The sequence below is a fragment of the Camelus dromedarius genome, chromosome 5 (genome assembly GCF_036321535.1).
Source record: "Camelus dromedarius isolate mCamDro1 chromosome 5, mCamDro1.pat, whole genome shotgun sequence".
Taxonomy (NCBI): domain Eukaryota; kingdom Metazoa; phylum Chordata; class Mammalia; order Artiodactyla; family Camelidae; genus Camelus; species Camelus dromedarius.
The window spans coordinates 78,316,942-78,461,120 of record NC_087440.1 but is presented as its reverse complement, the minus strand read 5'-3'; the positions used below and the strand labels follow the sequence as shown (position 1 = coordinate 78,461,120).

The following is a 144,179-nucleotide window of genomic DNA, read 5'->3' as shown; positions in this document are numbered from 1 at the left end:
TTCCTTAAAAAAAAAGGCTATTTAGTTGATTTATACTAGGAAGCTGAAAATGGAAGAATTGCAGGTCTATATTAAAGTTTTTTTTGGGAAAATATGACCCATGCAGCTCCATTCCTAGAAAGAAAAGAAAAGTGAATAGCATAGTGGAGTCCTGTTACCTCGGCGGGTTTTGCCCAATTGTGGCAAGAGAGGGAAGGAAACTGATGAGAGAAACCAAACTTGCATGTGTTGATTTCTTTAACTTACACAAAAACGTTAGACCTGTGTTTCCAGACACTCAATTATGGAATTCTAAAGATAATAACAATCTGATTTCTTTCCACTAGAATTCATGCACTGTTGTCTCAACAACAGCCATCCCCAGAAGTGACATTTGGGTGTGCGTTTGCGGGCTGAAGCTGGTCTAGTTGCGATAAAGCAGAGTGAGCTCAAGCGTGGTGTCTTGCAGTCAGACTTCACAGTGATCAAAGTGAACAAGACCAGTAACGTGACACAGCGACAACATGCCTTCCCTGACGTGATGCACTGAGAAGAGCTTATGCCTCTGTGGTCCTCTTGCCGAAAATGTAAACCTGAATTTGATTGTGAGGAAACATCAGACACACCCAAAAGGGGGGGCATTCTACAAAGTAACTGTCCAGTCCTCTTCAAAAGGATAAGGCCATGGAAGACAAAGAACCATGCCAATTTGGAAGAGATGACAGAAACACGATGATGAGCTGCAGTGTGGGATGATGAATTGAATCCTGGACCAGAAAAATCACATCGGTTAGCAATTGATGAAATTTGTGCAGGGGTACTGATTACTTCATTAAGTAATTAATTATTATTATTATTATTATTTACCTTTAAACTAGGAAACTAACAATTTCCTAACAATTATAACTGTAGTTATGTAATGATGTCACCATTTTGGAAAATGGCAGAAAGGGTAAATAGGAATTCTTTGTACTACTTTTAGCACTTTTTAGTACTTTGAAATTATTTCAAAATGAAAGTTAAAATTTCATTAAGTTTATAAAAAGTTAATGGTCACAAATGATCCCAGATTCCCCAGCAGAGTTAGAAATTGTGTGGTTTAATCAGCTATCCTAGTAAACAAAATTACAGCATTAGTTACAATTTGACAAGTGTACTTGGAACACTTTCTGTAGACAATGCACAAGAAGAGAGTCAAGTTTGGGAGATATAGTCTTTGCCTTTTAGTAGGATATAAATTATATCGAAACTTAAAACCTTTTTTTGAAGGATGCAAAATATATTTGAAAGTCCACTCACTAAAACCACATGGCATAATTTAAATTTTTCCTGGCATATCAGAAATCACTTCAGAATTCTACAATTCTTATGAATAAAAGTTCTTCAGTGTACTGTAGGTATTCAGAGGGGCAAATTAAAGTGAATATATACTTAGTATAACATGGCATATGAGACAGTCTCATGTGATATTCTAAATGACTCATTACTCGATTCTCACACACAGCATCTGATCCTTAGGTAATGCACGCACTTGAAAAAGCACAGTGTGTGAAAGAACTCACGTATCTTCAATTAGGACAGAACCCAAACTAGTTTTCTATTATTTTTATGTAACTGAGCATGTTAGCACATTTCAGATGAAAGATTCGATCTATCAGAAGACTTGGTTTGTATCTACCATTTGTAATAATGTTTGTTCTGCCAGGAAGAGCTTCCCCTGAATTATGCATATGGTAAACTCTTACTTTTTCAAGAATCAACGTCAACAACACCTCCTTCAAGAAAGGTTTTTCCTCATTCCTCTGGTCGAGTATACGCTCCCCCATGGCTGCATTGTCACGTCTGTATTCATCTGTCAGCTGCAGGCATGATCACATTTCACTGTAGTTTTCTATTCAGTGTACTTCCACACTAGCCATGGACACTCTACTGCATCACCAAGTCCACTGCACCATCTCAGTAGGTATGCAAATCAAACAATTTCCCTTGTCAACCCAGGATTAAGACTGACTATTCAGAACCAGTCAATGAGGGATGTGAAATGATAAAAATTTCATTTTTTAATTTTTTTCTTTTTCTTTTCTTTTTTTCTTTTTTTTTTTTTCATTTTTTCCCCATCTAATTTGACTTCATGGGAAATTGTTTATTCAGCTACAGATGGGCTTGGATATAGCAATTATGGCATTGAAGCCTCAGGGTTCAGACTGAATAAAGTAGAAATAGGAGAAAACACCAGACTCCCACACTAGTCTTAATTGCCATGATCTAACATAAGGTTGATTTGTTTAAAACACCAAAATCCCCAAACTTTCTAGAAATTTAAAAAACCTTGAGTGTTTTCCACAGCGTTTAAGGAATGTTCAGCCTTCTTCTTCTAATAAAGTCTTTGAGGCAACAGCAAGAACATCAGACTCCTCTAAATGCAGGCAGGAGCAGGGTCACGTGACATTCCAACTAGGTTGACACAGGAAGGTTCTATCCCATGAGTGGCCCAGCAAGTACCTCTTCTGTGGGCCTTCCTGCTTTCTGTCTGGGAAACAAGTGCCCATAAAATGAGAGATGAATGAGATGTCTTCAGCCCTACTTTAAGCAATCACTTTTATCCCTCATCATTCTGTTTCCCCAGCCCTGACATTTAGACTCACCTTACACTGCTGTCTGATGTTACAAATGGTGCTGGGTAAATTCCCCCAGCCAACAGAGAAGATTTAGTAACGCCAGAGAGTTTTGGAAATCTATCGCACCCGTCAGGAAATGCCTCCTGTTCTGACTTAACAGCCCAAGGGAGAGAAGAAACGAGTCTACATCAGGGTGGTGGGGCCACGACAAACAATAGACTCTTAAGACCCACAGAAGGAAGAAAGTTTGATTTTCTTTGTAAGAATTCCTAACTTGACACCCTATAACTAATAGAAGCTGGGAAACTTCTTAACCATTACTTAACCCACCTACCTTAAAATGGCAAGATTAGTTTCAGCAGAATTATTTCCTAAAAAAAAAAAAAAAGACTAGCTGGTAAATGATACTCCTAACCTTTTGGTAAAGAAGTTTTTGTTTGGGAAAAAAGAAAGAAAGAAAGAAAGAAAAGACTAGGATGTGTGTGGGAATTAACTGCCTTCAGCCACTGCAGTGCATACATGGTATATTCTATGTATAGGAAACTTCAGACTTCTGTGTCTTTACCAAATGTTGGAGAAAAGGGATTTATATGACAGATTCTTTCTGAACCTATGGAACTGCTTATTTCTCTTGAATTGAGCAAAACCAGGAAGTCTCCACTCAAGTTTTATTCTCCCACCTCTATCTGTATCTTTGAGATCTAAACTAGTTGGGAGCTTAGAAGAATTACAAACATTTTTCTTTTTTAACAGAAAAAAATGTTTTGTAAATTCCGGTTTGCAGTGAACTTGTTCAGTTCTTTCCTTCAAGCTGATGTAGAAGAATTGAGAAGATGGGTCAGGGGATGGTTCAGAGTCATGCCACTGCCAACCCCCACCTCAACTGGACTGAAGTCAAGTACATTCATATGTGTCCTGACTTATGGAATCTCTTCAAAACTTCCAAGTGGAGTTTCCACTAGAAACCTGCTCAGGCTTATTTATACAACCTATCACTCATTATAGCTATCCTTCAGTCACAGCCCCCCAAGTGGCAGACATTCAAAGTAAGTCCTTAGACTCCAAAATATTTGCCATCAGGCCTGAGCCTTACAAAAGTTGGGAAGTTGGCCAATTTATAGTTTCCCCTAGAAACAGAGAAAATTAAGACTCAAGGAAGTTAATGACTGCTCCACAAAAACACAGTTGCAAAGTCACATGCCATAAGAATGCAGTGTCCGTGGGCTGGAACACCCAAAATTTTAAGAGCAATTTCAGGGTTCTCTGATGCCTCCTTCCTCACCTCGAAATCAGAGTCCTTATGCTTTCAGACAAGGGTTTAAAAACTATTGTTCACAGTGAGGTCAAAATGGCTTAATGTGTCCCTCTTGGTCTGGATTAGCATCCCCTTGAAAGAACAAGAACAAAACCAGTTAAATCTGTAAGGATGCTCAGTGAGCTGAGAGGTGAGAAGGGTCAGGGAAAAGGGTCACCAAATTCTCTATGGCCCCAAAATCTCACTGAACTGATATGCCTCTTCTGTATATTTGTTAGGAAGTGTTCCATGGGAGAGAAGTCCACAGCAGGCTAGATGAACAAGCCTGTTTATCATACTGGTTCCATCAACCTCACTCCCTGACTTCAGATTTCCAGGTGCTCAGTAACAGAAAATTACAATTGTCTATCACATCCACAGGGTGTCTGGCATAGATTCTCCTTCTCTCCTTTATCTCTCTCTCTCTGTCTTTTTCTTTCTTTCTCTCAATAAATTGCCTAGTTTTTGTACCAATACATAGACACAGATTTGGCTCAATTTTGCATGGCGGGTAGGCTTCACCTTGTTTAGCACATCTTCTCCTATGTGCTTGACAAATAGAAGCTGGGACCTTTGCTGGGATTTGGAGCCAGAAGACATGGCATCTAACTTCCCAGTTCTGACTCATCACCTTTGAGAAAATCATTTGACAAAGACTCTCCTTGGCCACACTTTGATCAGGTTACTGTGAGCTCTTTCTCTGACTAGTCCGCAGATTTGGCTTCCATGTCCTTCCTTGCAGAACCCAGTTTTAGCAAGAATACTGATGAATCAGTTTATCAAGAATCCCCTTCCTTGATACCGGACGACCATCAACATCGGATCCAATCCCCTGCCATTGGAATCACATCATCCTGGCCTGCCTTCAACAAGAATCCTGTCGAGTCAGTTTAACCAGAATCTCCCCTCAGTCCCAAGGATTCCTCGTAGTAATAGTCCATCCACTGCCCCCCACTCCAGTGCTTCTCCTTGCTATAATTCCCAGTAGTCCATACTGCATTAGGAATTGAACTCAGTTTTCTGGAGGTCTCTTTTCCTATTGCAATAGTTTTGTATTTTCGGTTAAATGTATCTTCACTGCCTTAACTTCTGTCTTACTCTGGTTTTCTTTAACACACTTAATCTCTTTGAGTGTCAGTGCCTTTACTTGTAAAATAGGAATAACACTCTACAAAAATCTTAGGTGAGGTTCAAGCAAGATAACACAGGAATGCCTTCTAGAAACTGAAGGCATTACACCCCTGTCGGCTGCTCTTATCACGGCACGTTCATAAGCCCAATCGGAATGTCTTCAAAATTCAGAATATTTCAGATTTTAAGACAAGTAATCCAGCTAAAATTTGCTAAGAAAATACATTTTAGGTGTTCTTAACACACACACACACACATACACACACACATACACACACACACATACACACACACACAAATGGTAACTCTGGAAGGTGATGGAGACATTCATTAACTTGTTTGTGGCAATCATTTCACAATGTATATGTATATTAAATCATGACAATGTACACTTAAAACAATAAAGAGTTTATTAGCATCCTGGGGACGCTGGGAAGTCATTCCATACATGTGCCAATTATTAGATTCAGTGGAGCCTGGGATAACATCCCATTATTCAATACAGTACTATTTCTGCAGCAAAATGAACGAATATGCCCACCAAGTGGGATAAGTAAAGATTATCTCCAGCTGCAAGATGGTTTAGGAGAGTTGTGTTTTACTCAGAACCGAATTACAAATCTTTCCATTTCGATAGCTTTTCAGATTGTGGAATCAATGATGAGAAACTGTCAGCCTGGACTCCCACGACTTCAACACTAGACACCATTTCTTCTGGGAAAGTCCATGCAGATTCTGTTTTTAAAAGACATTGATTAAAAACCTTCGTGTGTCAGACGCTGTGTGAGACATGCTTGTTGAATTGTCTAAATAGCAGGAAAGCAAAAACAGGTAAATTGGACTTCAGCAAAATTAAAACTCCTGTGTGTTGAAGGACATCATCAAGAGAGTGAAAAGGCAGCCCACAGAATGGAAAAAAAAATTGCAAATTATATATCTGATAAGGACCTAGGATCAAGAATATATAAACAATGGAAGCTCCAAGAATATATAAATGATGGAGACGTCGGAATATCTGTATGTTTGGGACAATAGACAAATACTGAGTTGCCACTACCAGGTTACAGTTAAACACAATAAAAAATTAAAAGAAGAAGCGGAAAAAGAAATACCAAGAAAGGCTTGTTGTAGTTCATGATTGCCCCTTGTGCCCCTCTGCTCAGTTTATTTCAATTCCAGAATACAGTTGCTTTTCTGACAATGGAAGCATCATTCGTGTTGATGGGCAGCCCTGCTTTGTGTTTGAATTGCTCCTTATTTAAGCAACACTTCCTGCTCTGATTTTTCTGGCTTTCTGCGTCTATCATATACATAAAGCATTTCCAAATCGTCTCTGAAGGAAGCCGTTTGACATGCTAAATTAAACGGAGCTCCAGAGACATTTGTTTTAGGCAGCGAAACAAACTCAACTAGACAAAAAAAAATGCCGAGCCCATCAGATCTGAAACCGTATTTCTCCTTGTCTGCATGTTAAACGGCCATAATGTAAATGAATGTGAACCGCTTGGCGAGCTGTGAGAAAATAAGCTGCAAATTACAAAGCCGGCGAGTGAGTGGTGAGATTGGCGGGATGTGATGATAACGCGATGGGTGGGGACCTGAGCCTTCATTAGAGATTCTCATTTCTCACTCATTTCATTTCCAGTTATAAAGTCCAGTGAGATGGATCTTGGTAATTGCACAGTTGATTGCTACATCAGTTTAGGGGAAATGAATACAGCTATTACTTTGTTCGCTTCCTCCCTCTCTTCTTCCTCTCCCGCTCTTTTGTTACATCCGTGGGATTTTCTGAGAGCTTCTCCAAACTGGGGAAGATCAAACTCTTTAGTAGTTTTGACATTTCTATGGCCTGTGGGCATCAGTGCAATTTTCTCTTTGCAAAATGAGGCGTGATAGCATCACCGAATGACAGACCAGAGCTGAAGCCTTGGCACCCTGGATGTCACAACTCTTCCTACTGCCGAAAAAAGAAAAAAGAAAAAAGAAAGGAAAAGAAAAAGAAAACCAGGAAACTCTCTACTCGTCCAAGTAAAGACTCTATAACAGAAAGAGGGAGGCACAGAAGTTCTTGAATATTACTGGTGACAAGAAATAGACTATAAAACCTATCACATCAAAGATGCTCATTTAAGTTTATCCAAAGCTCTTTTTAAGTTAAATTTATTATAATTTGATAACCACTGTAAGTAGATTTTGTGAGACTGGTCCAGAGAAACATCTGTGTCAGGTGCTGACATCTGTTTCCTGTCATGTTCAGAGAACACGTTAAGAATTAATGGGTTCATAGAAACCAAGGTACCACCACTCACTTTCTTCATGAAAATGGCCAGACCTCAAAATGGCTGGCACAGACCTTTTAAGGTCTATTAGAGGCAAAGATGGGTGATGAGCAAGGAAGAGAAAGTGCATAGATTGTACCTTCGGATGATGTTAGTAGATTTCCAAATGAACGTAGGGAAACCCAACAGAGTCAACTTGGTAGACTTCTTACCTGGGGCATCACACCCCTCGTGACCAAATTCCACTTTGTCCACGGGATTTGATCCCACATCCCTTTTCAAGAAAGGCAGAGCAACATTTCAGGATGAGGGCTTGTTAACCGTCATGCGTCCGATGAGTCAGACAAGGGATCCTGAGCCTTGCTGATGACTGTGCCCAGGTTTAGGAACAGCAGAGCTCAGTAGGGAGTGAGTGTTACGTATCTTGGTTTGTCCTGAATTGTGTGACTGTAGTCTCTGCCACTTTGCTCTGTCTCTCCATGTAGCAGACTTCAGATTATGGAAAGTGGGTCACAAGGAACACCTGGTTCATACAGAGTTGGCAAATTCTGTGTTTCTCAAATTCTAAGCAGATAAACGATTCTGCAGTACAACGGTGCTATGCTGTCAACTAGATTGAGTTATGGGTGCCCAGCCATTTGGCCAAGCATTATTCTGAGTGTCTCTGTGAGGTATTTCTAAATGAGATTAGTTGAGTAAAGTAGATTGCCCTCCCTAACGTGGGTGGACTTCATCCAATCAAAGATCTGACTAGAACAAAAAGGCTGAATTAGAGGGAATTCCTCCTGCCTCACTAATTGAGCTGGAAGGTTGGTCTTTTCCTGCCTTCGGGCTTGCACTGAAGCATCAGCTCTTCTTAGGTCTCCAGTTTGTCTGCATTTGAGCGAGGTCTACACCACCCACTCTCCTGGGCCTCCAGCTTGTTGACTGTAGATCTTGGGACTTCTCAGCCTCCATAACTGCTTAAACCAATTCTCATATATGTATATGGTAAAAAAAAAAAAAAAAAGTTGGAATTTAAATACTGAAGTCAACCATGGGCCAGCCATGTAACTTGAGTTTCTTTTCTGTTTTGTTTTGTTTTATATTTTGAGTTTCTCATAGCATGGTGGAAGACACCTAGAGAATATATTTATTTTATTCTAAGTAAAAAAAAGTGAATCCTTATTATGAATTTATGTAACTTTATTTTTGCTTAAACAAGGACTACACCATCAGTACATATTTTTCTAAAAGGGATGTTTTGATACATAATCATAGTAAATTTGTCATTTTTTGAATACCTGCTATGTGCTGGGAATTCTACTGGGAACTTGACAAACTTTTTATTAACTCGATCAACAAACTTACATACAAGGAAATGAGCCATTAAGCAACTTGCCCAGAGCCATGCATTTAGTGGTTAAAACAATGTTCATACAGGTCCACTTGGTACTGCCCGTCCCTGGCACCGGTAGAAAAATGGTGACAGGAAGCAGCAGGACCGTCACCTCTGATTCAAGTGGAGAGAAATAAGCAGTAGTCAGCATGTGTCTGTCACCCAAGCTATTTATCATTCCTCCTATCTCCTCATCTTTTCCTTCTCGTATGCAGGTAACAGGATGGCACGCAGCCCTCTGTGCTCCATTACCCTTTAGACTCACAGGTAGAAAGCATGAAATTCAAGCCAAAACAGATTGCAAGACTCTCCTCTTTGGGCCATATTGGTGCTATGATTCAACTGAGCTTGAAAGAAATGGAAATCCTACATACATACTTTTTAAAGAAATCATTTGTAACATAGCTGAGACTCAGGTGGTGTTTTAATTTCCTCTGCCCAGTGGCTTTATGTTGGGGTTGTGGGGAGGGGAAACAAGGAAAAGGACAGAGACATGAGTCAAGTAATTTCACAACATCAAAGCCCTTTCCTATCATTGTAGATAATGTGCCGAATTTGTAAAATAAGGACTTTGAACAAGACATTTCTAACTTCATCCAGGCTTAACATTTTCTGTGTAGTTCTATTTCCAAAAAGAAATCCCACAAACTTCTAATGCGTTCATTGGTCTCAAATTCCTTCCTCTGTAATCACTTGTAATCAGACTTTTGCCTAACCTTTACCATTTGAGATTTACAAAATCCTTCTAGACAAATTCAAAGAGCTCTACTTAGCCTCACTCTTCCTGAGCACCATACAGTATTTGGCACTGTGGGTTACCTGAGACTTTTATCGAGAGATTTGTTTTTATGCATTGGTGTAATTTTTCAGTGAAAGATTTTATGGCTTTCATCAAAATGTCAAAGAATGACACTTCATGGCCCAGGAAAAGATCCTTTAACTGATATAATAATAGTAAAAAAAAAAATAGAAAAATAGAAAGTCATTGGAGACCACTGTCAACCTACTTCTATGAAGAGTTTAGAATGAAAGAAACTTGTTGCAAAAATGAGTTGAAAAGTGAAAGGAAACAGATGAAGCAGGAACATCAGGTATACTGCATACTTTCCAGCAGGAGATCTCTTTCCTTATCATCTCAACTTTTATGATTGGTAGCAATCAATTGGTAATTATACTTGGAATGGTTATTGGGCAGAATGTGTAGCAGTCAGCCATGAAATCCTTTCATTTTATGGAGTGTTTAAATGGTTTATCCAAGTTGATACAGAGACTTGTGGCAGATCAGAATTCGTGTTCCCAGATCCTCATACCCAAATTCTTTCCACCATTTTCTACTGCTTCTTAACATTTTGCGCATGTACTCGTCTTCTTCCCAGATGCTAGACTAAACTTACATCTCATCATATGATGCAATTAAAAAGATGAGCTTTGACTCACAGAGCCTGAGTCTGAATCTAGCCTCATTAGATCACCAAACCTCAGTTTCTTCCTCTGTAATGTAGAGTTAATGTCACATTCACCTCACTGTGTTTTTGTTGAGGCTATTTTTAATGGAAGGCTGTACACAAAGCACATCAAAGTGCTTTAGAAGAGTCCGGTTCATACCAAGAATTCCGTAGATGTTGGCGTAGTTATTGTGGCACTTACATCCCTCGGCACAGTGCAATAGAGCATCACCTCGGTCCAGAATGAGGGCTTTGAGATTCAAACCAAGTGTCATCCCTTTCTAGATGTGGAAGTGCAGGCAAGCCTTATTATCATATGGACTTACTGACATATGGAACATAAGAACAAATTAAGGTCTGCAATAGTCACTCTGCTCACTACTAAGAAAGTCTCGCTCATGCCTACAATGACCGTGTCATTCTGCATGGAAAGTCTGTTTTCCCTCTATCTCAGTAGTCAAGAGCTAGTCTTGATTGGTCAGTATGTCAGACCTCACCCCTCTCCGAAACAGCTGTTGATTTGGTAAAGACCGTCCTTTCCAGGCACAAGAAGCACATTGCCCTAACCTGTATGAATATGCTTTCTATAAAGAAAATTAAATGCCACATGTGTCCAAGTGACAGCACCCAAGGAAACTCAACTGAGGGAGTACAAAGAGATCTGCTAATGCGGGTTTGGAGGGATTCTGAGTAACAACACAGCCTCCTTCTCTATGACTGTTCTCCTGGCCAAAATATTGTTTCATCACCAAAATGATGCTGAAAATCCCATAATGGTGCCCAGGAGGTCATATGGTATTGCTATAAATCCATTGATAATTCAAATTCTCATAGCATACTCTGTGCATATACAAGAATTTGTCAAAGGGCCATAGAAGTGCCACACTGACCTCTTGGAAAGGATTATTTTGCAAACAGGTGAAGAATCAAATGAAAAATCAGAAGTTTTCCTCATTTGATCTGATATCAATAAGAACTCATCTTTATAATGACTGCATTCCAAGCACCTAGCATTAACTAGCCATTTTAATCCTGATGAACTATTCCATGAGATAATAGTTATTAGTCCATTTTCCAGATGAGAAAACTGAGTCAAGGGGCAGTTAAGTAATTTGTCAATGCCAGTAAAAGGTAGAGGCAGATTTTGCCCCTGAATACAAATCCTGATCTCCCGAGCCTGGGCTTTATTACTTTTTGTTGTACCCCGTGCCACAGGAGACTGTAAAACCCAGGAGATCCTCTGCAACTGGTATCTTTCCCCACTGGCTCATTTCTGATGGGTCCTCTGAAAGGAATGCTGAATGTCGCTATCAAGGTCAAAGTAATTAGGAAATATCTATCTTGCTGCTGACACCAGCACCATATTGAATGGTTGGAAGTAAGCTAGAGACAACATATCTATTGAAAATGAATCCCACGTTCCCTCTTGCTTCCCTAATTCCATAAGTTGCAGACAATGTGCTCCAGACTCTTAAAATTACTTCAGAAGAGTAAAAAGAATCAAAGAGCTAAATCTGGGAGAAAAAATATTGTTTGAGTACTTTGACATAAGGGAAAAAATATAAGAAGTTTTCAAATTCATTTCCTGGAACTGAGACCTTATAAATTCTTTCCCAATCAGCACCACGTCTAATAAAACAAAATCAGTGTTACCCCCAGAAGAGCTCCTTACCTCTCCTCCCCTTGACATGTCAGGAGGGAGGTGACTTCCCAACGCCAGCTGTTTCCAAAGCCTGAGGCCCCCTTCACCTCTAGGAACGTTAGCGGCAACCTTTCAATCTTGTTGATTTAATCATATATCCATGTAATTAAATTCCAATAGTCAAGTTTCAAGGGCAGGGAGGCGAGGGCTGGGCAGTTCCATTAGCCCAAACAGATGGCAGACACTGCTTCTGGAACAGCACGCTCAGATTGCACGTCGCCAGCATTTGTGTCGGTCGAGCCCCCATTAAACACAGGCAACAAAAAAGTCAAAGTCCACCTGCTGAAAGAATGAAAGCCTCTTCACCTGCTTCCGTGAGATAAGGTGCAGTGTATTTTTAATGTACACTTTTATCTCTCCTTGGCAGTCAAGATGATTTCCACGTGATAGCCAAACCATAAGGTAAGCAAAGCTAATGGGTCTGACTTGTAGACAGCATATGGACCCCTAGGTTCAAATTAATGCCTTCTTCCCTCTTCTGTTGCCTGCAGCTTTTCAAATGTTGAGGAAGAGCTTTCAGGATTGAGTTTAAAGACGCTTCTTCAATTTGTTTAACTGTTGTTAATAGCCAGGTGTTAGTTCAGCATCTGGTGGAAGTCTGTTTTATGATTTTACCAAGAAGACATCAGCAAAATCTTCAACCTTGTTGCATTAATAATGCGTTGATGAGGCTAGAGTAAGACTGGGACTTCCATATGCTGCAGGAAAACCTGTAAATTAGTACAAACTGTTGAAAGAATGTGATAATATGAAATAAAAGTTTAAAAATATTCATACCTTTGCCCAACTTTCCCAATTATTTGAAGTATAAAAACAAAAAGATGTATAGGTTGACCTACGTATAACGCTGAAAAAAATTAATCTGAATATCCTTCATTGGACCACTGATTAATAAATGTTGGTACATCAATAAAATGGAATATCATGGTCACAAAGTGAATTTTAAGAATATAAGTTGTTTAAGTAGGAATCAAATCTGTTTACATGGATTATCCCAACTTATTTTTTTTTTAAAAAAAGAACATACACACAGATGTGAAAATGGTGACATTAGTTAGCTTTGGCTGATGAGACATGGGTAACTTCTACTTTGTACTTAAAATGTTCTTCAGATTATCAGCAACAAATACATATTACAATTACATGCAGAGAGAAAGCTATATACAAATTAATACCATGGAATTTTCATAGATTCTCAAATCTATGCTATTATTCATAGAAAGATCACAAGCCAAAAAGCTGGTCTCTTCACTACAGCCATCCCATCAGAAACTCATCAGGATAATATCTGGCACAAACATAAATGTCAAAGTACTCTTTTTATTAGTTTTCATTTTAATGCCCCTTGTGTTACAAGCTCGTACTACTCACCACACAATAGGCCGTTAAGGAAGTGTCATTGGGGCAAGGAATAGTGACTCTATTCGGAAAGCCAGCAGACCAAGAAGATAGGGGACTCATGTCCCAAAGAACCATCTTGCCTGAGTGAGAATTCAGGCTTCCTTTATACTAAAAGGGGAGGGAGTAAAGTCAAACACTTCCTGGTTCAGGTCGGCCTCCAGAGGGGATGCGTTCATTTCTTCCTCCCTGCGGTCATTCACAGGTAGGCCTGGTCAGGGTGTTTCCTGGGAGCTAAACAAAGGCATTTTAGGTTAATGCTCATTATCTGGGGGGCAGGGTTCCCAGAGATGGGCCATCATGTATAATTAAAGCTTATAGCTTACAACCCTTTAGTGATTAACTTGTAGCAAAAGCAATAGAATACAAAGGTAAAAGTAAAAGAAACAGATCCAATATGGAGTCAGATTTGCTCTTCCCCATTATGCCTGCATTAACTGAAATCATTCTGATTTTCATCAGATGACTCTGAAAAAACCAGACAATAAATGACACTAAATCGGTTAATACCAAATCAACATTAATATGAGATGAGATAAAATTCTAGATCCATACTCTCAGTATCATGAAAGACAGAGGTACAGTTTCTTTGTTCCTCAATTTAGAAGAAACATAGGCATCAGTTTTCTTTTTCCCTCGTTCATGTTTCAGACATCCTGCTACGCGGCTCAATCCCCACATCTCTCTGACAGCGACACACAGAGGGATTTATACACAGGGCTTATTCTCAAAACATCCCTGCAACACAGGCCAGGGATGGCGCTTAGAGGAGCACAGAGGTTAAGTGACTCAATCAAAGTTACTCTGTGGCTGGACTCTTAATAAAGTCCAGGTCTCCAGATCTCAGGGTGGGCTCTCTCCAAGGTGGCTTTGGTGAGGGCAACACAGCGTACTTGGATCTGAGTTTCTTTCATGTGCTTGTAGGAAAAGGCAGCGAGTGTGAGTAGCACTGTGGAGAATACTAATAGGTCCCCCAGTAGAAGAAGCATTTTTTAGCTTCGCTAGAGGTTTTCCTTAAATCGCCAAAGGATACAGTTAAATTGAGATTCTAGAGATCACTTGCGAGGAGGTTTGGTTTAAATGACTTAATGGAGCATCCTCAGTGACTTAGAATCTCCAGATATTCTTCTTCACCCAGGCTTGACTAGCCAAATGGCAATCCATTGATGTCACCAGAAGATTTACCATCTAGGATGACCAAGTGGGTAGCTTTCCAAGGTACATCTATTCCCTAGCAAAACTATTCCGTGGGTAAGGTTGTGATTTTTTTTTCTTTTTGCAACTTTGTTTAAACATTCTGCTTATAAATGTGATTCAGGAAGTTTTGCCAGCCGATCTATCTATGCAAGTCTTCAAGCAGATCATCAATTAAAAATGTTTATTTTTAAAACTGTGCTTTGAGTTCAGATGCATCACTGTAAATGTCTGGAACTTATTTGTTGTTTTCCCTCTTTGTAGGTGATGAGTGTTATCAGCCATTGCATATCAGCTGACTTTCCTTAAAATCTTGACTTTCTCCTAATTGTTCTCATGGGGCTAAAGGCAACTTCCATCCACAGCATGGAAAATGACATGCCTTAAACCAGCCAAATGAAATGGCTAAAAGTTCCACAGCTTCAGAGTTAAATGATTTCAGGGTGTTGTTATGTTGATAAATGCCCAAGGAATATTTTTAATCTCTTTTATTTGTTAAAAAGAGTTGGGGAGATCTGTAAAAGATAAACTGTTCAAAATAATAAAAACATCAAAGTCATTGGTAATTTCTAAGTGTTTGTATACTAAATATATTTTTATGCTTGCTAATTCAGTTCTACATTCATTTTAAGCAACTTAATTTGGTATCACTTTTTTTTTCTTCTTTTATTGAAGTATAGTTGACAGACAACATTACATTAGTCTCAGGTATACAGTATAGTGTAACTTGGTATAACTTAACATGAACAAAAAGCCAAAGGTTCAAATCCCACAGATGACTCAGTGATGGACGAAGATTATATTTAAATTGAAGAATAAAAACCATGATCTCTTCTTCAATTTTCTAAAAGTTTTATAATATTTTATTAGGAGATTCATGGCCTAAAAATAAAGATGACTTTTTTAAAATTTGTTTAATCAGATGAAGAACATTATAAGAAGAAAGTTCCCAGAAAATATTTTCTATAGCAACAGACAAAAACAGTAAAACCTACTTCAAGGTAGAAAACACACATTGCTTCTGAAAGAAAACTTGCTCTCTTGGATAGTCTTCAATGAAAAAGAAGCACGTCAGAAGATGAATTGTTTTCCCAAACAATCGGAAAAAATCTGCTCCCCAATATAAATGTTACTGCATATGAGAGCATCTGATAGTGCTATTTAAGGAGTCTCCGACTAATACGTCAGTACAAGTCACTGAAATATCTTCTGAGCTAATAAGGTCATTAACACAGAATTCAAACTGACTTTAAATAACACGTTGATGAAAGCATCTTCAGCAACGTCAATAATATGCAACACACACATGTGTTGGGAATATACAGTATTCCCATGTCTAAGGAATATACAGTATTCTTTGTTTATTGCTTTCTTTATAAACAGCTGACTTCATGAGAATTATCCAATCTAGATTATGTTCTTGGTGTTGGTTTGAATCCCATATTTAATATAGAATTTAATATAGAAATATAGAAATTTTTAATATTTAATATAGAAACCTTTTTTGAAGAAGTAGTCTACATGAGCGCCCACACAGACTAGTGGGAAAACATACAAAATTTGGCAGGGGATGAAGGACAATAACATATTTGAAATTTCTTTTATTATTTAAGAAAAACAAGAAAGCATTGATTAAGTTTATACTTTAAGTCAAATATGCATGCTGAGATTTTCAGGAAAACATTACAAGGAATAAAAATTTAACATTGTCTTCCAGATCAACTGAGGGGGAAAAAAAAGCTCCCCCATAAGCCTCACAAGAGCTTAAGCTGAAAATAAGAGGAATAAAACAACATAAAAGATCAACCAAAAAAACAAAAAACATATAACTATGTTAATAACAATCAAAATGGTTAAGTTTAAGGCAATACAACAAAATGTCCCTTTTAGAAATTAAATGGATCATATATAATTATAGAAGGACTATCTCACCAACAAATACATAACATTCTAAAATCTACCCACTAAATAACATAGAGTCAAAATTACGACACAATGCACATTTAATACATCATCCCAATAACTGATGAACCAGGCAGGCAAAACAAAAGTGGTAAGAGAGAAAATGAGGTAAATTAGCTCAATATAATGCAGTTACATAGAATGCCATAGACAACATTAGGAAAAAAAAATACTTGCTGTCAACAATTATATTACAAAGTCATGAAACAAATCACAACAAATATCAAAGAACTGATATTTTTCAGACCACATTCTCCAACTTAAATGAAAATAAATCAGGAACAAGTAATTACAGATATCCATAAAACAAAAAAAAATTAGAGACTTTCCAAATAATGTATGGATCAAAGAAAATATATCAATCAAATTAGAAAAGTTTTAGAGCTGAATATTAATTTAAAATTGCATACAAAAATTTGAGTCAGCTAAATTAGTACTTAGACATATATAGCCTTATATTAAGAAAACATTTTTAATTATTGCAAAGAATATAACAAGCTAATGTTAACTATTCAGCATAGATAGAGGATTTGAACCCAATCAGACAAAAATAAGCAAAATTCATGAACAGAGTATAAATAAAAAGAATCTTAAGCACAATCTGAATCAGGGAAATGCAAATTAAAATCCAAAGGAGACACAATTTCCATTCCTAAATAGACAAACATTTTAATGTTTTACAATAGGGAATAGCAAGGATGTGGAAATGAGAACTTTTATATATTACTGGTGGTAATTAAAGTTTGTATAAACACTTTGGAGACAGTTTGTTCATAGACGGTAAAGCTAAAAATGAAAGTTGAATGTTCAATCTAGCAATTCAAAAGCTAGATATATATGCCTAAGGAATTCTCATACTTGACACAAGACATGAAAAGAATGTTCACTGAAAGAGTTTTAATGATGACACAGTAAAATGTAAAACAGCTAGAATGTTCATCAAACTGCTGAAGTAAAATTTGAGTTCTTATATGTTTGCAAAATGTTTATACTGAAAAATACTACTCTGTATTGAAAATCAGGGAATGAAAACAGCATGGGTACATTTCACAAATATAATATTGGGCACAAAACAGCAAACTGCAGAATGATTCATAAATTCTACAACCATTTAGGTATAAATTTAAAATCTAAAACAACACTACATACTGTTTATTTACACACGCGAACATGGTGAATATTTGAGAAAGGAAAGAGGCTAGTGTGATAGGTGAGGGGGCACAAGGGCTTCGACTGTATTTGTAAATTTTTTTAATGAATAAAAGATCTGAAGCAAATTTAGAATATCACTTAGATCGAAGCTAACTGATGGGTACTTGAGTGTTTCTATTATGACTCTTTACTTTCCTGTGTAGTTAAATAACAATAATTTCCTAATAAAAAATAAAAGAAGAAAGAAAGAATGAAATAAAGCAACAAATTGTATGATCAACCAGGACAGAAATAGTACATTCTTCCTCAGAATGTAAGAAATATTCTATAGATGTGTAAGGTATATGTTTTTAAATAAGTAAATTGACTGTTTCTGCCCAGAACATGGTCTCGTCTCTGAAATTGTTGACACAATTTAAAGATAAATGAAGAACTCAAAGCTGACACACACACAAAAATTAATAGTATGTTTCACTAAATTTTATAATGAGGGAAAGTGTAGACTATGTGAGAAATCTCACTATGAGAGAATTTGTATTTAAAATCTGTTGCCTAAAACTAATCTGATGGAAACAAGGTTCTGTTTTTGACGCTGCGCTTTTTGAGATCAATCTCACACCGTCCTTGTATATTATTCAAACACTTAATCCAATGTATTTTGTGCCACTGATAACAAATGTGGTTAAGGAGTTCATCTGACAAAACATTTTGTACAATTTTGAATTAAGTTCTGCCTCAAGACACATATATCTGTCTTGGTTCCTGATTATCTTCTTCTTTTTCAAATTATTAAAGCACGTAAACCAAAAGACCGATGGATGCAAATAGGAGTTAGAGCATCTGCAACAGATTTTGTCATCCGCTTCAGGCTAGTTCTTCCGATGAGCTATTAAATCATCAAAATTTGGGTCAAGAGATTTTTGCTCAAGTAAATTGTTACCCAAAATAAATACATTGGGGCTTTCTGGAGGAAACTGTAGAATAGAGAATTAATAATTAGTACATTCCCAGATTCTTACAGCATGTCTAAAACGCATACTTTTACATTTGTCATTCTGCAGTCAGACTTCAGGGCAATCTTAAGTCACATTGAGGTCATGGGCATGTTGACAGGGACAGTACCAACATTCCCCCAGAAACACGGGATTTCTGTCCACATCAGTTATGGGACAATGTTTGTGGGCAAAACATACCATGTAGGTGCTATGAATTCCAAGGAACTGGTTAGTTATAAAAGAGAAATACAAATTCTGTACCTGCCTACACATGGTTTATCATCTATTCACTCAAAAAAAAATTTTGGAGGGGGAAGTAATTAAGTATATGTATTTCTTTTTAATGGTGGTTCTAGGGATTGACCCCAGGACCTCTTGCATGCTAAGCAATCCTTCTATGACTGAGCTATACCCTCCCCCCAACATTCATTCAAAACATTTTAATCAAAATTTTTTAAAATTTAGATCCTATTTGCCACAGTCTCTCTCCTTGGTTAGACTTTAAGCTGTCTCCTCTGAGCCCTATTTTTGGACAAGCTCCTTCCTGGGCCTTGTCCCAGGTAGAGGCAGAATCTGCTAGTCTGTTTAATGAGAATCTCCCACTCTTGGTATCTGACCCCCCAGGCCTGTGTACAAAAAGAATCCTGTTAAGTCAATTTAGCAGGAGTTTCCTAAGAATTTCCTAACTCTTGATGTTTCCTAGTGGTAATTTTCCATCACTAGCCGCCCCCCTCACCCTGATCCTTAGCTGTAAATCCCCATTGGCCTTTGCTGCATTCAGAACTGAGCCCTGTTCTATCCTGAGGTCTCTTTTCCCTTAATGTCACAGTTTCTAAATGAAATCTGTTTTTACCACTTCACTGTCTGCCTCTGGTTCTCTTGAACAGTGCTAAGTATTGTACTAAATTCTGATCAAGACAACTGTTGGCCCCCAAATTCATGGATTTTATCCTTTCCTAGGAGATGGGCATCGAACAGATAACCACTGACGCTGATGACAGCTCAGAGCTGATATCCCTGTGGTAGCTCTGGGAACAACTAGCGAAACTTCTCTGTAACTGGTCAGAGATACAGTTTAAGAAATAAAACATATCCCAGATATTTAGGCAAGAGGAGAACTAGGTACTTAGAAAATTGTGTGAAGAATTAAAGGAGCAGAGAAAGGGGATTGCCAATGGTAGTATTAAGTTCCAGAGCCTATGTGAGTGATGGCTCTCTGGGGGTAAGAAAAACACTGCTGTGTTGCGCAGCCCCTAGTCTCACCACAACTGCCCTTGACGCTCATGTCACGGTGACCTTGGTTACTGAAATGCCAACATAAGTATGGCTTCCACTTCATTTCTGTCTTTTGAAATGTATGAGTGTATCTAATGGTGGCACCAAATTCCTATCTAGAGCTAGCAACAGAGGGGTCTGGAAAAGCATTTTTCAGCTTACAGCTTCCTTAGTACAAGGTGGTACCCAGAAGGATATGGAAACAAGTGCTGAGTACCACTTGACTACATCCAATACAGTTCACCTTTGGCTACTCAAAACCGATGGTCAAGTGTTCAGCCTTTCCCACCATCTATTAGCAAGGAAGGGTCTTTTCCTCATAAGAAGATGACTAAGTTCAGGAAGAAGACATGATTTTGCTTTAAAACACCCACAGGTCTACATTATTCATCTCCTATCAGATTTGCAAGGTTTTCGGAACTCCCTGGCCATCTGCCTCAGACACTCTGGGCCCTACTGAGTTTGCTGAACCCTTATGGACACGTGACAGGAAGAACAGCTTGCACCACAGTTTGGATCAGCTGGAGGGTCTCCTCTTGCCCTGGAAGAAACTGTAGATGCACAGCCATAGTGATTCTTAGTAAAAGCAGTCAAGAAGCACATCCCAAAATAGTATATGTTGCTTTCAGACATCCAAGAAGCCCACCAAAAACTGGCCCTATCTCTTTGAAAGAAATATCCAGATATGCCCCCAACAAACCCCCAGAAATTTGAAAAAGATGGCGGGTCCTGAATTTTCACGAAGGGTTTTCTCCCAACTTCTGGCATATGTATGAAATTACCAAGCTGTCTAAGCTGTAATTGACTCCCAGCACTCTAAGTGACTGAAAAGGCACTTGATGTCATTAAGTAGTAGACTTGTGTGACATCTGGTATCATGAGACAGTCAAGGGCCCAGGGAGTAATTCGTGATATTGCCATGAGAAATATTAAGGTGAGGGCAAAACACGGCAGTGTTCTTTGCACATTCAAACTAAAGTAAACAAATTTCTAGATTTATAGCTGAATACGAGATGTCGCAGTGAGTTGACCACGTGCCTCCACAGCACTAGCAACTGGAGTCACCGCCTGATTAAGTTGACATTGATCGGCTATGTTCCAAAACATAATCAATTTCTTCATGGCTGAAGAAAGCAAGTTAAATGGGCCTATCACAGAGATCACTGCTCTCCCACCTCAGGTCTGGGAACTGGGTGGGTGGCTGCAACCCGCCACTATGATCGTTAGACTCAGGCCTCCATTTGTCACACCTGGGTCATTTCTTCCGCTGCACCATTTAGTATACATTAAGGTAGCTGAACATCTATTTTACTTACAGAGTTGTTTGTAGTTATCCAGTCTTAGAAGACGGGTTAAACCATTTTCCTACTACTGTCCTCTTGATGTCTGTTATAATCACGTCCACATGATACCTGGTAACAAGTGTTGTCATTTGACCTCTGTCACTCCAGAATACCTTCATCCCTACTTAAACATGGAGCCCATTTCAAGGGTAGTATTTACACCTTCATCTTGGTCCGAGAGAGGACAGTCTTCATCAATGTATTGATTAATGCCTTGGTGGAAGAAGTATCTTCTGGTCTTGCTCGGTTGAAATAATCAGAAGTTCAGATGAGGTACATGATAAGCCACTCCAATGTTCTTATCCCCCCAAGTCTCAGATTCTACAAATAAGCCAAGGAATTTCTTGCATCTTAATTTCATTTGGTGTGAACCATCACTGAGTCCAGGTTTTAGTCAACCCATCCACCAACCAGCTATCAGCACACTGGGCTTCTGGGGCCAGCACATTAGATCCAGACGCTGGTCCATGCAGCCATATTGGTTAATTTGGCCCAATATGTTTATGATTTTTCCTATCAGGTGCAGCCTCCTTCCGACCTATTACATGCTCCCCAGGTTTCTGCTGATAAGAAATAAACTAGTCTTTTTTTTTTTTTTTTTTTTTTTTTTTTTTAAGGTTTTAGACTTTTCTCCTTGGCTCACACTTTGTATTGGATCTCTATTCACACACTGGGAAATAATTCTAACTATACGTATGGAGGCAGTGAGATGCTGAGGGTAGACAATGGGGAGAAATGGCATTCCTTACACATTAGTTACTTAGGGTGAGTTAGTTCTCCAAGAAGGGAAGAATCAACCTAATATAACAGGGATGAGGGGGCCTCTACTGGCAAGGAAGGTTCAGTGGATTTAGACATTCATTATGGTCATAATAATCTAAATCCATCTAATGTTCCCATTCAAATTCGCTGGGTTCTCACTCTTTCTTAACCAATGCAGTAACTTTCACAGAGGAAGCCTGGTGAAGCTATGATTCAGCCCACATTCCAATTCAGCAATGAACAAGATCAGACACTATGTGACTCTTTTTTTTTTCTTTTTTGCCACCAGCAGCCCTACAGCTACAAGATATAAAAGATTGTGGGAGGTAGTCATGGATGCTCCCTGGGCTCCTGACTTGCCTTGAGCAAAGTGTTTAAAACTCTTGAGTTTGTTGTTTTTTTTCTCTTCAGTTTTCAGTCCAGTCAAAGAGAGCCAGCCTACCCTACAATTATTATATTTATATTCTCATCATAAAATTCTATTGAAGAAACCACAAAACCTTGGCTTTAATTGGTACTTCATTCCAGGTGACCTAAGACAATAACTGCAGGAGCTGATTTTCACTGCAAGCCGAGAATTAGCAATGGGTCACGATGCACTGATAGGACTGTCTCCTTTCTCATACTCAACCGGGGTAGGCAACCAATACCAAATTTCTATCCTTAAGTAGTGGATCTGTAACCAGTTTTGGTGTTAAATACTTCATCCGACAGGATAAAATGAAAGAAATGGAAATAATTCTAGTTATTTTAGGCAGGAGAGGATTTAATACAAATATGAGGTATATAGTGAAAGATCCTGGGGATGGCGATAGGGAGAGGAGGAAGAAATCCAGGGCCACCTCTTAACTGCCGTGTCCAAGGCTTTTTTCAGACAGCAGGGGTCTCCTGCTACCGCCCCCTGACCTCAGGGAAGTCAGTGACCAGACCCTGTAACACGCGTTATGGCCACCTTGCCTGACTTGTACCCAAACCCAAACATCAAGAGATGGAGAGTTTCCACTTCATTTCTGCCTTGCAAGTTTTGTACACGTGCACATAACTGGAGGATCCTAATTCACATGTAGAATACAACATGCAAACAAGGCCAATAAATATGGTTGAGTCCCTCCAGAAAAAAAGGTATATAATAAATTGGGAATGCCCAGTACTGAACCAATCAGCCTGACTTAAGGCTTTGTTTTAAACAGTTGACCCTCGCAGCTTGCCATCCCAGCGTGAAATACTGTATTCCTTTCTTTTATCCTTGGAGGTTCTTATGATTTTTCAAATCCTTCTCTATTGTTAGTTTTCACCTTAGTGGGTTTTAGCAGAAATAAGTCATAGACTAAATACACTGTGGGAGGGGTTAGAATTTGCCACCCACATGATGCTCTCGATGTTGTACACGCTTTACGTACTTACACCAAACCTACCAGGAAATTATGGCTGCAGTTTAAGCAACTTGCCCAGGGTTACACGACTAGAAAAAAGCCAGGTCAGGATTTCCACCAGGCCCCTCAGCTGTGCTACAGAAAGACCTAAGGTGGGATCTACACTTTAGAAATATTCACACTAATTCTCTCCCGCTATTTGTGAGAGATATTAGGAGGCAGCTTCTAAAGAAGTGTTTGCCAGGTAATTTAAGTAGTTTGCAATGTTGTAATCAAAGGGCGTGAATCTCTTTTCAGAGATGCTAGACTAATAGAAAAGGCTGAGCCTGGCCAGTGAGAATGGAGAACGTGGATGCAGACGTAGTAATTTTCATGAGACACATTTATTAAAAAGTAGGAAATATATGGCAGCAAGGAACTATGTAATGGCAAAGCCCTTGATGAGAGAACTTAGTCTTTGTTATTATTATTTTTATTATTATTATTAATTAATTAATTCTGCTGCTTCTAATTTGCTTCTGGAAAGAAAGCTCTCAGTGGCTTTCCCAAGGATTAAACAAAACAAAATCCTCAAGATATCTAATACCTGCTATATATACTCTGGGGACTAAATTTTACTTCCCAAGGGAATCTGGGTCATGATCTGTATTAAAAACTAGTAATTGCATGATTCTGAATGTAGTCAGCAGCTTGGTTGGGCCATTAAGCCACAGAGCACCTTGCTACCCTGATAAAATGTATCGTTTTGGAAATAAAGTGCTCAGGTTGGTCATTTCGAGATTTCCTTGACTTTATCTGCCCTTTCAGTGGCTTCCGTTATCTCACCTTTAAAATGAGTGATGCACTTGATGGTAGCAAGAGTCTATACGTATGAATTCTCTTAACACAGCCTCCAATTCCAGCCAAAATCGTAAGAAAACTCAGCAGCTCTCCAACAAGATTGAGACAAATCATTCACTGCTACCATTCTTGGGGTGCATTAGGAAGAAGCCAAAAGTAAAATCGTAAGTCCCAGAATGACTGTGGGGTCCCTTCTGCTGCTTTGTCGCACTATGGAAAGTAAACGGGGCACTTTAAACCCCTGATGGGCTGCGATACTCATCTCCTTTCTGCTCATGTGGGTCAACTGCTTTCAAGAAGAGGAGCCTATTTTACAAGTATAACCCACTTCAGGAAGAGCATTCAGTTTGCTCTTACTCCTGCCAAGATTTCGTCAACTTCACAAGAAGGCAGGCCCATACACACCTTGCCATGAGGCTCACTGCATGTGTCAAGGAGCATTTGGACTGGAAGAAGGTCACATAGCAACGGTGAATGAGGCACTGTCTTCCCAGCTTCCAGCCCATGACTGAGAAGATCTGGGAGCGTCCTGCAAAGGCAGTTAAAATAATTGGATCACAAGAGAAAATTATTACAGAATAGACACTGCCTGCTCTGGAAATTCTTTTGGTTTCATTCCAGTTTTTATCTGTCCGCAGGAGACACTTGTACCACAGCAATCATTTTGATTGTCTTTTTCTTAGACATCTTCATTTTCATACAAAATTGATAAACTTGGTTTCACTTGCTTCAAAGAATTGAATGTTAGCTATTTTTGCTTTTTTGTACTTTGTGTTTTTTTAATTTTATTTTTAGGGTGTACTAGGGTTATCTCCTTAGAAATTTGACAGCCACCAGAAAGGGGGAAAGGTGAACTCCTGATTAACCAAAATAGGTTTGCCATAAACATACAGCAAAATTTGGGACTCGTATATGTCCATATGCATCACTTTAATGCATAGAATCAAACAGTCAGAGGTTACAACATGAAGTTAATTTTACTTCCCGTTGTTCAACAAGTAGGGAACACCTTTAAGCCCACTGTCAAAAATTCGAGTCCTTTTTGCAGTGAAATCTAAGCCTTGAGCAGAAGTATGAAGCAGGCAATGGCTGGGTGGGTTTTCAGGGAAGCATGCGAGACTCACATGCAAGAGGCTTATTTGGAAGGGCTCTTGCAATCAACAGCTGTGAAAGGGATGGGAAAGAAGGAAGGACAGGGTAGAGGGAGAAGTGAAGGCGTTATGACACCTGAAATGAAGCCTAAATTGAACCTGTAGCCCACCTGCAAGATGCCATGGCCCTTCAGAGCTAATCCAAGTTGGAGTCAGATGCCCAGACCTTCATAGCCCCATGGCTAGCCGTCAACTGGCCCATGCTTGCCAGTCATCAGGTAAGGGTGGCCTGGAGAGGAGGACAGAGATGAATACGTTCCCTTCAGCCTCCAGCCTTCTACCCGCAGCACTAGAGTGCTTCCTGGAGTCCCAACCGCATAGGCATAGCTTGCTCTTCTTAATGTTCCTCCCAAATTTGGGGTCCCTCCTGGGGGCAGTCCACCCTAGTGGCCTTTGCTCCAAACTCTTCCATTTCTTCTCTCTCCATCCATACTCAACTGTCTCTTGTCCCATCGTCTACTGGTAAGTGTTCTATTTGGATAAGACATATATTCCCAACCCCCATCATAACAGCTAGTAAACACTTCACTGCTCGAACATCTAGGTAACATGTGCGCATGTTGGTGATGATGCCTGGGATCAAAGGAATGAAGACACGGATGGTGATTCCAAGCAAAGTGGAGGATGATAGAACAAAGAGTAAGAACAACAGTAAGTCTTGATTTACTTCAAGCAATAGATGAACATATCCAAAGTGTGGCAGGATTGGTGGCTCCACGCTCAAAGCTACATCACTCCTGTCTACATGAGACAGCATCTTTCTCTGAGGATCTCATGGAGGAGCAGACTGTGAGACGTTTGTCCTCATTACAGCAGGGCAGGAAAGCACTGAGTTCACCCAGAAGTGAGAGCAAAAAAAAGAAAAAAAAAAGGAAAGGAAAGAGGCTGGAAATGGCAGGATGAAGTTGGATGTCCTTGATACAGCTCAGTGACTACAATGAACTAAGTATTCTGTTGGTAATTTTAAATGAATCCCCACACCAACACTATAGTAGATGTTTTTATTATATCATTTAAAGATAAGAAGCCAAATATTAAAGAGGTTAGTTATTTGGCTAAAGAACACAGCTAGTAAGTGAATGAATCAATATTTTAACTCCAAAGCCAATGCTCTTTCTATCATCTCATACTCATATACCATGGGGAATACGTGAATAACTTTTAATAAGGCCAGTTCAACTTTCCAGTAGAACTTCCTGAACTGCCAGGTAGAACTTTAATGTTTGGAAAAAATATTATTAAATCATTTTATAATATTTACTTTGATAAATTCTTTTTCAAATGCTATTTTGGTCCTTTATAGAAGAAGCATAGTACTTAGCTAATATCAAAAAATAATTATGTTACTAATTTGGTTACACTTTATTAAATTCCTTTTCTAGAATTAATGGACTTCTAAAAATTTCATAACAAAGAGCTAATGCATGAGAATTGTAACAGCTTGTAAAAAAGGTGAACAGAGAGTATACCTCAATCTGAGTCTTAAAGATCACTTTTCAGCCATGCAATTAAAAGCCACTCATTTAAAATACCAATCATTAGTTTGTTATAAATTATTGGAAAGTCTGTAAAAATCTCTAATGAAACAATATATCATTATTAAACATAAGTGTATGATGTAATCAAATGAACTATTATTTACTGGCTGGGATTCTTGGCCAATCGCTTCAAGGCTAAATAAACATTTGGACATTGACACCCCATTGCTACTTGTTAGGCAATGCTTTTATAAATATATTGAAGGCCCTGAAAAGAAGCAATTTCTAATTTTTCTAAGTCCTTGTCCTTTACTGGTTTTAGACCATAACTGTATACGTTTTCAAGGTTCAAAGATAAGAAGTGGCAGAGTCAATGTTAGTATCTGTTCTATGTCATCTAAAATAAACCACTTTTATCAATTATTGTTTTCCTGGGTATTTTTCTCATAATTCATTTTCTGCTGCATATTTAAAGTGTAATCGCCATCTAATGAAAGGTCTGATGTACCCAATATGCTAAGAAACAATCTTGTCTTATACAATTGTTCTTGTGAGGAAATTGATCTTTGACACTTTTTATCGAAATACAGTATTTTATAAATATGTTTACTTAGTAATATTCATAAACTTTCCTGTTTTGAAGAAAAGGTAATTGGTTTAATAAGGGGTTTTGTTCCACTTGCTTCTCTTTCTATTTATTCGTAATTCTTCAGCGCAAATGGGTTTGAATGAATCCCGGTCACTGCACTGAATACTGGAAATAAATTGTCTCACTGACACCTCATAAGTTTTAGTATCTCATTTCACATATGAGGAAGCTGATGCTCAGGAACATTAATATCAAACAGGCAGAAAGTGATCCCACAGCTCCTGTTTTAAATGATGGTGCCTGTTGCTTCCTAAACATGTCGCGTTTACTATTGTTATAAGTAATGGGGGACATGCCAGTCTTTAGGATAAAGGTAATGAAACTGGGCATTTGGATGTTCCCTGTTTTCTAGTCCATACACGTTTTTCTAAAATGTATAAGAACATAGGACCTAAAGCAGCCCAATGAAATAAAACTAAGCTTCATGGAAAAACTACCAAGAATGAAACAGAATTTAAAGCTTAAAAGAACTTAAGAAACTAACCAAACTCTGATGCTTTCACATATAAGAAACAAGGTAGAGAGATAAATGGTCTTACCAAGATGTAAGGGAGACCTGAGCTATGTTCCATATAATTTTCAGAAAGTCATTTATTGAGCACATGGTATGTGTCAGGCGTGGTGCTGTATTGTTGCAGAGGTAAACTGTGTAATTACCCTTTGTATTGATGAGGAAACTGAAACATGAACGTGTCCAAGGCTCAAGGTTAGTATGCATTGGAGCAAGGATGAATCTAGCTGTAGGTAGCTTTGAACTCAGATCAAAAGGGATTCACAATGTTTCAATAATTTAGCTCTCCATCCAATAGGCGATATAAGAAGCTGTTGGTCTCTATCAGATGTAAATGGCCCCCCCCTTATAAAGCAACTGGTTCTCCCTTACTTCCAACACACTAGAGGAGCATCCTGTATTCCAAATAATGAAGGTTGCTATGTAAAGTATTTAACAATAGAAACAGCTGTGTGCCAATCTATCAAAACAGACACTAGCCCAAACAATAGAAATTGCCTATGGACCATGGGAATGGTAGTATTGACTTACATCTACCAAATAATTGCCCTGAAACCAATTAAACTCTGCAGTCAAAAACTAGAATAGGAAGTATTTTTTTTTTCCGCTTAGCATCTGGATATATGACCTTCTGTATTTACTGATCAAGAAAAGACAGGATCAGAAGGAAAATAATGCTCACATAGGCCCCAGTGAGTGAGCTGCTTTGAGACTATTTTAAATTACTATAACAGAAAGCATAGAGAAGGAAAAAAGAACACAACCCAGCTGAAGAGGATGCATGTTTCTTAATTACAACTGGATTATGAAATCAAGAGTGGTACTGATTGCAAGAAGGAACTATGTGACAGCTGGTAGACTATTGCATCTGCATTGCAGAACCATTAAAACACTCTTCCGTTGGGTTGTTACCATCCTCACTGTCAATCAAGTGTAAATGTCGATGCTATGGTTTGCGGTATAGTAGAATGAAATAAAACAATGTTATTTAACATTATAGATTTTTAGAAACAGAAAGTTACCACTTTTTAAAAAAAAATTTTTATAGAAAGCCACTGGTCTATCATTTAAGTGGCCATCCAATTCTTTTTTTTGGGGGGGGGTAATTAGGTTTATTTATTTATTTTTAAATTTATTATTATTTTTTAAACAGAAGTACTAGGGACTGAACCCAGGACCTTGAGAATGCTAACCATGCACTCTAGGACTGAGCTATCTCCTCCCCGACTTCCCACCTTGATTTTTCAAATGTGTTAGTTTGCCAGTGTCTTCTGAACACTCACTCTGATACTCACCCATCTGATACTTTTCCTGAATTAATTTTCAGCAACAACCATGCCAGGATTAGACAGGAAAGAGCTACCCTACAAAGAAGTCTATTCTCTTTCTGCTTAGCAGTGCTGTATAAGGGTTCCCACTCACCAGCAGACAGAAGACCCAGTATTGTTCTGTGTTACCCTAGAGAATCTCACTTTCCCCCACTGTCCCAGAATAAAAGGACAGAGAAAATGAAAAACTCCCTGTCAAACTTGTACTGAGAATGGTTGTATACAGTTATGTGGAATTCTAGAGGCTAACACCTCTAAATAGATTCCTACATATAATTCTGATCTGCATACTGAAGAAGCTCGGTTCCATCATATGAAGTTGGCAACATGGCACTCTCTGCTTGTGAGCTGGGTTTGCCTGAAAAGTATACAGAGCTTGATGTCACTGACCCAATCCCAGATAACACATTAACGGCTGTACCTGCCTTCAATTCTGACAGCCACCATATGTGTCAGTCTTCACTGTCTCCCTTTCAGGCACAAGAAACTGATGACCCTAAGTGTAAGTTATTAACAAGGTGAGGTTAGTGGCAGAGGTGGATTTCCAAAATAAGTCAGCCTGATGCAAGTCTGAGTTCTGAATAACCACCACTCTCCACTGCATCCTTCTTTATGGGAATAGCATTTCTAGGAGAGACTATTTATTCTCATGGCAATAACCGAGACAATACAATATAAACCTTTAAATGATCTATGCTGTATTTCTGACACAGGATATGACACAGTGAATAATGCCTGTTCCTTTTGATACTGCCGATGGAAACAAACAAAAGCTACCTCTGCTTTTCACATGTGAAGAATTCGTTTTGACTAGCCAACTGTCAAAATGCTTCCCTTTGACTTTGTGTCTGCCCAGATGTTGTGTACTTTTCATGATGGTGACATTTTGTTACAAGATGATTCCTTAACATAGCTCTTCATATGCCTTGTGCAAGCTGGCTCAGCTGTGAGGTTGTCTGTAAAATACCAGGCTATTCTTCAAATCATCTTAATGGTTCTCTTAGGCTTCCCTGGGTGAGGAAGGCTGGGAGCATAGACATCTCCTGAGTTTATCTCAAGCTTTCAAATCAGATACATGTGTGGCTATTGGAAAATCACCAAGACAAAATTTCTATAAAAAACAGTAATGGATAACCAAGAGATTTTGAAGAAAATGTGTTTTGTTTTACATTGTGGCATTTGAGCAATGCTTATTCCACGTAATTCACAATTCTATGGCTCTTTCTGCGGCTTTTTAAAAAAAATCACCCATCCACAGGAGACTGACAGGGTGGCTGAGCGCAGAGAACTGATCCCACAGGGTGTCTGACATCACCGCAGGGCCCCCGCAAGCTCCAATCACACTTTCTCCAGAAGCGAGTACAGGGCACCTGCCATGGGGACAATGCACTTAGCACTGGCTGAGATTCAACAGTTGGCAGGATATGTGCTCTGTCTCCAGGGACCTCAAGTGCAGGCATGAAACAGACCCACGAAAAAGTACAATGTGTAATCTCCACAAATAAAAGTGTTTTAAAGTTATATTAACAGCACAGAGAGGTCAGATAATTGACTGGTGTGATTCAAGACATTTCCCAAGGTTTGGTGGGCTGTGAGGTTGCATTTGTATTGTATCTTGAAGAAGCATGTCACCAGACAAGGTTCTTGAGATCTCTTCGAGACAGACAAGAAGATTTTCATTTGTTTGTTTTTTTTTGTTTGTTTGTTTTAAGATACATATCTAATCTAGAGCACGGACTGAATGAGGAGGAAATACTGGTAAGAAGTACCAGGGAGCAGTATGTGGTAAGATGTACATGTCGCACAAGAAGTTTGACTTCTCTCTTAGCATAATGATGATGGAACATTTTGAAATTGACACAATGTCACATCAGGCATTCGTTATAGATTATCCTTCGTCCTGAGCCATGTAGGGAAGTTTGATATGGGAACAGACTGCCGGAAGGGTCTTAACCACATCATGGTCAGGAAACTGAGAGAAAAAAACACCTTTGAGAGAGCATGCTAAGTGCTGGGACTAAGATCTTTGGCTGATTATTTAAATAGAGGTGCATGAGCGCTCAAAGAAGGCAAAGAGGCAGGAATAGTCTACGATGTGTGTTGAATACCAGAAGCTTCCAGGAAAGATTTTTGATGATGTAAAGTTAAGTCTCCTGGAAAACAGTCTTACTCAGCACCAAAACCTCCCAGGCCTCAGCAAATATTTGCTGAATGAAAACAAAACTAAACTAACAAAGGCTTATACTTCCCTCTGATCCACCATGGTTTTATATTTGATTAGGAAAAAATGGACCCTTTATGAAGGTTTATGATGTCAAATTTTAAGAATCCCCCTAAGGATATATTGAGATGTTCATCTAGTTTAGAATTCGTACCAAGAAAATGGACAAATGGGATCACCCTAAAATAATACGTGATTTGGAGTTTAACATTAAACATTTTTTATCCTTAACTTTCTGTGTAACTAATGCAATGAAGCTCATGTAATACCCTCTTTAGCACACATTCTCTATTTGTGCTATGAAATAAAAAGGTATAAATCCAGCAGCCAGTTTGCTGACACCCTAATAGACTCTGACACATGAGCATCTTCAGCAGGATTTACAAAATACTTAGAGCAACTTCTCAAGTACGAAACAAGTTCATTACTAAAAATACCCTGACTCAAGTCCTTTTTAACAGTTCTCTCAGCTCACCCTGTGGATGGAGCCATAGCTGGATTCCCTCTGAAGTTTTCTAATCAAATCAATGAGCAGGCATCAAATAATCACAAAAATAAAATCACTATTAAAATACAGAAATGGATGACCAAGGGAGTTCGAAGACAGATATTTTGAGGTCTGTAAAAATATTCTCTTGCTTTGTCACAAATGATAATTCATGTATGCACCTACTGAGTGGAGTTGTGATTTTTCCACCACTGAAAATCTTAAACACTAAGAATTTGTCCCGCAGGCCAGTCAGTCTTAAGGCTAGTCATTTTATTAAAAGGCAAGAAAAGTTGAGTCCATGGAGTTAGATGCTATTATTATTATTATTATTATCTTGGATTGATTTCAATTCTGGCACTCAATGGGAATGAAAAAGTTGCATGTGTAATGACCACATACGATTCCAAAATTTTCAATTACTTGATATACATTTGAACATTTGATTAAATTGAGTTGTGCTATTATCAAGGCACTATCCCTCTGTGGCATCTATTAAACACCAAGATCATCTAATCTCTCTATATATACCTAATATATAAAGTTGATACGTTATCAAATTTACCAACAGGTGTGTACATGTCTTGTTACCTTAGATACTCTTCAGTTTAATGAGAATGTAAAGTTATTACATGGGCTCTGAGATGCTGGAATGTGTTAGAAAACAAGTTTATTACACGATCTGTGAGCTCCTTAGCACTGAAATCCTATTATTCTCTGAATCTCCAATAGAACTTAACTAAGAACTCTGTAAAAAGTAGATGAGAAGTAAATGTATTGGATGAACAAACACATTTCTTTAGGAATACGTTGGAATAGAAGACATATTTAATTTGGCTAAGACTGTATTCTACTCTTCTATGAAATCTCTGAACTCAGACCAATGCCTGGAACAGAGCAGAAATTTCATAAGCTTTTTTGAATCAATGGTATTCCTTGACTAAAGGTCTAATAGAGTCAAGTCTGTAACTCTCAGCGAAAGTGACCAAGAATATGCAGCCATTATTTTACATAAACTCTCCCAAATGTAATATGAATCACTGCTACCACTGTCTTTCATAGTTAATTTTCCAACAGAGATTCTGTAAATCATTAATACTAGTAACTGAAGTGTCATGATTTTATTTCCTGATCCAGTCTCCGTCAAATACATTATTAGTGAACTAGTCAAGCAGGGTTAGAGAAACGGTTCTGGAAAATCATGAGATTAATCCCAAGTTCAATTTGTGCATATGAATAAATACATTTTCATGAGTGCTCACTGAAAGGATGAGTGGGTGAGCTATCAACAATTCTGAAGTAGAAAATACCATGAGAATTCTTTAGGAAAATTGACATTTCAAGCCAACAGTGTATATAATGAAATAGGGGGAAAAAAAGACTATTCTGATGAGATAACATTGGTATTTATATTCTAAACATAGATTTCACCAACACAAAATAATATGCTCAATGTATGTGTGTCTATTCAAAAGATACTCATAGGAACACAAAATTTAGTCAAGAAATAGAAAAGAACGTGACAATTTCATATAAACCCCTCACACACAAAGAGTCAAAGGGCCTTAAAACACAGACGTCGTCTTCAAGGTAAGAGAAAATGAAAAACCCTATTACCCACTTCATTCCTGCCATCACTCTGTGTCATCAGGAAAGGTCCCTCATTCCTCTTGGACGTGAACAAAGCAAGAATTGGCAGTATCCCAAGGAACTTACTCAGATAAACACAATGTGGTTTCTTTTTAAAATAAGCCTTTACTGAATATATCAACAACGTACTGTATAGTGTAGAGTGAAGTCTGTAGTTAACAAAGTGTGCGACCCGGGAGGTCTCAGGAGACCTGTGGTGCAGAATCTTCCAGCCCCTTGCGGTCCCTTGTCAGCGAGAACAATATGACACAGAAACCAGAAGCAAATCAACATATGGCTCAAACAACAACAAATCATTAGGAATAATTTTCAGTGACTGTGTATTCACTGGAAATATACACTGAAATATACTGGTCCTACGACGGACACACAGTGGCGATGCCGTCACCTTGCCTCGGAAAGGTTATAAATCTCACGTCCCATGGATGTCTTTACAAATGCCCTAGTGTGGTGTGTGTGTGTGTGTATGTGTGTGTGTGTGTGTGTGTGTCCAAGTGTGTGTTTTATACTAGTTTAAAAATGCCTGTTGTGATGGCCTTGCTTTGTGCTCTTCTGGTGGGTGTACTGCTAGAAAAATAAAAAAACGAAAACTACAGCAAAAGAATCTGATTTTTTGGTTACAACAGCGGTATGCCACGAGCACAAAGCTGTCTCCCCACAATCAGTGAGAACCATCTCCCATTGTCAGCAATTGTCTTTTGACCCCACCGAAGACATCAGTGAGCCACTGCTTTCCTACATTTGTACGTTGATTAAAAAAAAAAAAATCGAAGTCGGACAAGGCTAAGAACAAGGATATTTTGGTTTGTGTAGGAACCTCCTTCTCTTTAGGGTTTTCTTTCCTCCTCTGCTTTCCCATGAAGCTGGAAAGGCTGAGTTGTGGGCAAAACCATGCTTCTCATGTTCTGAAGTGAAACTTAATGCCTCCTGGGTATGGGTTAGAGATAAATGCTACTAACAAAGAAGAAATGTGAATGGACCACTTCCATGGGTTCTGTGCGGGAGGCTGGCTGGCCAAGGGCGTGCGCTGCCCGTGGACAGCAAGACTGCCTTGTATCTGGAGCAGATGCTCTGCTCCCAACACGAAGAGCTCACCCTCCTTAGTGGGAAGGAGGGTCTGGCTCCCACGGCATGACTAGGACCATTAGGATCTGCACTCGTAGGAAACTGAGCCATCACTTTAGCTACGTCATTAATTCTTCTTACCAGACTGGACACATGATACCTTTTTTAAATTTTTTAAATCTCAGGGAAAACACCTAATATATTTTCAACAAACATCCAGATAAGTAGAAACTGCATTATTCCTCACAGGGTAGAATATTTTCCACTTGTCACACAAGGAAAATAGGTAGAGGAACACACTTTTTGTCCCTGCCTTTGATTGTCCCATGTCATGAGCTGTTAATGCATTTGACAGTTTTGGGGGAAGCTAAGGGCCTCCATTTTCAAACACATCTCCCCAAACAAGCAGGTATTAATGACAACCCTGGGGATGAATAACAGGTCAATAATACCTGTGTGATTGTGGCCATGCCTTTTCCTTTTGGAGTCTCCTGTGCACACTGACAGTCACCTAACTCTGAGAGTGGTCACACACTATCTGAAGTCACCGCATCTGGTCCGACAGCTCATCTAGCCCTTAGAAGCCAGTAAACATGCCTTTGTCCATGGTCTTGTCCCGCACTTTCAACTTTTACTCTTGATTAATCTCAAAACACATGACAATGATAGTCAGAGAGGTCCAAAATACAGAGTTGATATATCAGCAAAACACATTCCCATGACAAAAAAGCCCATCAAAGCCTCATCCACCACTGACGGTGGGTCAGCAGTTTTGCTAAGACATGTTAAGACATGACCAGTTCCATGATGTGCTTCTAACCTGTTGTAGGTGAGACCCCTGGGTATGCTATTACAAATAGGAGACTGATCTTAATTTTAGCAGTCTCTGTCATGTTGTGCACAAGATCAGAATTAAGCCTGGAATGAGATTCTCACTCTTCAGGGGCGTCTTTTAGCAAAGGAACCCTTTCAGATCATCCTAACCACTTCACAAGACTAGGTCTCCATTGTACGACTTAAGCCCCAAATAACTCTGTGACTCCCACGAGACATTACAGAAACCTCTCCAACCCTGGCTCTCTTGGCTCAAAGCAAAGACATTTGTTTCAGCAGCCAAATATCCTGCTGGAGGTTATACACACAATACAAATACATGAGAATGATTATTTTGTGGATAAAAGGAAAAAAAAAAACCCTCAAAAGTCAAAGTACCGTCATTTGAACACATAGTTTTATCTACACAGCCAAGGAAAAAAAAGGACAGTGGAAGGAAATTATCCAGTCAAATACACAAAACCCCATGTCATTGTCCTGCGTTTTAGATGGCTTTCTGTTACACCGATCACCTTCACAGATTGTCTCATCCCTTCACTGTGTGGACCTAGCTGTAAAAAAGCAGCAGCTAAAACAAGCTTGCTAACAGACTAAAACGGAAACCAAAGTCACTTTAGAATTAATTCAAATTAATTCGTAGCTAATTTCAGCTCAACTGACTGCACAGTTTCGATTCTTGTGTCTGTAACAATGATAACTTCAGTTATACTTTCTGCTTATTCTGAGGGACAAGGGAGATTAAAACATATGAGCAGGGGATATATTATTAAAGAAAATAAAGCTCTTACTATAAAGAAAAACTTGCATAGCATTGTATACCTAGACTTTTACAAAGAAGACACATCACAGTTCTATTTTGTTAAAAGTAAGAGGGACAGAGAAACAGAAAGCAAAATGACTGTGACATTAAATCTCACAGGTCCCTAAAATGATGGCCAGTGACCAAGGAAACATGCAACAGAGAGTGAAATTCCTCAAGTGAAATTGATTTTTAAGAAGAATTTTCCAAGGGTGTATGTTTTAGATAACGTATGTATGTGATCGATAGCCCTTCTACATCTAAGGGATGGAAAGGGGTAAATTACACATGCTTTCTGAAGATGGACGTGGCTTCAAAAATATCTCGAATTAAGCCTGGAAGTCCTTCTCTTCTTTGTGCCCTCTGCTCTCTGCCCTGCTCTGCCAAGATTAGGGGAACAAACCTTCACTTTCTGACTTGTTCATTTTTCATCTGTTATCCTGTTAATAAAAGATTGATTATCCTCCACAATTCCCAAAGACGAGGAACATCCAAGATTGAAAAGGAATAAATGCAATTTAAAAAATGGAAGAGGATCAAAGTCAGGTCAAGGTGGAAACTTGGTATTGCTTTTAAAAAAAAGTATGTTCTTTTGGCCAGCTTTGATGTGTCCTGACAGAATTATTAGCCGGGAAAATTAGTATACATTTTAAAGTGTATACGGATATTTTGTGCAGCCAAGACTGGCATCCATAATTGTCCTTCAAATTTTGGGCAGAGGGAGAAAAAAAATGAATGTAGCATAAACAGCTAATTATGAAAATATACATGAGATGATTGGAAGACAAGAATTTCTGAGGGGATAAAGGTATTAATTCAAGCTATTTCAACATGATATTCACAGTTAGCTGATTGCAGAACCACTGATCATTTGCTTTCATCTAAATGAAAGCAATGGTTTTTAAACAACAAGTTTAGTATATTTCAAACCTTGATCCCTTGTTGGTCTAAATATCATGTTGACATAGCTGACGTGAATCTACCCAAATAATTCTTATTATCAAAAATAATTCCATTCAATATAATTCTTCCCGTTATTTTATTAGCCTCTTCTAAAAAAAGTATTCTAGAATATATCTCTGTTGAATGTGATTCAACCCGACGTATAATTTGAATAGTAACACTTTTAAAGGGAATTTTCTTGCCAGGACATCCCACCTGCCCCCGAAGATGACGGCTATCAGACTCGGGTCTCTCACTCGGTTTCACATAGGACCAGGGAAGCATGAAGAGTGATTTTTCAAGTTCCCAGTCAGGAAGCCAACCCCTGGGTTGGAAGGTCTTTTCCAATCTCTTCTCATTTTCTTGATTCTGCCAGGCTGGGTTAACTTATCTTACAGGAACTGACTTCCTCGAGATGCTTTCCGCATTTCCTGTCTTGGGTCAAATCAGGGTGACTACCTCCTTTTTTTAAATTTTTTTTTTTTAAATTTTAGAAGTTTTTACTTTTCTTCTGGGCCAGGAAGTATAGAAATAGCATGAAGGGACCTGGGCCATTTCTTGTTTTACCATATTATTTTCCCTACCCTGATGAGTCCATTTGAATCTGCCCTTCCGTCTGACCACCGACTCTAAGAAAGGGATTTATTCGGAAGCTTCAACAGCAAAGATGTGAATGTGCATCAGGAGGAAGAATCACTCGTGCTTTTGCCTGGGCTCTTGTACAACCCTGTACAGTACTTCAGCAACTATTTTTTTTTTAAGATTTAAAAAGCAAAGAGTTACAAAACTGTTTGTAATTAACTTGAAATAGAAAAGATAGCACTTTTTTTTTTAAATCCCATTATATAGTACACCGTATAAATTACAGAGTATTCAAATGCACAAATGCATCTGTGGAACATTTATCAAATGTAATTGGCGTGTCTTTTCGTGCACACACGTGTGTGCTCTCGGGAGTCCTGGCGCCGGACCCCTGGCGGTCACGTGTGGCAGTGCTCCAGGTCCGGCACGCTGCTGTTGCAGTATCGCACGTTGTTGGGGATGTGGCAGTCGGTGTAACTGATGCCCCCATTTGGGGTGTAAATGGGTTGCAGTCTGAAATCTCCTTTAAGGAGCTGATCGTTATTTAAGGAGACGATCTGAAAGCTGGTTTCGGTCATCTCCAGGATGGAATTGTCCTTCTTGGTGCCGGCCTCGCAATAGTCATCTTTCCGCCGGCCGCGGTTGTATTTCCACTTCTGGGAGGTGTAGCGCCCCTTTTTGTGCATGTGCCAGCAAAAGACGCTGAGCAGGACCACGAGCACAAAGATCACCGCGCCCCCGATCAGGCCCGCCAGCAGGAAGGGGGAGCCCATGCTGTGGGAAGTCGCCTGCTCGTGGCTGGAGGCCGTGTTGCTGCCGTTGTTCAAGTAGGAGGCGTGCGTGGTGGCCTCGGAACAAACGGTGTCTTCCACCGCTCGGTAGTTAAACGCGTCCAGCGGCACTAAGCAAATCCGATACGTGGATCTGGGCTCTAAATTCACCAGGCTCAAATGCTGCTTCTCCCCACTGACGATGCGCTCCTGAACGATGCCCCCTACCAAGCTGTGGCCCATTTTCACCCACGTGAGTTTGTACGCCATCACAGTAAAGAGAGAGAGCCAGCTGACTTGAATGGAGGTGTCATTCACAAAGTGGATGGAGAGTTGGATCCGTTCAGAAAGAGGCGGGGTCGCTCTTTCTCTGCCATCCCAGTCGGGAACCGTGGGAAGTTTCGAGGCTGTGGGAGTCAGAGGCGGAGAGCCCCTGCTAGGGGTTGGGACAGGGACTGTGGGAGGCTGAGTGGTGGCGAAACCTGAACTGGGGGCCAGGGTGAAGGGAGGCAGGCCGGGGGTCGTGGTGGGACACGACAAAAGATTCAGATTCAACTCCCGGACAGCCATCCCCCGCACTTGTTCAGGGCCTTGGCACATGAAACCTCGTACGTTGAGAGAGGAGGGGATGTGTTTGAGCCATTCCGTGACCCACTTAATACTGCAGTCACAAAACCAAGGGTTATTCCGGGCAGTGAGCTGCTTCAGGTTGGAGAGGTTATCGAAGACCCCTTGAGTCAACACGCGCAGCTGGTTGTTGGATATATCCAGCCGTTCCAGCTTCCGGAGGTTCGAGAAGGCTGTCAAAGGGATGTGGTTGATCTGGTTGTCCTGCAGATAGAGCCTGATCAGATGCGTACCTGGGAGGTCAGGAGGAGGGTGGGAGAGCGAATTCCGGACGATGGAAAACTCCTTGAGCTTGGTGAGGTGGCTGAAGGTGCCCTCGGCAATGCCCTTGTTGGTCAGGAGGTTTCCGTCCACGATCAGACGCTCCAAACTCGTGAGGTTCTGGAAGGCCATGTCTGATATGACCGCAATTCGATTCTCATCCACCCTCAGCTCCTGCAGGTCCATGGGAAGCCCGACAGGCACGCTGCTCAGATGATTCTTGGACAGAAACAGCAATTTGAGGCTGACAGCCTCCCGGAAGGCCCCGTCTTCCACCCCCACCGTGGATATGGAGTTGTCATCCAGGTGGAGCTCCTCCAGCTTCAAAAGCTGGGCGAGAGCCGCCCGCGATATGGTCTGAATGTTGTTTTCCTGCAAATGGAGAACTCGGACATTCTTGGGGAGGTTCATGGGGAATTCATCCAGTTGGTTGCCGTAAAGGTAGACGGTGTGCACGGATCGCACGTTGTGCAGCTCTGCGGGAAATCCAGCATTATTAATTTGGTTGTTGTGGAGGTAGAGCACGGTGACGCCCTCCGGGATCCCAAGAGGCACTGAGGTCAAGCTTCGCTCGTTACAGTAGACAAAGTTCCTGTCGCAGCGGCACACACTAGGGCAGGCCAGGATTCTGGACACTTGGGAGGAGAGCCCCAGGCAAATGAGAAGCCAAGATTTCAGGAAAAAAGCCCCCCAGCTGGGCCCCTGTGTGGTCTGTAGGCCCATTTCTGAAGTACAGAAATAAAATACAATGTGGTGGAGAAAAAAAAAAAAAAAAAAAAAAAAAAAAGAAAAGAAAGGATGGCAAAACCAAATGACTGGCTGGAGCTTTGTTCAAGTCCAGAACTCCAACTAGAGGAAAAGTCTCGAAGACGCACGGTCAAAGAATCTTCCTGGTTTTATCAGATCAGCCTGTGTTGCCCTCTTTGCTATTGTCCTCCATGTGCAAAAAAAATTTCAACAGGGAGAATTCTCCACCCAGGCAGCAAGTGAAGCCAAGTTATCAGCGGTCCACAGGGGCCCAATGGGGCAGGCAGAATCCCTCCGTTTATTGTCGGCCAGGACAGCGTGGACCAGCCTAGGAACTTCTTGGTTAAGCTCAATCTGCAATCTGTTGTAGGGAAGTAGAGAGAAAAGAGTCAGTTAAGGGTACTGAATGAATTCAGTGCTGATCTGACTGTAAGCTTTTCAACAACACTGTGATGGGGACTAAATGCCTGGAGGCAGGGAGAAAGCATGAAGTGATAGGTTAAATAACAACAATTTAGTTGAAAAGGTCTTCAAGAAATAAAAATGATTCAATTATCTTATCATTAAGGGAAAACTCACTATAAATGATCATTTTGTGAATTTTGCATCCCAGTCAGTACGTTCTCTTACAGATCTATTTGTGTATCCAAAGAGAGGCACATGAGGCACAGGGCTGAATCCACTGAATTGATGATGACCATCTACAAATCCAACTGGTCATGGTCATACTTCAAGATGAAATGAGTGACTGCGAGACAGGAAGCAAGGGGGCGGGGTCCCAGCCATTAAAGGAATGACACAGCAATTAGCACCAAGATGGCGGAGAAGTCAACTCCCAATAGACCTTGAGGCCCAAGACGGCAGGAGATTCAACCTCCAGTGGACCTTGAGCTACGTTATACACACTGTAATGCACTAGCTTGGTGAGGGACCCTCCCCCAGGTGCCATGACAGTTCCCAGGCTAACCAGGAAAGGTTAAAAAAGAGGGCAGTGGCCTAACTCCTGGGAATCCCCATCCCTTCCCCATAGTAGTTGGAATAAACCTTCCACTTGTTAGCATATAAAAACTAGCAACACCACACTTCAGGATCCCTCTCTCTCTCGTCTTCTGAGACAGCCCGCGCTCTGTCTATACAGTGTGTATCTACTATTACTTTAACCACGCCCACCAAACCATCTCCCCATAAATCTCTCTAAATCAATCTACTTTACTCAACTATGGCTTGCTCTTGAATCCCTTGCTGTGCGGAGCCAAGGACCCTCACTTGGCGGGGGGCATCCCAGTGAGACAGGGGGAAAGGGGGCAAGGCACAACCACTGAAGGAATGACACAGCACCTGAGGACAGAACAGACTGATTAGAACCAAGATGGCAGCAGATCTGACTTCCAGTAGACCTTGAGCCCCACGGCACACCCACAGCTGCCATGACAGTTCCCAGGGTGGCCATAAAAGGTCCAAAAGTGGGTGGGGCCCGATTCCTGGAAATCCCTGCCCCTTTTGAAAAGTAGCTGGAATAATCCTCCTACTCATTAACGTATGAAGTTACTAAGCCCATAAAACTTAACAATTCAGCACCTCATGGTCTCTTTCTCTCTTGCCTTCTGAGACAGCCCGCACTCTTTCTATGGAGTATGTATCTACTCTTACTTTAAACTAAACACCCCTATGCCTTTCAGTCTCTTTCCCTCTCACCTCTCTGAGATGGCCCACATTCTGCCTATGGAGTATGTATCTCCTAAGCTGTTTTCCCTTCTGAGTGAGACGGACCCCACTCTGTCTATGGAGTGTGTATCTCTCTGAATAAACCTGCTTTAACTTTACCATGCCTTGCTCTTGAACTCTCTCCTGCGCGAGGCAAGAACCTATTCTCCTACACCACCAGGGACCCAAGCGAGACCTGGTACACGGCCGTCCTCTAGCGCCACCCACTTTTTCCTGTATCAACCAAGCAACAAATAAAATTTAAGGGAAAAAGGGTGAAACCTTTCCAATTATGTCAACAAATGTAAGACGGGGACTGGTACAGTTATTTTAAAAGATGCATCCTTTTGATCTGACACGGTGATGAAGCAGTTTAAAGGTGATGCACAAAACATGTAGAGGCAGAGAAGACTTCACTTATCTTCCCCCTTCCTGCCGCCTCTCGCCTTTGCCTGCCTCCCAAATAGCTCACACCTGAGTTACCAACTGGAATGACTGAACTCCAGCCCATGACACATTTCCTTCTTCGAGATCTCCAGGAACAGACGAGATATACCATTGTGATTCCTTTGAGAGTTGACAAGCTCATGATTGGGAATAAATTATTTCTCGACAATACACCTTCCTCTCACCCGGGAGTGTTTTCCTGCTTTTAAAATAGGACTCTAAGCAAATATCGAAACAACAGTAGAAGCAGTTTGGGAAGTAAAGGCAGTCTTCTGGTAGTAATTATGCTTTCTTGCTCCAGAACGTGTTCCATCTGTTTTCAGATCAGAGAGGTAGAGAAGTTAATTGAAAGGTGCCAGATTTGATTTCCCTACAAAATAAGCTAACATGACAGGACACAGCAAGCTCTGAGCCTCTCAATTCTCACCAATACACAGTGACCGAAATAATTTATATCTAAAAGCACAGTGGAATGATTTAAAATTGTCCTCTTAGCTATCTTTAGAAACATAATTAAAAAAGAAAAAAAACCCACTGTAACTGCTACTTAAGTGTCCAAAATATTGGAAATTTGTTCCACAATGTGAAAGATTGTGCACCATCTTAAAAATGCCAGAAACAGTAATATTTCTTTTTTATTGTTCAGAAACCTTTCAAAAAAAAAAAAGGAGGCAGGGTACAGCATCTCTTTCCAGGCAGAACAGATGAATGTGATACTTTATTAAAACTCAAGCATTATTTAATTTGTTAACACTTCCAAATATATGTCTTGTAACTGAACAGGAGTCATCCCCGCTAGTAAAAATCTCCCTATACACTTAAAAATAATTTATAATAAAACAAGGGGTAGTGTCAGAAAAGCTAGTTTAATGCCATCAGCTTGACATCAGCTTGGGATGTGAATCTTCAAACCATGTCAACGTTCCCTAATAGCTCATTGTTCAAGTGTGATCCTTGAAGTTGGTGGAAACATGGAATTTGCATATTAGCAGGTGCCTAGGATGTGCACATTAAAATCAGAGAAACACTGCCCTAAACACAGTGCCGTATTATTTAATTGTTCAAATGTTTTACCTTATTAAATGTAAAATAAATGCAACAGCATGTCAGATGACTCATTGAGAAGAGTAAAAGCATAAGGTCTACTGGTGACTTTTGTCCCCAGGAGACAGTCTCAGATTACATCTTAAAAGGAAGTCACATCTTCTAGGTAGAGGAATGCAATGACGAAAGCTGTCACTTGGCCTCAACAGATCCAAGCAGTAATGTCCAGCAGGAGCTTAAAGAGTTATTTGTAATTAGAGGGGCTCACTTTTACAAAGCACAGTTTATTCAAGAACAAAAATCTCTTTAGTGCTATGTCGCATTTACTCTTCAAAAGAGGTCAGAAAGTGAAACTCTAATAGAATCTGATACACTTGAATATTTCACAGGAATCTTCAAAGTGTGATAGTAGCATCCAATGAACAGAGTTTTCCAAGAGAGCTAAACAGCTGCCCCAGGGTCTTTTAAGTTTGCATGTAGAAATGAATAGATGCTTCTTAACCACATCTACAAACCAAGTTTCGAACCCCTAGAAACAAGAGACCAACGCTTGAGGATGGTAGTTTGTTTAGAAAGTTTATCTGCCAACAGCCTCAAGGCAATAATGATTGGGAGCTAACGGTACTCAGGATGGACCTGGGGAATCTCACTGTGCATCCAAAGTGCACTTTACTTCCGAGTGGTTCTTGTGTATTACACAAGAGGAGGACGTGGTCCTGAGGAGAGCGCCTGATGGGATCACATGGGGCAGACTGGCACTGTTTACCCACCTCTGCAGGAGCAACGTCCCATGGAGATCTCACTGTGTTGATTAGCTAGGACACGTTCAATTCTGAATGAAAACAAACCCTTGGGGTTTCCTTTGTGCTTCTTGGGAGTCTCAAAAAGTAACTGTGCATGGTAGGCTGGCTCTAATTCTTGGATCAAAACCAGCCTACACATTATGTCAGCCAAATAGACTATATCTTTGTTCAAGTTAGTGCAAGTGTAAAATTACAACCACCTAGGCAATAATAATTTTTTTTTTTTTGATTTCAGTAGACTAAAATTTCCTCCGTATTTTCAGCTCTAGTTCCTGCTAAATACCAAGGGGAGAAATCCTTTTAGACCCTAAGATGAAGACAGTATTTATAGAGAATGTAATGGTCAAAAACACTGCCCCTGAGTTCTCATCCCACCTCTGGCACTTAGGAGCTGCAGGACTATTGATAAATTACTTAACCTTTTATGTCTTAGTCTCCTTACCTGAAAAATGAGGATAAAATAATTCCTAACTCAACAGCACTGTGGAAAGGATTAATTAGGATAATTTTTGTGAAAAGCTTATATGGTGCCTGACACCAAGCAAGAACGTAATAAAGATAAACTTATTCTCTGGGTGCCTGTTCTTATTAATGATATCCAAAGACGTTTATGCCAATATGTAGAGTAAAACAAAATCACCTTCGACCTGCCGAGTTCTCCAAACTTACACCTACTCCAGGATTTCTCAACACCAGCACTATTCAAAGACTGAGTCAGGTAATTCTTTTTTTGTGGGGCAGCCGTGAGCACACCACGATGTCTTCGACATTGCCACATATATGTCCCCTGACCTACCTCATCTTACAAGTACCTTAGAAAGTTAGTATTATTTTAAAAAGAAAATCAAAGGTAAGTTTCTGATAAACAGTGCCTAAAAAGACTTCATGCCAGACATCAAAAAGGCATGAAAATGCAACATGTTTGTCATTCATGTGTTCAGCTAGTTTTGACTGGACACTAAGGCGAGGCTACTACCATGCAGAAACTGATGTGTTTTTTGGCTTTGTGAGTCTTAAAAGTATACTGAAGGGAAAGGAATGAATAAGCAGGGAATTATGGTGTTCTGTAAAGAACTCCAAACTCAGGGCATCTGGGAATTATGGTACCTGTCCAGAGGTCTCATCTGGTCCTCTGGGTATCAGGGCAAAGACAGCGGGGGAAGGACTGTCTATGTGATGATCTGAAGGATACTAAGGTGCAAGGCAGGGAAGCAATCCCAGAAGTTCTATACATGGATGAGCTGTAACGTGGGTCAAGAGCTGAAACCCAGCCCAGCTCAGAGAAGGAACAAAACTCTGACTGCCCAGCGCTTTCCCCAACTCTGTCTGCTTCTCAGTGAGGGAATCCTGCTTCTAAACCCATGTTTCAAAACCATTAGCCATTTCATTTATAAGTCTCTAAAAGTTGGGAATCAAAAGATTTTGCTTTACCAGATGAATTTCAAATATCAAGTGCAACTTTTTTTCTTTTTTCTTTCCTATTTGAATACTGCATGGAGTACGTGTCTTCTCCGGGAAACGAGAGACTATGAAGAATGGCTTAATGCAGGGGGCCAGGAAAAAAACATTTCAAGGCAGAAAATACGGGTTAAAGCCTGAGTGTAAATCAACATGCAACAAATGTTCTTTGGACAAAGAGAGAACCTCGCCCTGCCTGTCTGTTCAAGATGACGGTAACAGTAACAGTTATGCCAGGCTACTTTAATTTAACTCTTTTCAGAGGAACTGAGACTCAAGAGGACATAAATCACATAAAAGCTCTCTGCAAAGTGTTTCTCCCCTGATGCTGCCTAAAGGTTTTTTTTTTTTTTTAATTAATTCCAGGAGCCTGTATTCCAGAAGCGCTTAATAAACTCAGACTATAAAATCACAGTACAGAAAACAGGAATTGTCAATAAGCTCTGTCGATTGCATAATATAATGACACCAGGACAAACCTAATAAAATGTTAATGGTCTTGGCATTGGCCAGACTGTGCCAAGGCAACACGCTGCATGAGGTGACAGCGATGAGAAAGCTAACTTGAAGAGGGGTTCTAGAAAACTTCCAGGGTACATCAGATTTAGAGCTTCTGGAGTTAAGTTTGCGCTGAAAATTAGGCATACGCAGGTGCAAAGCCACAGGCCCAACTACACCGCAAATGTCTTTGTTACAATCTGGAAACACTAAAGCAATTTATAGATTTTGTGCACAGTTCCACATTCCTGAAGATAGGTTATAAATACTGCTCATGCAACAATCAGGGGAGTTCTATACTTAGCTGGCCAAGATGTGGGGATTAGCAGAGGAATTTTGGGAACATTATAACCATAGCTTCCCCCTAACTTGAAACCATTTTTCCATCTCATTCACTGAAGCTCAACCCAGTTGAAGTTTCTCACTAGACAAATATTTCTCTTTGCTAAAACAAAGAGAAAGAAGGGAAGAGGGAGAGGAGGAGGGAAGGAAAGAAACATTTTATTTAAACAGTTTTGCAATTTTCTGGCTCCGGTCAGTCTAGAATTGAAAACATTAAAATTGGACCCCTGAAAAAATAGAAGAAGAAAAGCTATTCTCTTAACAAGAATAAAATTCTCTAACACATTTGAAGAGTTTTTTTGCACAGGGTTTCCAATGCAGTTGGTTTAAATAATAGGAATAAGTTTAGAACAAGCAACCAGTGTTACAAACTCAAATCTATAAACTTTGCATATACCTTTACTGCCATGTGCTGCTCTCAATCCACAGGGAGCTCCCACTCACCATCCCCTGGGTTCATAAAAATCTGCATAGTCTAGGACTGCAAAACTGAGCCGCCAGGGTATTTAATAAGCCCAGTGGTGAACAGATACTAAGAGAGAAGAATTGTATGGAGACAGCACCGACAGGATTAACAAAGAAAAAAGTATATGGTTCAGTAATGATGGACCCCCTGCAGCTCACATCGATACACTTTTCAACCCATTTCAAAGAAAGGTAGTTCATTCCTTCCTACATTCATTCATTTGCTCAAATAAATGCTGAGTATCTCATGTTTCAGGCATGGAAAATAGCTGATCTCTTAGACTCTTCCCTTCGGGAGAGATGGTCCCATCACCTGACCCAGTGATTCCCCAATCCCGAGGGTGATCAGAGGTATTTGGGGAAGGTGATGAAAAATTAATTAAAATTCTGGATCCCGTTCGGTATGGTTTGGGTTTGTAGAACTTAGTTAGAAGAAGGCTGGGCAGGTACATTTTGTCAGCTTTCCCCAGGTAGGGCTGATGATCAGCCATTTCAGGGTCCTGCTACGCAGACCCTCACTGTCAGGAGTTGCTTTCAGGGGTGGAGGTGGCGTGGGGGCGCGGAAAGAGCAAAGGGTCTGGAGTCAGAATTTCGTTTGACCTCAGCTCAGCCACTCACTGATGGCATGGCAGCGAGCACTGGACTTTACCTCTCTGAACATCACTTTTTTCATTTCAAGGGGGGATAATGAGCCATGCTTGCCAAGTTGCTGGAAAGACTAGATATAATGCACGTAAAGTAACTAAAAGCACGAAGTAGACACTCAATAAACTGATTAAGGAGAGGTAGAGAACGGTGTAACTGAGCTGGAGCTGGGCTCTGGGGACAGTTGACCAGAACAACTTTCCCATTTCCTAGCATCTCCCGATACCCCAGTTAATTCATATGCAAAACGGGGAAAATGATAGTATTACTCTCTCATGGTTGGTCTAAGACTACAATCACTTAGAATATTATGTAACACATGTAAAACATACATTCATTATGTCACTGCTATTATTAGCATTAAAAAAAAAAGTAACCAAAAGCCCCCTGTTCCAGGGAGCTCTTGTCCCTAATTGAGTAGAGAGAGGGTTCTTGTGAATTCATCAGATTTTATCTTCCTCTGACTTTCGTTCCCTATTTTTAACATAGTTCTTTCTTTTGGAGATACATACATATGCCGTTCCATCCATCAGGCCTGCAAATACGCGGAGACATTTCTTGGGTCTCTGAGATAGTCTCCTTTCCTGCATAAATGTCCCTTTTCCTTCATTTGCTCCAGAATCTTGGCAATGCTGATGCCTTCATTGGTAATGCCTTCCTTGATATGCATAATGGAAAATAAGACTCCCAGTGGTCTGACCAGCACCAAGGACAGCCCAGTGAACACGTGAAAACGCCCACTGCCCACCAGGCATGGAGCTGGTTACTAGAAAGATAATTACGACATGGCCCTTGGCATTGAGTAAAGGCTCCTGTCAGATCAAGTACCTCTTTGCAAAAGGCTCTTTATAATTCCAAAACACTTTAATATTTCATTTCATTTAAACTTAAATCTCCATCCCAGACTGACCTCTCAGCTCCTCACTTGTAAATTCAAAAACCCACTTGGCTTACCCACTTCAGTGTTCCAAGAGGACTTCCAACTTAGTATTTTGATACTTTTAAAGAACCTTACAGACACTGACTCATAATGAAACAATGCACTTTATACTGTTATTTCCCCTGTGGAGGGAACGAAATGAAGTAGCTTCTCCAGAGTGGATCAGCAGCGAAGTGACAGGGACGGATCTGAATCAAACACGGGCCGCAGGGCCTCGCTCCTCACCTGCGTTCCCTGTAAACACCACGCAGCCAGGGGCTGATCTGCTTTTGCTCCCTATTGTTTCCCCAGAGCCCAGAGCAGCACGTGGCAGGCATTCAAGAAGTGTTTGTAGAATCAACCGACGAATCAAAGAACGACCTTCAGATGACTACTCAGTTTGAAGAGGCAGTCTGTAAAATCTCTTCGACATCTTCAATCTGAGGTCCCATAAGGAATCATCGGGATCATATTTCAGAACAGGCTTCAAGGGTTTAAAGCTACACTAACCTATCTGGAGAGACTGATGGGTAAGTAGTCCCCCCCCAAGCACAAAGAAACCTGATGACTTTAGAAAAAGACACAGAACGTGCAAGTAGAAAATAATCGTCATTACTACAGCACTACACTTGTTTAACAAAATAACATCAAATTCTAGTCTCTTCTTCAGCCATAGTACTACTCAAATAAGGTCCATCTGACCTATGACTACAAACTCCTTTTCATGAAAGGCACGTCTGATCAGACTAGACACCTACCACCTCAGTTCGAAGATGGTTATGACATAGAAAACAAACTTATGGGTACCAGCAGGGAAAGAGGATGGGAAGGCATTAATTGGGGGTTTGAAATTTGCAGATACACACTACATATATTACATAGATGAATGACAAGGTCCTACTGTAGAGCACAGGGAACTATGTTTAATACCTTGTAGTAACCTATAATGAAAAAGAATATGAAAAGGAATATATGTGTGTACATATATGACTGAAACATTACACTGTACACCAGAAATTGACACAAGATTTTAGACTGACTATAATAAAAGAATTAAATACATAAAACATAAAATAAAATAATAAAAGTTATGACTTAAATTCAGGTTGCTCTTTATGATCTAACCACAGCAAATATGTGTTTACGCTCATACATACTAACAGCTTATAAATATTTACACAACTTCAGCGTGACAGTTCAACTGCCTTTTAATTGCACATCACTGTACCATTCCGCATAGTTACGATTAACAAAAAATAGGCCGGTATCTTTGAGAGCTATGAAAACACCTTATGAAAAAAAAAAATCAACTGAATCCGAAAATATAAACATGGCTTATTTTTCCACCAAAATACTGCACCATATATGCAATATACATAATGAAACAGAAAATCTTAGGTCTCCTTCACAAGGAGAATACAGATTTCAGGCAGCGATATTGATTAGGTACGTGAAATGAAATTACATAGTGTGTATTTCCAGGTGAGTTATCTGGTTTTGAGTCTTAAAAAAAAAATGAGAAAGTCATCGCTTAAGCCTATTTCAGTGTTACAGGCATGGCTCTGAATATAAATGGTATAAAAGTTCCTCACTGAATAAGCAGACTTTCCAACGCACCTTCTCATCTTCAGAGCACCTATCATGCGGAAGTGTCAGGCCATGTTCAGGGGACTATTTCTGGATTTGGGAGATGAGAAGGGACAAGAAACAGAAGAAAGATGATCATTTCTTATCCTTGACCCTCTCCTTCTCTCAGGAACCTTCTCCACTAACCACACCCTGAGACATGACCAGATGTGGGTTAAGATTAAATCAAGTGAAGAGAAAGCAAAATACCATATGAGATCGCTCATATGTGGAATCTAAAAAACAAAAACAAAAAAAACAAAGCATAAATACACAACAGAAATAGATTCATAGACGTAGAATACAAACTTGTGGTTGCCAAGGGGGTGGAGGGTGGGAAGGGATAGACGGGATTTTAAAATTGCAGAATAGATAAACAAGATTATACTGTATAGCACAGGGAAATATACACAAGATCTTATGGTAGGTCACAGAGAAAAAAATGTGACAATGAATATATATATGTTCCTGCATGACTGAAAAGTTGTGCTCTACACTGGAATTTGACACAACATTGTAAAATGATTATAAATCAATACAAAAGGTTAAAAAAGATTAAATCAAGTGATTTCTAAGACATAAATGAAAACCCCGGATGAGAGGCATCAGTACCATACCCAGTGCAGCTACACAGTGCACAAAAGGAGGAATTCAAAGGAAAATAATTAAAACACGCATACAACAGATTTTAAAAGCTACCTTTAAAAAAATCTATTATAGTGGCCTTTCTCATTTGAATGAATTTTGAGATATATTCCCCAGATATGGAGGAATTTAAACACACGAGCAGAGCAGATCCTTTTCTAGGTTTATATGCAGTCAGAGCCCTGCTTTCATTCATGCCCACTGCAGGTTTCCAACTTCACCGCCCATGCAAAAAGTCTGCATTCTCTTAAGTAGGTGTTGCCAGTCAATTTCAGCCACTAAATTCTTTGTTTAAAAAAAAAAAAAGTTCCACACACAAAAAAAAAAAAAAACAAAAGGAGAACGTAAGTTTTTTTTTCTTTTTTTTCAAAGGAAAAGCAAGCTACAGTCTGACTCAGTCCATGTCACCCAGGCCTGTGTGCACATAGCTGGCACCGGAGGGAGGCGACACAGCTGTTAATATGATCCTATAACACACACACACACACACACACACGTACACACACACATACACACCATACACACACACATATATACACACCATACATACACACACATGCACACACATACACACCATACACACATACAAACATACACACACATACACACACAGACACATACACACACATGCACACACATAAAGTCACATGAGAAAAAAGTTTTGATTGTTTTTCCATCTTTGTCTCAGCTACCTCATAGTTGTTCAGAAAAGAGTTCTGATCTTCACTTGTAAATACAATTAAGAATGCCAGTACCAGACAGGAATGTGAATCTGGGGATGAGAAAGGCAACGTTCAATCCTGAGATTTATGAGGGGAGCATCAGATGTTTGAAATCAGATCAGATCAGATGACTCATTCCTTCCTCAGCCACGTGTTCACACTTGACTAAGATGCTGGGCTCCCCAGTCCTTGGGAGTATGAATGCGGAGCTAACGAAGTTCAACTTCAAAAGTATTCCATCTAAATGGCAGGCTTGCCCTCTTAGACAAAACACTCAAGAAACAGATCGAGGGAAAAGACATGTGGGTGGGCAGCCACATAGTGTGACATGGTTTTCCAATGGGCCTCTGTTTCCTCAAGGACCTTTGTCACCAGTTCCCTGACGCTTGGAATTCTATACTTAGAAACCAGTTTCTTTGGGCTAGAATGCTACCCTCTCTAGAAATCCAAATATTCTTGGCAGACATTCTAAATCAAGTGAAGTGTATCAGACTTTTCCCCGAAGCTAGTATTTTTTTCACTCATTCATTCATTGAGTGGTTACTGTCATGCTGACACAGTGCTAGGCTCTTGGGTTGCAAAGATGAACAAGACAGACAAAGTCCTTACAGTCAGGAAGGTGATGTGCTTACAAAGCAAGGCAGATTGTCACGCTAAGTGAAGTCAGCCAGAAGGAGAAAGAAAAATACCATATGATATCACTTATATGTCGAATTAAAAAAAAAAAAGACACAAATGAACTTATTTACAAAACAGAGACAGACTCACAGACATAGAAAACAAACTTATGGTTACCAGGGGGGAAATGGGGGTGGGGAGGGATAAATTGGGAGTTCAGGATTTGTAGATACTAACTATTGTATATAAAAAACTATTGTATATAAAATAGATAAACAACAAAGTCCTCCTGTATAGCACAGGGAACTATATTCAGTATCTTGTAGTGGCCTATAATGAAAAGAATATGAAAAGGAATATGTGTGTGTGTGTGTGTGTGTGTGTATGTATATATATATATATGATATATATGTGTATATATATATCACTATGCTCTACACCAGAAACTAGCACAACATTGTAAATCAACTATACTTCAATTAAAAAAAAAATCAAGACAGAAAATAAATAATTAAATAAAAACTGCAAACTTGAGACTAGGAATGATAAAATTATGAGCCACTTCATGAAGGGCATAGAGCTGTGTGGTAGAGAGTATTAGGAGGCCGTGAGTGTGAGTTTATACATGGTGGAGATGGATGGCATCTTAGAGAATGGGAGTCCCAAGGCATGAGCAGCTGGTACCCATGGGGGATCCAGGACAAGGAAGGGTGGTGCATAGGAGGAGAGAGGCTGACACAGAGGTCCAGGTCTTAGCAAGAGCAGAGCCTGATCTCTAACAGCAACTTGAAAGACGAGTGTGGCTGGGGATGTTAAGTGAGGAATGGCGCGAGTCGGGGTCCAAGTGTTCTGATGGGCCTGAACACACAAGGCCGTCAGGCTTTGGTAAGCCACCTGGATTTTATTCTATGGACGATGGAAAGCTTGCAACTAAGAGCAGGGAGGGTATGGTGAGGGATGGTAATGGTGAAAAGGGATGACCTGAATCTGTATGGCAGAGAGTCAACAGAAGTTTTTTGAGGGAGGGGAAGTAATGATGAAGCAGAAGAGGAAACCTTAAAGAGGAAAACACCAGACTTCCTTCCATCAGAATTTTCTCTACAAATGTCTGGTTTCAGGGAGCCTCCCATATACCACCCCCACCCCATTTTCTCCAGCTGTCTCAAATTCTCTTTGAAAATAGATGCTGCGTAAATAATAAATAAATAAGAGCAACTCAACTCCGACTAAACAGGACAAAGTGAGATACCCGTGCTGCGTAAAGACAGCCATGTAATTAATTAGAAGGCCCTCCCCTATTCCATGGTGAGCACTGAAGCCTGTCGCCCTGCTTAGCATAATGTCCCTTCCACTGGGAAAGGCGCAGACCACCCGCTGTCCCCTACCAAGTAAATTGGTCCCTACCTATAAATTATTCTACTTGGTGAAGACAAGCACTGGCTTTTTTCTTTTTCTGAAGCTATGAGCACAGCCACGGATAATTCTGAAAGAGTGGCTTTTCGTGACCCTAGTGACACGGAAGTGGCTAGTGCCGTCTGGGGACAGGCAGGGCTGCATCACTCAGGAGAGGCTGCGCTGTCTGACCTGAGCCCAGAGGCGGCGCCCCAGCCCTGGCTCGCTGCAGGGGAGGCAGCCACCACTCCTGGGGAGGCCCGGCAGTACCTGCTTTTCCCTGAAATCCTGAAATCTGCTCTCACGTTTCCAGACCAGAGTCGGGTCTCCTCCCGAGCTGTGAGCTGGCCTTTTGGGGGCCTCACAGGTGCAGAAACTGTGGGTGTTCAGGGCTGGGACCTCATGCAGGGAATTCCCGGGTTAAACAACCCCCCCCCCATCAGCTGCCTTTGAACTCGGCTAAGCCCTGACCCTGGTGTTTTCCCATAAGGTTCCGACCGCCCCCGCCACCCCCAACTCTCTTGCTCACTCTTTAAGGAAATCAGAGTCTGGGGATAATCTCAAAACCAGTGAGAGTTCCTGAAGGAGCTGAAATGGACCACAGCACCAACCTTCTGACCCAAGAGCAGCACCCCCGTCAGAAACCTGTATCTCTCCACAGCACTGTCTCAGCTACGCGATTTGTAACCAGGGTCCCCTGCCCCAGACCTTCTCCCGGGGCCTGGGCGGGCTTCTCTGCTGGGTCTGTCTTCCCTTGAGGTTATAATACCTCTGGGCCTGTTCACCTGGCGGGCAGGGGGCAGGTGCAGAGCTGGTGTGTGTGTGTGTGTGCAAAGCCCCTTATGGTTCAAGATGACACTCTGTGGGAAGAGAAGAGGCTGGGGACCAGTCCTCTCTGTACTGCTACTTTCCACGCAGAGCTGGGGGGTCTGAGACTTCAAACCTGCCTGGCCTAGGACATTCCAAAAGCAGATCAGTCACGGCAGAACTACACACACTTTATAAACCACCTGAGAATAAGACTGATAACTTCTGCAAGATTAGATCTGCGGTGGGCCTCTCGCTAGCGTTGCCCAGGGGCCTGCAAGTGTCCGGGGCGCACCGGCTGTGACAGTGGCTCCTCACAGGATGAGAGGACCCTCCTCCTTGAAGAGAAAAGTGGTGCATGGTTATGGAGTAAGTATAAACAGCACCTTGGAGTTTTATCTCCTAAGCGTATCTTCAGGGTAAAAGAAATATAATAAATTTAAGAAATTTATTAATGACTCAAGTATTGCTACAACCACTAACTCTAAAAACAGTAAAACTGTAAATAAAAACCCATTCATTCATTTCTTATTGAATGCCCGCGACCCGACAGGTATTAGATTGCTAAGAACTGAACTGTGTGTCCCCTGAAACTGAAATGTTCAAGTCCTAATTTCCAGTACCGCAGGGTGTGACCGTGTTTGGACACAGGGCCTTTAAAGAGGTATTAAGTTAAAATGAGGTCATTAGGGTGGGCCCTAATCCAGCAGGACTGGTGTCCTTGTAGGACGAGATTACAGGACGCAGACATACATAGAGGGAAGAGCAAATGACGACACAGGGAGAAAGCAGCCACCTACAAGCCGGGAAGGGAGGCCTCAGAACCCTGCGGACATCTCGCTTCTGGACTTCTAGCTTCCAGAACTGTGAACAAAGACATTTCTGTTGTTTAAGCCACCCAGCAGGTGGTACTTTGTCACGGCAGCCCAAGCAAGCTAACACAGAGATGCGCTCAGTTCAGTAACTCATAATACGGTGGGAAAAAAAGGCCACAATTAATCATAAGACAAGGTGATTGAGTACAGTCCACTTACATCAACCCTCAGAGCAAGGCTGCAAAGCAGGCTTGAACGTGAACCGAGGGAGAGTCTTCCTTTTAAACATCCGCTTTTAAGCCCAATTTCAGCTTCCGGGCCTTTGCAAAAAGATTTCTCATTCTTGGAACCGGAAACTTTCTTTGCCAGGTGCCAAGATCATACCCTCAGCAGTTCCAAGAATCTACCACCTCCCACTCTCCAGGCCAACAAATAATGACTTCGTATCTTCAGTGACAATCCACTAACAAAGTACCTATCTCAGGGTGGGGAGCATCTATGGGCAAAGGGGGCATGACTTCCAGGTCAAAAGTGGGGCAGGGATAAATGAGGAGTTTAGGATTAGCGGATACAGACCACTGTATATAAAACAGATAAACAACAAAGTCCTACTGTATAGCACAGGGTACCATATTCAATGTCTTGTGATAACCCATAATGAAAAAGAATATATATGTATTATGTATGACTGAATCACTATGCTGCACACCAGAAACTAACACACCATTGTAAATCAACTATATTCCAACAACAAAAAAGAAAATTGCTCAATCCTGCATTATAGGGAGTCAACCCCACTCTAATACAGTACCCTGATGCCTTGGTTTGGGGAAGAACACAATTGTCTGAAATACAACAGATCATGCATTCTTAATCAAGGCAACACTGTCCCTGATGGGGTAAAGAAAATGGTTCTTAGGAAAAGGAGAAGAAAACCTTAAATATTGTGACAGTTCATGACCCTCCAAATGGCCATAGTACATGAACAGCTATACAGTATATCTAGGGTATCAAAGTGTTATGAGAGAGGGAGTGCACAGCTCAGTGGTAGAGTGTGTGCTTAGCATGTGTGAAGTCCTGGGTTCAATCCCCAGTACCTCCATTAAAAAAATAAATACATAAATAAACCAAATTACCTCCCCCCCTTAAATATTAAACAATTTCTTAATTTAATTGAAATCACTGTCCCAATTATGTCTGTTATATTAGATAATTTGTATGCTACATACATTTTCATATGCATAACATAGTTCCATCAGCCCTAAAGCCTGGAAAACCTATGACTTATTATTGAGGCAAAAACTTAAGCAAAAGTGCTTAAACACCATCCAAAGGAGAGAATTACCATTACCAAAATAAATGATGCTCCTTATTTCCAACTGTATTTGTAAGTTATCAAAAGCATAATGTAGCTGAGAGAAAAACTAAACAAGGGGCTTCCTAAATGGTCCTTCTTGACAAAAGAGAGCTAGAGACAGATGCAGGGATACAGAGATAGTGGCAGGGGCAGAGAAATGTGATGGAGAGAAACAAAGAGGGAGGGAAGAAAGCAGGCAGAAGAGAGAGAGAGAGAGAGAGAGAGAGAGAGAGAGAGAGAGAGAGAGAGAGAGAGACTGAGATTTTAATCAGATGGAAAAGCCCAGGATGATATTAAAGGAAAAGATGAAAAAGCACGGTTAAAGGCTTCCACACCAGGCACTACTGACGACCTGAATTATTTATCAGGTGCACTGCAGTTAGGCCCCCAAAGGGCTATGAATTCTTAGTGGTGTCTTCTTTGCAACCTGTAATGATTTGGAACCTTCCATGTCGGAGTCATGTCTTCAGTAACCGGCACTGACAGCCAGACGGGGCCAAGAGGACCACTGAGGTCTTCCTCTCTTCTCTCCTAACCCCCCCAATCCCGGCCCTCTGCACACACACACAGCGGGAAAGACTCATTTCCCATTTTCTAAGCCTGCTTTGAAGGCATTTCTCCAGGACCGCTCCGAACTGCACCTATTTAGAGCAATTTAGTTTATCTGCATCCTTTTATTCTCTCTACCACCAGTCCAATTTCAAAAACAGTAAGAATGATAGAAAAAATTCTTCTCAGTTTTAAAAACAATCCTTAGGCTTCTTTATCTTGCTTCTGATTTTTTTTTTCCTTTTCAGTGGAGTTTTCCATCTCTCGCTCTCAATTTCTTCACCCAAGGCAATTTGTGCAAACAAATGCTGCCCACGGCAATCATTAATCCTTAAAGGGTGACCTACTGTGAATAATAATGTTCAAAGACTCGGGCTTGGTTGTTAGAGGTCAAAAGAAGTCAAAGATATGATCTGAGTCCTTGAAAAATGTACAGAATCATTGTGCAAATAAAATACGCACGTTAGAGAAGATTACCAGGCAACGGACAAGCATGTGGAAAACACACGAAATCAAGTGTAAGTGAAGGAGGCTGGGGTAAGAGTTAAGAAATCATGACTTTACTCCTGAACGTCCCAGTAATATAGGCATGTCATTAAACTTCCCCAGGCGTCATGTCAGGCATCTTTATGGAAGGAGATGGATTTCATTATTAAGTTCCTTTCAATTTGAAAATAAGTAACACTTTTCCAACCCATCCCATCCTGCCAAAAATCAACAAAAAACTCCACAAAATTAAAAAAAAAAAACCTAGAAAGACAGTGATTAATTTAGGTAGGATAGGCTTTGAAGTTCTTGGGTTCATAAAAATAACATTAGAGAAAGCGATAGATGAGGATCTCAACCAAAGCAGTAGGTTTTAACATTGTTAGAAGGGTCCCTTCGAGACACAATGAAAAGTCACTTTGTTAGCCAAAAATCTGTACAGTTTTAATCTCTGACCCCCTTCTCTATTCTTTATCCAGGTCTCAGTTACCTGCCAAGATTTGACAGAAAAGAAAAGAAGAAAATATAAAGGCAGAATTCCTTCATCTTCTATCAGAAGTTATTTATCTGTCCTTATCTCATCCTTGGCAGAGAGCATCACACTTTGAGGAACAATATGACAGGGGCATTTTTTAATATGCTGGTTTTGAGCTTTCAGTTACTCAGTCAATGTTATTATTCTGGAAGGAATTATGACACAAGTCTTTTTCTTTTTCTCTCTCCTTAATAATCAATGCCCAGAACCTCAACTTTCTTTTTCCTTATAGATACATGCGGAGGGACCACTATCGATTGTTCTTTGGAGTTTATTCATTGCAATAACAGTAGCAGTTACCAAGTGGGCACATAGTAAGTGAAGAACTCCACCCCAAGTTCCTTCAGGGAATCCAGAAATGAATGGGTTCAAGTCCTTGTCTGAGCCTTACTTAGGAGACAGGAAGACAAGTTAGACAGATAAATGAATAACTGAAGGCGGAAGGTCATAAATGCCGTAAACAGAGGTGTCAACAAAATTATATCCAGGCAGAACAAAAATGGAATGTCTGATTGGGAGTATCTGAATGATTTGGAAAGAAGGTGGCATTTGAGATTAGGTCCATTTCTAATTCTCCATTGAGTTGTAAAGAAGAAAACCACTTCCAAAAAAAAAAAAAAAAAAGAAGAAGAAGAAGAAAATCACCTTATTATTCCCAACCCTACAAAATAAACCCAAGCACAAAAATGATTATTTAATCTGGGGTTATGACAGATTTTGTTGGTAATATATCTTAAAAGTGGTTATTAGTTTTATTCAAACAAGAATGAAAGGTCCCCACACATGCATTCACATGCATCAAAGGCTATGCCATCCATGTGATGACATTCCAGCACCATGTTTCCTAGTAAGTTGCCAGGTCTGTTCGGCTACAGGCCAAAGGAAGTCACGTGAAAGTAAGGATCCTAAGCAACATTTCACCCACCCTTTCTATTTTACTCCCTCTAATAATTGGAGATTTGGCCAAATCATAGTTCTCTGGACTGAATGTAGAGGCCCACCAAGCCACTCTTGCTTAGAAAACTCTAACTTGGCTTTGAACAAACGCCGACAAAGACAAAGAGATCGCAGAGAATAATCAATCCTGATTTCTGCAACTTGTTCGCCAAGCTGCAGGATGCTGTAATGAAATCAGAAGAGCCGTCTCGCCTTCCAGTGGGAAGTGGGCAGAGAGCAGAGCCCTGAGCAGACCAGGGATGGTTCTGCGATGCTAACTCCAAGTCTGCGCACAGACACTAGTTCAAGACTGTTTCAGCACGATTGCTACTTTGAGAAACTGTAATGACTGCATCATTATTTGCAGAGACAGCTTGGTAGGAGAGAGCAGATAAAATAAGGCAGTTATGTATATATTTTCATGTAACATACATGCACATTTTTATATGCATGTACAGCGTGAGTGTGTGTATGTATATATACACACAAATACATTTATACCCACAAAACACACTCATTACCCTTTACTATAAATATTTAATGACAAATTTCCAATACGGTCTTTTAAAAAGGTATCTATTGCAGAAAGGGCCTTTCCTCCATACAGATCAAGATGCACTGTTTGTCATAGAAAATGAGCTCCTCTACCTGACTTTCCAGAGCAACTATTTGCATAGCCTGGTATTCAAAACACTCCATGCTGGCCTCAAGGACAAATCTCCCATTTCTGAGTGCTATTTGCCAGTTACAGGGCTACCCTTCTGCTAGTCCTGTTTCTCAGCTGCTCACGTCTCCATGGCTTTACCGACAATACTGGCAATGATTAAAAAAGCTAACATTTGCATTGAATTAAAAATTTACAAAGTCTTCTTCCATACATCTCATTTGATCTGCACAACATCTCTATAGGCTAAGTCTGTCACTGGTCCCATTTTGTAAATGAGAGGACTGAGGCTCAAGCAACCCCACAGATTTGCTCAGGTTTATCTAGGTAGTCGGCAGCAGGGCTGGGTTGAAATCCAAGTGTTCTGATTCCAGAGTTGAGCTCTTTCCTTTGGTGTGGGAAGAGCATTAGGGTTTTCCTCCCAGGCCATGAATCCACAGCCGCCTGCCCTAGCGGCAAGGGCAGCCCCTGCCTCCTATTCTCCGAAGGTCTGCAGTCTCTCCGGGGAATCGATGATGTTGGACATAATTTCGGTCCTGGCAGGCTGGCTGTGCTCCAGGATTTCTTTATTAGGATCACGCCATGTCATTTAAAGTTCAAAAGGGCTTGTAAGCAACACTGACAAAATGGCTCAATGATGGTTGATGAGTCCATGGCAAATTCAGCCTGGCCCTGATGGGTTCGGGCTGCCAGTTCACTGCCGGCCCTGGGTCACATTCTGTTGGTTGTCTCTTCCACACTTTGCTTCCCTCCAGTCATCCTACACACCCTGCAGCACCTCTGCTTCTGTCCCTGCATCCCCACGGCCTTCCTGAGCCCCTGCCTGACCATCAGCTGAACCTTCTTTCTGAAGTTAACCTTGTGTCCCTCACCCAACCTCCTGTCTACTATAGGACCATTTGTTTATTTGATTCCATGTGTTCCTTTAACTTATAAAATTAAGTTAGGATCTATCTTTCTGGCTTGACAGAAGGCTAAATTAGTCATTCAACAAACATCTACTAAGCACTTGGAGTGAACGAGACAAAGTACAGCATGATATGTAGACTTGATACAAAGACCTGACCTCAAACTAGTCTTCTCTGATGACCAAGGTGATCGGGTCTTCACTATTTTAAAAACCCTTCCCAGAACCGGAAGTCCACCACACTCCTACTCCATCTTCCTCCTTGCATTCCTGTAAGTTGTATGACCTCTATTTCTTACCCTCTGGCTCCTTAAAATCTGGCTCATACTATCCTGAAATACGTTTGAAACTTCTCTCTAAAATGTCTACATTATGATATTTCATAATAGAAAATCTAATGACCTCTTTCAATCTTCCTTCCCCTTGACTTCTCTGCAAGGAATGACACTCCTGACCACTTTTTCTTTCCCTAAACACCCCCATCTGCCAGCTTCTCTGATACCCTGTCCATGTTCCTCTTACTTAATGACCACATCTTTTTTCCTTCCCAACCCCTAAATGCAAACAGTAATAGTTCTATCCTCTGCACCTTCTCTTCGATGCACGATGAAATGTTACTGCTTTAATCTAATAAAGCTGGATCCCAGATCTTCAACCCAGTCCCACCATCTCAAGAGAAATTCAGTCCTATGTTTCTATAAACATGGACACTAACAGCCATACATCCATCTGGAACTTCAAGCCAAATCTCTCAGGATCTTCTGACTTCTTCCTTTTGACCAATGGCATCCACATCCCCTTGGTTACCCTCAGTGAAGAAGCCACCACTATCTCCTACTTCCTCCTAACTTACCACCCAAGTGAGTCACTGGTGAGGTCAGTTCTTACTTTAAAACTCTCTCTTCATATATTTACTGCTAACTCCATGAATAAGCTAAACTGAACTTGCCTCATGTCTCCTTGTCTCCAGTCTCTCTTTCGTAGCCACCCTCAACCACTTACAGATTAATATCTGGAAAGTAACATCATCTTGTTGCCCTACTCAAAACTTTATTTCTACCACCTGTGAGGATAATGTCATTTCAAATTTTCCATAGCTGGATGCAATCTAACCGTCTATTTAGGTCTTGGGATTTAAATCCCAGATTTACCACTTCCTGGCTCTATGACCTTGGGGAAGTTACTTAAACTTCCTGCGACCTGGTTTCCTTATTATGAAATTACACAAGCATCTGTTAACTCACTGATAAAAGAAAGCAAGGATGAATGAATGAATGATTAAACTGAATGTCTAGTGCAATTTGAGAAGGAGGAATTAATTTTGTCGTGCACGGCATCATTAGACTTACTTGACAATTCTTCAACTTGAATTAATTCTTTACCTTTAATTTCGGTGGTCCACTGTGGTACAGAGGGAAACATATAAACTTTACAGTTAGAGAAACCAGTGCTCAATTCCTAAATACTTCTACTGAGTAGCTGCATGACATTGTGAAAGTCATTTAACTTTGCTGAGTCACTGATTTCTCCTGGTAAATAAGAAGAACTATACCAACCTTATACAGTTACTTTCAGAATGAGGAACAGAAATACTCTGTGTCTATGGCAGCCACCAATTTGATGGCAGTTACTGAGACTAATCCCAAGAGTGGACTAAGGAAGGGTATCCAGAACATGGCCATCTGTGACACGGGAAAATGATTCTAGTCCATTGAGTCAGGAGTATTTCATAGAGTCAAAAGCTGTTTGCATTTGTTATCTGAATTTAAAACAAACAAACACAAAATATTTCCTTTTTTTATCCTAATGGACAGCTGCATAAAATTTGTTGTATGTGACTTAATCTATTACTCAACACTACTTTTTAACAAGAGGCTGTGTAAATAACCAAAAGAGGATAAACCCATGGATTCCAGAGCCTTGCATCTTGGTCTTAAGTTTTGTCACTAACTAGACGTGTGGCTGCGGGGAAAGTCATTTCATTTTGGGGGCTTGAGTATTAAAACAAAGTATTATAACAGGAGTGTTACAACAGGAAGAGGGTTTTATAATGCCTAAAGTCTCTCTCAGTTTGAAAATCTCACGTATCCTAGGAATGGAGTGCTGCCTACTGGGTCCAACTGAGAAGTGGCTTTAAGATTTGAAGGACTTCTTGGAGCATCTGAATGTCGTCATCAGAAGCCAAGGCTTATGATGAATACAGTGGACATAAAACGTTGTTGAGGATGGCAGAGACTTGGTTTCCTGATTCTGCTTCCAGTGTTGGGTTTCTAATAACTATCACCTGTGCACTGCAACCAAAAATCACCAGAAAAATCCAAGGGAGTTTAGAATTTCGGAAGAGTATTTTTACTCAATTAAGAAACCTGTTTAATTCCAGGATGAATACATGGAATCAGACAGACTTATGTGTCTGAACATGTTCTCTGCCATTAATGAGCTGGAGGCAAATATTCAGTAAATCATTTAATATTTCTAATCCAAAGTTTCCTTATCACATGGTTGTAAAGATTAAATGAAGACCTTTACCGAAAGCTTTTACTTAGTAAATGGCCTGAAAAAAGTAAGTGCTCAATAAATGGTAATGATTATTTTCACCATTCGATTTAGACTGTTTCTATAAGAAGGAACTAAATTGACGGTTTTGAGTGAAACAACTGAACTGAAATAGTGACAAGTGTCGAGAAGCCATTAAAGAGTCTAAAACTCAGGAGATCAAAGGCTTATTTGCCAACCATAGACAATGGTGGTTTTGACTGTAAGTCAGTCAGTTCTGCTGGTGTAAGATCATGCCACCACGGCGCACCATCGCTGCTGTCCCACTCAGCAGTAGCATCCTATCAGGATATAATGTTCAGCCACACATCTTACCAAGTAACTCCCCCATGCCTCTACATTTCTGCAGAAGCAGAAGTGACTGAATTACAGAGGAAGCATGATGTCTTTGTGACAGACCGGACTTCTCACAAGTTCTCAGAACCCCCTAAATATCCTAAAATCAACTACCCTTAGTTATCTCCAGCATTCGGTTTTAACTATGGAAATAGTGCAGATTAAGAAAAAAATAACCCCACAGGCTTCTGTCGTTTAGCTGGGAAAGGCAGCTGGCAAAATGTGGTGGAGCAAACAGTGAAAAGCAACGTACAACGGAACCTCCAAGTCTTTTCCCATAAAGAGATCAAGTATCTCCAAATGCCTTATCTCATTTACTCACGTAGCCCTCTTGGTTAATAAGAGACTATGCACTGAGTGCTACATATATAAATGTAGGGCCTGGCTAAATAGCTAATACTTCTCTTCATCTTTCTTTCATGCGCCAGCACATTTTCTCTCATTTTCCAGCTCCTTGAACGACATTTTTCCTTATTATATTTTAATTGACTTTTCATATTAAATTTTACCGGAAAGGATGATTTGAGTTCAAAAGGACCAGGAGTCATACCTTTTGAGCAAAGTCTTATGTCATATTTAATCTGATCCAAACCTCAAGAGAAAATTCTGGTTTTCCTTTTTTTATTTCCTATACAAACAACACACGATCATAAAGGCATAGTTAATAATAATAAAGGGGAAGAAACAGTTTCTGCCATTCAAACACTCTGATTTCACCTAGAATTTTACTCTCGGGAAACTCCCGTTTTTCAACATTTGCTGGCTTTCTGAGACACAAATCATTAAAGCCATATGCTTTCTCCCAGCTCGGCATTCTCATTACCATTTAAAGTGTGCCTCAAATCCATTGAAAGTCAACACATCACATAACAAGGCCCAGCTAGCATGTTCTGATCTGCGCAGCTGCATGGTAACTGCTCGCCTATGAAACATCCCGAATTCTCCCAGGTACCCTGGTGACAGGCAGACAGAGCTGAAGCAGTAACATTGTTTAAAAGGGGGAAAAAAAAAAAAGTCTACAGAAGGATGATGGGCTCAGTTACTTCAGAATTGCTAAACCTGAAATTCTTTCATCTACTTGTGCACTGAACAAATCCAGAAAATAAATTCTCACATTCAAGTCCCTTTTTCCCTTCTTTACCACTTAAAAAAGTTGCTTCAAAAAAAAAAGAAAGAAAGAAAGCCTCCCTGGTGTTCCTGTCTCATCTCTAGTTTGGTCTGGGGTTCTACAAGGCGTAATCGCGACGAAGAACAACCAATGTGCTGGAGTGTCTCAAAAAAGATAAAAAACAAAAACAAAAAAACCCTACATGGAAAGTGTGTGTCCAACTGTTTTAGTATTTACAGAAATGTTCGATCATTTTAGGTTTTTTAGGTGTCTTTTTTTTTTTTTTAAATTCTCTTTTTTGAGGGGGATGGAGAGGGTAATTAGGTGTATTTATTAATTGATTTTTAATGGAGGGACAGGGGACTGAACCCAGGACGTCATGCGTGCTAAGCACGTGCTCTACCACTGAACGGAACTGTTACCCACCCCCCACCCACTGTAGGTTTCTGGTGAAGATGAGGGCTGGTGGTGATTTAATTGACCCCACGTACATCTGTTGCGGACAGGTTCCGTGTCAGTCTCCAGATCTGGAAGAGAAGATAATGTGAGAAAACAAACCACGGCGAAAGTTCAGAGGAGTCTGTTTCCTGGCCCTGCCTGAGCTGCAGCCTCGCTGCCCTGCGCAGGAGGACACTGTTTGTTTGTGCGACGCTGGTATGTTAAAAGGCCCTTCCTGAACAGTCAAAAAATGAACTGTAATTTCCTGAGAGAGGCAGCCACCAGCCTGTCCAAAGAGGAATGAGGGAAAAAAAAAAGAAAAAAAGCCCAGTTTCGAAAGCAGAAATCTCACAGCCCTCCAACCCCTCCCCAGGGGTCTTACAGAAGTTGACTCCAAGAAGCTGGCTCATGTCTCGCCAGTTGGCTGAACAGTTCTAAAGTCTCTTCATCACAAGCAGAGAATATACATGTGAAGAAGGCAGGAAAATCCAGCAAGACAGATATGGCCTCATTTTCCCACCAGACCTGTTACTTGATATGGAGAACGGATCCCCCTGTAGAAACAGCTCTGGGTCTCACGTCCAGGCTTTGCTGCGTTGGGACTTCAAAGAAAATTCTCAATATTAATCTCACTGATGCGATTCGAACACGGTAGGCACTTACACCTTGGATAACAGCAGGACATTAATTCCTAAGCTCTTTTCATATAGACTTCAAAAGGCTCCGTCTTCCCTGTCTTTGAAAGGAACCTGTGCTCTCTCCTAGCTCCGTGCATACACACAAACAGAAATACTCAAGCAAGGCTGTGCATTTGAGGCGCGCGTCTCCCAACGACGGGCACGTTCTCAAGGCCAAGCACCTTGCCAGGCTAGGTCATTACGACTATCCCATTTTTGAGATACTTTTTTAAAATGTAAATATAAGAAAAGTGAAACAATTTGCTCAAATTCACACCAATGACAAACCCCAGCTCTTGATCCCAGGATGATGGGATTCCCAAATCCCAGGGTTGTTCAGACATGTCACACACATCTCGTTAGGTAATTAGCCGGTTGGGGGGGTGGGTGTGCATGCAACTATTGGGGAAACTCTGGTTCTTATCAGGAGTGTATGAAAACCGAACGAGAGGACTTCAAATCAGAAGTGCCAAAGATAGAAGCCTCCTCCTGTATGTTTACCTACTTTAAATGACTGGGATGGAGACAACTCTAAATGTCTGACTGCTTAGAGGGAACATTCTGGAATGTTTATTAAGTATCTATTACCTACTGAGGTAAGAGGGGTTCAGGGTGTGCAGTGAAGGGCTGAGCAGGTGTGGATTTTAAATAGGGCATCTGAGCAGAGGCTTGCAGGAAGGAAGGAGCTGAACACGTGGATACCTGGAGAAAAGATTCAATGAAGCTCTGCTCACACACGCACACACGGCCACACTCGAATGACACACATTCAAACACATTCCATACCCAACAAATCCTCACTCCTTCCCGGATGCAGTGATCACGGCCTCCATTTCTCCACCCTTCCCGTCACTGAGGGCCAACGTGAAATACAGACAGGACCTGAGCAAGACCCTGGCACCCACCGACAGTCACTCCACCAAGACCTGCATTTCCAACCGCCTGCAAAAAAAGTGTCACTTTTACAGACTTGCAGCTTTCCTTACGGTCAAGCCCCTGCCTCTTGATACACGTAGGGTGTATCTGTGGAATTTTTTTCCCTACTATTCCTTTGCTGTCTCCTCTAGTCAAATGGGTTGTCCCATCTGTCCTCTCCTTTCCAAAGACGCCTTCCCTGGACTTCTTCTTCTAAGCTAGAAATCAGCATTGTCCCATTTTAAGGGTTCATAAGTATTAGGAGACCCCTTCCAATAAGGACACATTTTAACTATAAAATGCATTCTTACTGGAAGAAAAGCCCTGGGGATCCAAAGGAAGGAAGCCATGTGGACGGGTAACAGAGAGTAGGGCTGGTGTTTGGGGCCAGGCATCCAGCCCGCAGTGTCTCCTCCCACCAGCCCACGTTTTATCTTCCCAACCACAGCGAGAGGCTCACCTTGAGTCACCTCAAACACAGAGCCTCACCTAGTCTTCACTTGGTTGCTGAACTACCGAGGTCAACCAACTGCAATCTGAATTTTCTAGAAAAACAAGATTAAGGAGCTTAAATCTAGCATTGGTTCATTATTCAGAAGACCACAATTTGAGGAGACTGAAAAATCTCATTACTGTTGAAAAATCTAAATTTTAGCTTAGTTAAATTATTTTCGGTAAAAAATAATTGTGATCGTTCACTTACTGTTAAAAGTTTCATCACTTGTTTGCTTAATATTATTTAATAGTAATATTTAAATAGTATATACTTAATATTAAATAATATTGTTTTTAGATGAATTTGGAAATAAATTATTAACAGATACTTGTGACCACGCATTCTAAATAAACAGACAAATGACAGGATCCACAGTATACCAGGTGAATAGGAATTTTTAAGCATTATTTAAAAAAATCAGATGCTGAGACATTTTAATGCTCACAACCAGGTGTAAAATTATTTCAATTCCAGAAAAACAAAACAAAACAACAACAAAAAAAAATAGCACAGGTAACCAAGAGCCATGTAAGCAATGCTAAACAACCAAAAGAAACAGTTAAGAGTTGGCAATGATGCAAAAAGTTCACAATCTAAACAACATTATTAATCGGTTTCCAGGTAGACTGTAAGTGCCCAACCATATCCCTTGGTTCCAATCCCCAGACAGCGCATGACATATTTCAAATCCTACTGGCACCTTCTGATTTTAAAGGAACACATTTGTAATCTTATCAAATCAACAGGGTTTCAATCATACTTCAAAAGAAATCATATAAGGGGGTGGGAAGGGGCAAATCTGGGAGTTTGAGATTTGCAAATGTTAACCATTTTATATTAAAATAGATAAAAATACAAATTTCTTCTGTATAGCACAGAGAACTGTATTTAATGCCTTGTAATAACCTTTAATGAAGAAGAATATGAAAATGAATATATGTGTATATATATATATATATATGTATATGTATGTATGACTGGGACATCATACTGTGTACCAGAAATTGACATGCTGTAACTGACTATACTTCAATTAATTAATTAATTAATTAAAATAGAATGAAAACATACTTAGCAAAAAAAAAAAAAAAAAAAAACAAAGAAAGAAAGAAAAGAAAAGAAATCATATGAAAGGTCTGAGGAGCCTTAAATTAACCTACTGGCTATGAATCCAGGAGACGAGATACAGAAAAGAAGTTCAGTTGTCCCGAGGGAGAGACAGCCATGAGCTTCGTAGAATGTCAGAAGCAGCACAGAATGGGGTCACATACATCACAGAAAATATCTAGACATTTTAGGAAAAGTCTGATAACTCACTGATTAAAAATTTGCAAGCTGCTCCCAAAGACATGAAAAGTTGAGCTAAAGACAGTACACAGATACCTAATCAAAGCCAAATCATTTTTTCTCCTTTCTTCTGAAGAAACACTTCTTCTAAATGGTCTTCAAGGAACAGACTATAACCCAGTGGCAACTGTGTAGCATGAGAGGAAAGTAAAGTGCTACCCATCTCCAGATGTGAACTGGGGTTTAATCTAGGGTAGAGGAAGATGTATTTTGTGTAATTTACACCTGTTGATTTGAAAGGACCATGCAAAATCTTTACATAATTTGAAAATAGTGTGAGATGACTACTAAGAAAGCCCTGTGCTCGTGGGACGGCCGAGGTGGCGTGTTTTGCACGTCTGGCTCCCCTACAGCACTCTGTATGGCGTCCTGCATGAACAGATGCAGAAATAAGGTGGTTACAGTTTTCGATTGAGCAAGTAATGCCGATACTTTTTTGTACACACTGGATTCCACTGATTTTCAGAGCAGACGCACTTTTATCAGCAAAGGGAAAAGGGTGTACCAATTCTCCTTACCAGATGGAGAAGGAAGGGAAGTTAGAGGTCTCCATTTAGTGTGTGTCCTACAATCTGCACCTAACTGCTCTCAGATTGGGAGAAAAACCAGGCATGTGGCTACTGGGACACAAAGAGCAGGAACAAGGAGGAGCGACTGCTGGTCCTTCTCTAGAGTCCTCGCCTTCCTTTTCTATTTTGTCTTCCATCATCACAGAATATATTGATTAACACTAAGAAATGAGAAAGCCATCTTTATCCTATCACATTTTATTGTTGTTGTTAGAAAACAATCTTACACAAGATTTTCGTTTTCTTCATGTCACATATATTTTTAATGACCCATCTCAGACAGGGTGAAATCAACTACCACGTAAAGAAATATTTAATTTGACACTTTAAAAATCAATTTGCAATTTACTTTGATATTGCAATTTAGTGGAGGGAGTCATTCATTTGGTGACTGTTGGATGTGTTTAAAACACTAAGATAAATGCATATTATATTTATATAGCATTCTACGTAAGCATAATGCCCCTTTTTTTTCACCACATCCCAAGAGTCTGTGCTGAGCTCACAAAATATTTATTAAGCAATAAAAATGCTATATATTCAGCAAACAAAATTCCATCTCATTTATAAATTAGGTACCCATGTACACCTGTCACTCAATAAATCAAAAGCAATTAAAAAGAACCACTTAGTTGCCTGCTAGCCTAGATTTACGAAGATTTGTTTTACCCTCAGCTAATTATTTCACGTGCTCATTGGCAAAACCAATTTGATGGCTATTTTGGAGTCCCAAGGTGATAGGATTTCTGATCATTTAACCAGTCATCTGAGCTACCTCCCACAAGCTATTGAAACCTGCCCCACAACTTTCCCAAACAAGGGGCAGGGCTGTGGTCTGTCCCCGGCCTGTGCACCTTCAGATCCTCAGAGTCCAAGCACTTTTCCATTGCAGACTTTCTCACCCAGAGAATAAACACCCACAGGACAATGCACTTCAAACACACACTGGAAGAGGACAAGATGTGTCCCAGCTCCTGTGAAATGCAGAGATGATACCAACATCAAGACACCACTGATCAGTGCTTGTATGATGTTCTTTCCAAAATGGCTTCACATTTATCCAAATCCGCAGCTACTAGAAAGCCTGAGGAAGAGCCCACCCCTGGGAAAGCCGAAGCCAGCAATGGCCTGGGATGTGGCTACTTTCCTTTTGGCTTTCTACTTATCTTCTTTTACACACTGAAGGCTGACGGGCGGACTGTTTCATCTTGAAAGTGAGTTCAATGAATGATGCTTTTATTTTTCAAAAATTGTATTTTCTTTTCAATGAACTGGATGACTTAGAATTCCTTTCAAAGTGTTTTGCAGTTAAGACGCCACTCTCCCAAGTGAAAGCTAAGAGGCGTTGCAAGAGATTGATGGCTCTCATTTTGTCAAAGAGAAAAAGGAGAAAACAGAAATGATCCAGGCACTTGCTCAAGACCACTCAGCAATTCAGAGGAAACAGTGACAGAAGTCTGACTCAGTGAACATGTGATGACTGTACATCCCAGGTGCACATTCAGCAAGGGAAGAGAGATGAGCAATCAAGAAAACGCTTACTGAATGGTTCCTCACACATACTGTGATGCGTACGCTGTTGCCTTCACAACGTGTAGACCCTACACCATTTATTTTATTTTTCATTGAAGTGTAATTGATACACAGTGTTCGTTTCAGGTGTACAGCAAAGCGATTCACTTATACGTATACATACATATATATGCTTATATTTTAAGATTCTTTTGCATTGCAGCTTATTACAAGAAATCGAATATAGTTCCCTGTGCTATACAGTAGGTCCTTGTCGTTTATCTCTTTTATATACAGTAATGTGTGTCTGTTATTCCCAAACTCCTCATCTGTCCCTACACCATCTTTAATTGACCACACCCACAGAGAGAACAGAAAGGTGTTTGCCATGCACTTAGCTCATCACCGAGACAAACAAGCAGATGTTAATGATCACTTACTAAAAGCTAAATCTCTGTGTTCAGAAGAAAGAGAGAGAGAGATTTTTGGCAGAGGAAGAGATCAGAAGAGCCGAAGGCTGCAGCCATGTTTTAGATGAACAGGGAGGGGCAATACGGCACACAAGTTAAGAGGAAGGGAGTTAGTCTAAGGCATTCCCCAGCTCTGCCACAGAACCAGAGCAGCGGTTCTCAATGGGGCACTTCGGCCCCGCTCCCCTAGGGGGCAGCTGGCAGTGTGGGAGACTTTTTAGTAGTCCTGACTGGGGATGCTACTGGTGTTCAGTGGGGTGAGGCCACAGACGAGACCAGGGATGTTTCTGAGTCTCCTACAAGGCAGAGTGCTCTTCACTTCAAACTGTCCATATCGCTGCAGCTGAGAAGCCCGGAACTAGTGACAGGACGCGGAACAAATTACTGAACTTTGGAAAACGCAAGTCTCCTTATCTGTATAATACTATTCACAGTACAGCAGTACCCACCCTGAAGGATGGGCGAGGGTCCCGCAGGAGAGAATGCAAGCAAAGTGCTTCATCCTGTTCCTGGGATGCTTACAGAACTGGCAGTATTTCTATCATTTTTATTAATAATAAAGCCCAGTATCTTTCACTTTACACACGAAGAGAGAGAAGGAAAATATATGAGGGCATAAGAAGAATCACTCATTTTTAGCTCACGACAGTATTGAAAACTAAAATTGAGAACCAAACACATTTGGTTCATTCTAGGTGATTTTAATCTAATCCCATCACCACCAATAAAAAAGGAAACTAAAATAAAAAGCAATCCCCTAGCACACTCCCACATCATTCACCATCTGAGAGTTTCAGGGAACTCCCTAAAAGGACGCTTAAGACCATACATACAGCCTTACAGTTTTGTGAGTAGTGTTTAATCAGGAGAAATTTATGCTAAAAGGGCACGTTTAAAATTATTACCATTTTAATATCATCTTTGAAATACAAGCTCTTATTCCAAGAATGACTTTTTCATTCCAAGTCTTAAGGGTTTTGATTTCATGCTTTTGAAGTCAACTGTGGCCACACCTAAAGAGACAGTCTGCATTTGTCTGCTGAACGTGGGGTAGGGTTTGAGTCACTGCAAAGTGTTCACGTAAAAAAAAAATTCTTTTTTTCCACAGTCAAGTCCTCTAATTTGTTGAAATAGTTAGAATTTGGAGAGCAAGTTCTAGTTAAAACAAGCTAAGAATCAAATATGTTTTTCTGCTTTAGGTGGTGAAAAGGGCCAGAAACCACAAGATTATACATCAAATGAACAAACAAAACAAATCTGGAAAATCTCAGACAGCAGAAGTAGCTCTTCCTTGGGAATTCTTGGCAACTGTTGGACGCTGGTGTCTGTTGTCAGTGCCAATTAGAGTGACCAAGATGAGCGCTGCTTTTTCTCAATCCTTAGCCAGCTTCAAACCAGATGACAAAGCAGTTTCAAAGCTACTTGTACCCATTTCCTGAAATGCTGCAAGAGTGTACTTTTTTTTTTTCCAAATATCACTTTGAAAAAAAAAATTAGCTTCCTCATTGGATGGTAAAACTGGAAATTGCAACCCTTTTTCTAAAACATTAACCAAGGGCCAAATATCAAGTAAAAGGCTGTTTTATAAAATAGAGCAGATTTCCCTACAGCCAAACTGGAGGATACTGATCTATAAAGGAAAGCCAACTCCAAAAAATAAAAAAAAATTAAATTAAAAAAAACTACTATTTTTAATATTCACACATTACCTTGGAATTTCTTCAACTCACCTGAACTCCACAAGAACCAGCTTCCCTTCCTGTGTTGATCTGTTGGGTGTGAACTTTTTTCTTCTGACTCAGAAATACCATGACCCCCACTGGACAAATGCGGGGGCCATGACTAACAATCCCATGCCCATGAGACTCTGCCTGACTGGCGTGCCAACTTCAGCTGCTTAAAAAGAATTAAACACACACCCTTTTTTCTCTTTTACTTTATATATGTATGTATGTGTGTGTGTGTGTGTGTGTGTGTGTGTATATATAAAATAAAGCACCATATTTTCAATTTCTACACTGTGGAAGGATTGGAATAAAAGATGAGTTTTACCAGGATTATGAAATGCCGAACTGGAGCATTATTTCATTTCTTTCTTCCTTTCTTTTTTTTTAAATTTTATTGTATTGTGGTAAAAACACAGCAAAATCTACCCTCAACAACATTTTAGGTATATAATACAGAACTGTTAACTCTTGGGACAATGTTGTACCACCGATCTCTACAACTTACTCATCTTGCAGAACCAAAACTTTGTGCTCATTGATTTTGCATCATTTCTTACACCAGAATTATCCATGTGGTAAGCAGAATAGATAAAAGTTCAAGCTCCGTAGCCCCTGGCATTGCAGCCAGGCTCCATTATGACAGGCTGTGTGACATGTGGGTAAGTTACTTAACCTCTCTGTGCCTCATTTGCCTCTTCTTGTAAAAAGAATTATGTAGGTCTTGTATGTGTATCTGTTATATATGTGTATATGTATCTGTTACACATATATACACACACATATATATGCTGTTATACAGGTATTAAATATGTATGCATACGTGGCATGTAGAACCAATGCCAAGAAGATAAATGATGTAAAAATACTTGCAGTCATTACCACTGACTGAAGCATTGATACTCCTGAAGAACATTCAGAAAGGAAAATGTATATGCATTTATATTTGTCAATTATTCCTCAGTAAAAGCAGGGGAAGAAAAGGAAGAAAAATGCAACCACCCATCTTTGGTTTCCCAGTTCCTCACCCAACCTTCTGGCAGGTTCCAGGACCAGAGGGAATTCTCAAATTGCTTATGATTTAGATGTATCTAAAATGAAGAAAATAAAATTCATCCATCCTCCATCTCAACAGCCTTTATTTTGCAGAATTCAGAACTCTAAATAACATATTAGTGTCATACTTAATAAAATACCCACCATAGGTCTGCTCGTGTATATATGCACTGAGATTATAATTGCTGGTTATTTTACTCTTGAACTTCTGATTTTCCAAATTATCTACAAATAAGCTTGCCTCACCTTTGTGATTGGTGATGAAACCGTTTGCATTTTTCAAATAGGGATAACTTAGAATTCTCATTATAACTGAACACGATTGGGGAAGGCAGGATTAGCAGTCCAAAAATACAAATACTGCCCTCAAAAATGATGAGCTGGGATGAAACAAGTGGGACCAAGAAGAGGAAGAGAAATGAAACATCTGTGCTGGGGGAGGGTTTAGCTCAGCGGTAGGGCGCACGCTCAGCATGTCTGAGGTCCCGGGTTCAATCCCCAGCTCCTCCATGAAAAATAAAGAGATAAATCGAATTACCTCCTCCCCAAAAATATGGATACATGTCATTATACAGTTGTGAAAACTCATACAACGTACACCACCAAGAGTGAACCCATCGTGAACTATGGGCTGTGGGTGATAATGGTACATCAGCGTAGGTTCATCAGTTGTAACAAATGGGACAACTGCGTGACGTCGACAGTAGGGGAAGTTATACTGTATGGGGCAGGGTTCCATGGGAAATCTAAGTTCCCATGCAAGTTCACAGCTCAGTTTTGCTGTGAATCTAAAAAATAAAAAAATCCTATTAAAAAAAAAAATCTGAGCATCGTCTTTCTCTTTCAACCTAGAGGACAGGTTCTCCACTCACTCAGACCTGAGGAGGGGAGGCTTCAAAAGGCGTAGGGGCTGGAGAAGCGTACTGAGTGTTTATGACAGATACCTCGGCAAGCACAAGCCTGATCTCCCTCGGTCTCACCTCCAGCGTGTAGGTAGCGACCTGGACGACCATTTCAGGGCTGGTATGGAAACCAGGGTTCAAGGTCACACCAGCCGCCAGCCGTCACTATAGAATGCCACCCATGCTTCCTGGCCCGAAGTTACATACCCTTTCACCATGCCACTGAGCCCTCGTCCGCCTCCTCCCAGTCCTCGGCCCGCTCACATCTAGATTCAGTGCTTCTACCATGCTCCCCCTCCAAGCCCATCCTCTTTCAGTGTTTTTTGGATGCTGCCCCATTTGCAATGAAAACTAAGCAGGGGCACAGAAGCTGCATCCAGCTCCTCCACAGAGGGCTTGCTTAAGGTAGGGCCAGCGATGCCTGAACCCACCAGGATTCCTGCCAACCTGCACCCCGACTCTGTGAAGCCCCTCAAGCAGCTTTCAGTGCTGCTTTGAGCCCCGCGTCAGCGCGCATCCGCGGCGGCCAGCTCCCCACAGTAAGTCATCCTCTGCTGGGCCGGGCAAGACTGCATGGGGGCCCAGGGAGGAATGTCTGTTCTCTGCGGCTCTGCAGGGCATGTTGTCCCTTCCTGGAGGTCAGGAAGGGGAGTGCCAACTAAAAACTGGCAGTTGCCACCTGCCTCGACAAGGACTGGAAGGAACCACATTGGCACTTGCCATCTAACTCCGCTTGGATTAAATCACGAGCCGCGGCAGCCGCTGACCTCCAACTCTCCCTGGAAGGAGTCAGGATGGAGGTCAGGGATGAGGCGCTCTGTGCTCTGGGACAACTGGTGCAACAGGCCTTCAGAGGGTTAGATACTTTCAGGAGAAGATTTTATGAGCCCAAATTCTTGCGTCTCCTTCTATCTAGAAAAACACTAAACTCATTAACGGTGACATCTGCTCCTCATGACTAGCAGCAAGCCTCTGCCTAAGTGTGTGCCTGACTGCACGTACAACCCCCTGCGCCGACATCACATATAATACTCAGCTCCCCCTGCCTCCTTGGAACAGTGTCTCAGAGCTTCCTGGGATGCTGTCTCCCAGGCTGTAGTCCTCACTGTGCCCCAAATAAAGCTTAACATTGTGTGATTTTATTTCAATCAACAGGAGAAAGAGCTGCAGAAACATCCAGAACCTCCAGGTCTGACTGGGCCCAGCCACCCACCCTGGGCGCAGGATGTCTCCTGCTTTACAGAAACACAGAATTAAGACATCACAGAAAAAGTCCTTTCACGGTTTTAATTGACCCCCGCATTTTTCTCATTTATACCTTTCAGCACTTGTTTTTTTCCCATGTAATTCCTCCTGCTAATGATTTAAAGATGGAAATGAGCACAATGCCCTAAGTCAGCACTATAGAGGCCCCGGTACATGTTCCTCTCACTCATAAAACGCATTTCCCAGTCCTGGGCAAACACTAACCAACTCGTGCATTTTGTCAGGCCATTAGCTAAGGGGCGCTAGCTCACCAGTGCTTAAACAGAGAGGTCAGGACTATAGAGCAACTTAATTGTGGAGCCTTCCGAAGACAAACCTTACAGATAAGGGAAACGGAACATATATTCCCTGAGGGATAAATAAATAAACCCTATTGCTGGGATAAAGACACTCCAGGGAACCACAGAAGTCCATCAGTAACAAAAAATGGATGCCAATCACCTCTTATTCTTAGCACATCCGTATCCCCATCACCAGATTCTGATGAGCTAAAGGGAGGACCATTTCTCTCTGCCTTCTCACTGCTTTTTCAGACGGTAGCTGCTACCAGAGCAGCACGATCCACATGCAGCACGCACATTATATAAAGTAAGTTACATTTTCTTCCTTGCACGACACCTTGAGAAAATAGTCTCTGAGTGAGCCAGGAGCTTGGATCTTGACTTTATCCTGTCAGAGTCCTGAGATGTGCCTGGAGCCTCTCCCCACGGCATCCACTGCGGGGTGTATCTAGGGCTTCAAGCCAGTGCTGCCAAAATGGGAGTGTTCTGCTCCCCAAATTCATAGCTTTAGCCCACATCTGAATTCTGTCCATGGGACAGAGTGACGCTCGGTGGCTCAATGGATTAACTCCTTGACTGCTACTTCTGGAGAACTCGGCCCACATCAGTTTACCAGCAGCAAGAATTTCAAATGAGTTAGAAGTGTTTCCTTAAGTTTTGATTTAGCAAAATGGATGAACTATATATAGATTGGCTCTCATTACGTCTGCTTCTTGAAGTAGCATGACGCAGCAGAGAAAATTACATGAATTAAAATTCATTTGGAATAAATGAATGTCCCTTAGGTATTTACTACTGGAAGTCTGGGGACAGTCTAACCTTCAGCGTTGATCCCTCCCAGTAATTTTCTGAATCTCGTAGAGATTATCTTTCAATGATTTTCTGCCCACAGTCCTAGATCCCTAACCCTTCATGAGGGCAATCTCATTCCTCACATGGGAACTGCCTCTAGGTTCTTTCTTTCAGATGATTTTCTATGTTAGACAAGGACAGGGAGAGGGGAGGAAGGGAGGAAGCTTAGCTTTAACTTTCACAGTTGTGCAGTGAAAAAATGTGCAATTGTTACTCTGGAAAATTATGTGGAATATAATGGAAATATATAGCAAAACAATAAAATGTATCTAACGTACACAAAGACCTATTAAAGGATGCCATTTTTCACAGCCACTACTTAACGTCTCTCAAAATTAGGTGCTTTCGTTCCAGGTTAATAATAAAACAGCTAGACTTTATTGTGTACTTTCTTTGCAGGGAAAATTTATGCATAACTAGTGCATGTAATCCCCACAATGACTGCCTAAGATCGGACTATTATCCCCATTATACACATCACACGAACGATTATAACTACAACAATGGCTATGATTTCTCTACTGAACGCCTAACTGCGTGCTAGACGCCTTGCTTAAGATGTCTTCATTTAATCCGTGCAGTAGCATTATGAACTAGGTTCTCCACTTCTTCCCAGCATACCAATGAAGAAACTGAGCCCACAGAGAGAGGTTAAGTAACAAATCAAGATCAAGAGTGACAAATGCCAGCATTTCAACCCAGACTGAACTCATTTCTAGACTTCTCAACCACTTTGCTAAACTGCCCCAAACAAACAGGAAGTAAAATGAAAATCAGTGAGAGGAGATGAAGACAACCTCTATGAGTCTTTGAGGAAACAGTTCCTACCTCCTTCTGAGGTCCCCAGCTCAAGCTTTCTGTCACTTTCATATAGACTCCTAAATCAAAACAAACTATGATTACCCATTACACACTCACACACACACAAGTCACATAATCATAAGGTCATATTGCACACATATCGAAACACTGCTCATCTTGTTATTGAAGAGAATGACATCCATTTGCTTTGCCTTACCAGCAGCCTGTAGGTCTAAGAGCAGGACCTAAGTGCGCCTTAAAGCCAGCAGATCACACAGAGTATTACCGTTCCCTAAAAAGAGTGTCTTCTGTAAACTTCATAAGAACATGCCAGAAAGACTTCTTTTGTACAATTCACAGACATGAAAACAGATTCAGAAAAATAATGATCAAACAAATATTTAAAGTTAGTTCTTCCTCCATGCTTCCTAAATGTGGTGCTCACAGACATTATCAAGAATTGTCCCCACCTGCCACCCCACCAGGAGAAAAACAGCCCATGTGGACGACAAACCCCGTGATAGGAACAGCACCTCCCTCCCTGCAGGGGAACACCCAAGGGAAAGCCAAACCGCATCCATGTCCGCAGGCGTAGCTGCCATCCAGAGCCAAGGATTCATCCCTTCAAAGGCTACAACCCAAGTCGAAAAGAAACAATAGAATCACATTGGTCACACATCCTAATTCAAGACACTATGGAGAAGTAACACTGCAGAATGACCCCGAAGATTAGAGCTTTTTTTGCATTCAAGTGAAATGTGGCGAAGGAACTCTGGGGCACCATCCTCATACCTCTAATAAATACACATTTTTTTTTCCTGTATAAAAATAAAGAATTTCATTATTCAAAATCTATTTCCTATATATTTAAAAATGCTGGAGACTGTAAAACAGTTTATGAAATGCATGCAATGTCACTGTTGCATAGGGAGAATTTAACCTTTCATTCCAGAAGAAAACGGAGGTCTTTCTCCAGGGATCAGTCTTCAACGTCACTGGACTCGTGTCGTGGAATGCCCGTGGGGACCGACTGGGGCTTTGAACCCAAGGAACGAACAGCCTCCATTTTGTTCCAAGAAGTGGAGACGTGGTAGAATTCTCTAAACTGTTTGAACGAGGGCCCAGTGGTACTGTCAAACTATTGTTTTCCTTTCTTTGACCACAAAATATAGAGGCCCGTCTTCTCTGGGGGTAAGTGGCATCTTGTAATGAGCCCTGTGAAGCCACAGGCTTGTCATTCAGAGCACTGCTTGCCCTGTTCTAGAATCCTGGAATACCCCACGACTGCTGCTGCCTCTGACCATCTCCAAACAAATGGGAAGCTGATTTGCATAAGCCCCATTTCCATTTCATTCATCCCCTGCCCAAATCTAGATCAGAATGTTTAATACCATCCTCACTGTGGGAGGTTTTGTGAATTTAAAGGGCGTTCGTGGTCAACGATTAGAAGGCCTGGGTTCCAGAGTTGGGTTGATATTTGAAATTAAAACCAGAAACAAGAGAAAGCCTGGTGCAAGATACAGATTATGAAAAACAAAAGGACCAGCTAAGAATAAACATGGAAGAAACTAGAGTCATTCTGTGGGCTTCCATTTCTACTGAGGCACCAGCAAGTCACCATTTAGGGACATCTAAGATGTATATCAGGTACTTCACTGGCGTTTCCACATTTAATCTTTTTTTTTAACCCCTTTGGACATACAAGTAAGGACCCAGGGGGTCAAGATAATGAAAAGGCAGGAGGTTTGCTCAATGTTAAACATCTTCTCAACAGCAAAAGCAAGATGCAAACATCGTGGTGTCTGGCTGTACTCCCATTCCTTCACCTACCACCCCAGAGGACCTCCCTTCTGCTGACCCATTGTTTTCTGACTTTAGCCCAAAATACAACAGGAATGTGATCTACTAAGTGGAAACAAAAACCGCAGCGATTCACTCTGCATTTGAATGTTTCCTTCTTCCTGAGCATTAAACAGACAGAGACAAACGTTAAACTAAACTTTGTTGCGGTTTACAAGCCAGATTTGTAGGCGTGGGTGAAGACTGTTTTCCAAAAATAAACTGGCTCAATAATATAATAAACATAACACACACATACATATATGAACACACAGCTCTTGCGCAAACACCATCCCATGAGAAGGAGAAAAGAAAACTACTTGTGTAAACTCTGCAAAAACCCTGCACCACCAGCAGCATCTTCTCTGGCTCATTAATTCTGGCCTAAATTTGCTACTGTCAGGCCAATCCAGCACACTGGCCAGCAGACACCCACCTGCTATTAGGCTGAATGTGCCTGGCATCTTGACATTCTATTGATTCCAATCCAAAGCTTATGTAAAAAAAAAAAAAAAAAAAAAAAAAGGCAGCTCATAGTCCAAAAGGAATTTTAGCCACAAATACTTTGGGAGAAATCCAAACAACTAAAAACAGAAAGAAAGACAAGATGCGAATCTGAGTGACAAAACTGAGACAACTCAAACCAGACTGGATGGATGTGGAAGGACCCAGGCATCCCCTTGTGATAACGGCTGATTTTAGCCCAACAGCATACACAGGGCGTGACTGCCCTCTCCTATCTGGACCATCGGTGCACGTATCCACAAGAAGATTCATTATGTCTCCAGTGATGCTACTTTTAAAGAACCCTCTGCCAATTTTTGCCCTCCAGAGCCCTAAACATTTTCAATAGAAATCTGCTGTATCATAAATATGATAATGACAACAGACTCAGGTTCTTAAGCAGTTCAGATGAACCAGAAACTGCATAAAGGGCTTATGAATACTACTTCTTCTAATCTTCAGAACAAACCCACGAGCTATGAGTTTTATTTCCATTTTACAGATAAGGAAAATTGAGGTTCTGAGAGGTAATGTGCTCCAGGTAGCTGGAAAAGGAGATACTAGGGAAGAGAGAGCATCCAAATTCACTTAGGAATTTTCAGATGCCTCCCAGCCTTCCTCCACTCCCGAAATAACCTAAACCTAAATGGAACGGGTGTACGTCCAATTTTCAAGTCCTGGCACCGGGGGCTTTGGTGGCAGCTGCTTGTAACAGTCAACTCTGCATAAACAGGCTGGCTCGGGTGGTGTACTTTAGAACCAGAATAATTCCGTCTTTACTTTAGCCAAGAGAAGACACACATTTCAAAATAAAAGGAAATATATTGTTTAAAAAGCTGGACTAGGAGAAACCTGTAAACCCATGGAGCAACGTGAATGTGAGTCTCGGCCAGCCCCTCCTCCCCTCACCACCCCCCATCAGCCTCTGCACAGCTCCCTGGGACGTCAGAGACAGCTGGGCCACGCGGGCCAGCTGGAAGGGGGACCTTCTCCCTAGGGAAGGGTGGAGGAGGAGTGGAGAGTCACTGCCGAGGCTGGTCAGCTCAAAACAACAACAAAAAAAATAAACCAAAGTGTTTTCCAAAAGCTGACTTCCATCAGGGCTGCCCGGGCAGAGCACAAGATGTGAAGTTCCAACTCAGAGGGCTGTGTTTCTATAGCTCAGATCCCAGGTCTGCAAGATGATCCCAGGTTTCTGAGTGCCACATGGATTTGAGGAGCAGGGACGGCCACCTGGATGTCACCAGGACTCAGTGCATCCTCACCGGACAGGGCGGCGGTATTTCATCCTCCAATAAAGCGGCTCGTGCATCTCTAGAATTTGAAGCAATACTCTGTTGTAAAAGAATTCTCCTGAATTGGGATCTATAAACGAAACAGGGGAACTAACCAAAAAGTTCCTGAACGTGATTTGTTACAGTCCTCACCCTTGTTCCCCCCTACCCTACCCCCCACTTTCCTATAGCATCTATTTCCTTTGTCCGTGTCAGAGGTTGGAGGCTCTGCCTGGAAGCCAGGCCAATGCGTCCCCCGCTTCTACTCTGCCTCTGATTTACAAGGTGACTTCTGAGAGACTGCCACTTAGCCATCGAGTCCTGGTTTATCGTCCAGCGGTTATCATTGTTACCACTGCCGTGACTATTCAAAATGATTATGGACTTACAAAGATGTTCTCGCCTCATAATAATGTTTACAATATGCTTTTACGCTGCTGAGTTAACACGGGGCGCCTGTGATGTGTGTTCTGGTACAAGTCACACAAGCTGCTGCAGTGGGATGTACTGGAGCTTTCTGAATGGTCACACACAGAGCTGGCGGTGGGAACAGCTGCCCATATATATTTTTTAATATACACAAACGGGGTATACTTTTGTGCATAGATGACAACAAAAAGGCAGCACTGCGTGCCACAGTGAATATCTCTGGCCAGCCCTTCCCTCCTCAATGCGGCAGGACAAACTCTCAGGGCAGTGATGGCCATTTGCTGAATAAAGGTCCAAGTCTGTCCTTGACCGTCTTGTTCAAGTCCTACTGACAGCAGGGGAAATAGAACATGCACATCAAAGGCAGGGCAGGGTCCTCAGAGGTTAATAAACTGAGAAATAGTAGACTGGCTAGAAAGCAAAATCTCCAAGGGGAGCGCAGCTGCAGGGAATTACTAAAAATCCGTGCATCCTTCTTTCAAGACGGCGGCAGTGGGCTTGTGACTAGAATTCTCCTCTTCATGTACGCACTCAACTCCCAGTAATGTCAACAGGCGTTCTGGAGCAGCATTGCAGGAAGAAAAAATGGATTCCTACGTCATTTAAAATGAATCATTTCACTTCCTCGCCTCCATTTTTATACATATTGACAAAGTATAAAAATACATTTAAAAAAATCAATTCAGCTTTGTAGTTTTCTACACCAACAGCCAAATAAGACATCTGAATGATAAGATCCGATAGCCTCTGAATAATTATTTAAATGGGGGTCACCCACAACGGGCATTCCACGGGCCTCAGAGTCACCGACCCAAACTGAAAAACAGGCAATGTTACAAATCGCTCCGCATTCATTTTGAGATTTGAATTTCCATTTTACTTTTAACAAGAGCTTCACAGTTCGCTGACAAATGTCCTGAGCTATATCTGGAAGAGTAACAGTATTTAAGATCAGGAGCACGCACGGACAGAGCTGCCTTTTCACTTTTTCTAAACAGAACTACAACACGTGCGCATCGTGTGAGTTTCGTGTCCACGATTCAGACTGACCTTCAGAATCTCTGCTCCCCACCGAGCAGTGCATCAGTGCTCCTGGGGGTACATCTGAAACATTTCTGAGGAGTGTCTGTAATGCCCTTTCTCTGATGCAACAGGGTATTTCTACCATCAAGCAAGTCATTAGTGTTAATATGGAGAGCTGTAAATCTGAAATGCATTTGGACACAAAAACCACAGGTGACTGGTTTGCCTGCTTGCAAAAGGTACAAGCAGTTTGTACTGCCACTGCTTTAGGGATTAGATTTTTCAGAAGTTGGAAAACACAGTCTTTGGCTTTCCTTGAAAGAGTGCTAGAGGCAATACACTGATTATTTTTCAAAGAAGGAAAAAAAAAGGTGTTGTAAGCTTTTAGTAACGTAAAGTTCTGAGTTTGCAAGCACCAACACAAAACAATGATAATGTTTTAGCACTCTGTAAAGGTAAGGAACTCTCTCTACTGTTTGCAGACAGCAAATACTTTTGGATAAATTATGACATCCCTGCCTCTATGCCCAAACAGAGAAAAACAGCCAAATACTTTGAGACATCAAAAGATAACCATAGGGATGAAAATACACAGGTCTTGTCTTACAAGGAAAATAAGAAAACACATATAATTAAAATAGCAGCAAATATGAAAGAAATCCAAACAACTGAGGGTTCAGTTATGAGGTTCTGAGACGACCTCTAATAGTCAGCGTTTCAAATACAGCCTAGATTGCAAGGAAAAGATTATTTTATCTCAAGATTGGTCACTGGTGAACTCGGTGGTAGATTATGAATCAGAGGAAGCTCAGAGTACAAATATACAAGGTTGTGAATAATCTCTTTGAGTCTTGGTGCAGTAAGCATCCTTCCCAGTTCTAGAATATGCCTTCACAAACAAGAATTAAGGTTTACTGAGCCCCTTAAAAGCCATGTCCCTCCCAGACACTGTGCTAAGAAGCACTTAACATACATTACTCACTTGAATCTTCCGGACACCCAGCCAAGCAGGTAGTCATATTATTTATTTACAGACGAACAATTAGACGCTCAGAAATAAAGACGCTTCGCGGCAGTGGACCTATGGCTAGCAGGTGGCTGAGCTGGAAGAAAGGAGGTCCCATTCTGTGTCCCCTCCTCTCTCGAGCGCTCTCTCCAGCTCTTAGAGAGGCTGCAAATTGCTGCTGCAGGTTCATGAGCCCGTCTGCCCCGCAGTAAACGGAGGACCATCCGGGGCAGGGTTTTCAACACTCGCCGTAAACAACCCTGTCGGAGCCTCAGGACCCACTGTTCATCTCTCCACACTTCATTTAGCTGCCCTATGCCTGGGATTACCGCTGCGGAGCCGGGTGTGCCCATCCCAGAACACAGAACTTTCAGCTCCCCATTTCCACTTACGACAAAGGTGAGTCACTGTGAGGACACTCATTCTTCTCGAGCTGCAGAAGTCCTTAAAGCCACTCAAAAGTAATGTTTTGAGGGAGAAACAGAGGCATCGGGTAGATGTTTGTTGAGTCTGAAGACATAGTTCAATCAGAACAAATTGTCATCAGCCCCAGCAAATGGGAAATGGGGTTCTAAGTCATGGAGTCCCTTGCTCGACCCCCACACTCCATTCCAGGGTACCCAGAACTATCAGATGTACACACTCAATGTTTACCTTCAGCCTGTATTAGACATAAGGACTGTAGAGGGTCATCTGGGTCCAGGTTTCAAGATCTCAGTGAGATGGTAAAACCCCAGGAGCAAAGGCCGGGAATCAACAACCTTCAGAGGATGATAAGGTTGTTGGGTCCAGGCAGCTGAACTATCCCCTTCACAATCACAACCACATGTCACAGGCTCTGAGCACATTCACAAGACAAGCATGCCTGCTGAGTGCCCAGAAAATCACATCCGATAACTTATTCAATAAGTCAAAGTGAGAATATTTGCTTACCGAATGACCACAGGTCTTTACTGCTGAGTAAGTCTATACAAAGCGTGGGTGGTACCCAGAGATCAATTTCAGCGAAAGTGCATCCTGTGCTGTTGGCCATGACCTGATCTGCTCTTGAACGATGGCCAAGGCCTTCGTTTCCTACCTTACCTGGTATGTCTTGGGTAAATTTCTTCCCAGGAGACTAAAAAGATGCAACTCAGAAAAAGTAGAAACTACTCCATCTGGGAGAATAACTCTTTGGGAAGACATCAAATTAGTCAACAGGCAGGTCTCAGATTCCTCATCAAAACAAAGTTTGGAAACTTTAGGAAAAGGTAGTTGCAGCCACGTAAGAAATGCTGGAACAAATTTCTACACGAAGTGATGGCTTCATACGAGCTGTGTGGCTAGATTCCTTTGCACTCAAAAAAAAAAAAAAAGCTTCAGTTTATTTTAGGAATAAAACTGAATGCGCCGCTGGCAAAATGCCCCATAAAAGGAAGAATTCATCAACGAAAACTTTTAAAAAGGTATCTTCAAATTTCTTTCTAGTATAATGATCCTCAAAAGGTTCAAGATCCAAGTTAACAGGTCTCCACAAACCTCTGTTTGTCTTGGGATCCTTTTTGACCCCCCAGGATTAAGATTTGTGAAAGAACCCAGCCTGTTCTGGCTTCCTATAGCATGAAAGGTCGCCAGGTAAAAGGAGATACAAATAGCACACAGGACCTACCCATGCAAACAAATATTCACTGTTTATCAGAAATTCAAATTTAATCAGGCATCCTATATTTTTACTTATTATATTGATTAACCCAACAACAGAACAATCAAACAGCCATGAGCAAATTCTGAACGGACTATTTTTGAGCTGGTTAATGGTGCAACCAGAGGTGCTTCACCACTAGACTATGCATTCCCGGTAAGCTCTTTGAAAATGCAGACTCCTGGGACCTTCCCCCGGAGATCAGCTCTCCCACAGGCCAACCATCATCATTGCGTTGACAAGTTCCCAGGTGAATCCGGATGCACACAGACTTGAGAATGACTGTTTTAACTCTGATTGATAAAAATAAACGAGGAAGACACAATAAGCCAGATTGCTTTGATGGCGCAAATACTTCACGAGGCCTTCAGAGGTGGCTCAGATGTCTTAAATCTTCAGGTAGTGTTAACTTGAGAATGCCAAAAGGAGGTAACATAAACCCACATACTGGTTAAGAAAATATTGCCGTGGACTTCATCACCCACGTGAGGACACTGAGGGGGAAAATCACTCACTCTAAATCAGCAACCCAGAAGCACGGCTGAGAATAGAATCTCTGATGCCTGATGCCAGAAGTCACCCCACGCTGTCATTTCTAAACAGTTGCTCCTTTACATCCTGTCTCCTGAACAGCTGAAAAAGCTGGCGCGCCCAACAGAAGGAGCTGAGACATTTCTCCGCCCTTGGCAAGTGTGTAAGCTCCTTCGCCACCAAGTAACTCTCCAACCACAACATCACATAGAGAAATCCACATCTGAATCAGGAATCGTCTCGACAGATGTCAGCTCGCCTCTTCACTGTATCAGCGAATGCTAACATCGCATTAAAAGTGAGTAAAGAAAAACCCAATTGTTCTTCACTGAAAAGGAAGCTCAATTACTTGTTGCTTCCAAGGATAAAATTGTGCTCTGTGCTATCTGTGAATGGACGGGAATGACAGAGGAGGGAGCGTTCCCTTCTCTCACCATCAGCAGAATTTCTTCTCTGTGATATGCTGGCTCTTGCCAGTAACTCCCCACCCGCCCTTCCATTTACAACAGACGCAAACTTCCCTCCCAGGGAGGCTGTTGGACAATCCTGGGTTGCTAACTATGAGGTCCAAACGACCCAAAGGATGACTCAGCCAAAGAAAGATGCTAACACAGAAACTCTGGCTAATCAGTGATTAGAATGGCCAAGAACCGCAAAGCTAGAACTGAAATATGAGTCTGTATGCAGTGGGGACCTGGCATCAGGAAAGTAGGGATCAGAGCTCTCTCAAGAGTAACTCAGACCTGTGTTCAAAACCAAGTTCCACCTTGACTGGCCCTGAGACTTTGGGCAGGAGACTCAAACTCTCTGTGCCCCTCATTCATCTGGAAAATGTAGGTAACCACAACTAACTCAAGAGCTCCTGGGAGGATTAAATAAACTAGTGTGTGTGAAGGACCCACCACAGAGCATGGCACATGGCTGGCTCACTAAAGGGAAGGAAGCAAAGCCAGAGTGCGTTTCTGTGAGCCCAACGGCTGAGCCCAGCACAGACTTTGTGCCTGTCTGCGTGCAGCACAACTGAGCTATAAAAGAGTAACAAAACCTACTTACTGTCTGTACATCACCGTCTTACAATCAATGAACCAATACACGCCTTGTAACAAGCCCCGCCATGAACACGAGACCTGATAACTGATGGAGGTAACACCGAACATTCTAAGACACTCTGCCCTGCTCCCTGTGACTTGGTTGAGAAGATAATACTTACCAGCTTGGGAAGCTAATGAGAATCAAGGGTGAATAATAACAAGAGAAGGACAACATAAAGTACAAACAGCTAATGATGAACAGCTGAGGAACCATGGGACACGTGGTGTAGCTGATAACGCCATGGGCTCAGGGGAAAAGGGACCCGTGAGGCATTAAAGCAGTCTGGAGATCCTTTGTGAAAGATAAGCCACTTGAGATTGGCCTTGAAAGAAGAGGAGGATTTAGATAAGCAGAGCAGAGGAAATCCTAGGTTTCTGATACAAGTAAAGCCACGGAAATGAGAAAACCCAAAGCTAAGGGATGACTTACAGACAGACAGGACATCAGCCATGTTGTCTGCGACAGTGAGGGCCAGGCACAAGAGCAGGACCAGCGCTATTCAGGCTGGTGGTTCTCAACATTTCATGGTTTGTCTCACCACTATACAGCTGTCAGATGACAATGCTCATCCTCAAGGCTCTATGCCTTGAGGTTGCATAGATAAGACTAACTGTAGATTATATATAAAGTCCTAATAAATTGGCTAGCATCCCCCCACTCCAAACACACACAGACACACACACACGTCCATTTCACTGACTGCAAAACAAAGCTGTCCCTTGACACATGATTTATGCAGGCGGCTTGGGAAACAGAGGCCACTCAGAACTCTGAGTTTAAGACACACTTGGTAAGAAAAGAAGGTGTTAGCTGTGTTCTTCAAACATCAGATGCACTGAGTCAGAGGAGTGTCCTGCCACGGCTCTGCCCCAGCGCACTCACCCCCGCCCAGCTTGTTACGAATCCTTCTGCTCCATCGTGGTAAGAAAGTCAAGGAAATATTCAATGCCAGATGGGTGATGATTGTCTTTGATTCTCTTTTTTTTGGAACCAGTCTTTGATGTCGACTTTGCACATGTCAGTGGAAGGGAAGCGCCCAGAGATTAGATAAACCATTTCTCCCTTCTAATGCCCACATCAACCACCCCATCCATTGGGTTATCTTTTTTAAACTGCCAATTATGAACCATTACATTAAAATGTCATAATAGGCACCAACTGGTCACCTCATATTTCAATATCCTCCTTACTCCACAACTTTATGTTTATAGTTTGTTAAAGTTTCTGAAACTCATATATAAGAGTATGATCATTTCCATTTTAGAAGAAATTCTTGAATATAAAAATTTTATAGTAGATCCAAATAGAAACGTATTATAGCTGACCCTAAGCTAACATCATGTTAACTCTTAAAAATCATGTACTCTTCTAGAGAAACACATTAGCAGAGGCATCCTGTGCTGAAATGAAAGAATATTCATTTTAAACAATGCCAGCCTTGAGCAAATCAGATGAAGCTCAGGGCTCCAAATCCTTTGAATGTCATCAGAGCCCAAGAGACACTGTAATTACACCCCACCGAACACAGTACCACTGAGAACTATAAAGAGATACTTTCTTCAGAGCTAACTCCTACAAACAACAAATACTTTAAAATCTAAACTCCTGACTCAGTGCAGAGTACAATGAAAATAAGTATAATGGAATATATTAAGAGATCAGAGCTGTTTTCCAGGAATTACGAAAATTTAAGGGAAAAGACAAGCATAAAGAATTCCTTAAAACCATACACTTCACTCTTTGCTCTTTCGTTGAGTGTCTAAATTAAAGCATACCAATACAATGCTTTAAAAACAATTAACCTCTAGATGTGAATTCAGTTAGCTGCTTTCAATACTGTGGTCAGGGTGAGCTAGGAAAGCATGGCTATGAATCCTGATGCCTAAAATGAAGAGAGTTCAGTTTGCACATGTTCAGTTTTCACACGTATCTACACAGTCTTTCACAATATCCTCACATAGATTCTAACCTGGAGTTGGGATGTGAAATCTATGGAAACCAAGGGCTTTCGCCCTTAATATTCAAAGCCAACTTGGCATTGGAACAAGAGAATAGCTTTGAAGGAGACAAGGTATAATTTGGATCAAAATGACAACTCTCCACTCCTGGGTGATGGCTGTCAGTGGTGGAAGATAGGAAACGCAGGTACTGGAGATACATAGTCTTATTTGGTATGAAAGCTTGTCACTTTCTACTCCTGATTTCCTTCTAAGATTGAAAGATGACATGGCCATTTCGAGAAAACCTGTTTAAAGACTCCGATAGTATGTGAAATGGACATACCGACATCTATAAACGCCACTAAGACTCTTTGTCATATTTAATTAACGTGATCCTAAAACTGAACTGGCCAAAACTTTAAAAAAAAACACCTTGGTAATGAGGGTGCTCATGACGATTGTTATCACTAATGCAAAATCCTTCCAAAGACACAGAAAAAAGAAATGCTTTAAGAGCATTATCTCACGATTGATATTCTGCCATTGTCTCATTGGTGTTTAGCAAGATAAATGTATTTCTTAGTTGCTCTGATTAAACCAAAACAAGCCGTGGTCACCAAAGGGCTCAGCGAGCAAACAATGCCCATCTAAAATTCTTAAACACATTCCTTACTGTGACTGTCTGCAGATTATTATTAGAACTCTGAAGTGCGCTCACAGTGTCCTGGTTCCTACTGGTTCCTTGTCTCTAATGTTTTCCTCTCAGGGCTGAGTTAAATGCATCCAAGGCGGTGTTCGCTGCAGGAAATAATCTCTTTCTCCTGCTGCCCCTGTCCTGTTGTGGAACACAGTTCCAGCACACAGTACTCCGCACTGGGTTCCGCTCGCCTTGCTGCCCCCGGTGCTTTTCCTGGTCAGCCCAGGGAACCGGAGGAGCTCAGTTTTGCCCTTCTGTCCATCCCAGGATAGAAAAAGGAAACTTGCATTGACATGGGTCACCTTAACAACAGACGGTCAGCTGCCAAGGATGTGGGGTAATGACAGGGCTGCTTTGGGCAGACACTTCCTCTTTTCTTTCTAAAGGAAATCCAAGAACAGTGTTTAAAGGCAAAATGACAATTGCCTGTCGTGGCTTAAGTGCCTTCTTTTTGCCCCACAGAGTCCTCAGTAGTTTGCCACAGTGCCCAAAAGATCCACTATGAACACAGTCCTTCTTCTCAGTGAAGGGCTGTGGTTGCTAGGAAATTACTATCACAAGGTTACTATTTGTCGTGAAAGGGCTTACTCGTCAAGTAGTGTCGCAGCTGGAACCTCAAAGATGAAAGACTGACCTGCAAGTCCTGAAGGGAACAGGATGCTAAGGAAAAGGGGTTGGGAAGAATGAGAAGCAGGGAGAAGTGGTCAACACATACCAGGCACTGAGCTAGACACTCACATACCATGTCCATTAATATCCGAAGTCAGTAAAGCATCTATGTTTTACAATGAAAATGAATTTCCAAAGGTCAGGTAACTAAGAGGAGAAAGGTAAAGTCCCCAAGGATAGGAGGAGAGAGCAGCCAAGGTGGGGCTCCCCAGGGGGGTGTCCTCATTAACTGGGCATGGGGGGCAGGACTGGGACACCAGTTCTTGAGGAAGTTCACGGAGGCAAAGAAGAAAAGACAAAAGAAAGGGCAGGAAAACTAAGTGTGAAGCTCAATCACCGTCTTTTGTGCCATTTGATCCAGAGCTGCTCCAAGCTTGCTGAATGGGAGCACATTTGTAAGGAACATCCCCTTCTATATTATACAAAGAAAGAAAATTAAACTCAGTTGGAAACATACTTAGCAATGACCATTGTCTCAGTACGAATGCCTGCCTCCCCGCATATGTGACTGTTAAGGTTTTCTAATCATCTTTTAATTCCAGAGTTCATTCTTCTTACAATAGTCCTTCCCACTGCCCGAGCAGGGCAGAGATCCTCTTTCCACTCAGTAAGAAACTGAAGGACCTGCTTAGGAAAGACATGGGACAAAACCATGTGCTTCTGCCTCAAAAACCCATGCTCCCCAAGCACCCTCCTTCCCACAGGTCAGCGAGGTTCTACAAACAGAGGCAAAGCCTACTGCCTTTTCACTCCCTTGTCTCTATTTGTCCCCTTATGAAACAGGGGAAGGGGCAAGTCCTCAAAGGACCCACCCTGAGAAGGACAGAGATGGCTAATCTCCAAGAAGTAGCCAGACTCCTTGTTTTGTAGAGGAATCGCACAAGCCTTCTTGCAGTCCACCTGCTGGGAGGACGTAAGCCTCATTGTTCACAGAGCTTAGCTGAGCTGAATGTTCCGCGATCTCTAGAGGAAAACCACATTTACTTATAAGTCATTTACTCTCTGCCGGGCCCCATTCTAAGTGCTTTAAAGATATTGTCATTCAATTCTCACAACAACCCTCTGAATCGGGACTGTCATTGTCTGCACCATTCAGAGAAAGTCACTGGGGCAGAGTGATAAAGGACCTTGCCCAAGCTCCTTGATAAACAAGTGGTGAAGCCCAGGCGTGAGCCCAGGTGGTCTGGCTCTGGAATCCGGGCTCTCAATCCACATAATATGGCAACAGGGCAGACACACACGTGACGTATATGCAATGGACGTCCTTCTAGAAAGCTCCATCTTGGTCTAACAGCAGAAGCGTGCGGAAGGAAGCTCTGAGGTTCCAAGTACCTTTGGAGTTGCATGCCAGTGATGGAAGCACCACGATGTTCAAGACACTGCCCAGGTGCCCATGGGGTCCTGAGGGGATGTCTCAAACAGAGCAGCTGAACTGGGCTGGTTCCCACCACCCCTCGGTAAAGCTCAGACCCACTCTCCTGCTCCCAGTTTACAGATGTGTTTGCACACATCTTCCCCAGCATCTTTGAAAAGATGACCACTGAGCACAGGCATCAACACATCTTTCGTTTAAACAGGTTCCCACAGATGTACCCCTTCTCCTACTTTCAGGGACACTGGTCCCATCACGAGGAATTCTGGCGAAGTCTGGAAACCGTTTTCATTACTTTTTAGTCACAACACAAATATGAAGACTGTCGAAAGTTCCGCACCGTATTACCCTTCATCTGCCAGAAACGGACTGCTTCTTCATCATGACTAATTCACAAAGGCCAAACTGAAAAAATATTCATGCTTGCTTCATTCCTGGGAAGCTGATCTGCCGAAGGGATCTGTTCCTTTCTAGTCACGCCAAAGACTGGATAGGACGCAATGCTGCAACTATTTTTCAGCCCCCAGATGACATTTTCCCTCCAGGCTACTAGGCCAGGAATATAAACCCCAAAGAGTCTACCATACATATTTGGATCAGCTACCGAACATACTAAACACTGCCTTTTCCCAGTTGCTTCCACCATAGCAGCAGCAGAAAGCCCCACCTTAACCCCACACGCACTCGTGGGAGCACTGAGGACGGTCCCTCTAGAATTAGACTTGACACTTAACCATGTGTTATTTTATGGGCTGAAAAATTTAAGTGGTCCTCTGGGTTCCTTTCCAAAGCCATGTCACTCTTGGAGAACCACCTGGATTTCAGCCTTGAACGTGGTGATAATGCGCAATACTCATTCAGCGAGCATTGTCTTCCCTGACCCCTGCACGCGGGGCTCATCAGGGTACTTCAGGCCACGATCCTTTGATTTTATTTCCCTCTGATACATCGGGAGACTATCGCTGGTTGACTCCTGAGCACACTTGGGGGCCCTCAACTAGAGTGCACTGAGCAAATGCCAAGAGCAGGGAAGCAGACCTCTGTCCAGGCACATCCCTCACTGTCCTCCATCTCCATCGTACGAATCATCAAGATGATCACATGACACCTACTGCTGGCATGGTCGCACTGACAGGTTTCCCTAAGTGTGTCATTTTCCTATCCTGGTTTTATCTATCAGCCTAGCTCCCGCCGGGAGTGGAGGCACACCCTTCTTACTCTCATGATTGCCGGTGGGGAGGATCTTACAAAAATTGGTGCATTTTGTTTATTCATCCTCCCCTGCAAGCAGTGATGTCTCTGTCCAGAGGACTAACACAGCACCGGCTTGTCGCCCTTCAGATATGGCCCGTCAGTTGGGATCTTGTGATAAATTCCACTGCAGGTTCTAAGCCTTCCCGAAGCCCCACGGATTCACTGTGTACGAATCCATCAGTGTCACACGTCAAGTACGTTCTCCGTCAAGACTGGTAACACCTCTTTCAATCTAGGAATCTTTCCCTGCTACTTCCAAGTGCCTCTTAAGCGTGAAAACCTGAAACAGCAAACCCCTTTTAAAAGCTAACACCCTGTATTTTAAAACCAATAACCTGAACACAAGGACTCCGGGAGCATATACATCTTAATGCAGCACTGTGAATTTAGGTCCTGAAATCATCTGAAAATTTTATAAAAAATTAATAAACTTGGCCACTCGCCATGCATGTACTGGAGAGGTAGTAATATTCCTACTGATCTGATTAAGAAAGCACCAGGGTTCCGAATGCTGGCTAACACTCTGAATAGCTCCATCAAGGTGGTTATTTTTACCCCCAGCCCATTAAAACAACTGTAGAATCCATTTGTCTCATATCCACACTGCAACTGAAAATGAATGTGACAGGCTTCTTATAAGAAAAGTAACAGCATACAAGTGATATTATGACAAAAGCTATTTTTAGGACTTTCCCTCCATCTTGGGAATATTAATATCACGTCTCTTTTGCAAAAACAATGTAAGACACTGCGGACTGCACGCCATTTGGGTCAGGAAGAATTTTGTCATCCTTGTCCCGAAGATAACAACAACAAAACACCCAGTTTTTAAAGTAGGGTATTCCATTCCTTTTCCCTAAGATCCCTAAAAGGAACGGAAATGACAGAAATGGAAGGCTAGTTTAAAGTAAGACTTTAGGATCTCTGTGGCTTTGTATCTTAACTACTTTACACAATATCTTACAAATCCTCTTCCTAAGACCGGTGTAGCTCAGAACCCCACTACTCTTTCCCTACTGTCATAGAAATTGTAAGACAGAGACAAACCAGAGAACATACGATAAATATCTTATCTCCTTCTTACCATGAAAAACACCAGTGTACACTCAACAACTTCTCTTTTAGTATCGTATAAAGTCAGTGGAACCCAACAATCCAGGAGTTCAGATTCTCTTTTCTATTGAGGAAGCGGTATTTTAAAATCCCCAAGACTTGATTGAATCATAAAATTAAATTGCTTTTCTGGTAAGACCAGGAATGCAATTGAGAACTAATTCATGACTATACAGGAAATACGAGGAGAGCAATTTTGTGAAACAAAAGGAAATACATTTAAATGGGTATTATTGTACCAACTCAAGACAGAAAGAGATAAGCCCCATGAAATATGTCTTAATGTATGAACTACCCCATAGAAACAGAATAATAATCACCACTGGAACTTACACATGAATACTAGTCTCCAACTTGCAAATCACTTTTAGACCGAGTTTCACATCTGATCAGTACAAAAACCTGTGCGATCGGCACTGTCAGAATCCTGGTCATACAGATGAAGAAGCTGATTTGCAGAGAGGATGCAGAGCTGCACAGTGTAAGAACTATTACATTAAATTACAGATCACTTGTTTCAATCACGACAGGTAGCAGTGTATTTCTGTAATAGCGTTACCCAAGTCTACAAAAGACACAGAAAATGGCTTGCATGACAGAACCTTACTTTCAAATACTTTCTTTTATGTTATCCATGAGTCCAACAGCACACTCAGAAAACCAGTCCTTTTTGCCAAAGCCATAATGTCTTCCATAAATACATTTTGAATGATCTGGTTGGCCCAATGGATATGTAATGATTTAGGCTCTTAACTACCTAAATATGTTTCTAACGTGGATTGTTAGTCATGGTTTTTGTTTGTTTAATTTTTGATCATCCTCTACTTCTCTAAGATAATCAATCTGTATCAAAATGAAAGAAACTGGTGTTCCCTTTAACTGTCTCAAATGGGTACTCACGAAAGGGTTAAAGAAACCAAAAATCACTAAAGCTTCTAAACCTACCCACCCAACCCAAGCAAGTCATCTGCTAAATCAATTCATGAGCCATGAAAAAAAGGAAAAATGTCACCTGGCTATAATGTTCTACAGACACAGGCAAAGAAGAGCAGGACGCCCAGGGCCACTTCGTTTTTCCGCCATGTAAGCCATGTAAATACTGAACACAGTGCACCGAAGAGTGAGCCCCCTTCCTGCCTTATACTTCCCTTGATAACATCATCTTACGGATCAATTGAAGGAAAGGGATCAACGCCCTGACTTCCAGCTGCCCATTCAAGCGTCAAGTGTAGGAGTATCCTTTCTAAGGGTCTTTTCATGCTGGGATTTTCGTATGTGTCAATAATGTCTTCCTTTTAACTCTTAACAATCTTCATGGAGATTTAGACTCAACTACCATCAGTGAAGTTATACACAAGTATCAGACACATCCATGTGTTCCACCTAGGAGGAAATGTATAAAATGTTTCAGATTTTTGAAGAAGTCCACTCCACTTGTTTTTTGTTTTTCTTTCTCAAGGTCATCTAAAGCACTGGCGTTTGGAGATAACAGAAGATCTGAACCGTGTTAGTCACAAAGAACGTGCCCCTGGGGGTGACGGGGGTGGTAACCAGTGCATCCGGCGTTTGTTAAACAACATAGACTTTGGAGTCACTTAGAGCTGGTCCCACTGCAATCGCATCACTTCCTGGTTGTGAGGTCCCGATGACAAGGATAATGGCTGTGCTATTACTTGTTGTGAATAATTGACAACTCATACTTCATAAGGCTCCTATAATGATTAAACTGAGTAAGGCAACAGTGTCCAGCAAACCATAATTCTCAAAAAAAATTGTATGTGTTTTTCTTCAGGAGGAGATATCCTATAAATACTTCTGCATCTCTAACTTTATAAGAAAAAAATAAATTTAAAAGCACATTTCTTTACTATTTATCATTCTCTATAACACAGTGGAAACAGTCTTTAAAAAGCAAATCAAGAAGCCCAGGTTCCAGCTCACACAGCTTTTCAATCGCCTCTGGGTCTCTGGGACTCAAGAGCTTTGTCTCCTCTTGCAGGGTTCAGTTACAATCCATTGATTTTTTTTTTCCTCACAGGATAAAATTTCCTTTGTTTAATTTCATTGGGCTATTTCCCCTGGGTCACTCTGACCGATTATGTTCCTTGTTGTTTATACTGTTCAACCATCAATAGATTTCATTTTGAATCATGTGATGGCATCCTGTCCTGTTACTGAATGGTTGTTGCCTAAAGAATGTCCTAAAGAACAAGAAAATAATTGATGCTCAGGAGCATCACAGCCTTTAAGACAATTATGAAATAAATTAGAGACCATACATTTTGATTCAAAAAGAAAAAAAAAAAAAGGTGGAGGAGGGATGAGAATTGGGAACTAGCTTCAAGTGGCTGCCATCATATACCCACCTCTCCTCTCCCTCTCCCCAGTATGCACATCGTCTCATCCGATGCTCAGAACAAGGCCAGGAGTTGGTGTTATCCACCTTCAGTTTACAGAGGAGGAGGCTGTGTTTCCACGAAGTCAAATAACTAGATAAAAAATGGTAGAGACTGTACCCAAACTTGGTCTTCTTGATGCCATGAAAAACCCAGGCATCACATGAAACAACTTATATTCTTTACATCACATCCAGTTACTTTGGGTTTGAAATGCAGAAATACTGACGTCCGTGTGAAATGAAATGTCCCTTTGGAAACCTAAGTCAGATGGACTTTGGAAGCTGACCAGATGTGTGGTAAACTTTCAAAAGGAAATAACACCTTTCCTCTCATGAACCTTCTTCTCCAGGTGTTCAGGAGCTGCTTCAAACACTCCATTTCAGAAACTACTTGCATTTCAGTCCAAGGCTTTACTTACCATTTTAAAATGTAAATACTTTCAGAAGACGAACAGTGAGCATTGGTGTCACTCATATTTGCTGTAGTCGGAATGACTTTCCAACTTATCTTGAGGCTGGTTTCATCCAGAAGAGGCTTGAGGACAGAAAAGAGACGTGGCAGCAGAAGTGTCCCCCAGAAGTGAGGATGGGGAGCTGTGGGATTTCAGCGGCACTAAAGCCAAACAGCAACCATAAAATGCAAAGGCAACAATAACCGCAAGAGAAACAATTCCGTAATTTTACCAAAGACTGGGGTGGTGGTCCAAAGAACTAATGATTTGCACGGCTACGTTATTACATGTTTTAAAGCGTGGGTAATTTACCATTCTCTTTGGAAAGGCTTCTGGTGTGACTCTAGGTTATCTCACTCCTGCTTTGTCACCGTACACGAGGCAGCCTTTGTGCAACTTTTCTCATTGTCGACATCATCTGCTGTGATAATGGAGGGAGAATTTCCACGCAGGCAAGACTCATGCATCACGATGCTTGTCGCCTACCTGCCAGGGTTCTGTGAGCCTTCTAGTAGACTTCCAGCACTCATTCTGCACAATTCATAATCTAACAGATAGCACCATTAAGCAAGTGCCCCTGGTAGTCAGTCTCTTTGAAAATGAGGGCAAAGAAATGCAGAATAAAATTAAGTTGACTAGAATAATACATGTCCTTATTCCGTTACAGTATGTTGACAATGGCTGACAAATTCCTAGCGGATATAATCTCGCAGAACATGCACTGTAACGTTTTACAGCAACATAAACTGAGATGGTAAGATACCTTGATAAATAGCTATTTCTCACCCCAGGCTGTGCTCTTCCCTCTCCAGACACGCACAGCACCCATTACCATCAAACAGCCAGGGGAGAATTACTTACTGCTCAGGAGATAGCTTCTGAAACTGCGAGGAGATGTTAAAAAGCTGCACGGAATTCATGGGGTGGTGGAGCACAAAACATCTTTGACAGAATGTAACACCAGCTTGGGAGGCAGAGAAAAATCCACGGCGCAAGAGAAAGGTAACGGGGGAGAAAACACGCAGTGTTCCACACACTGACAGTGAACCGTTAACAAGGTAAAATTACCAAATATTGGTGCAATTTGGAGTCTGCATTTTCTGTTTGGGGAATTATGATAACGTGACAAGGTTATCGTTAAAATTAGGAGAGTAATTAAAGTAGCGGAGTAATTGCTCTTTTGCATATTTTTTCCCATAGTCAAAAAGATCTAATTGTAAGGGGGAAGAAAGGCGAGAAAAGAACATTCTTCATTTACTTTTTGAAATTTTGCATGAGCATCTCAGAATCCAGGAGCAGGCAGACGAGTCACACTGCACCTAGCACCTTTCAATTTCCTTCTCTCGAACTTTTTTTTTTTTTTGGCTGTTACAAATTACTTGTCACCTAGCATGGATCCTGTGTGTGAAGACTGTCTTTATGAGGAGTCGGGTTTTGGTGTGTGTGATATCATTTCTAATTCTGATAGGTTATGATGTTTTTTTCTCCTTCTAGCTTCCTGATTCTGGACTGAGTTGTGAGTAATCGTCCGTTCCCACTCCCTCCCCTATGAAAATGAGGGCAAACGACACTGCTTCACTGGGGTGGGGACAGATCCACATCCAAGAGATAAGTCAAACTTGAGAAATAAATAAATTAACCGACCCATCCCTGAAGAGTCAGAGCTGGGACAGACAGGTCTGTCCGTCTGTCTGGCAGAAACACTTTTAAGTACAGAAATGAGGCAGCAGCCTAAGAGATGTGTTTAAATTCCCGGGGAGAGGAGGGAGCAGCTCTTGCAGGGTTGCAAGAAAGTCAACATTTTTGCTCAAATCCTCCGGAGCTTCCTGAGACAGATAAAAAGCCCTGCCCATCCGACTTGAAGCTAGAGTGATGGAGACAGGAAAGCCACTGATTCCGTGCTGCGGATGCCGGGGGAGCCTGGGTTCAGAGATCTAACTTGTGACCTGCCTTCTAACGTCAGGGTGGCAACAGGCAGCACAGAGCCAGGGAAGAGCGGTGAATTCCAAGAACATCACTGCAGGGACACCGAGCCTTGTGATCTTATGCAAGTGCCAGCCCTTCTATGAGCCTCCCTTTCCATCCCTGAAAAATAATGACCCTGTTCCTCTAACTCGTTGAGCTGCTAAGAGGCAAAAAGAAAAAAGAAAGTATAAAAGGATTTTATGAATAACAACATACATATCACATGTATTCATGTGTGCACATGACATATACGTGTATATATATACATATATTGCATACCACATATAATTGTTACTATATGCAACTATGGTTTAGCATCCTGGCTCCCTTTCCTCCCAGCAGTGCAAAGGACAGCTGAACTATTTAGAAAAAAAAGAACTCATATTCATTTTGGTGTAAATTCCAAAGTGATTACTTCCTTTGCCTGGCAGACCTTAAACAGCTTATCTACTTAGCTAATTCCTGTTCCTACATCAAGGATCCGCTCAAAGGTCACTTCTCCCTGGAGCCTTCCCAGACTCCCAGAGGGGAACCATCCTCCACTTCTACTCTGCTTGCAGACCCCCGCATACCCGGCCCCCTACCCCCGCAGTCACGGCTTGCCATCCTGTCCGTCCACCACCAGACCCTGAGCAGTTTGAGACAGGGGCTGAGTGCCTTGCACCTCTGTCCCGCTGGGTTGAGCACCTGTTCAAAAGTATGTGTTGCAGGAAGGGTATAGCTCAGTGGTAGAGAGCGTGCTTAGCACACAAGAGGTCCTGGGTTCAATCCCCAGTATCTCCATTGAAAAAAGTAACAATAATTTTTTTTAAAAAAAAACCTAATTACCTCCCCCAGCAAAAAAAAATTATAAAAGAAGAATATGTGTTGACTGAGCTGAACAATAAATTCTTCAGCAGGAGTCACTATGACAGTTATATATGTGTGTATATGTGTATGCGTATGCATGTGGACATATATCTCTGTGTATGCACATGTGTATTTCTCTGGCCACATAAATATATTTTAAATACAGATTTCTTAGATCAGGACACTAAACTCGTAGGCAGTCACTAGCCAGCCACCCACATCACCAGATCCACAGAAGGCGATGGAATTAACTAGCTCCTCTCTTTCAGAATGGAGTTAACTAGTTCCTCTCTTTCAGAATAAATTCTTTTGTAAAGGTTATTAACTGTTCTGGCAATAACAACATCACAGCAATCACTCTATAAAGAAACACTGTGTCCAGTACTCGTGAGACAAAAGCATTCGGAAAACGATTTGTTGACCTCGAAAGGGGTCGCGTGGCAGGAACTCCCTGGTGAACGGACACCTGGACCCTGATGCTATGGCCGCGGTTCTTCTGAGCAACTGCACCCTCCCCTCTCTTGTGTGATGTGATCTGAAACTGAAAGCATTAGGTAGGAAGGAGCGCTGTAATTAAAGCTTCACACAGAAAATGATGGAAGAAACACTGCAAGAGACTTCTCCTTTGAAAGTGCATTTCAATTCTCCCCGTGTCTCTAGAAGAAAAATGCTTCTGACAGTCTATATTTTACCACTGTTTCATTTAATAATGCATATCGACATTTATCCAGAAAACCTCGGCCGTTGCTTTACTTCTCATTTTAAATCAGCTAAGCACCTGGCCATTCCCATGACTCCAACCACCCCCGCCCCCTCCAGCTACACAGTTTGCTTTTTCTGTTCGCTCTCATTTACTTATTCTTTAAATTAATTTTTGAAGAAAGGGTGTATGTTTCAGGGTGAAAACACAAATTCTCTGAAAAACCAGAGCATAACTCCTGGGGCAAACGAAAGCCCTTTTACCTTTGTTCTGTTTACAAAATGACAACGTCATAACCCAAATGAACACACGCAGACATACATGCAGAGGGCACACACGTCCCAAAGCAAAACAGATGACACAGAGGCTTCCTTATTCTTATGATTTGTGTTTGGAACTTAGTAAGAGACACTTTCTTCAAAAGATCATTATGTCCTTTGTTTCCTAAAAAGGATTGCAGGTTGACTAGTTCTTCAATCACTGTCTTGCTTCCAATATGAACTAGTGCTACGCACAAGTTAGCTCTGAGAAGGGTTCTCCTTTGTTTCGCTTTTATTTTCATGCGTTCTAGGTCGGTGTAGGGACATTTATGAGCCTATTTCCTTTCTGAAAATCTAGGCATCAGCTCATAGTATCGTATTCATAATGAGGTAAACTTAAGGAAGAAATCGCTTAAGCAAATGTATTCATCACTTCATTCAATACTGGGTTAGGAGCTGTGGAGGTATTTCAAGATGAATGTCATATGAACCGGGCTCGCGAGGAATGAGGAAACTAGTAAAAGAGCTACCTTGTAAAAAGTGCTGTAAAAAAAAAGACTCTCAATTAGTTTTGACTTTAAGCTTCCCATTGAGTAAGAGGGTCTGTTTTTGGGGGAGGGGTAATCACTTAAGAAACAGGAAGAGTTCACAAAGTCATTCACTAGGTCAATTATAAATGGCAGAGAAATTGTGCTAGTACAACATTATTTATAACTAATAGTAATAGGCAATACTTAATGTGCATGTATTACCTGCCAGGCACCGTTGTAAGCACACTGTACGTATTAACTCACTTAATCCTCCCAACAACTTTTTGTGGTAGACATTATCTCCATGCTCTAGGTGAGAAAACTAAGGCACAGAGAGACAAGTGACTTATCTAAGGCAACGGAGCATAAGGAAGAGATGAGATCTGAATCCCCGAGGAGTCTGGCTCCAGGACTAGCTTAATCACTTTCTACAAACACCTGTAAGTGTCAGTGCGCCCCTGCAGAGGACAGCATATGGAGCATCCTGGGTTGAAATGCACTCTCTCCAAGGAAGGTGTGTGGTCCCCAGACCAAGCTCGGGCTCTGAGTCCACTTTTAAAGCTAAAATACTTGTAGCAATAGAATTTTATCACTAACTTTTAAAAATTCATAGAGCACCACTTGCAGACAAAATTAGGGAAAGGAAGCAGGGTATTTGGATATAGGATGGAGCTCGTCACAAGGTCAACTAAATATCTAAAATTAAGCCCCTGCCAATAAAATGATCATGCCATGCACACAAACGCTGCACACTTAATTTTCAACAACCAGTGGACATTCCCTCAGAAGGGCAAATACTGCAGATGAAACCAATATAGTTATCTCTAGGATGTCAGATTTTTTCAAAAAAAATTTAAACATCCAGGCAGCTCTGCTCATCATTGCTTTGATTTAATTTTAAGAGAATCATCTGTATATTCCAGATGGTTTTCTGTATGTACAAAACATCCATATTCACAAGATTGACATTATCAACGCAGTAGTAAATTTCTCAATTATATGCCTTCTATCTGTATTGTATTAACATCTCACTGCTGGAAAATAAAAACACTCTTACATCATTTCGCTTACGTCATCTTCTCATTATTAGAAGTGTTAATAGTCATCACTTTTCTAATTTTTAATAGTTGGGTTTCTTCCCATTTTCTTCTCTCCTTAGCAGACTCACTTTAAGATTTTAGATAAGGAAGAAATGGTTATGTTGCTGACCTGTAGCATCTCATAGTTTAGGCATATTCGGACATATTGACTAGTTCATTTCTGAAGGTATAACCAGATTATTAGGGCTGCTAACCTCCTTTGGCCCCTGAGGTCAAGATCTGAATCTACTGTAAAATCTGATGTGACGACTCTTCAATACCTCGCCACTCTTCGACTTTCCCTCCCTCCCTCTTGATAAAGATAGCTTTTACACAAAGAGTGAAATCAAATTTCTAACTTGCATACCAAGTCTCTAAGGACCAAAATCACATTACCAGAATGATGCCTATCTCCACTAGAAAGGCATTATTAGATGATGTTACAGGTCTTTAATCCACAGCTGTGCGTTCTGCGGGTGTGATGTCCACCCAAGGAGTCAGGGCTGGGAGGCTGACGTGGGACAGAGCACCGCCTCTGACTCTGCAGGACAGCAAACCACCTTCAGGGAACAAGGACCTCAGAATCTGACCTTAGCAGGCATCCAGCAGTAGTGATGCAGAACTGTACTCTTCACAGGGCCGAGCTGATTGAAATTCACAGCAAGCAGCAGCTCTCCGTTTTTAAATTCAGAAAGGAATGGCTAAAGAAACAGAACCATTCCTCCATTAGGTGAGACTCCACACTCATATTCACCATGCTAATTGTTTGGTCAAAGTCAATGAGTTAAATTTTACAAATCAGGGATCCAGCAGAAATATCTCAATTTTCAGAGGGAGAGATTCTCAGCCTAAACGGGCTGAATTCATTGTCAGCGCTAAGTGGAAAGTCGGGATTCAGTTAAGGAAAGAGAAGGAGGACTCAAAATAGTATTCAAACCACACAGAAGTGGTCTGATAAAGCCTCAGAGGCACCTGTATGCCACTGGCAAGCTTTGAAAAAAATGAAAATGTAGTCCATCCCCCAGACTGTATTTCTCAGGTGCACGAATACATTAGGAAACAAAGCACATAATACTTCCACTCTGTAGGAAGGGCGTCTGCACCCTGTGATCGCTCACTGACGAACGTTCATCTTCCACAATGTCTTTTTTTGCAAAACGACAGATTATTAAATCCCTCAGGAAGAACACTAAATGAGCACTTAGAACTTTCTGGCATTTGAGACTTCAATAAATACTTGTTGATCCCTGGCTCAATCATGAATCTTTTTTTTTTTTACTTAAACTTATGTGGTGTCCTGCAGAGCGTAATTCGTAAGGAAGCCCTCTAAGTTCCACTCTTTGAAAAAGAAAAAAAAAATTAAATGTTGCCCTCTTTCTTCTACATGAGAATGAAAACAAGAAGGGAGGCTGGCTTTCTGTTCCTGATGAGACTTTCCTTTCAATTGAAATCCTCAAAATCACGTTTGGAAATATGTGCCCTACCTAATAAGCTGATGAGTTAAAACTGAATCCATGCTGTTTTTACAGTAGTTTGGACCCCTGCGTCAAGTACACAGGCAAAGCAGTGGTTTGATGCGCTCCTGGAGTCATCTGCTATGCTGTGTCTTCAACAGGGCAAAAGGCTCTATTCTTTCCCAAAATTACAACACAGAACCGCCAGCACCACCAACAAAACTTCTTATAACCACCTAACAGAGGTAATCTTTCTCCCTCAATCTTTCCTTCCCTACTCCTCCCTCCCTCACTCCTTCCCTCCCCAAATCTCTGATGAATCTATCATCCAGCAATCCCACTCCTAGGCACGTATCTGGAGGAAACTCGAATATGAAAAGGTACAAGCACCCCAGTGTTCATAGCAGCACTATATACAATCGCCAAGACATGGAAACAACCTAAATGTCCATTGACGAATGACTGGATAAAGAAGCTGTGGTATATTTCTACAATGGAATACTACTCAGCCATAAAGAAGGAATAAAATAACACCATTTGCAGCAACATGGATGGACCTGGAGATTTTCATACTAAGTGAGGTAAGCTAAAGAGAAAGAAAAATACCATATGATACTGCTTATATGTAGACGCTAGTGAAAAAAAAAAAGGACACAAATGAAATTAATTACAAAACAGAGACAGACTCACAGACTCAAAAAAACTTATGGTTCCCAGGTTGGAAAGGGCCCTGGGAGAGATAAATTGGGAATTTGGATTTTATAGATATTAACTAATATATATAAAATAGATAAATAACAGGGTCCTACTGTATAGCACAGGAAACTATACTCGATACCTTGTATTGGCCTATAATGAAAAAGAATATGAAAAGGAATATATGTATATATGTATAAATGAATTACTATGCTGTACACCAGAAATTAACACAACATTGTGAACTGACTACACCTCAATAAAAAATTTTTTAAAAACATTTAAAAAATCTACTGCTGTTTGAAAACATCATTGATATTTACCTTACCTTTTCATGAGTAAGCCATGTTGAAAGACGTGTTAGTATTTGCTGAGCACATAAGTGCACCAGCTGCTAAATGCCCCATGTGTATTACTTCATTTAATCCTCATGGCAATGTTTAAAAGAAAGTTTTACTTTTGCGATCCCCACTGCGCAGATGAGAAAAGTTGAGACTTACAGAGAGATTAAGGACCTTGCCAAGGTGCCAGAGCTGTGGGGCAGTGAGGACAGCTAGAAGCCCAAGCTGATATGATCAAGGGCCAAGCTCCTTCCAACCCACTAGCACTGGCTCCCTTGATTCTAAGAATTTGAGAAATCCGAGAACTGCCCAGTCTAAAGAAAGAAAGAAATGGAGGCTCCAGAGGGTTGAGTAAATTGACAGGAATCAAAATTTTTTTTTTAGAGACAGCAAAAAAAAACTCGAATTCAGACCTTCTGCCCACCCGCCTACAGATCTTTTATTTACCCCACACTGCTGGTCGAGTCCCACTCCTGGCACTAATTATTGAGAAGATGACTATTTGGTACAGAGCTACACAGAACAGAAATGGACATGACCTTCAGTGTTGCATTTTCCTGTCTGGGAATCTATGAGAGCATTCATGGCACATCCCCCCAAAACCCGACTCCAGGAGACATGGAAGTGAAATGCTGTAACCAAACTGAAAGCTTTAAGAAATAAAAGAAACAGGAATTACAAAAATGGAAAGGAGTATGAAAAACAGTTCCCATCTTCAAGTTTCTCCCTTCATGTCATGCTTTCTCTCTGGCAGTAATTAAATTAAATCTTCAGTTATTCCATTAGGATCCACTGTGATCTTAAATAAAATGAATCCTTCAAGGATTTCCAGGCAGATCATACACATGCTTCCATCCATGCTCGCACTCCTCCATCCATTCATTAAAGAACTTAGGCTACAGTGGTAATTAGCCAAACACACATGAAGTCAATAATACACTAAAATCCTACTATGCACAATATTTTGCATAACTTATTTCTCTTAATCCTTAAAAGAACTCTGTAAAATATCACTGCCTTCATTTTATACAAGAAGCTTAGCTAAAATGTGTAATTTGCCCAAAGTTACACAGGTCATAGTAGACCTGGATTCAAACTCAGACCCACCTAATTCCAGCACCAAAGCACCATGCTGTACATGACATTCCCTCTACCTGGAGTCGTGCTTGGATGTGCCCACAACCACAGGTACTCACCCTGTGATCCACTCTTACAAAAAAGCACAGGAGCATCCAGTGCGATCACTTGGGCTCTACAGAGTGAAATCATAGAGTGACATGAAGAGAGCAAACATTTCGTTTTTCACTTTTTTAATGAATTCTCAATAATCATCCATTGGGGAAGGCAAAGAGCTTCCGTATATAGAAAAGGAGATCCTAGAAGGTCACCCCTACCAGTGGCATGCCTGTGCCCTTCTTAAGCTCCCACTCCCCACCTCCATTTCATTTTTCCAAACAACCCCATTCCTTATATCACTTTAATGATGACCGCGTGGTCCTGTTCACCACATTTCAGAGATCCCAAGGACCACTCCTCCATCAGCAACGTGCCCTACATTGTGAAGAAAGAAACAAATGGGACTTGAAGTTTCACTCCTTTCATCTTTTCGTTAGGCGTTCTGGCAAAGAGGTGGAGTCACAATCACACCCAAACTACTCTCAAATGAAATCAAGGATTTCTCTCCACATTCCACCGTTTACAAATCTCTGTCACTTAAGGACGGATAATCATCTGAATACTCATTTCTTTAGGAGTCTGTTTGGCATATATTTTCACAGAAATTCCATTAATGATCCTAGAAATAAAGAATCATGAAACAAGAGGGAGGCAGGGAAAAGCCAGATTGCTTGCACGCTTCTCAGAGGAGACCAAATTCAAGCTATGCCATCAGGATGATGATTCTTGTTATTTGAAAAATCACTAATGAAGGAAATGCAAATTCTCCCATGAAATCCCTTCCAAATTTCCCAAGTATTTCATATGAGAAGATCAACACTTCCACACAAAGAAACATGTAATCAAGAGTAAGCACTAACACTAGTTTGTTAAGGGTTACAAAAAAAAAAAATCACATTGTATAGAGCCTTCTTTATCTCCTAACTTTGTGTTTCCAGACGGCAGCCAACCCTTTAAATTGGAATCTAAGCAAAAGCTAGAACAACACTGATTTTCCACCGGAAAATAAGTCTATGAATGTAATTTTGCATGGCTGTGGGATTTTAATAAGAAAAACACCTTCATAACTTTGGATGGCACTAATATTATGCAGAAAAAGAAAACACGTTCATTAGCCAATTACAATGACACTGGTCATTCACACTAAATGAAATGTTTCTCCCATCCCATCATAGTTTCCACACTGTGGTCTGCAATAAAATTATTTGCTTGGTTTACCTTTTTTTCCGCTTCTCTTTTTGTAACAGCTTTCATTTTGCTGTTTACCTGCTTCCTAACAGACATTCCCTAACGTTCTTGAAGAGTTAGCGCTCATTCTTAGAAGCTCCTACTTGAGAATTTCACCTACTGGAAACATTCGCAGCAGTGTCCCCACAGAATATATTATGAGCACTGCTATTTTCATGTGTATAGCGACAAGCTAAAATTTTGGAGAAAAATTCTTTTTTTTTTCTTTTTTCATTTGTTGATAAGCCAGACTTCTCTGTAGGCAGTTGTTTTTAAGAGCATGCTCTTCGGGTAATTCCTTTCTAATAATCCATGATACCCACTGTTTTTGAGGTGATAAGACTGCTGGAAAGATTTCTTTTTTGCCCAGAAAGCAAAGGGATTTTAATAGTCCTTCAACAGTGAGTGTCCTAATTGAGACCGAGTGATGATTATTTCCCAGGTATTGCATCCTCTTCTGAACCCCAGAAATAAATACTGTTATGGAGAAATTGGACAAGAGGCATTGTGGCCCCACAGAGACCCTGCGGGGAAACAGTGACAATATTACAGAACTGCCTTCATTATGCAGGAAAAAACAGCCACTTACAAACCAAGGCATTCATATTATTTCAAGTTGAAGTGCTGAAGGGGAGAGACATAGAAAGAAGAAGAAAAACGCTTCCTAGTCCTTGGTGTGTGTCAGGCATCACCTCATCTATTCATCACACAGATCCTATGAGATGCGTATTATTTTTCCTCTATTTAAAATTGAGGAGATAGACACCAAGGTGAAGAAACGTGCTCGAGTTTCCCCAGCTGGTTGAGGCAGGACCAGATTCAAATCCATCCGCCTGAACCCCAGCTCCGCCGCCTTCCCACCCCTCCACTACCCTCTGTCATGATGCAGCTCCCTGTTAAAAAGAAAACAATTATGGAGATAATAAAAAAAGCCTGTGATTGTTGCGGTTTTCAAAACATCCAGATGTCTTCAAAGATTCCAGCAAGCTGGAGACTACGGCTTCGCAATATCGCAAGCATCTCTTTCAGTATAAACTAGCACACCATTAATTCTGGCTCTCAAGCCTTTGTTATAAGAATCCAACTCAACATCATCGAGTCTAATGCCTCTGATTATTTCTGTTCGCTCTTGCCTAGAGGCCTGGAAAGACTGCAGATTTCACAAATACAAACAGAGGGCTCATGATGCTGGTGGAATGTTCTACCTTCCTGTTTTCAAATCAAGAGCGCACTGCTTTGACAAACTGTTCCACAGAGAGAACAAAGGAAGCTTCTATTAGATAACTTGAAAATTCAAATATGGAAGCGTTATTTCTGCAAACTCTGTTAACAGGAATTCGCTCAACATTGAAAATGATGAGAAGTAGTATTCGGAAAGGGAGAGATGGACTCATGCTGTAAGTTTCAGAGGTAGGTTGGGGACTGAGACCTGAGTTCAATTTAAGCTCCTCAAACATGTATTACCTTTGCCCTAAATGAGCTCCCGGACAGTAGACACACAGCACCAGGTAAAATTTTACATGACAACGAGACTGATGTAAAGACAAAAGTAAGGGCGCACCCTAGACACAGTTCAGGAGAGAAGATTGACTTTCTTTGGGAAGATACAGGGAAGTACAGAAAGAATGGCCTTGGGCATCAAACTCAAAAGTGTGCACTTGACCCTGTGAATAACGGAAAGTAGTACCATCAGCATGGAAATGAGGAGGAGAAACTATGGTGTGCAGATCAGGGGAGGAAAGACGTGTGTGGGCTTAACGACCACAGAACCAAAGTGAAAGGGCTAAGGCAGATTCTTAAGAGACACATGAAACTAGTGATAGAACTGTTGAAAATGAGTGAAAGGGCGTCATCAAAGATGACTCGAAGTAGTGGTTCTAGACAGTGGATCTTGTTGAATAAAGAAGCATGAATTAAGCAGAACAGGACTTGCTTCAGAATGTTTAGCTCACTCTGAAGCATACCGACACAAGCCCAGCAGAAAATCCAAGTGCGGCCAGCACTCGGAGTGGAGAGGAAAGAGTGACCCTGAGTCTCAGGCTGATCCTTTACAGACGCATGTGGTCCAAGCAGACCAGGCAGCCACTTCCACCAAGACTGACGCGGGGAGGTTTCCGTTCAGTTCACATGGCCTGATCGCGTCTCAATTGCAATCTGCAGACAGCTAATGGTTCCACCCAACTCAGCTAGACTTCCACTGTCACAGACAGAAACTCCCCAGAATTCACTGGAAGGGTGCCAAACAGAACTGGTGTTTTCATGCGGTCCTGAAGCTGGGGAGTCAGTCACCAAACGGCTACCACACCTGGGCAGAGTCTGCTCTCATAGACCACCCCTTCAATGAGCCCATCCAGACCGACCCAACTCAGAAAGCACCTTATGCCACTCCATCCACAGTAGTTTCATGACAGATAATGCGCCCCAGGTGACCAAGAGAACACAGAAGCAAGAGCAGCCGTGGTGCAGCTGCCTAAAGGGAAATGAAGGAATTAAGGCATGGATCACTTAATGTAGACAGAACTGAGAATACTTACAAGGAACAAGGAAGGATAAATAACTGAAGGGCCTTAATTACAATCCCGAATGCATAAAACACAATGTGTATACACGCAGAAATGAGTGCATCAGCAGAAGGGGCAAACAGGGAGGGATGGCCAGAATCAAATTCAGCAGGGGAAGACTTGTAAGCACATGCCGAGCTTACGGTCAAATTATCAACTTGGAACAGCCCTTCCCAGACCCTCTCTGGGTCATTTTTTTACTCAATAGTATCCACCGCCTGAGCAATTCCATAGATTTAGAAAAGGAGAGAATCTCACCTGTTTATAACACAGTCAATTCTCCATCATTTCCAGGCTCTATGCTACTATCTGCCCTCTGGACCTTCCATTGTCCCTTTTCACCTCCACAGGGAAAAAGAGGTAAATCTCAAATCCATCCATATAACCTTTTATTAGTAGCGCTGGTAAAAGGGTAAAGACAAGGAATAGAGTGTTCTTTCCAGTAACTACCTCCTTAATCACAAGGTACTTACCCACAGACTTTCGTTAGCACTGAAAACATGCTAGAAGTTGTCACGCTTCCTTTTGCAATGAGTGATTCTCCTCTCTTCCCATTTTACAGAAATACATTGAGAGCCCCAAGAATTGTTTTCAATCGAAAATGGCAAAGAGTAAATAATGCCTTCTTAAGTAGTTACCTCTTAAAAAATCAAATACGGAAAGCTAGAGGTTTGTGGACAGTGAGCCATCACCCCAGAATTTTAAGACATGGAAAAACAAACTTAAGAGTGGATTTTGGAACCCACCCAGCGCTCACTTATCCTCTAAAACTAATTAACAGCAACTACAAAATACAATAAGCCATCTAAGGCAATTCTCTCTACTTCAGTTTTCCTGTGCGTAAAATGGGGTTATGAGCGGTGTTACTAAACAGAACCTACTATACAGGGTTTTTGTGAATGTTTAAATGTGATAATATAGATCACGTTTATTATAGAGTGCTATAATAGGACTCTGTATTATATAACATATATAATAAAACACATAATAACAAAGATTATAGAATATCATCTATATTATTATAGAGTTATTACCCAGAGTGCATAAGCAGCACCGTAAATAAACTATATCTATAATCAGTACAATTATGGTTGTTAATTATTATTTATTATTACCATTATTATGACTCCTCCAAGATGATACTCAGTGTGATTCAAGAATCAGGAAAGCATATTGTTTCTAAACAGTCCCATAAACTAACACTGTAAGATCCCCCGGGGGGTTGCTACAAGCCCCTGGAGTTCAAGCAGAGTGGTTTATCAGAAGCCAACACAGAGGGTATTCCATGCGTCTCCTGTTGGCATGGGAAGCGTTGCCAGTGCACAGACAGCCCGGCAGGGAGCAAGGGGGAAGGTGGGGGCATATCAAAACGTGCTCCGCCATCTTCTACTCTTTTTAGCCACTGAAAATTTTGCTAAAAAAGGGGGGTAGGAGGGACCAGATTGGGTGCATATGGGTGCACACGCCCCCCACACGCAAGCCAAGTCCCCTCTGTCCATCAATCAATAATCCACAAAGAAAGTAGCAAGGTGTTAGTATTTCCTTTTGGCCAACAAGGACTTAAAGCCCAACTTCTGTCACCATCGTGATCACACGGAGCCACGCAAGTTTACAATGTACTGTAACTTTTGCATGCACTTTGCCGTATTCCATGCACAAATCACGAGGACTAAGGCGGATCCTGTTTTGTGGAGACAGAGTGATTAAATTAAGGATCTGTGATCTCTAGTCCTCTTTTCTCCAATCTGGAGGACCCTCGTTCCTCAGACAGGTATCTCCATCAGGAAATAATGCGCCTAAGATAAAATAAACAAAATCAAAACAAAGAGCAAAAAAATATGAAAAAGAGAGCAAATACATAGAAGTTTCACGAGTTCTTTGCTTTGCTCTCTAATTATCCCCGGAGAGACACACAAAGTTAACACTATGAGTTAAGTTTCTCATTTTATGGGCACTACATCTGCGTGAACATCTACTTAACTGATGGTTTTAATTGGTGCCAAGAAAGATATTTCATCAAGCAAAATCCGCTCTTCATTAAACAGGTCTTCCAGTGTGGCATCTGAAACCGCCTCACGTGTGGCTTGGAGAGCCTGATTCTGATCAGGGTTGGATGACAGGGCTGGGCTGCCTGACAAGCCTGCTTAGAGTAAGGCAGCATGGTGGTGGCTGTATTTCCCTCCCACACTGGGCAACCGATCTATGGGAATGAAAAGCACTTCTGAAGAAGCAGTCCCTATCGCTAGATTATGACTCTTCCTGTCTTCCAAGATTGTCCAGAACAATTATCTACTTATTCCTTCAATTACATTTATGCAGAACCTGGGGAACTGAGCATGACTGTTAGCACCAGGGAGATGGGACGAAATGAGCCAAAGTTCTTGGCATCTATTGAGAGAGACAGACACATGAACAGACCTATTACAATACAACATCAGCAGGGAACTAACAAAGGGACAAGGAAATGCCATAGAAGCCCAGAGAAAGGAATGACTGATTTCCATTGAGAGGGAAGGTGACATTCCTGTGGGTCTTAAAGGAAAAGAGTTTGCTAAATGGAGAGTGGGCAGGTGATATTCTAAGTAAACGGTAAACAGCATGGGAAAGGCTAAGTGGCAAGACGCTAAGTTACCACTGTTGGAACATGGGTGCAGAGGATGGATGCCTGATTAAGAATGAGGCCTGAGTGATGGTTTGAGACCCAGACTGTCATGGATCTCACATGTCATGCTAACAGGTTTGGATGGGCTCTATCCAGAGGGACAAGGAATCCAAGTGGTAGGGGACTAGTAATATGATGTGATTTGGCTTTTTAGGGAATTAACTCTGGGGACACCAAGAATGGTACAGTATGATGGTGTAACGGATACTGACAAATGGTGGAGAAACCACATGGGAGACTATGGCTTCCAAGAGTGAAACCAGCCAACATCTGGTCCCTCTCAAGGTTCCCCTAGAAGAGCTGGGTTAAATGAAGCAATATTTCCTATGTGGCAAAATATATATAAAAATACTTTCAGAAACTCACAAGTGGCTCTGAACCAGACAACTATGAAACCACCGAGTCTCTGGGTCAGAAAAAATTCTAAAAATGATCGGTTAGTGATCTCCAACCCTGGGAACTTTTGAACATCCACATTCCCAGGCTTCATCACAGACCTAATAAATCGGGACCTCCAGGCCTCAGGCACAGGAACCTGCATTTTTAACCAGCTCCTCCAGTTAATTCAGACGGATGAGTCAAATCTAGAAAAGGGTGACTCCAGGTCAATCCATCAGCTTTCTTGATGAGTAGGGATGAGGCCGTCTTTGAAACAGTATCCCAAATGCTCAGCACAAAACTTAGCATGGTGTCTGGCACAAGGTAAAATAAAACAATCTCTGTCAAATCCCCAGTTACAAGCTCATGACCTGAATGGATGTCTGCCTTGCATTCTTTCGGGACTCAGAGATTATTAGAATTGAGTTTTAAATTCCATTGCTGTCAGCACTACTGGACTTGTTCCTTACCTATTCGGGTAAAAAAAAAAAAATTTCTAAACCATTTCCCGAAGAATTTTAATCTCTCTTACATGTTCTGAAGTAGCAAAAACAAGGTCTTATTGTTTTCTGTTGAGTGGAATGTTGCTTCAGAAGCTACTTACTTAGATGTTAAGGGCTTGCAAAGTACATTTTAGTGCCTGCCTCTCTCTGCTCCAATTTGATTAAGCACATGTATATATACTGTGTATACATGATGTGAATTTTTAACAGGAGGAGCTTCTGTGTTTCTGAACCTGGAGGTTGGGGGCACCTAACATCTTGTTAAATATAACCTCCCTACATCAATTTAAAAGCCAAAAAAAAAAAAAAAAAGAAGAATCAAATCTCAATTGCTGAGTCAAATACAAAAATTATACTCTATACACATGCAATCATAATGAGAAACGAAAAATAACTCCAGCATTGTGTATCCTGACCGGTGCCTCTGAATGCTGTATTGTTCAGAAGTATCTGACACAGAAGCAGCAAGAAGCTCCTTGACTTAAATTAATTGAAAATGGCTTTCTGGAAGTATTTCCACACAGAAATGATAACCCAGTAGTTAGAAGCATTATTCTGCTTCTAACATCTCTCATTACACAAGCAAGGTATAATCATTCTATAAGCACAGAATAAGCATTATATAAACATAACAATAATTTACGTGTTAAATCTTCTACAATATCTTCCTGACTCTGCCAAGAGTCGTGTGTGTGAGATGAATTGTGTGAAGCACGTGTTTACAATTCACTCCGATAAAAATCTCTGTAGATCAGCAGAGACATAATAATAATCACAGCTCATTTTTTGCGTCCAGTGTCAGAGGCGAGACATGGGAGGTCCTGTCACAGGTACTGTCCCCGTGGAGGGCGTTATGGATGTCAATGGGGGGTGTCAAAGGCGATGCTTTCAATGAACAAAAAAACTACAAGTCATATAGAAATAGATTAAAAAAACCAAATTTCTTCTGCATAGCACAGGGAACTCTATTCAACGTCTTGTAATAACCTTTAATGAAAAAGAATATGAAAACGGATATAGGTGTGTTATATACATGATGGGACATTATGCTGCACACCAGAAATTGACACATTGTAACTGACTATACTTCAATTAAAACAAAAAAAATTACAAGTCAGGCAGGATCCAGCTGGAACCGCCTTCTGATTCCCCAAATTGAGACAAGTTCTCTTTTTGGTCCCGTCCCTTCGCTCTGTGTCCTGTCACAGCATCAGCCCACACTGGACCCCAGGGGCTCCAGGCTTGTCCTGCCACTGCGGGGACTGCAATTCTCTCCGCTCTCTTCACGGTCTGTTACGTGCGTAAAAAACAAAATTTTATTTTGCAGAAGAGGCTGGATCCTGTGAGTGAACAGTTCAAGGGCTCAAAAGCCTTCTTTGGGATTCCAGAGAAATGCCAAGGTATTTGTAGAGGGAGAGAGTAACATAATGGAACTATTATAATTTCAGAGAGAGAAGGCTCAGCAGTCAGCATTTATTAAGCCTCTACTGTGTGCCAGACAGGGGGACGGTTTACATAATTATCTCTATCCTTAGGAGAACAGCTCTGTGAGCAGAAAGTACTTCCTTCCATTTTCGACTTGAGGAGACGAAGACTGAAAGACGTTTAAAAAGGTTCCCACCCAAGTTTACAAAATGTGCAAGTGACAGAGCCAGCCTTAGAACCCAAGATCCTCCCTCTCTGAACACAAAGCTCTTCTCAGTACTATGTATTCCTGCCACATTTACCCAGGTCGACTGCACTGTCTTCAATCCTGTATGAAACTGCCCTGCAATTAAGTTTATACCTCCTCTCTCCTCCCCAGCCTGGGCAGCCTCAGTGGAGGGGCTCCCCAGTCTTACTCCCTGCCTGGTACGTGGTAAGCAGTAAAAATCATCTCCTGAATGAATGAAAAAGACTTCTTCATCATCTGACGCATACCTTCTACCTCTGCAAGAATAACATTAGGAGGAGAGGGGACGGTTCAGCGGTAGAGCGTGTGCTTAGCATGCATGAAGTCCAGGGTTCAATCCCCAGTACCTCCATTAAAATAAATAATAAGTAAACCTAATTACCTTCCCCCATAAAAAAATTAGAATAAAAAAGAAAAATACCTCCTTCATGTCATAGTCCCTCATTACAATGTGTGCTTTACTCAGAGTTCTGCTAGGACCTATTTGGAAAAGAAAATCTCCACCCCAGAATTAGTTGGCTTATGAGAACAAACTTATGGTTACCAGGGAGTAAAGCGGGTGTGAAGGGATACACTGGGAGTTCGAAAACTGCACCTCTCAGGGAGGGATGGCAGTGTTAGCTATCTCGATTGTGGTGGTGGTTTCCACTGGTGTCTACATCTACCAAATTCATCAAATTATACATTTGAAATATGTGTAGACAGTACAGGAACCATACCACGATAAAGGTGTTAAAAAAAAAAAAAAAACAAGTAAGCTGGCTTACCTCATTATTCTGTTATGTTAGGGACACAGGAGCTAAGTCGGCACCACCTAGCACCTGGCTAACACGGTATTCCCACCCCATGGTGTCTAAGACTTAGATTTCCTTGTGCATTTCAAAGACGCACACGAACACACACTAACTCCCCACACATCCGCCTACAGAGGCTTCGCATTGTATTAGCAGAACTCTTCAGAGTAGTAACAAACATTCTGTTTCTTCAAATATTATAATTGTGTCATCCGGCACTGCCAGAACAAGAAGTACTCAGATTAATTTCTCCAAATTATGGAAGTAATTTGTCACGTAAAAATATAGTTCTGTGGCCAGGTCCTTTACAGTGTACTACGAAAATACTAATCAGCTTTTTTTTTAAGAAAGTGTGTCAGAACTCCGGCAAATAGTAAACCCAGACCTGAAAAGAACATCGCTAGAACCGGACTGGCCTCCATTCAGTCACTCATAGGCACATGCTCTTCCAAGCAAGAGTCGTGACCTAATCCTGGGTTTTATAAATACACACTTCATGGACACCTATGTTTCCCGCAAGCTTCAATTAAGAAACCTTAAAACAATTAAAAATTAAACCTTTACAGAGGCCTACGTTTATACATATCGGGGAAATAAATTGTACACACTCACTCTTAGAACACTTAAAATTAAGTGTCTCAGATTTGACAATTGTAAAAACACAGTTGAAGAAAATATGGAGAAATAAATTGTGCAGAACTGTCCCACAAGGGCTTTGTGACACTCACAAGTCAACCTAAGGCCAAGCTTTGGAGATTATGTTGTTTCTTAATAAATTGAGGCCATTTGTGGGGAATGGGCTCAGGAGATTTCCAAACTACTGAAAAGACAGTCCTTTGCACTGGCCTGCCTTATTATGCAAAACAAAAGCCTTAAAAATCATCGTATGCTCTACTAATGACTCTGTTTTTTTTGCAAAAGGTTAACTTGGATGGCTGAAGTATAAAGCTAGCCAAAAAGAAATAACCTTACTTCAGGGAACGTTGATGGTTTCTTCCCAAAAGATCCTCAGTGGAATCCATTTGTGATAAATTCAGTTCCCAACACTAAGCCAAGCTGTCAAGGAAGAAAAGTTTGGCCCTTGCACCCAACTCGCCCCCATCAGCATATTTTCATCAAAATACAACAAACACAAAAAAAAGAGATCATGCGCCATTAAATGAAGGGAGGAAGTGATGCAGCAGAGGGCCATGGGACACTTTCTTGGGTGACGGTATCCCAGAGCAAAAAGCAAAAGCTCCTGGAGGGCAGGACCCTCTGCCTTGGTTACCCTTCTATTTACATAAAACCTAGACCTATCCGAGCACATGACAGTCCTGCAGTGATGAATGAGGTCCACGTGAATAATGCCTCTTCATGAGAATATAGCGCTGAATTGTTATCAAGGTACTTTCACACACATTAATCTTGTCTGACCCCACAACAACCCTGTTGAACTCTGCAGAGAGGAAATTAAGTCTCCAGGAGATTAAGTAATTTGTCCAAGGTCATAAATGTAGAAAGGAGTGTGCTGACAGAAGAGTGCAGGGCTTCTTTACATAAATACATCTTCTCTTTCTTCCAAAACAACTTATGTCACATCCCCCACCCCAGCAGAAGTCTGAAACCACAAAGCCTATCTCCTAAAATTACTGTCATCCATAACCAGCAAACATGTATCTAACAGAATGTGTGAGAGAGGGTGAAATGCATTTTTTTAAGTCTAAATATTTACACAATTGCACTATTTTGTCCAGTTTTAATTTTTAAAACACAACCTTGATCATTTTGAGTAGGCTCACAGAGAAGGAAACTTCTAAACCAGACCTGGAACATTCAAGATCTACGTAATTAAATGTGACGTTCCTTATTTTGCACAGAGCCCAGCAGTTTAAAGGAGCACTCTGTGCAGCCTTAGGTAGCCTTCAACTCCTTTCTGGTTCCCGTTTCCCAGTGAGAAACGAGGTGAGTGGGGTTTGTCTCAGACCAGCTCACAGAGGCAGCTTAGAGGAATAAATGAAATCCTGCCTGTGAGACTTAGAAAAATGACCAGGAGACGAATGTGTTTTAAAATCCATGTCATTCCCCAGGGCCTAAGTAGAATTTTCTGGAACCTCTATGGCAAATGCTTATCCATCTACTGCCCTAACTTCGCCCTCCTCTTTATCTAATATCTGTGAAGATTATTACAATTCCCTGTGTTATTTTCTTCTTCCAAATAGCCCAAGCTCTGGAGCAAAGTGGGAGAGGAAACCCTCACTGAGGCTACGTGGACACAGGATGTTCGTGAAAGCGACACCCCCAGGCAGCTGGCGCCGAAAGTGACACCAGCACGTGGGCCTATTTCGGGACTGATGGGAGTCTAATGTTTTCCATTCAGCCCCATGACCTCTGCTGACTTCCCTGGACCATGTATGTGTGAACCAGTTTTAGGAGCCGCTGTTCCCTGACATCCTGTAGAAGGAGCTTTCAGTGTTCTGGGGCCAAATAGCATCGGTGGACTTTGAGACCAGGTGTTTTTTTGGTAGGTTGAAATCCAGATGCCCTCAGGTTCTTTAAAGGTTCAGATGGAAGATTGTTTTATCCGTGTCTTGGAAACCCTAATAAAGAGACAGAACTATAAACACGTGACCTATGAACCGAGGGGAACAGAGGACCTTCTGCCACGTTTCTGGAACATTCCCTTAAAAGCAACACGGGAAGAAAGTGAGAAAAATTGCCTGGCTCTAATGAGCTCTGTACAGGTACCACAGATTTCTTTGGTGAAGGCCTCAAAAAACGGCTGAGGTCTTCCACCACTAAACTGCCAGAAAACGTGTACCCTTATTGAATATCCACAGAATAACTGATTGGGATTTCAGGATCACGAAAGTGGCCGTTTGACTTCCCAAATTCTACAAGGATATTTTCTTTGACCTCCCCTTCTTCCAGATCTGGAAAAAAACCACCACTGCTGCGTCCAGGCGACTCGGGACACGTGGTGCTACATGCCTCTGCAGAAACACATCCCACGTTAAATTAAGTTAGAGGTGGTATTTGAAAAATAAATAAATAACGGAGTTCCAATTCACTGCAAATGGTACAGGAGGCCAGTAAGTGGGACGCCTGCAAGAGAAGGACTTCTTTTAGAAAGATGTTTTACAGGACTTTTTCTGCATCATTAACTCTTCTGGAATCCTGAACATAACATGATGAATTTCCCTTAAAAAGTAGCTACTGTTTAATTTTGAATCACTTCAAAGAGCTACAGTAGAAGGAATCAAAGAAAACCAAAAAGACCAGTAGATGCAAAATTCGCCAAGGGAAAAAAAAAAAAAAAGCACCCATGAAGGTTCTAACAGATTTTGACCATGTCCTGAAAATACTGCTGATTATTTCACCAATACAGTGTTTTACTGTTCCATGCGACTGAAATAAGTCTCTGTATTCATCGGAACACAGGATATTTTTATTAAAATATTTGTGTCATAGCCCTTTAAAAAAGAAACATATTCAAAACCTTGAAAAGAATCTCTGTCTTAAAATGGTCCTTGCTTGATGTGTATGTGAGTGTGTATGTTTTACTATAAATAGGTATTTAATTGGAGGTCATATTGCTGAAAGGAGTAAAAAGACAGTGATAGTTTATCCCCAACATGTAGTTTAAGAAGAAAAAATATAACTTTGAAAAAAAAAAAAGCAATAAGGAGAGTGGGAAAAGTAAGAAAATTGGGGTATGATAATAACTGTTTACCTTTAATAAGAAGAATTGGTCTTTAAAAATGTCTTTGGTGTAAAACCTGCCCAAGGGAAAAGAAAGAAAACCTCCTAAAAATTCTATATCCCCAAATACCATGAGATCAAAAACCATCTGGAAAATGTCAGATAATGGTATTCGCCCACCTAAGAAAGTCTGTAAACTTTGTCTTCAATTACCATTTAGGATAATCAACTCAAATGGAAATTTCGATTGGAAAACGCTCAGAAGACAAAGCTGGATTAGGAGTCAGATTTTAAAAGTCTCCTTAAAAGACCATCTGTTTATAGTCACCCTTCGTACACGCCACCTCTCCCTTGATCTGTGCTGTACGTTCACAGCAGAAGCACAGCCGAATTTAAAGGCAAGTCTTAGCTCCCACGTATATGTTCTGGGCTTGTCTCAAGTTTCCCTTGTTATGTAAGCACTTCGGGGCAATAAAATTTCACTCACAACCAGCAGTACTGTGAGTCTCAAAGCATTGGCCTACCTGCCTGTACAGTCCTCTTATTGGCACCGGATAGCTCTGGTGTTTTGTTTATGTTGATCAAATTGTCGATGCTGTATGGAACAACTTAGTAGCTCATTAGCCTGTAACATTTTCATTACTGTTGTTAAAGAGCATTACCTGTACTGAACTCTGTCTTAGGAAAACCAAGTTGGAAAATCTAAATACTCAGAAAGAACTACAGAGCTGTTGGGTATCTGCCCCCTTCCCCCCCACACACACCATAATCTGTAGACTCTGATAAGAAAAACATTGAGTGTTCACTTCTCACAGATAGAGGTCACTAATGGCCTGAATTTGAATCACTGTGGCAGAAACCACAAAGTTATTAAAGTAATCAAGTGAAAAATGAACTTGAACTGAAATTAAAGATACCAACAGACGATTATCCAGAGAAGGTCTGACCTGATTAGAAATAAAATTACATCACCTGGACCTTTTTCGAATCTTCTCAACAGAGCAAGAGCGAGAGCTGCCCTTCACCCTTGCTGTTTTTTGACTCCAGACACTGGGGATCGCAGAAGTGGCAAGTCTTCCCTGTAGAGTACAAAGCTGAACAGTCAAACTAGATCAGATGCTCACACTGGGTCTCTCCAGAATATGGCTTCTGCACTTGTACATACTTGAGTCTTTCTTGAAACCACAGCTTCAAACTAGGAAGATATAAGGTTGCTTTCGGGAGATGTGTCTAAATCCTAAATCAAACTCTCCAGCAGGCCAGAATATAAATGTAACGGGTATCAGAGGAGCTTCAAATTAGATCCAGGCGGTCAAAGTCAAACTCGGATAAGATCACATTGTCTGAAACCTAGCATACAAGAAAAACCATGCCTGCTTGGAGAACCCCAAAGCAGCCCAGCACGGTGTCAATTGGGAATCTACTTTCTTCTGTTAAAACCATCCCCTGGAATTTGTAAAACTGCAATGAAACTACTGAAGTGTTAAGACATGGGCTTTTTGTTTTTAAACCAGCATTCCTTCCATGCTAGGTTTGTAATAGGTCTGCTCCAGGACAGCTAGTGCGATTCTTTTTACAATTTCTTGTACCGACTGCCAGAGACATGGAATAATGTTTGAAATTTCATCTTCCAACCTCCTCCAGTCACAGATATTTGCGACTCAACATGACAGTATGGTGTTGTGCTGTCACCCGAGATTATTAAAAATCCATAAATGGTTTAACCCTATCCTGTTTGAGGCTTCTGAGGCGGGGAGGAAGAAAAGTTGTATCTGTGGGGGACTCCTGACACTGTGGGGAAATGAGCAACTTTTTATGGTATGCATACTACCCAAAGATTGACTATCATCTAATATGGTGGCCTTTCCATCTTATGAATCTGGTGATGTTGCTTACTGATTTAAAAAAAAAAAAAAACTGGTGCTAACACTTCAGATACTGACCTAAAATTTTACATTCTTACTGCAACGACCAAATACAACCCTGGACAAATGCCAACCTGCATTTTATTTACCTCAAAATGTTTGGGGGAATTCTTTCATTGGAGATTTAATAAGGTCATACGGCTTAAGTCTACAGACAATACTGGTCTGGATATGAAAGGTAGCCTTCATATTACCTTTTGGCTGGGAGAAGTTGGACATAATAAATTTAGCAATAAACCCCTGAGCGTGTGGACATGCCCCAAAGCTTCCTGACCCTGGGTGATTAAACGGTCTCCCAGCCGAGGAAGGAGCAATAGCTCCCATTTAGAAGAGGCTTTGCATAGCAAATACAGCAAGTAAAGAAATCTAATCAGCACCTTGCACTCCTGTTCGAGCATTTACACGGATTTGTGCCTTGCACTTGATTAGCTTACTGTAAGCTTTACAAGAGATTCGCTCCACTAAAATTAATCAAAAGCCCTCGAAGGCTTATTTCCATTTACCAGAGAAGGCACGGTGAGTTTCCAAGTGCACAAATAATGATTCATTAAAAAAAAGATAATGGAGCAGAGCAGCAGACATTGAGCGGCTTCGAAACTCAAAAACTCGACCAGGGGAAAGGGGACGTTGGGGAGTTGGGGCTGGAATCTTTTTGCTCTCGGAGTGAAACGCAGCAGCTATTTTATTAGCCCAAGAAAGGCTGCTGTTCTGGAAACGTGACCGTCTTCTCTCCGCTGCCCCCGCCTCAGTGCACACACGCGACCGCTCACTCCCCCCACGCGACGGCGCGTCAGGCCACCAAGGAAAACCGGCCTTTCCGCACCACCACTAGCCCCCCAAACACAGACACACACACAGGCGGACAATCACTGCAAATTCACGCCACCAATGGTTAACATGTTTCATCTCACTCTTCAGTAAAAATGTGACTTCTAAAGTTCCTATTTTATGACGCCGGAAGGTGAATGGAAGGAGGAGGGGAGTACTCTGGAGATGTTAAAAGGGGGAAGGATAAATTTTCCCCTTTGCTTGAAATTTTCACACACACACGCCCCCCCCCTTCCCGGTTTGCCTTTCTGCACCAACTAAACGAGGTGGGCGAATGGGAGTGGGTTCGTATCATTTTCAAAAGATACTAAATAAGGGTGGGAGAGTGCGAGGGCGAAGGTGGGAGTGAGTGAAATCTACGCACCATTTCCCCGGATTGAAGAATACTGAATAAACATCCTAAATGTCCTACGAGCTACAAGCCGAGGTACCAGCTGGGGCCGAGGGTTCTCATCCATTCCCGGGGGAGATTCGCCTCCCCGCACAGCTGCCCACCCGGCGCAGAGAAGCGCCTCGGACCCCGTTCCTGTAGCTCTCCCCATTCTAGGTGCCCAGCCCCGGGATCTTGAACTTCGCCTCCCTCCTACTTTCAGCCAGATCTGGCGAGCGTCAGGAAACGCGCTGGGAGGGAGCTGGAGCCCAGCGGAGGGGCCAGGAAGGAGAGGTTGGGGGTGTGCGTTACCTGCAAAGGTTCTCGAGGTCTCCTCCAAGCTCTGGTGGTAATCCCGCTCAGCGCCGCGTCCTCCCCCAGATCCAAACTTTTGCTAGGTCCTCCGGGTGGTGGCGGCGGCGACGGAGGTGGCTGCCGGAGCCCGGCCCTGTCGCCCGCAGCGTCGGGGCGCGGGGGTGCGGAGGCCGGAGCCTCAGAGCGGCGCGCGCCTCCCCGCAGCCGGCCGGCGCCCGGGCGCCCCGCTCGCCTAGCTCGCTCTCGCCTTCCTACCCTACGGAGCCGCGGCATCGTCTTCCCCCGTCCTCCGCCACCTCCGCCTCCAGGGCTGGGGCATGCCACTTTCTCTCGGCTCCGGCCGCCGAGGCCCCCGCCTCCTCTCCTCCTCTGCCTCCCCTTCTCCGCCTCGGCCGAGCCCACGAGTCCTGAAAGGCGGGAGAGCGGGGAAGGCGGCGGAACGCGGCCCCGCAGCGCCGGGGCTCCTTGGAGACGGAGGACCCCGTGGGGCGGCCGGAGAGCCGACGCCCGTGCGCGGACCGCGCGGAGCCCGGAGTGGGGCGCTGCGTGGGGTGCGCGGGGGCGGGCGCGGGGCTCGCTCCAAGCGCTGCGCCGGCCCGGCGTGGGTCCGGAGGCTGCTCCGACCTTACTGCTGCCTGGATCTGACCCTGCCCAGCTAATGTAGGCGCCGCGGCTCCCACCCCCACCCCTCCTGACACCCCCGGGAGATGTTTACAGTAATGAATTCGCGGGATCGCCTCCGCCGCTCCCGCGCTCCTCCTCTGCCTCTGTCCCTCGCGCTCTGGCGCGCTCCCCTCCTCGAGTCCTCTTTCTCTCCCTCCCTCGCTTACTCCCTCCCTCTCGGAGTCCCTCCCACATTTCTGATTTAAAGAATGCTTGGGAGGCGCGGCTGCAACCCAAAGCTTTCCAAGAGGCAAAGTCAGACTCGGCTTTTAACCCTGTCCTCCCTGAAGAGAGTTGCAAAGCGAGCGCCGGGGCTCACACTGCAAATGCCGCCCTGACCGTGCCCGCCTGCACCATCCCACCCCCAACTCTGAAGGATTAGTGCCACCGTCTGAGCGCAGAAAGTTGATTTCCCCCTGCTCGCCCGGGGTGGTACTTATAAGTTAGAGACACTGAGAAACGATTGAAACGTGAGATTAGAGGGTAAAATATAACAAGTCTCTCAACCAAGATGGCGTTATTTCAAATGCAGGCAACCTTGGTGATTTACTCCCCCCACCCCATCACTAGTTCCCTGATCCTGGATCTTTTTTAAAATAACTTAAGAGGGAAAATAATCTGCAGTTTAATATAATTTTAAACATCCCATTTTTCTCCCTTCATCCTGGCCGCTGGAAAGAGCGTGGTTCACATTCCTCATAGATTACTACGAACAACCAAATTCAGCCTCACAGATTTTTAGGAAACAGGTTTGACAGCGAAAAATAAGCCCGATTTGCATATAAGCAACATTTCCACTTCTCAATCTCTTTGCAAAGGTTAAAGAGTAATCTAAGAACACCAATGTGCACGTCTCTTTCTCGGGGGGAAAAAAAACACTTCTGGCTTTCTCCTTTCATTTCTTTGCCGCTCCTCCAGCCTCCAGTTAAGTTGCTGTCATGTCTTAACAAGTCTGGAGAGAGGCTGCATCTGAACAGAAGAGGGAGAGCGAGTTCGCGCCAAGCGCTGGGCTGCGCTGAGACGCGCCGTCGGTGGGACCACGCGAGAAGCAATCAGTGAGCTTCAGACTAGCTCGGGACCAACTCCCTAAGGATCCGCTCAGCTATCGCGGCGTGAGTTAGGCAGGGGCGGTGGCCACAACCGGTTCGAGATGATTTCCCCGTCCTCAGTTCAAAGTCTGAGTCACTTGGCACCACTTTCCCAATTGTTTTTATTTCCTTCGCATCCCTGTTTTGTCTACCGCCTTCAAGTATTTGAGCGCCTAAATCGTATTAAGCAGACTTGGAGAAACGCCCGATTTGCCTCCCAAGCACAAACCACGCACGGATCCACCCAGACGCACGCCCGAGACGCACGCTGGCACACGCGCGCGCGCGCACACGCGACCTGGGGTCGTACCCGCGGGTTGCTACTCCTGTAGCATTATGAGAAAGTGGCTAAGAAAATGCTTCGACTTACAGATACAAAGCCGCTTTTCTCTCCAAACTCAGTATGTGACTAATACACTGTGAAGGAGGAGGGAGGAAGGTTGGGGAAGTTAACTGGACCAGGACAGTGAGTGCCATCTTTCTGGGAGGTTCCAGGAGCAAAGCACGAGCGACGACAGCAGCGGTGGCCTCCGCCTCCACTAGCAGCTGCCGCCAGCCGGAGCCCCAGCACTCCAGGAGTTTCCCGGGTATCAAGTGTGGATCCAGCCCTCCCCAGTCACCCTCTTCCCTGAATACTTCCTTTCTTTGGTTAAGTGCCCAGACCTCAACTGGTAACCTTGATCTTGGGTGTGATTACAAATGAGAACTGGCCGCGCCAGCGCTGAAAGCGCGGGGACGAGCCCGGGACTGGTCAGCGTGGCGGAGGGATCTTTCCAGGTGGCTTGGAGCCCTGGCTGGGACGCGGTGGCACCCAGAGAGGCTCTGCCCCCGCGCTCCTCGCTGTCGCCTAGCCCCTGCACTCAGTGCCAGGAGGCCTTATCCGCCCCCTCCCCGCATCCCACGCACGCGGAGCCGGGAACGCAATCCCAGTGAAGCCTGGTGGGCTCCTCGCTGGAGCCCCTGTAAGACACACTGGCGGAGCTCAGCGCCAGGCCACTGAAAACCAGCAAGGCTGGAGAAAGACTTGATAGTGGGAAAAATAACCCCTTCCCCAACTCGAAGAAAAACGAACCAGTACCCTTCGCATCTTCTTAGCCACTATTGGATCTCGGGTTGCGGGCAAGGGGGTGTCTTTAGACGCAACGGCTTGATAATAACTCCGGTGACATTAGGAGCAGATGGAGTGGGTGCAGGGGTAGGGAACGAGGGGTTTGTTACTGGTGGACGTTAACATTCATTCTGGGAAAGTGAGAGGCTGGACTCAGGCAAGCTTAGTGGCCCTAGAAACCCCAATTTAGGATCTATGCTCCAGCGGGCTTGAGAATTTGCGTTTTGACCCTGAGCTCAGTTACAAAACTCAGAAGAGGTAGACTCGACCTGCAAATAGACTTCCCCCAAATTGGATCAGAGTTAAGCAGTCTATTCTTTCTCTGGATGAAAGATGAAGCTTAAAATATCCCTCCCCAGCCATTACCCTCCAGCTAGTTTTTAAAAATAATCGCCCTAAAGATGCTGCGTGATACTCGCATAGCGGCCTCCCGGGCGGTTACTGGAAACTCCACCTGGCACTTCAGCCCCTTTACCTGGCGGCCGCGGCTCCTCTCAGTGGGCTCATCCGAATCCGACAGGGTCAGGGAGGTGGAAAGGGAAGAAGCTGGCTCGGCAGCAACGGGGCTCCCGGGGCATGGTATTATTTTAGGGGTCGCCGCCAAGGTCCCTCCTGCCCATCGTTGAGAACCGCCAACCTGGTCCTGGGGCTGGGTAGACACGGCGGCGGGCGCGGAGCTGCCACTTCGCCGCTCCTTGACACGCGGGACCGAGGGCCAGAGATGCACCCGGGGCGAGAGTCGCGCGGCGCCAGGCGCGGAGATTGCGGCCACTGGTGTTACCTCCGAGCTCTCGTTCCTCTACGGTGACAGTGGCAGATGCCAAACTCGCAAGTGACGGCGACAGGTTTCGAACGTACAACTAACTACTAGGTACCCAGCCAGAGACAGTAAGCTGCTTTTCCCCTCCCCCGCCTCTCCCTCCTACCGGGGAGGGAACTAACTTAACCCTGTGTGCGCCCTGCACTCCCCGGAGCAGCTGTAATCCACTAGGAAACCGCAGGCGGCGGCTCCCGGGGCGAGAGCTTTGTTCACGTGCGTTTCCAGTGGGTATGTTGCTGTCTGAGGGCACTCGCGTGGCAAGAAGCCAGAGGCAGGCTTCCAGCGCCAGACTTCGGCAGGGGAAGGAGCCCGAGCTTTTCATCCGGACCAGATCCAGCCCTCGAAATCTATTTTTTGCCTCCAGTTACCAGATTTATTGGCGTTGCCAGCGAAGTTGGGTTTCATTCCCTTTTTCTCCCCACCCCCCAATTCGGACCCCCGGATTATTTCCTTTCCTAGCGGGTGCTTTGAAGTTGTAGAACTCTCCGCTCATTCTAACTCTAGCTTTTAACTGTTTTGCGTGTGCGAGACGAAATGTGGAAGGCCCCCACGCACTCAGGCCAAATTTAAATGAAACAGCGAGGAAAGCTGCCTCCCACCCAGTGTCTGCAAAAGCCAAACGACCATATATTCAAATAAGATTAAAAGACCGGAAGATTGGGGGGTGGGGTGAGGGGTAGTGAAGGATTTTTGAGATGAGAACAGGGACATAGGTGTGCGGTTGAGGGGGTGGGGGCGGAGGGAGAGAGTGCCTTAAAATGGAATAAACAGGAGAAACACAAACAAGAATTACAATGAGGAAAATATATCTGAGTCCCAATATTGAAAGCTGCGGGTCAGTTTAAAGCGCTTGGATTTTAATCAGCAATATTTACCCAGTTCCTTTGGCAGCATTAAAAAAAAAAATACAAGCCTTCATCTTGGCCACCCAGATGCTTTGCATTTTGTAAACATCTTCGACTAAGTTCTCGGGACTCCCAAGAAGTTAACGGGAGTTGGAGGCGGCGAGTCATCTCATGGACACGCAATAGAAGCAATAGAAGCTTTTACAAGCGAAAACGGACAGCAGAGCGCCTCAGCTGTCACCGTCACACCCAAAAGAGCCGGAACGTCGCCCAGAGCGCAAACTCCGAAGTCTTCAACCGATTCCTTTTTTTCTCCGTCTCCATTTCGGACTGAAGAAAGAAAGGCCGAGCCTTTAAAAATCATCCGGAGAGTAACGCCGGAATCTTGCGGAAACTGAGTTATTTTAAACAGAGAAAATGTGTTTCTCCACCGGATTGATGTTCTAATTTCTCTCTGCAACATAACAGCCATTTCAAACGCCTCTCTGAGCCAAGCCAGCCCACCGAGTCAATGGGAACGCTGTTTCCAGCCCGCCGGGTGCAGAATTCCGTTGTAAATCCTTCTAGTTTGCCAAGGTGGCAGCAAAGCATAGGGATAGCTCCTCAGGCTGCAGAACCAACACGGAAGACCACATTTTAGGACAAATACCCATCTAGCTGCTTTTAAACATCCACCTTCGTGTGTATAAGTGTGCATAAGGATCCACATGGGGTTCTTCCTTTGAAACCTTGATCTCACATAACAGTATAATTATTTCATCTTTAAGAATCCATTTCTGTTTAAAGGCAAAATGGAACCCTGTTCAGTCTTTACTTTCTGATTTATGCTCCTGAAAATGAGTAAGACTGAGAAAGGGAGAGGGGGGTGGTTGCAGATGGACCGAATTTGTATATTAGGTTATTGTTGTTTCTCAGTGAAAAGAAGACTGTCATGTGGATGTGCTCCTTGTGAGAGACAATTGTAATCAGGTGTGATTATTGTAATCAGGACATGGGAAATAAAGTATGGAAAGTATCACAGCAAACGTATGAACAGAATCACGGTAACACATTTCTTAAGCACATGGCCCATGAGTCAGCTTTAGAATGTGTGATGGTGGAGCCAGGGGAAGCAAAAGAGTAGTAAATGTGGGTCAGGGGCTCCAGAGTATAATAATTTTGCAGACTCAGAAAACTGTGATAATTAGTTTACTTTATTTTCATAGGGAAACGATCACTAATACATAAGGGCAAAGTAGAGAAACAAAAAGCAAGCCTGTCAGCTTCAGAAAACAGAAAGTCAGCCCAGTAGTTATTCTTAGGACTTCAATCTTCAATGGAATTTTGACTTCAGTTGAAATTTGACTGCCATCTCCAATTCTTTAGCGCCCCCCTCCACGGTCCTTGCACCCTTCCCCATCTGTACGTGCACGTTCGCATTGGCCTTTCTTTCCAATACTTGATGAAAGTAAAAATAACACAGGAGTTGGATTCACAAGTTCATGGTTTAAGCCCAAGGCACTGAAAATTTTGATCCTGGGTAATTTCAGCTTCGAGCCACTGTTTATTCATTGGTGAAATGGACATAAAAATACTTGTTCTACCAGCCTTATAATACTGTCCAATCATGAGTCAGTGTTTGTAAAAGTGCTTTAGAAAATTTAGATGTTGTTATTTCTGATACGATTATCATTACATCACACAGTCCCAGCCTTCAAAACCGAGGAAAATTACATCAATCTAAACAGAGTCAGTTTCCCCTAATGTTATCATCTTTCATTACCTTGGCACATTTATCAAAAGGAAGAAACCAGCACTGTTACATTGCTATTAACTGAACTCCAGATTTTATTCCTATTTCGTCAGTTTTTCCACTAATCTTTATTATTTTTTTCTGTTTCAGGACCCTATCTAGGATCCCACATTGCCTCTAGCCATCATACTCCTGTGCTCTGTGACAATTCCTCAGTCTTTCACTATTTTTTGTAACCTTGAGAGTGTTGAATGAGTAATGGTCAGGTATTTTGTCTCTCAGTTTGGGTTTGTTTGATGTTTTCTCATGACTCTAGATTGGACTCTAATTATAGGTTTGGGGAGAGAATACCGTGGAGATGAAATGTCATTCTCATCACATCGTATCAGGTGGTACAAGATCTCAGCATGGCATCACTGATCATAAAGCCATCACTCTTTATGGTATTGTGTGCAAGATTTCTCCACCATAAAATGATTTGTTCATTTCTATGCTCTGTTATTTTTAAGTGAGTTGAGTTCCTGCCCATCTTCATGAATTTAGAATTTTTAAATGAGCAAAGTAAGTATTGGAGTGTGACATGTAAACACCCCAAATATCAAATTCATCCAGAATAATCTCCTAGGAAATCCTTCCTGAGTCCTGTATCCTTAGAATAGTGTTCCACACTCTCCTCTTGGGCACATATTTTGAACCTACCTTCAACTGCTCCATGCTTTACAGTCTCCAAACCTAGTCATTCTCCGAATCCTGTTGATTCTTTTCCAATGTTTCTTTCTTTTCCAATCTTTATTGCCACATGTGGTTGGTTCAGAATTCCAACTTTCCTATGGAAAAATGACATCTGTGACTTCTTAATCCTTTCTCCTTTTCATGGTTCTCTGATAGTATGGTATTCATTTTGTTCTCCCTCAAAGTGATGATAGCTATTTTCATGTTTGTCTCTGGACTGGATCTAAATGTCTCCAAGACTTGAGTTGGTCTTACTTTTCAATTCTCCTGGTAAATACCCAAAACACACTTGTTGACTTCATGAATCAGCTCCTCCGGCAAGTAAGAGAAATGTATTCCTTCTTCTGAGAACCATTGTACAGAAATCCATGGTTAACACACTGTGGAGAAGTGGCTTTTTATTCTTCTTACGAGTATAAATTACTCCTAACATGTGATACCCTAATGTGGCTTGGTTCATATGATACAATGACATTGAAATGAATAATCTTCTGACTTTGAAACATGATGCTATGGTATATAGTTCATCCATTCATCTAACAAACATTGGTAGAAAACACAAAACAGGTAGCAGGCATATGTTGAATAGATTCAATTCCTATTCTGTCAAAACTCTCAGTCTAGTGGTGAGATATCAACAAATAATTATACGCTCATTACGTAAATATGACAATTTAGGTATATGTGAAGTACTTAAGTGCCTTGAAAGATTCTTTCTAGAGGGAAGACCTCATCCAAGTGTCGAGGGTCTTCTGACATTGCATTGGTATTAGAGGGGACTTTGCGGCATTATTTTTCTATCCAGCCTTCTGCATACAGCAGCCCCAAGTCACCAACTGCAGTCCTCTGTGTCATGGGAAGCTCTTTGGGCCAAGAATTGGGAAACCAGTGTGGAAGTAATTGCTTTAATATCCAATTCCCCATCCCTTGGTTTCTTGGACTTTCCATGTGGGGTACAAGATGATTATGCATGAACAAAAACAGAAGGTACATACCACCAGGAAACAAAAGCACGTTAAACCATGGAGATTTTCCTCTTCCATAAACCTGCCATTTGTTAAGCAGTTGTTCTCTGTTCCAAAGGGAAACTGGTAAAAAAAAACAAAAACAAACAAAAAAAAAACCTTGAAGCAAACATTCCCAACAGCACTGGGGGAGAATAAATAAGGGAAATGGCTTTTTAACAAGGGTGCAGGGGTGATGTAAAGATGTAAGCCATTTTTAAGAAGAAATCAAAGATCTACCCAGGGACTTATTCAAAGCTAGTCACAATCAGTGGAGGAAATGTTACTGAACCTTCTATATCTGTAGTCCTGAGGCAGAGAGAGGGGCCATTGAATTTTTAATCAAATAAACTTGATAGAATGAATATATAAGATTCTGAATTGGAATATATATTTATATACATTTATATTTATATATATAACTTCCCAGTATAATATATATATATATATATATATATATATATATATATATATATATATATATATATACAAACATACACTTTCCAGTCTATTAATACATTAGAAAATAAAATTACATTCTTTAGAAGATCAGAGCTAGTTTTCAAGACTGACTCTTTTTATAACAACAAATATCCCATCAGTTAAGTTTTGTGTAGTTGCGAAAGCCCTGAACTTGGATTTGGAAGATGATACTTCAAGTCACCACTAGTTTAACAGGGAAATTGCTGAACTGCCTGAAGCTTCAGTTTCTCTACCGAATAAGAAGAACCAAAACTATCTCCCAGGGTAGGTATATAAAGAAAAAATGAAGTGAGTTATTTTGAAGCTCCAAAATAAGAATAAATTCTCATTATTTCTATAACTATCACGTTTTCCAGAACATACTTTAATCAACTGTGAGATATATTTTACTCTGTAAAACCTTAAGCCGTGGATTTTACTTATGTTGTAGTTTGTTCTTGTCTGGTAGCCTTGTTTTACATAACGTGTTACAACTTCAAAGATACAGAACTGCAGAGTTTCTACAAAGTTGCTCTGAACAAGACTTTCAGGTACCACTGTTTGCTACCTCGTTTTAAACTACTCAAACAACAAACTTTCTCAACCTAGGGAATTCTTAGCTTATCGTCTCACTGAATCATTAAAAAATTCCTATCAAATGCTGCTGGCCAATTCTCTCCTGAAGTTCCTCCACTTAGCTAAGAGAAGTAAACAAAAGTTTTTCAAGTGATTCTTGTATTTATTTAGTTTTTTTTTTTTTTTCATCTTATGGCTGGACTGTTTTTGTGCTGAAGTTTTCTAGATTTAGTCATCTCATTTGCTTACTCAGTTGGAACAGCTTGGATGTCGTGTCCCCCCTTTTTCCAATTGAAACATTTTTGCAAAGTAAAATTAACACAAAACTTGATAATACAAAATTTAAAGAAATACTTCCTCACAGATAGAGCTAAAAAGTCATATATATGAATGTAAGTGTGTTTATTAACATTTGTTTTTTAGACTTTATCAGTAGTACAGGAGCGGGAGCTAAATAAATTCTGCTTCCCCAAAACTGAAGAGCCACTGTGGACCACCAGTCTGTTCTGAAGGGTGATGAAGGCCATGGGGCTCTTCTGTCTAAAGAAATCATTGAGAGCTTGATTTTGAAAGGGCTTCCCATTCCTTGGCACTTTGAAGAGATGTCTAGTGAATCCCAGACACCATGTCAAACCACAGAAGGATCTGAATGGTTCTGTTCCTGGATTGTGTGTCAGTTTTTATTTCTGGGAATTCTGCTACATCTTCAAATTCATATGGTAGGGTTTCCTCCTTTTCACCTGTTTTATAAATGGCACATTGTTAGATTATTAAGTACAGCAGATACGAGAATACAGATTATAGATCAAAGTTGGTAGAAAGTCAAGCAGTCAACATAAAGAATCTCTTCATTTGTTGAGCCTTTACCCCTGACAGCATTTCTGAACTAATTATTCCATCGGAGAGCTCCCCACCCTACCCACATGTCCCAGGTCACAGGACCAGTGATGCACCTAGGTGTACAGCCCAGGTCTCCAGAAGCCTGTCTGGAGTTTAGCCCACTGCCCTTCTGTACATTTTACTCTCTCATCAGCAGGATATTTTTCTTTGTCACTTTGGATAAAACCAAAGATATTTATTTTTTTTTCTAAATGCCTATGAATTATAAAACCTGATCCTTTTAAAGGCACAGTGTACTCCTCACATGTCTATCCTAAGCAGATGGCTTTAAAAATTTCGGAAGTAAGCCTAACAAAGCTAGAGGACCCTCAAGATCATGAGTGAAATGCAATCAAAATCACAGTGAGATACCACTTCACTCCCACTACAACGCCACAAAAGCAAAACAAAACAAAAACCCCACAATAACCAGTGTTGGTAAGAAAGTAGATATCTTGGAAGCCTCATACATTGCTGATGGGAATGTAAAATTGAACACCCAATTTGGAGAACAGTTTGGTGTGAAGGTTTTTTAAAAAGTTAAATGTAAATTTACCTTATGACCCAGAAATCCCACTCTTAGTTACAACTACCCAAGAGGAATGAAAACATTTATTCACACAAACACTTTCACATGAATGTTCTTAGCAGCATTATTTGTAATAGCTCCGAATTGGAAGCAACCAAAGTGTTCATCAACTGGTGAATGGATAGACAAACTGGGGCGTATCCATGCAATGGAACACTATTTGCCAATAAAAAGGAACAAAGTAGAGATACACGCTAAGGCGTGGATGAACCACAAAAACATTTGGCTGAAATAAGCCATACTCAAGAGACCTCCTACTCTATGATTTAAGTCATTGAAATATACAGAAGAGGCAGAGTTTCTGAAGACAGAAAGCAAATTAGTGGTTGCCAGGTTGAGGAGGAACTGGAGAAAGGAAGAAAGAATGGCGATTAGCAGTAAGTGTACAAGACTGATCATAATGCAGTGATGAAAATGTTCTAAAATTGATTCATGGTGAATGGATGCATAACTTGGTAAATTTGCTAAAAATAATCATTGAACTGTACACTCAAAAAGAGTGGATTATATGATATGCAAATACGTCTCAATAAAATTATTTTTAAAAGCTCAGAGGGTTGATGTCAACACCTATGAATATTTAATCTTGTAAATATTCTTGTTGGATCCTCATACATCACCAATAAATAGACCTGAATTATCTTAAGAGTGATAAATAGGAACATGAGAGTATTAGAAATAGTAAACTAATATGCACATCTCAACAGTTCTTTCTCTCTACTTCTTCAAAACAGCAAGTCATTTGCAATCTGAGTAAATCTACCCCCGTGATCCATAAAATTCAGAAGTAAAATAAACAAAATGCAGAGTGATACACCCTTTCCACTCCCTTCTCTGGAAAAAAAAAAAAAAGTAACGTTAAAAAAATGTCTATAAATGACTAAAGGAAAACAAATATTCTGCTTTTATGTTAAGCTCTCTGCCTACCAGACTCCTCTGCCAAAAGATTCTTCTATTTTTACAACGCAGAGTACATTTACTATGGCTCAAGGAAACATGATGTTTTATTAATAAAAATCTATCTTTCATAATAGACTTACCGATGATTTTAACATCTCCCTTAAATAGTTTAATTCCTTCAGATACTCGTCAGTCAGGAATCTTCTTTCTTTCTCTCTGGTTAGGGCAATATAAATGTCATTTTGTGAGGATGTCAAACTTTTCTTTTTTCTGGCAAAACAAGAAAGCATGAGGCAGATGGGTTAAGAAAAAAGTCAGACACAGTATCAGTTGCCAAAGGGGAAAAAAAAAATAAAGACAACATCTTGTCCATCAAGTAGCTCAGATCAAGAGTCTCTCTTTTCTCAAATGATGACAGCCTCAGAACTGTGAGCAACCAGAAAATAAATAAGCAAAACCAGCGAAGGTGTTTCTCCATGGTTTCCACTGTAATGTCTGGACTAGATAAACATGTCATTTTACTAGGAGGATTACCTAAAAAAAAAAAAAATTAGCTATAGCAGACCAAAAAAAAAGAAGAAAATTGAATAAGGGCACGCCACATCTATTACGCTGGGATAAACTGTCATTGTGCTTTTCTGGGTACCATTGATGAACATAGTCAGCTAGAACAATTCACCCTCCACCATATAGAAGGATCCGCAGTACAGATTTATAATCTTCACACAAGGAGCTTCAGGACGATGGACGTAGTTGTTCTCAGCTGAAAATGGGCCCTGGTTGGTATCCTGCATTCATTTTTCTCAAGCAGGAGTCTGCCCACTAGCCGTGGTGAAATCGAGTTTGTGTGCTCTCTAATGGTCTTTTTATGGCCAGGAAGACCTTGCTTTTCAGGCCTCGGGAAGCTGTTGATAGAATGAAGGGGGTTAAAGCTGCGACAAGATCTACAGGACCTGTGGTTCATCCATCACTCATTCACAACAGCATCCCAGATGGGAGATAGATGAGGGTGAGCACATTTAATGAGGTGTGAGCTCTGAATGGACAGAAAAAACACACTTATGAAGGTTTCTAGATCAACTGCTTGAATTGGTGCGATGAAAAGTATTTAAAATATCTTATCTCGAGTATAAATCATATATATATATGTTTTATTTTCCACATTACGCACTCTCAGACTTTAGGAAAAGCCTAGGTTTTGAAGGTATTGAGAAAAATTCTTAACTGGCCAAGTTCTTTGCCGATGCCTTATAGGATGTGTTTAAGTATAAGAGCACGTTGCAGTCTGTTTGGAATAGAATCAGGCTGAGTTCTGGTATCAAATACATTCCCAACTAGCTGAGTATCTAGGAAAGCCACTCAATTTTCATAGGCCCCAGATGTCTCATCTCACAGGTGATAATAATTTCTGGCAAACTGCCTTTACATCATTTTGGAAGCATAGAATAAAATGATAAATGTTAAGAGTATCTAAGAGAAAAACATTTCCTTAAGCAAAAGTGTCATTCTTATTAAAAAATGAGAATGTCTCCTCTTTAACCCCTTAGTTTGCTTGAGGATGAAAGGCAGGATAACTCCTCTGGGAAATGCTCATGTTCTGGTTTACGTTTCTTATGTTATGAGGGTGATAAAGGGCGGATCTTTCGATGTGACAAGTATAAAGTCCTCTGCTTGGCCTGGAGTTTAGAGAGCCTCATTAATCATGCTCCGTTGTGTTACAGGTTCTGTAAACATTGCAGAAGCCTGAAGCACAGCCCTTCATTTGTGACATCTTTTCAGCCTAACTCCAGGAAGCCTTTGAGATTTCCTCAAATGACTGGATTTCATTTCAGTCATTAGTTAACCCCGCCTGGTGGGTGACCATGAGTCCCACCAGGCAGGAGTAAGGGGATACGTGTTCAAACAGTACAACCAGGGCTTGGCTTAGTCATGTCACCATTAAGTGCAGTAGGGGGTGGGTTTCCTTTCTCAGGATAAGTCAAATCATTTATGTGAATCCCATGATAGTCCACGTTATTCTTGCTTTTGGAAACTCATGCCAGAAAGTTACAGTTAGAAAAAAAATTGCTGACAATCCTTCCTATGTATATTTTGGGTGACATTAAAAGGCAAGTGTTATTCCTTACAGATTTACACATTCTATTGGCAAAGTCTTTTTACGTATGAATGGGTGACTATGAGACGATACAGGAAGCCAGGCCACCTTTGGGGCTATGAATCAGAGAACATTAGGTATTTTCTAGGACCCGTCTGCTCAAGGTTCCTTGCTATATTTTGGTTAGCTTCCAAAGTCTCTAAAATCTTCTTGATTGTAAATATTTTATTATGTGTTTTTCATTAATATTTTATTAATAGTTTCCTTCATGAAAATGTTTTAAAGCACATCAGTTGGAATGCAGTTCTTCTTAGCTGTAAGAGCAAAGATCCCAACAGAATGTGTGCGAACAAAGCTGTTTTGATAACTCTATGTGTGGAATTGGTAGTGAAACATATCAATGTGTATTTCAATAGTATTAATTTTACAATTGAGTGGAAGAAGATTATGTTAAGTCTCAGTTTTCAGGTTGTTTTGGGAGGTCCAGAGACAGTAAGGTGAATAAAGCATAAACATCAACATCTTGGCTTCTCTTCTCACCTTTGATCCCCTCATTGACTCCCCAGGAAAAGCCATGGCAATAGTGGTTAGACATTGGTCTAATAAGGCAAATGTTGGAGTTTATATAATAAGCAAGCTATCTTCCATCTCTACAGATAACATGGGAAACTTTATGAGTCTCACGGTAGGATGGTATTTTTCATAAGCAAAGAGTGTAAGGCTGGATCCAAGACAATCTGTAACCACAGCTCAAGATAGAGGACATTCCGACAATGGCTCACAATTATTATAGTGTTCATGAAAAACGAAGCATGTCTTTCCTATGCCCCTAAAAGTGAATTCAGACCCATCGGGCAAGAATATCTCTCCTTCTCTATCTTCCAAATATTTTTCCTCTTTCATACTAATGCTTTGCATGTATTTCAAAATAGTGAGATCCAAAGTAAGCAATTACTAAGAATAATGATAATTAATCAAAAACGCATATCTAAATAATTGCAGTGGGTAAGTTAGAATCATTAATAACAAGATAAATGGATGTGATGATGTCACCATGCTTTGCATCATGGACTGAGCGTTATGAATTACAGCTATGGATTTGTTTCCTGGACGTTGCATATTAGAATCCAGCAAATATGCCTAGTTATTCCATCATACTTTCTCACAACTACAGCTTATTACCTATGCAAATTTAGCTGATTTCCCAACCAAGAATCTATATTCTTTCTACCATTCTTGGGCCTTGTCTACCTCTCTCCAAATTTGGTTGTTCTCTTTGTACTTTTACAAACTTCGTGTGATAGATTTTTTCTTTTTAAGTAGGTACATGGTATCCTTTTTATTTTTTTTTTGCTCAGGTTATTAAATATTTCTGAAGCCCCACCGTGTGCCAGGCAGACAAGAAGTGGATTATTGCGGAGGACTCAGGTAAGGAAGTGAAATTATAGTGTGCAATTGTAGTAAGTGGTCGGTTAGGGGAAAACTTAAAGTTCTGTGGGTGAACGTAAAAGAGACACCCAACTCACTCTGGAGTCAAGTGTCCTTTATGGTAGGATGTGGAATATGATGAAAATGTAAAGTTGTTCCCTCTGCTTGGAATGTCTGCTGTCAAGGAGAGAGAGGAGGGAAGAGACAGAGGGAGTAGCCGGCCTTGCAACACGTGTTTAGAAAGTTGAGCTTAAGACTGTGGGAAATGGGGAGACATTGAAGGTTTTTAAATAAGAAAGTCATAAGCCCCAATTTGTGCTTTTGCTCCTTAACTCTGCCATAGACTATGCAAACAAATGTGCGTGGGTTTCAAAAACACTACTTACAAAACAAGGCAGCTGGCAGGAATCGACCCATAAGCCACAGTTTGTAAAACTAGAGAGCCACTGATGGGGTCAAATTGCAAGAGTCTGTTGACTGGCTAGAAATAAGGGAGGGGGATATGTCAAGTTTTTGGCTGAGACAGTGTGTGAGAGAGAACTACCGATGGATGACCCTAAAGCTGGTTAAAAGTGTGTGTATTTATATATCATGCAGAATATTGTAAAAGAAGGCAATGACACAGTAAGAGAGGGATTATAATTTGGAGAACATCTTTAAGTGACCACACAAACATGAGTGAGATCAAGCCCTGCAGAATCAGAGTGTAAGCTAGTAATTCCATCTTTTTAAAAAATAATGATCCTATTTTACACCTGTAAAATTAATCATCATCTTTTAAACATAGTAGTTAGGGAGACAGTATTTGCTTGAACACCAGTGAGTTCTAAGAATAAAAGTTGTTAGATATAGGCAAAGTGTTATGATGCAGTAATGTGTAATATTTTGAAATGCTTAACAAAGAGTCACACATAAACTGCAGAGAAGGTGAGGGGGGTGGGAAATATGGAAACAGTTAAAGAAAGGATATGACTCACAGGAAGAGAGCCAATCTGAAAATTCAGAGAAGTGTAGGGAGGAGACCAAGGAGAAGTTCAGAGTGAAATGAAATAACTGTTTGGGAAGCAGATGGTGCAATATCTCATTCTTAAGCGATAAGATGAGTGAAGAATCTGCCTTTTCTCCTTAAAAAGTTACATTACTTATATTTTGTATTCCATTTCTTTCCTTTTGGGAGTGGTTTCATCTGTAATTTATCTTTCTTCAAGATTGGAATTTTACCAACATCCCATATAACGTCCCTGCTAGGATTTTCATGCCATTTTTTTTTTCTTATACTCTGCATCTCCATTTGTGCTTCCATCCTTCATATTCTGCAGAAGAACATGAAGTCAGGAGGGTTGCACCATCATGTGATGTTAAAATATCTTGGCAACTCCTAATTGCTGTTTCTGCAAGACATTTGGGAGGTATTATATACTATGAGTAAAGGAAATCCCTTCACCCCTCCTTTTTTGGCATGCTTCTCTTGGGCAATCACAGTTAGACCATCAGTGGGAGAAGATGTAGCTTTCAAATTCTTGGCAAATATCTCTTGGAACTTCAACCTTTCATTGGTTTCAACATCCAAAATCCAGATATCCTGCCCACACCCCTCTTCCTTGCCACGTCACCAATCCTCATTCTCTGGAAACTTGGTGTCAGTGTCTTCAGCGTCTGGAAACTTGGCATCGAAACCACCATCAAGCAATGAAACATTTCCTTTTCATGTACACTGAGTCACGTCAATGTGCTTTAGATCTTGAGAATCCCTCCCAGAACTGTCTAAATGCCCCCATTTTAAAGAAGGGCACTGATACAAATGTCAAAAAGCAATGACAGCAGGGCTGATGCCATCTCAAGTCCTTAATTCCAACATGACAAGCCCTGAGTACGTCCAGATGCATGTGGATAAGGTTTCATTTAACTTGCCCAGAAAAGAACTTGGAGGAATACAATTGAAGGCTGTTTATTTAGCGCCTACATGTGTGTGTGTGTGTGTGTGTGTGTGTGTGTGTGTGTGTGTGTATTTGGTTTACATCTCCATAGGAAAAAAAATCCATTGTCCAAAAAGTAAAGAAAAATGCATGGATTCTCTACGTCCCAAAAAGCAGCTCCTAAGGCTTACTTTTTTTTTTTTTTTTAATTTTTGTCAACTTCAAAAGATCCTCCTACTTATGCTCTGTTATGTGGCAACAAGCACATGGGTCTCACAACACATCCTTGAGTTTTTTCTTTAATGATATGGTTCATTTGAATAAAATAGTACATAAGTTTTTTTTTAAAAAAGGAAGAAAAAGTGTTAGCTTTCTACCAAGTATTTTGTTAAAATGAGGCTGGGTCTATGCAGTTTTCACTCTAAGTTCCCCTGGAGATGGTTCACTATATCCCGAGTGTAAGGAAGAGTTCCTTTTTATCACAACTAAAATATAGCTATAAAGACTATCATATCTGGTTAGTTGGAAAATTCTGAAGATTCGTATATAACATTGCTATATTGTCTTAAGTTATACTACAGTATCCATTACTCTGACTAAGTAATGAGGGTTAATACGGCTTCATCCTAATTTAATTTTCTCACAGCTAAGTGTCTGCAGAGAGCGGGCAAATTACCATATCTCTTTATTAGGTTCATTAAAACCACTGAAAGGCTGTATTTACAATTAGTTGTAAAAACTTATTACTTTGGCTGAAACAAATCCACACTAGGTGATCAAGACTGTAACTCTTGAAAATTTCACAGCCACAGTACATGGAATACGTTTTAGATCATTCAAAACACAAAATCAAGGCTTAAAAATTTTTTTTGAAAAGTCGTATTTCAGGAAGTGACTACCCAAGTCACTGGACAATGTTCAGAGATTCACTGCTTAAAATATGCTTATTAATCTCTATTAACAATAGGTTGGGATTTTTAATGTAGCAAAAATTCCTTTAACCATATCAACTTTGCTAAATATACCGATGTATAATTGGGGACGCATTCCTAGCAGCCTCCAGGCCCATCGCTCAAAAGTCATCAGAAAGCATAGTCTACCCGCGTCCAAGACTTTGCATCGACTTGAACATAGATCTTATGCCCTCAGAGATATCTGTAAGGTCTTCAAAGAGAAGACTGGAGATTTTCAGTCTCTTTCTTGTTCAAGTCTCTCAGATGTAACATACCTATTGCTACTGCACGTGATCTAGATACTCAAAAAGCAAATAATATCTGAGAACTTACCACACATGTGCCAGACATCTATGATTGGTGTCAGGGACGCAGAGCAGAAGAGGAGACTCTTCTAGCCATGATCCTTCAGGGTTTGCTTGAAACTGAAGAGAGAATGTTAAGTTGCTGAGTTGACAGGATGGTACGTAAGTAACAGATAAAACCCATCAATGAATGTCCAACTCCAAATGATCAGTTCGCTTTTGTTCTAAATCTAATTTTTTTTAAACAGCTATCTATGTAAAGCAGGTTTCATTAGCTATCTGACGCTTGTCAAAGTGACACATTATTCTTGTAGCACTTTTCTGTTGAGTCCAAGACAAAATATGGTTTTAAAATGCCTTGTTCCTGTGCTTTGCACTTTGCTGTGAGTTTACAGGACAAACCGCTAAGTTAACAACTGAAGCTACAAAGAAATCATTCCCCAGGAATTAAATAAATCTCAAAACCTCTAAGGTTCAGCAAGGGTAGCTGTCAGGGAGAGGGATGGCTGGCTGTGCTTGCCAGAGGTATTTCTCTCTGGTTTTCTCGCTTTCAGTTACTGCTGCCAGCTTACTCCCTAACACCCACTGGGTCCCTCAACGGTCAACTCTAAACTTTTACCTTAATGTCCCCATGAAAACCAAAAGACCCGACTTTTGACTGTGTATTGGTAAAACTGAGTTAGTCTGGAAGTTCTCAAATTTTTACTCAATATTAATAAGGAACAAACAGGAACTCATTATAGAAAATAAAAGAAAAAGAGAAGTATTTCCGTTGATAAGATAGAAGAATTTGTGTCTACAATAGCTACCTTCCCTTAGCATCTTCTAGCCTTATCTTATTCAACTAGTTAATTAGTTCTAGAAGATATCTTGGGAAGTGATCTCAATGGGGAGGAAGGTGCAGAGGGAGAAAAGAGTGGGTGGAGTTTCTAGGCATTCCTTAGATGACTTTGCTTTTATATCTATTCTGTTTATTTACATTTCTATGTGAAGTTTCCTTTGAAGAAAATTTTCACTTTTTTTTTTTTTGAGAATCTTTAAAACCATTACACAAATTATGGTGAGTTAGTTACTTTCCCATCCATATGTGATAAACATATAACATAAGAACTGCTCATTATGCCCCTTCCTCCCATGGAATTTAACACTACATTCACATAATCCTTATTTATTCCTGATAAGTCTCAGAATCATTCTTAACCTAGCATTTCAGACAGCTCCAATAGTTGCTCAGTACTGGCATATAAGTTTAAACCAATGCATTATCATTCCTGATCCAGAGTCCCTTACTTTCTAGCTCCAGTCCTACCTTGATGTGTGAACGAATGTCTTGACTCCTAAGAGTTAGGGTATCGTTCTCTGCTCATTGCCTTAAGCTGGAAGTCTAAAAATTACTTATATTATCACAGCAACTTTTAATTGAATGTATTATCATTAATTTTTTTCTAAATAGTACTTCAAATTGCTTATGAAGTGTTCTTAAAATAGGGTTCCTGTTGTACGTGTCAAGAAAAATATTCCTTAGGCAAGTATCCTTGGAAGACCCTATATATTATAGCCCTTTGTGTAATAGCTAAATAAAGATTCTAAACATCATATTGGAGAACCCTATCTGATTTAGTTTAACCAAGCATTTCCCAAACTTGTCTGACCACTGAAAACTTTTATCCAAGGACACTAACACATCCAGGACCACATTTTGGGAAATGCTCTAATAACCCGGCCAATTTCTTCACTCAAATCTCTCCCTTCAAGCATTCTTATTTTCTGCCACCAGAATTATTTTTCTAAAGTCGGGTGTTTGATCACATCAGCACTGAGTTCAAAATCCCTAACTGACTTCACTTTAGCTGTAGAAAAAAATCCAAGCTCTTGACCACTGGGTTCAAGGCTGGAGGTTCCCTCTGCGATGTATTTTTATCACTTGTACTGGCAAGGCAGGTGTATTTCTTTGCACACAGTAGGTGCTTTTTGAATAAATCTGCCTCTGTTCACCCCCAGTCTTCCCAATTGTCCTTCAGCAGTGACTGACATTCTCATTCACATTTCTGTCTTTCTGCTTTGGATTAATTCATTCCCTCAGTCTAGAGTAACCTTTTTCTTTATCTCTGTCATCCAGTGCAAAGACCACTATTGGAGTGAAGTACAACCTTTACCTTCTCCATCTCCTAAAGGAACTAGTCACTCCCTCAGATATGTTCCCGCTGTATTTGGAATATCCTTCTCCACCTGTTTCACTTCGTATACAGAGACAGAAACTTCTATAAAGGACCAGTCCAGACTTTCTCAGCCTTGGTGCTGTTGACATTTTGGACCGGATGACTCTTTGCTCTGTGCATTGTGGGATGTGCATCACCACCCCTGGCCTCTGCCCACCAGATGCCAGTAGTACCCATACCCCCACCCCTCAGTTGTGACTGTCAGAAATGTCTCCTAGGTGGTAAAATTGCCTAAGGTCAGGAATCCCTGTTCTGGAGCAGACTTTTGCATCCCCCTCATCTTTGTCCCATGCCCAGCAAATAGACACAGAGTGCAACCTGATTGACTTGTTCTTATTTGCTCCCTGAGGGTTTGATTATAGTTGACACGGGATAAAAAAAAAAAATAAAGAAAAAAGAACAAAAAGGAAGGAAATAAGATATCCTAAAAATGCTGTCATTGGGAAATCTTGTGAGCATCATTATATTTCTAATTTTAGATTTATCAGTCAAACCTGAGACCATGCAGGATGGATTCTCCCCATTCAAAGATTATGCAGACCTTAGAAGTGTATGTCTCACTTCTACGATTTTGTTATTCAAAAGCCGTCTTTTGTTTCCTGTTCTCTCGAGTGTTCGGATTTGGTGACGTGAATACACGATTGAGCCATTAAGACTCGTTAACTACATTGATTTGTCTTTTCCTTTCTGTTTCTCTTTCATTAATGATACAT

General features: G+C 41.4%; 1 protein-coding gene across 2 annotated transcripts; it reads right to left on the bottom strand.

Moving 5' to 3' along the window:
• Positions 1 to 35,877: 35,877 nt before the first annotated feature.
• On the bottom strand, positions 35,878 to 126,856 carry FLRT2 (fibronectin leucine rich transmembrane protein 2). Of its 2 annotated transcripts, none has more exons than XM_031454142.2 (2): positions 126,487 to 126,856; positions 35,878 to 40,583 (listed from the first exon to the last, which is right to left on the bottom strand). In XM_031454142.2, exon 2 carries the CDS (start codon positions 40,196 to 40,198, stop codon positions 38,216 to 38,218), a length of 1,983 nt encoding a protein of 660 aa, XP_031310002.1. In that variant the 5' UTR covers positions 40,199 to 40,583; positions 126,487 to 126,856; the 3' UTR covers positions 35,878 to 38,215. The 2 variants fall into 2 exon arrangements, with proteins under 2 accessions (XP_031310002.1, XP_010983075.1); XM_010984773.3 differs by lacking the exon at positions 126,487 to 126,856 and adding an exon at positions 123,150 to 123,961.
• Positions 126,857 to 144,179: the final 17,323 nt, after the last annotated feature.

Excerpts from the sequence above, each read along its gene's own strand:
- FLRT2 (XM_031454142.2), bottom strand. The coding sequence starts at position 40,198 with ATGGGCCTACAGACCACACAGGGGCCCAGCTGGGGGGCTTTTTTCCTG.